Raw genomic sequence first — 115,197 nt, 5'->3', positions numbered from 1 at the left:
GAGGCCTCTCTGGCTTCGGGCTCAGATAACAGCACACGGCACGAGGTCCGTGTGGTTTGGAACAAAGGCAGTCCGGTTCGGCTTTGTCCAAGAACTTCCACTCAGTCGATGCTCCTGGAAGTTGGGGTTTCGCGAATGTAGAGTCTTTTCCAAACAGATTTTCCACTGTTTTGAAGGCTCCAAGGTTGTGCACAAAATCTTCTTTGCAAGCAGGGTTTTCCACCGTAGTTACTTGAAGACAAAGTCTTTGAGGAAAGCAGGGCCCTGTTTGGTTCCAAGGGTCAAGTTTCTTAAGACTCAATAGCTATTTAAATGACTGACACTTTCGTATTCAGTCGACTTAGTCAATTGTCCAGCTGTAAAACTCCACTGATCAGGTGGGCACAGGCGGGCAGCGCAGTCTGTAAAGTTCTTTATTTAATAAAGTCCTTTAAAAGAATTCTTCGTACGGCTCAATCTCCTTCTCCCAGTTTAACTCTTCTGTTGCCGGCAAAGACTTGGTTGGTTTCTGGTTCCGGTTCAGGCAACAGAGCTACAGGTTGAGCTGTGGCAGCGAGTTTCTGGTTCAGGTGAGAGAGAGAGAGAGAGAGAGAGAAAAAGAGGCCGTGCACTGTTCTTTATATGTCTGTCAGATCAATAGGTGATTGGTTCTTGAGTTTTTGAGATTGGATTTCGGTTTCAGTCCCCAGTGTCCTATTGGAGGGGGGCTTGATTTATGACTGATGTCAATCCATGCCATCTTTTGGAAATGCCGGTTGGCCCGGGTTCGTACCTCTATGTCGGGATTTCGGCTCTCGTCCACTTCAAAGAGTTTTTTTATTACCTACAGGCCCCTTTCTCCAGACATCTCATAGCAGAATTCCAAACTATTTGGCCTATTCTCGGTGCCATCCTCCCCAAAACTGTCACCCCGATGCAAACCAGCTCCAAGCTGATGAGCTAAGGAAATCTGATAACTTTGGGGGGGGAGAGGTCTTCTTCAGATCAGTGCTTCAGCTCAGAGCCAAAATGCTCTTATCCAAATACACCCAACATAACGCTACACAGGTAAGGGTCACAGGTAAGCGATCAGGCAAACAGGAAATCAAGGAAAGTCCAAAGTCATGGTTGGGAGGTAAATCAGGAGATCAAGGATACAACAATATAACACAGCACTGAGACACTACTCAACAATGTCACAAACACTGACCAAACTTCACACAGTGTGAGAGCCAGTGAGGGGTTTATATGTAGAGCAGAGGGAAGCAGGACACCAAGTTGGGAGGTGCAGAGCGAATGGGAGCACAGGGTGACTGAACAAGTGCACATGGTGTTCAGGAATGTTGATTGATTGATTGAGGGGAGCTGGGAGAAGTGACTGGTAAGTAAGGGTGATGGTGTTATCTAGTGGGGGAACGTGGAAGTGTTGGCCTGGAAGAAGAGTGCTGGTCTGTGGCCGTGGGACTGGTAGATTGCAGTAATATTACAGCAAACATCTGTGCTGCTTATTTATTCATTATATGGTTATTTACAAAAACACAAAAACACCATAAAAACATCTGTAATGCATTAATTTGGCGGCAGGCCAATTTGTTTATTAAGGGACCCTCACACGGTGAATGTGGGACAGTGCGGCCGAGATCATGGTCAGTCAGTAGCGGCGAATGCGCCTCCTCTTGGTGCGCTTGGTCTTGCCACCCCCCTCTGCAGTCCCTGAAACACAGAGCAAAACACACGTCACTGTCTCTGTCCCCCTTCATCGCCTCCCCACTCTGTCCTGTTACTCTGGCCTCTGGATTCGGTTCAAAGCTCAAGTGTTGAAGGAAACTACAGAAAAAACAATTGCTACTCCTGTGAAATACATTTTCAAGTGCTCCTTATGAAAACCAACTAACCCACTGGAGAGAGACGGCGCGCTTCCCACTGAGAGACTCATCGCATCAGAACGTACCTGCTGGGAGATGTGCCGGCTCCCCTCTGGCCTGCCCTGCTGCTCCTGGCTGTGTTGGACGGGTCTGTGTGCAGAAAGGGCAGAATCTCTCAGTACAAACGCTACACACAGAGCTCTGCTGATGAGGCCGTCATGCGCAGTGTGCGGCTGTGTGACACGCAGGAGGGACTGACGCACATGGCTGTTGCAGGATCAGCAGCAAACTAAGACATAGATGTCAATTAATAACAGCATATAGAAATGTTTTCCAGTGGGATCCTAAACAATCGAACTGAACTAAACCAGTCTATCCTTTTAGTAAAGCACACTAATTCAGTCTTGTACATAAGTAAATAATAATCCATGCTTTGGCTCAAACATTGTGTGTGTTTGGGGACCTTCAGAGCTGCGGCTCACACTATACGTACTGCGGGTGTCGGCTCCTCAGCCTCCCTGGTGTCGCTCAGCTCCTGGGCCTGAGCGATGACTGCGGGCCTGAAGCCCACGGTGGGGCAGATGGAGGGATGGGCGTCGGGCAGCAGCCTGTTGGCCACTGCGCTGGCCAGTCTCTGCTGTAGGACTGGACTGCTCTCCAGGTCGGCCACACGCAGGTCCCCATCCAGGGTCAAATCCTCCCGCAGCTCCAGGAGTACAGGGGCCACTGCCGTGTGATCCAGGTCGCATTGTGACAGCAGCCCTGCCGTCCACAGCTTCTGCAGGAAGATCACCTTCCCTGGAGACCTGGACACCAGCACGGATACCTGCAGCAGCAGGATGTCCTCCAGCGCCTCCCGCCTGCGCTGCAGCTTCCTGTCACTGGAGATGGGGCACAGCTGCTGCAGCAGACTGCGCACAACAACTCTGATACATTCATCAGAGCACTCTGGGGCACTCTGCAAAGTCAATTAACACATATAACATATGAATACACACACAAGGACAATAACACTCAATACACACAGCTCAGTAGCAGAGGGCAGTAACACACTGACTCATTTCATGGGAAAAGGTGCCAATCTGTTGCTGCCAGAAAAATGAATAATACAAGCGCTGCCCTGTTCATTCACATGTGGTAGAAAATGTGGGCAAAGCTGCCATTTTGCCAAGGTCTACTGTACAGCTGCAAATGTTAACAAACAATACAGATATATGCAATAAAGTCCAATTTAAGACTGTTAATTAACGACAGGCTATTTGGCAGGTTAATTGCTGTACTGTGTAAAACTAAACAAACCTGTTTAAGCTGTGAATGTGTTCAGTATATTATTATTAGTGCAGTATCAAAGTATTTGTGTGTTTCCTTAATTCAACGACTGTGGACCGTGTTTGCTGCGCACAGCAGCTTTTAGTTTGAAGATGTATTGTTTAAAGTTTTATGAGTGTCAATATGATTGAGTAGATTCAAGGTCCCTTTCAGGCCTTAAAATCTTTACACCAACACATACATTATACATTAATTATTATTCACACAAATGCCAAGAAAAATATTGATGTCTAGTTGATTGTAAATTATGAAATAGATACACTCACGGAATTATATGATCATAACTTAATGTATAGATGTAGTCCTGAAAAGTTATGCTTTTTCTTGTATCTGATCATGCTTTGGCTCAAACATTGTGTGTGTGTTTGGGCAGCTCCAGGGCTGCTGCCCACACTGTACGTACCGCAGGTGTCGGCTCCTCAGCCTCCCTGGTGTCACTCAGCTCCTGGGCCTGAGCGAGGACTGCGGGCCTGAAGCCCACGGTGGGGCAGACGGAGGGCTGGACGTCGGGCAGCAGCCTGTTGGCCACTGCGCTGGCCAGTCTCTGCTGTAGGACTGGACTGCTCTCCAGGTCGGCCACACGCAGGTCCCCATCCAGGGTCAAATCCTCCCACAGCTCCAGGAGTACAGGGGCCACTGCCGTGCGATCCAGGTCGCATTGTGACAGCAGCCCTGCCGTCCACAGCTTCTGCAGGAAGATCACCTTCCCTGGAGACCTGGACACCAGCACGGATACCTGCAGCAGCAGGATGTCCTCCAGCGCCTCCCGCCTGCGCTGCAGCTTCCTGTCACTGGAGATGGGGCACAGCTGCTGCAGCAGACTGCGCACAACAACTCTGATACATTCATCAGAGCACTCTGGGGCACTCTGCAATGTCAATTAACACATATAACATATGAATACACACACAAGGACAATAAAACTCAATACACACACAAACAGTTACAGATACACACAGCTCAGTAGCAGAGGGCAGTAACACACTCACACACAGCTCACTAAAACAGCAAACTAACATTAACACACAGCACAGTTACACACTGACAAGCTTACTAGCACAGTGGTGTAACACACTCACAGCTCACTGCAACAGCTCACTAGCACATTACAGTAATATACTTATACAACTCACTACAATAGTACAGTTAACAGTTAATCAGTAACACACTTGGTAACTAATTAACAAATCATACTAATACAACATAAGATATTGACACTTCAAATCAATTAATGAATAACTTGACATCAATTCATTAATTCAGCGAAAGCTCACGGTTTTCATGGTCTTTCTGTTTTCCATCGTCAAAATGCTGAAGAGCTTTGCAGTATATAATATAGTTGCTTCTTCAATGCGTTGAACTGTAGACTGTGCGGGTTTATCAGATGGCTTTTAAACATGGGAGACCACTGTGACGTACACATCACATTGTGATGTCATTATTATTATTATTATTTTTATTTCTTTGCGGACGCCCTTACAGGGCGACTTACAACATAAGTGCAATACAAAGTGCAAGAACACAGTTACGTACAAGGCATCAACATTACAAATTAAAATTTACATTTCAACGAAGCAATTCAAGATATGATCCATTTTTCAACTTCCAATTTATACAGTTAAGTACAGTAAGTGTGGACATACATACTGGAAAGACCAACTTAATGCACGGGCGTGGGTCACGACATACGACCACATGTGTGACATGTCTGTAGTCCTACATACAGGCCCGCATTAAACCTCATTGATCCCGGGGCTATGACGTTTTCTAGCACCCCCCCTTTATAAGCCCCCCCAACCCCGTCCAGTCCATTCACTGCAGCAAACGCACACATTGCACAGTCTGAAGAGCCAAGCATCGCCCGCTGAACATAATGCGTCCACACTGCAAAATGTTATATTGTCACACACACCAGCACTGCAAATGAGTGACTAAACACAGAAACAACGAGCGTTTCGCAAACTGAAACCCCGCGGGCTGATTGAAATAAGCCAACTGAACTGTTTTAGTCTCCAGTAACCACGTCCCGCAGCATCAACATTTGATCTGCACATCATTCAGCGCCGACACAGCAGCGCAAGCGCACTGAGCCCGAGTCCAGCGACACAGCCGAGCAGCCCGGGACTCTCCCGCCAAATGAGCCAGCGGCCGCTAATCTACAGCCAGTACAGGCTCTCAGTCCAGGACAGAGGCCCGACCTTACAGCTGTTTTCTTGTGCAGTTTCGGGAAGAGAACTGTAGAGGCGTCCTGTTCCTCAGCAGGGCGAGTTTAGAGAAAGAGCATCGCAGCCATTGTGACTGGAGAGTCAGACTGCGCGCTTCTTGTGCACAATGGCTGGTCAAGGCCCTGCAGTTTGCGCCTGCGCGCTTTTATACTCCTGGAAGTGAGACGGCGCGTCCGCAAACCCGTCTGTGAATCAGCGCAGTTTCCTCTGAAGCGACGCAGCGCAGCACGGAGCTCTGGATGAGACGTGATGTCTCTGCTGATGATGGACGCATTGAATGGTGTCCAGGCCCTCGCACTGTGTTGCTCGCTGTGTTTAACTCATCTTTCCCGGTGAAGGTCTTACAGCCCATCGCACAGCGTTTCCATACTTCAGTATTACTTCCTCGCGTTTTTCTTTCAAATAAGTGTCACCTGTGAAAGGCTCTCTGCACTGTCACTCTTTAAGCAGAAGTAAGTGACCAATCAGTCTCTGTTCAGATTCAGCCTCTAATTTCTGGTCTGCTTTTCTTAAACTGCAGGTGCAGCTAAAACTCTTGCAGTCCAGCTCTGTTTGAGTCCTTCTGATACTGGTGAAAGCGAACTGGTTCTCTTCTAACTTATTTAGGGAACTAAATAAATGACCTAAATGACCTATGGTCATTGTTTAATTATCCTGTCATTTAATAAAACTGGTTTGTAAAACCACAACTGTATTTGTGACTGTGACTTTCATTTGATTGAAGGGACTTGTGTGAGTCAGGATCCCATATTATTGGTCATGATCCAGAGGTCCCCTACCTCTATATAAACTAAGGGTGGCGTAGTCTATTCAGGCATTATCCACATAATGAAAACCAGTTGTTGTAAATTTCCCGTCCACACTGCCGTATCGGCCACATTTGCTTTAATAAAACCAGCCCATAGCCCATAATGTTTATTTTGTACCACATGCACAGGGCATCCCTTTAAGAAACAAAGATGGGGACGCACACAAACCAAACAAGTGATTGAACTCTAATACTTAAATTTTAAATTAAAATGTATTTTCAGTTTGTCTTTTGTATAATATTTACAAGACCTCAATTAACTTCAACAGTAGCACATAAATCATAGTGTGAAAGAAGTTATGGAGTAGATGACATTAAAGACGGGACGAGTGATTCCGTCTCATCAGTGTGCGATTTTTTTTTTACAGGCTGAATAACAGATGCACTATATTATATATTGTACATTAACTGCCCGATGTCTCTGTACACCCTTGAAGTGAATACAGAAGCGCACTGTGACCTCGACAGGGATTGACTTTGTTTGGATAGGACGCATTGTAATCAGTTTAATGGCATTGAGTGGTAGAAGGGTCGGGACGTTGGAAAGATTTTATTGCTGATTTTATTCTTTATTTGCGTTCAAAAGATTTTAAGAAACGAAATCCAGTTTATTTTTTAAAGTTATAACCTGCAAAACAGATGGTTTAGGTAAGTTTTCTATTGTAACCATTAGATTTGCTTGTCTTCCCGTTTACTGGTGTTTATATGGGAGTAGCGTGTGGCGTTGAGATGTTTTTAATGAATGATATATAACTTACAAGGATATTTATTTTTGACGTGGCTTTGTATTCTACTTAAGTTCCAAGAGGGTTGACTCAACAGAGGGAACAAATGAAGTTTCCAGGTCTGTGTTCAATGGAAACTGCTGAGCATTGCAGAGCTTTGAATGAAACACAAAGCAATTGGACTCTGGTCAGATGCATATAATCTGCATGTACACATTTCTCATTTTAGTAGGCACGTATTCTTAGTGATATATGTCTCCATTATACTGGATACATTACATTTTAACGTGATCAGACTCCTCCTTTTATCCTGTTCCTTATTCATTTAGCACTAAATATATTTTGATCAACATACATTTTCATTGTATACTGTATTGTAACATTTTTATGGCTAGGCAAAACAAAATATAAAAAATAATAAAACATCCTCGCTATGTATGTCTCACTTTCATTTGGCTTTATTCGCTATGTTGATTGTGCTTCATCACAATATGCAGTCCAGTGCTGAACAGTTACACATCAGGAAGCACAAGATCAGCAGTGTTGAATAAGACCACTCACACTCACACACACACGCCTGCACATACAGACACACGCAGCAGTACTGGGAGCTCAGCATCACAGTAATGATAACTCCAGAGTGAGTCAGGAATGCTTTAATTCTGAACCAGGAATAGTCGCTGTTCACACGGGCACAGGCTACAGGCCAGACACATTTCCCCAGCACAGCCCCAGCTGACTGAGCACAGTGATCGGCTCATCCAGATCAATTCCCCTATGAGTGTGCAGGGTGGGAGTGGGCAGCGCTGTAGTGTGGATTTCCAAAGAGCACCCCCTGCTGGTCTGAACAAAGTATAAAAATGGCTGATAATTATCCTTGTTACACTGAGTAACACCATCACATTGATTTGAATTGTATTGTGTTGAGTCACTAAGCAAATGAATCTGAAAATTGATCACTTGGTTTTGCTTTAGTGGTCCTTTCACAGCCTCATTTTATGAGTGCTCTGAAATGGTGCTCCCCATTAAAAAGACTTGCATGAAGCACACTGGTTATCTGATTTAGTTGATTGATCCCTGTCTTCACTTAATTGGGAATGGGATCCCAGCCCCTGGAAGTGTGCTCTCTGATTGGCTGGCCTCCGCCCCTTCCTTCAGGGCACTGAGGACTGCCTTCAGTATGGTTGCTATGGCCACGGCGCCGGGGTCAGGCAGGGTCAGCCGCTCTGCAGCGATGTAACTGGCTCGCCCCGCCCTGGCCGTGAGGTCTCGCGTCGACTCTGCGCCCCTATCGGCCCGCTGATGGGGAGAGAGAGAGAGAAAGCTGATTCAGTTCAAGTTATTGCCTGGACATGTTATCCATTCATATTTTTACCACTTGTTTGCTCTTCAATATGCCAAGTCCTAGTGCTGAATATTTGAAAGTCAGTCCTGTACCTCCGCAGCTCGCTGCAGCACTGCAATCTGTCCATCGTTTGGTGCTGAAGACAGTTTCCTCAACTCCTCCACTGCAGGGCACAGGGCATCCAGCTGTGCAGACGAGTAAAGAAAGAAGAGGGGTGAATACACCAGAACAGAGAAGGGTTCATAGACCCGGTTCACACTTATTAGGCCGGCCCTGGGCCGACTCAAATTTAGTCCGGATTTTTTTCCGGTTTTAGGAGGCCTAAGTGCATCACATATGCAGGCAAAAAGGCGGCCTAAACGAAATGCATGCCGGGAATAAACAAATCTGCTCAAACAAACCAGTGACGCAGGATATTAGATCTGCTTACAGGTGTATGCGATGTATTTATAATCACAACTTATTAATATCGATTGGCTATTGTTCTATATTTTAATAAGTAATCTTAACCCTTTGCAGCCGAAGCTTTCTAAAATAATTAAAAATGTGCTGGTTCAATGGGGAATCTAATTTATATATTTCCCATTTCAAATGTCTATCTTCGGTTCTGCAAGTCTAAAAGTGCTGTTATACAATTCACCCGAAAGCGAAGCACCTTTATTAGGACATCTGCATTAAATCACAAGAAATCGTATACATTAGTATGAAATCGTATGCATCGAAAGCAGCCTCTGTGATTAATCTATAGTTTTATCCTCAGACAGCAGCGCTGGACACTTACGGCGTTTTTTTTTTTTAACTTTATCTTCCATTGACACTGTAAGTAGCGCTTTCATTTCTGCATCATCCCAGTTTTTACCTTTAACGCTGGCATTTGTGATTTTACTGCTCAGCCCAATATAACTGCATTTCGGATTGGATAGTAAACAGCTGGTCTCGTATTAAAATGCACTGATTTGAATGGAAACCTGCTTCGGTTAAATTTATATTGTTTTAATGCAAAATTCAGATAATTAATAAAGTTATGGTCCTGTTCACAATTTCACAATGCAATTTCCACGTGTAAAATGAATGCTGTTAAATTTCAGACTTCAATGATACTTTAGTACAAGAAAAAACAATAGCAAGTTTACCAGCTACACACACTTGTTTTACTTTAAATTGACCAAGTAGTTTGAACTGTTTACATTATAACTCATTACTTAGCCTAGACTTTTATAATATATATAAAGATGTGAGCTAGCGAAATGTAACAGTACATTTAAGGCTATAGATCGATATGACATTCAAACAATATAGAGACAATACTGTGTGTCCTGCAGTGTGTGAGCTGTCTTGGTGCCTGTGTTTATTCTGTGTTTATTCCACGTCTCTCAGACACGCAGTCTCTGGGGGCGGGGCTTGAGCTGCGTCACACACTGACGCTTTCCACTCGGCCCAGGGCCCGGTGCGTTCACATTCACATTTAGGCCGGGTCGAAAGATTTAGGCCGGGTCAAAAAGCGGGACTAGTTTTGACCCGGACCAGGGCCGGCCTAAATCTATGACCCTGTTCACATATGAGTTAGGCCGGCCCAAATCTCAAGTGTGAATGGGGTCATATACTTACACACAGGGATAAGGGTTTATACACTGATACACACAGAGCACAGTACATTCACAGACCCACACTGCTAGTTTACAGAGAGAGCAGAGAGAAGCTGCACTTCTCACAGCAAGCCTGGGACAGGAAGCAAGAGGAACAGGGCACTCTGAGGAGAGTGTGGGGATACGAACAGGGGAGCCACACTGAGAAATGTCATGCCCGGGGAGTGGGGTCGGACACACTGTACCATCTGCTGTTCTGAAGCTCTTACCATGGTCCTGTCCCCAGGCTCTGCTCCGCCATACCTGCACAAAAAAGTTTGCAGTTACACACTGCTACCGCCAGGAGGGGCTGTACACCAGACACAGCATAGGACTGAAGTCACTCACTGGGCAGAGGGAGCAACAATCCTTGCAATAAGTAGACAGGTAGTCAGGTTGTAAGTGGAGATTTCTAGGCAGCTTTAGAAGTAGCAATACTTGATTTAAGAAGACCGTTCTTCTCACAGCTGCAATGATTTGCCTTTTTCTAAAAATTTTCAGTCATCATCACAGGGTGTCCTAGTCCTGTCTCTTAGGGGCTCATGTCTGTGGAGCCTCACCTTTTCATGGCCTCTGTCCCAGCATGCATTGCATCAGCCCATGCACCAGCATCATTATGTCCTCTGAGGGGGACAGCAGCAGCTGTCAGGAACAGACTGTAGAGCTGAGACAAACACAGACACACAGTCATGTCTATTTTTAAGGCTATATTTTAGCCATACAGGGAGGGTCGGGAGATACAGTAAGATTCGGGTTAAACTAAGGATATAAACAATTACTATTTGATCACAAATCATCCAAAAGGTAACACTCTACCAACTAACTCATGACTCAGATATGTTTCAGGCAAAGAATATTAAAAGTAGTTTTTTTACATCAGTGAGAACAAATTAGACCCAACCCCCTTCCTCCATTTCAAAGAAGGGTAAATGCATAAGTCAGGTAACAATTCATGTAAAATATCTTGTCAGTCAAAAATGTATTAGAATTGGATTATGGAAGCAAGAAATTAACACTATCAGCACATGTCAGGATGTTACGTCAGCCAACTGTCTTTTGTGTAGCGTATGATTATTAAACAGATGTGTGAACTAGACCAGAGGGCTGTACTACGAAGCGAGGTAACTGGCTTATCCAGGTAAGTTCAGGAGTAAGTTTGCGAGGTCGGGTGTAACTTCCCGGTTAACCTGCACTGCGAAGGTGGATAAGTTTTACCTGAGGTATGTTGTCATAGCAATCTCTATACTGCTATACTGCTCCGAGCAGGTAATCTTCGTGGTTAACTCGGTGTCACCCTGTATAAGCACCGCCTCTACGACAACAGTCTTGTCGAGACCCAATTGACATTGGGCACGGGTTGTGAGAGGCTCACTCCGCAGGGCGAGGGTGTTTAGAGACTGTGCAACTCCTCTAGCTCACCCTGATGATGCTCTCTTTGAAAGACATCGATTCTCATCTGAGGAAATTCAGTGTCTTTGCCGCTTCTAGGGTCAGACGTCTCAATGCCACTCGCCGGAGTGATGCCCTCACTGTTGCTGTGCGGTATTTTGTCAGTGGACACTTCATGTATCCCATCGGTGATGCTGCACTTCTGAGCAGGAATACTGTCTGCAGTGCAGCTCGCAAGGTGGCTCTTGCTCTCACTGAACTGCTGGATGCATTTGTTGTGTCCCTGGCCGTTTAAGCCTTCTAAAGATCAAAGAGGCTTTTTTTGCGATCGCAAGTAATTCGCAATATAAAAATACTTGGTCTATTTTTAATATGCATAGGCTGGGCCTATATACACAACACATTTTTTTCCATAGGAATCCTGAGGGTGATTGGTGTGATTGACTACGCATATCCCCATTAGAGCACCCCTGGGAGAACATGACTGGGATTAAGTGAATAGGAAGTCATTTCACAGCATCAATGTTCAGGTATTTGATCATATCGTATTTGATCTGACATGTAGGCTAGCCTACATTATTTTGTCCTTAAAACTTCTACTTATATTCAAGACAATTAAAGACATAAACAATCATAAAATAATCATATTACAAATAAAAGAAGAATCCATAAGACAAAATAGAGAACATATGACAAGAACATTGTTCTTACGAATGTACTCTGTCGGCAATGCACTGCCAACAGGCCTCCCTGGCTTTGTTGGCCGACACGGTGTTACATTTAGCCGCTAACCTTTCTTTAAACACTCATATCCTGACATTATCAGCTGCATTGCTCCGGGGACAGTCCGGCGCACAGACACTGTGCACACACTTCACGTGAACGCGAACTAACTCCAGTTAAGTTAACACCGAGTCAACTAACTGACATCTTAACCACCGTCATAGTGCCGTTTAACACCAGTTTAGGCAATCAGAGTTTGTCAACCCTGACTTTCCTTGATAACCCCGAGTGAAATCTGAGTAAGTTAAACTCCCTTCGTAGTACACCCCTCAGACCCTTCATGCAGAACTGAATGCACATCACTCACTGCCCCCGAAGACCCGCCCATGCGCTCCTGCACCAATCCAGCGAGAGAAGAGAGCAGCTGCCCTGGACACTGTGGAATCACATGACCTTGGAGCCACTCCTGGATGGCTGCAGATACCATGAGCCAATCAGCAGCAGATTATTGGCACAAACAACAACAACAACAAATCCGACCTTTGAGGAAATGCTGAATAACAGCAGACGCTAATAAGGTACATTAGGTTATGTGTTTTAATAGCAAAATACCAACAAACCACAAATAACAAATTACATGACTCTTTTCAAACATGTAACGAATGATGGAATCATGTTAAGTAAACTAGCCAACCGATAAACCATAACTTTCATATAAACATATACCTGTCTGTTTGTTGTGTAACAGGTTGGGGGTGTGTGTGTGTGATTGTGTGTGTAGGCCTGACACTCACCCCGAGTAGCCCGTGCATGAGTATTGCCACAGTCTCCGTCCCCCGCCGCTCGGTCCAGTTTATTCAGTTCCTCCTGGCGAGCGAGGAGAGAGACGCACACGTGATCCAGCACTCTCCGCAGCAGGGCAGAGTGGGGACCTGCAGGACAACACACACTGGGTAGCCTATGTGCTGTGCTTTCGGCATGTGTGTGACTGTCAGGTTTGATCAAAATGTTGACGTTTTATAATTTTTTGTTAAGCTAACATTATTGCAGTATTTACTTTGAAGCTCAGGGTGCAATGCTCTGGCCAGGGCGAAGTAGCTGTATTGCTGCCATAACTTACGAGTACATTTCACATTACTTTTAGGTCATTATCAGTCAAAATTATTTAGAATTTAGTTGATAGTAGAATAATGTTTCAATGTAAATGTCGCATGAAAAATAGTTTCTCATTTCGCAACTAAACCATTCACGAATGCATTAAATTGTAATGGATGAATCATCGGTATAATGAAGATCATTTGACCGATATCATGGCCATGCATGAGCAAATGTATGTGAAGAATGCATTCCAGTTTCCAGCTGTGCATCAAAATGAGTTTTCAGCACATCTGGCATAATCTGCAGTCCTAGAGGCATTAGGCTGACAGAGAAACACATGGACACTTGTTTTCCTGGCCAAAAACTTAAAACTGCTGTTCTTTAACAAATGAGCTGCTCGTGAGAGAAATATTTTATTCTGTTATTTAATATGGTGTTGTAGTTTTAGAATTCTTTTTTTTTTTACCCAGTTATCAGCATATTGTTCAGGTATCGTTTCGGTATTGAGTATCGGTTCAAGTATTGAGTATTGTGATACTAAACCTGGTATCGGCATCAAAGTTAATATTCTGGTATCATGACAACACTTGTCCTAAGTGGAGTACTCTGTGTGTGTGTGTGTGTGTGTGTGTGTGTGTGTGTGTGTGTGTGTGTGTGTGTGTGCTATACTGGCTGGGTGTGTGATACACTCTGTGTGTGTCCTACCCTCCTTTGTCATTTCCTCTGGTTCTGTGGTCTTCTCCTGTGAAGATGTCTTTACAGTGCGGATCTGCCCAGTCAGGGGAACACTGCTGATGTTAGGCCAAGCAGGAGCTGTAGTTTTGGAGTCTGGAGAGAAACAAAAAGAGGCAATCATTGAGAAGAAGATGTATAATACAATTCCTGCACACAGACAGCATTGTGCCTTGTACACTAGTAGACACTGTAGCGTTAAGGGGGGTGTATTGTGATAAGGGCATTCTAGCCCTGAGCTGCAGCTCTGATCTAAAGAAGACCTCTCCCCCAAAGTTACCAGAATTCCCGAGCTCATCGGCCCATGAACTGTTCTACGTCAAAGTGACAGTCTTGGGAGTCGGCTCACCTAGAATGGGCCAAATGGCTTGGAATCCCTGCTGTAAAAATGTCTGGGAAACATGGCCTGGAGGTCATAAATCCCTTTGAAGCGGGCGAGAGCCGAAATCCCGTAACAGAGCTACGAACCCAGGCCAACCGGCATTTCCAAAAGATGGCATGGATTGGCATCAGGCATAAATCGAGCCCCCCTCCAATAGGAGATTGGGGTCTGGCACAAATCCAACCTCGCAAACTCAAGAACCAATCGCCTATGATCTAAAAGGTATAAAAGGTAGCGCACAGCACTTTTTCTAACTCTCTCACCTGAACCGGTAAATCACTGCCACAGCTCAACTTGTAGCTCTGTTGCCAGAACTGGAACCCGAAACCAACTAAGTCTTTGCCGGCAACAGAAGAGTTAACTGGGAGAAGGAGATTGAGCCGTATGAAGAATTCTTTTAAAGGACTTTATTAATTAAAGAACTTTAGAACCTGCGCTGCCCGCCTGTGCCCACCTGATCAGTGGAGTGTATGCAGCTGGACAATTGACTAAGTCGACTGTAATACAGAAGTGTTCAGTCATTTAATTAGCTATTGAGTCTTAAGAAACTTGACCCTTGGAAACAAACAGGGCCCTGCTTTCCTCGTAGTAACTACGGTGGAAAACCCTGCTTGCAAAGAAGAATCCTGTGCACAACCTTGGAGCCTTCAAACCAGTGGAAAATCTGTTTGGAAAAGACTCTACTTTCGAGAAACCCCAACTTCCAGGAGCATCGACTCAGGAAGTTATTGGACGAAGCCGAACCGGACTGCCTTTGTTCCAAACCACACGGACCTCGTCCCGCCCCGTGGAACCTCGTGCCGTGTGTTTTTATCTGATCCCGAAGACAGAGAGGCCTCTCTGCGACGAAGTTCAGATAAGTTTAACAGTTTGGAGTTTATCATTCATGACATTTGAGAAATCAATTAGAAATGTTATTCCGTGAGTCATAAACTTTAGAATGTGTAATATCATTTAGTATTTTCTTAAATATAAATGTGTGTTGCATTAAACTGTTTTGTTTGACAACGCCGAGAAATATCTTCTCATTCCTGTTTAACTGTTTAGTCTGAAATTGACACAAGTTAATAGACAACAGATTATAGGTGGCCCTGCCTATCCTTAATCATTGAATAATAATCAGTTAAGGGAAATTGTGGTAACAAGAAATGATAGGATCTTTCTCGGCACCCAAACGTAAATGAGACTGATATATATAACGAGAAGTTATTTGACATAAATACTAACCTGCATAGTTATTTGATGTCCAACTAACAGTACTAATGAGAGACTCACCTTCGTCTTACTAACCGGTATTGTAGTCAATGCATTTGTAATTTTGTGTAACGTTTTGTGTTATCATATGTGATTCCATGTTCTTTGATTTGGTCATGGAAATGATTTGTCTTTGATTTGTTGATCTTGAGTGAATTTTAATTAGTTTTCCCTTTTTGTATAACTAGTGTAGTGCTACATTTTATCTTTGTTTTTAATAAATTTGAGAATTTATATCTTTGGAATTGGTGTCTGCATCCAATTATTGCAGAAATTGAGTTCAACAAGATTCTAGGATTCTTGATAAGGTGATACTTAAATTCATTTCTTTAACTGAAATTTATAAATGTACCTTACGCTACAACAGTGTAGTTCAATGTATTGTAATAACTCTAATGCGATGCTACAGTAACAGACGTTGTAAGAAAGTGCAGTGAAGGGGTGGCACTCACCAAACAGCCTCAGGGTTTCCCGGTTGGCTAGCAAAAGAGTGAGGGACACGCCTGCCATCTCTAACGATGTCATGAAAGAGCCTGACATCACCCTGGCAATGCACAAGCCCCGACCCTCTGATTTGGGAAGGAGAAATACGTTAGAAGGGGGAAAGTGAGAGGGAGGGAGAAGAGGAGAGAAAGGGCAAACAGAGAGTGGAAGAGGAAAGGTGGCACCATCAGTCTCACCGAGGCAGCGGATGGCTGAGCCCGTAATGACAGCCATCTCCAGACAGGACAGAGCACCCAGGTTATTGACCACCAGCACTACACTGTCCCCTGGAGACAACAACACCACAATTAACACAACAGCAGCATAAGGAACGAAATGCATGAATTACATCACACCACGCTGTGTAGTGTGCCTCACACTAAGTACAATATTTGTACAGCTCAGAGCCAAACCTGCTTTCAGAGGGAGATGTGATTGGCTGGAGGGGTCAGTCATGTGATCTATCATGGTCCTCACCACCTCATCTGCAGTGCCCACCTGTCAATCATACCATAAATACCAGTTATTACCCAGTCAACCATATATTTTTATTTTTTTACAAAGCAGGGGGTAAATGTTTTGAAAAGTTTCCCTATCCTCAGCATCCTTCAGGATTCAGACAGATGTTGTGCAGTATGTGTGCCTAGGCTGGCAGGTACGGGAGACAGATCCCTGGCAGGCGGACAGGCCCGCTCATGTGTGAGTAATGTGAGCACAGTGGAACAGTGTTTGTGCACAATGGTACAGTTTATGTCAGCAGTTGCTTTATGTCACACTGCTTGCACAGGGGATCCACACAGAGATTTCAGAAGTCTACCCCTTTAAACACATCTGAAAGCAAGAGAGGTCATAATGAATCATGCTGAATGCTTAAAAATAATAATCATAACAATATCAACCCAACCGTCTTCACGCAAAACATGGTAAGTAATGCCCTCTCTGCAACTCACCCCAGCTTACTTAACCTAGTTGAAACACAAACCTAACATGTTGACATTTACTGGAAAAATGAAACCCAAACCTCAATCTTAAGAATAAATGTCGGTGATGTAAGGCCCATTTAACCTGTCTAAACAGGCAACCTAATCTCATGTTTGAAAATAAGAAAGCTTATCCTTGTCCAACCCTCGCGCTTAAACAAAAACTAGAAATAGCACCCCAACCCCAGGGAATGGACACTCATAGTCACCCATCAGAAATGCAACTGTAACTTTATAAACTTTATAAAAACTCAAAGATAATAATCTACAAATCATCAGAAGATGATGACTAAACTATCCTAATTAAATAATCTGTCTGTGTACATTATTGAGAGCTCGGAAATGAAAAGCAGAAGTTAGAACAGCCCTGGTAGTTTGGAGTTGTGCATCTGTAAGTTACAGGAAACAGCTGGCATCACAGGTATTGCTTTCAACTGTCTCTCTTGCTTCATACGCCTCTGATTCACACTTTTGCGGTCTCTCAGGACTCTATATTGCATCCTTTATTATGTAGAAGCCTTTGCTTCCTGTGCTATGACACCTAATACCTACTGATGGTACTGAATCTCATGCTGAATTTTCTAAACTGTGATAAGAACATAAGAACATAAGAAAGTTTACAAACGAGAGGAGGCCATTCGACCCATTGTGCTCGTTTGGTGTCCATTAATAACTGAGTGATCCAAGGATCCTATCCAGTCTATTTTTAAATGTTCCCAAACTTTCAGCTTCTACCACTTTGCTGGGGAGTTTGTTCAGATTGTGACGACTCTCTGTGTGAAGAAGTGTCTCCTGTTTTCTGCCTTGAATGCCTTGAAGCCCAATTTCCATTTGTGTCCCCGGGTGCGTGTGTCCCTGCTGATCTGGAAAAGCTCCTCTGGTTTGATGTGGTCGATGCCCTTCATGATTTTGAAGTCTTGGATCAAGTCCCCACGTAGTCTCCTCTGTTCCAGGGTGAAAAGGTTCAGTTCCTCAGTCTCTCAGTAGGACATTCCCTTCAGACCTGGAATAAGTCTGGTTGCTCTCCTCTGAACTGCCTCTAGAGCAGCGATATCTTTCTTGAAGTGTGGAGCCCAGAACTGTACACAGTATCCAGATGAGCTCTAACTAGTGCATTGTACAGTCTGAACATCACTGCCCTTGTTCTCAATTCTACACTTTTGACAATATACCCTAGCATTGTGTTTGCCTTTTTTATTGCTTCCCCACATTGTTTGGATGGAGAAAGTGAGGAGTCCACATAGACTCCTAGGTCTCTCATGCGTTACTTCATCTAGTTCTATTCCTCCCATAGTGTAATTATAGTGGACATTTCTGTTACCTGCATGTACACCTGCATGATAGTATCATTTCACTGACCTTTGACCTCTTGATGCCAGGCTCCCCGTGGATTCCTGTTTGAGAGAGAGAGAGAGAGAGAGAGCGTTAAACTGATGAATATTTATTGATGTCAGTTTGCAGAGTGTCACACATCAGAGCCTCCTTCACTCACCCAGTCCCAGCTCCATCTCCCCTAGTGGCAGGTCAAAGGTTGGGCAGCATCCAGGTACACTACATGGAGACAGACTGACCCCCAGAGTACCTTAAACAGAAATGGATGGGTTGGGGCCGAGACAGACAGGGAAGGATGGAGCTGAAGCAGAAAAGGGAATACACCAGGACACCTAGAAACACTGGCTGTCCAATAAATGCAGACCCCGCACAGTCAATAACACAGAAAACAATGTACAGTGGTCTTGTGTAAGTGGTAACATTAGGTGGAGTATTTATGTGATGTAACCATACTAGGGTGGCATGATGGGAAGTGTGAGAACAGCTTATGATAGCTGCTCAATAAAGCTGTGTCTCAAGGATATATTGAAGGCCTGACTACATAGCAGAGTGTGCACTGTGCAGAAGTGCATGTTTGCGTCCTGCTCACCGATCCCTCTGGCCACCTCGGTCACTCTCTGCACTATTTCCTCCAGGGGACACCCTTCCTCTGCCAGCGCCCCAGCTAGCTGCAGAAGGAGGTGTAAAGGGAAGTGAGGCACCAACAGCACACACACACACACACACACGCTGCCGTATGTAAAGTACTGATCCTAGAGAAACCTTACACCTTTTGGATTCTGCTTCAAATTCTGCTCACCTTGTGAATCAGCACAGTACCGCACAGGCCCCTCCTCCCAGCCTTGCTCGGCACGGCGAAGGCACAGTCATCAGCCACAATCACCATGCCCACAGGCACCCCCTGTGCCCGGGCCTGCTCCAGCGCTAGACCAAAGTTGAGGCGGTCACCTGTGTAGTTCTTCACAATGAGAAGCACACCTGTCGCCCCAACCCGCCACAGAGCCAGGATTGCAGCCAACACACTGCCGGGAGGGGGCGAAGCAAACACAGCCCCAGCTACTGCCCCCGACAGCATCCCTCTGCCAATATAGCCTGAGAGGGAGGAGGACACAGAGACGCATAAAGAGGAGGTCTTGTCCAGATAAGAGTATAAGAGGTAAGAGAGCCGATGTGTCAGTGTGTTCGAGACTGTGTGAGAATATTTAAACAATACCTGCATGCGCTGGCTCGTGCCCCGATCCGCCCCCAGACAGCAGGGCAACGCGGCCCTTCAGAGCCTCCAGGTCGGAGCGCAGGGCCACGCGATGCCCCTGCAGCACAGACAGACCCCCACAGCCGCTCACCAGCCCCCACAGGGCATCGTCCACACAGCCCTCAACACTGTTCAGCAGCTTCTTCTGAGCCTGCATATACACCACAGGGAACAAGAGAGATGTCCCGAATGTCTTTCAGCTCGCATTTTGTTTAATTACCAGTTACAATGCAGTGTACTATGTGAATTAGAACTGGTTAACCCATACAAAACACTGGTGATCATTCAAGTATTCATCAGCTCAATACAGCATACCAATGACTAGGACCTGGTGACACTCATTAAAAAGGAGTGCAAAGCCATTCAGTGCAGAAAACAGAAGTCCACACAGTGTTGTTGCCTAAGCTTTCCATGTTCAACTGTATGAGCAAAGACCTTTCAGCCATTGGATACGTTTTGAATACTGCGCCGCTCGCCTGCTCCACTCGAACACTGCGCATGTCTGATGTGACGCACACTGCAGCGCTCGCCAGATGTGTATAAATCGCCGTAGCGTTTCACGACACGTTGAAGTAGGTTGTCTACAGGTCGGCCGATCTCAACAGGATAACACTGGCGCCTCCGTTGACGTGCCTGTGTTGCATGCAGCCCGGGATATACTGAGGCATTGCTCACCTGCATGGTCTCCGCAGTTTTCTCTCACCCCAGTGACAATGGTGCCGAGTCGGTAGATGGTAGGGAGTCTGTGCCGGAGCTCGTTTATTAGAAAGAAACTGCGCACTCGTCTGCTCTCTCTGCAGTTCGTGACCTTTGCACTCCTGATAACGTCCTCTGAGCGATAGCGGACCAATTAACTAGAAACATGTGATGTAGGAGACGTTTTGACATCGGACATCTGTATATTCTATTCAACACTGTTTTATACACAATATTTTCAAACTAATAGTGTGTTATTGTACTTGTTTTTCTTTATTTAGGCTACTTGGTTTTCAAAATAAATATAATCCATGAATGACCATATCGTCAGGGCTGGCATAACTTTATTGAATGATTATGATCTGTATTTATACATATATATTCTCCAGCCTCCAGTTGTTTCGATTGGTATAGTTCCTCGGTGAAGCTCAGTTTCTCTCCTGTCATGTGATAAGGGTGCTTAGTCACGCAGCGCCTACACACACAGAGGGCGCGTTGGGCCGCTCCACCAATGGGATCGGCGGAATTGCGCAGATCTGCGCAGAAGTGCGGGAATCGGCGATTCGAGAATTCATCGACTGGCGCCGCTGCGGAGCCTCGACGTGTGTGCGGTTTAACCTGTGCGTGTTAGATCAGCGTCATCTGGGTGCTTCTCTCCCGCACACGACAGCAATGGCCTCTGATTAGATTCAGTTGCGCAATAATGGACGCACAGCAGGAGAATAGTTATTTGCAGCAGTAATGGAGCATGGCTGCGTTTTTGCAGATTTTAAAGGGACCTTTCAATTTGCAATAGACCTGGCCAACGGGGATCTTGTCTAGGGTTGGGATTCTGGCTGTGGCAAGGGCTAATAACAACAAAATATGACACTACTGCAACCTAAATCCAAGGATAACAGCAAATCCATGTTTAATTCTTATTCTAATTAAACCTATCCGAACACTGACTATTAGCACAATATCCTGTCATCCACGACCAAAGAACTTATGCAGCCTCTCACTATAAGACCTATTGAGACCACATAAATCAGTTTAGGGCTTTTAATGGGGTTGGTATCGTCATACCCAACTCCAGTCACACTAAATGTAGACTATTGGAAATCCACTATCTCTTCCACCATGAACTCATACCTTGACTTATACTAAACATACATACTCAACGTCTAAGCTTTTATCCCATAAACAGGTTAAACAAAGACCTTACCCCACCAGCCTGCACTTATTTGTAAAGGTATCCCCAAGCCACAGATTTAACGTGTAATGAACCCCTGTTTCTTATTAAACAGCTTATTAAACCTGTATTAATAAAATGAATCAGTCAGAGGATTATTAATACACTTGTAAATAAAATGCATTTGATAAAAACATTAGAAATGTGGATCAGGCTCCACTTCATTTTAAATATACAAGAAACTAGTTCTGTGGTAATAATGAACTGTAAACACCAGAGGGCAGAATGATCAGAAGAAGAAAATGAGCGAAAAACCAAGACGATTTAATCAGTATCAAATTCAGGCTGTGCTGCTAAAGTGAATATTTATTTTTCAACCTTTTACTGTTCTATTATTAATATTAATAATAATATTAAATGTGGTTGCTCTTCTTCGTGCTGTTATTGTTGTACATTGTCTAGAAAGAAAGCCAATCAACAGGGTTTTACACCAGCAAAGGTTATATTTATTTAAATCCAGATTAAAATTAAAAAGCAAACAAGTAGCTCCCTCTGTAACTAAGCAGCTAATCTGTGCAGCCCAAATTACACTGTGCCGTGTACCCAACGGGTGTGAAAGTGGTATTGCATTGCACACCTGTGGCATGGCTCAGTTACCGAACATGAACCATTCATTTTCGGAATGTGGGGTAATTATACATCAGGTTTGCTCTGGTTTTTGGTTACAGTTCATAGCAGGAGTCCACAACACCAAGTCTGAGGGGGTCACAGTATAGTTTACAGGTTTCTCTAAATCATCACTAGCTTATAGCCTCATGAAAGCTAAACCACTTGTGGAAGCTTGTGAGTCACCTCAGCTTTCACAACACATCTTCAGGAGGTTGATAATTTTAATAAGATTCTGGCAGTCAAAAGAAAAAAATGTGTGGCATGGCCTCCTTTAATTGGAACTCTTTTGAAAGAATTAAAATGGTTCAGTTTAAATATAAATGTTCTGTTAAATATGTGGTCACGTGGGAAAAAAGAAACAGAAGAGTCTGCACTCTCAGGAACTGTAGGTGTGTACTGCTGGTTTCTGGTCTGTGGATTCTGTTGTTCATGCATATGGCTCCTGCATTGTGCGATGACTTGGCGGCTCAATAACTATCATTAATATGGTGAATAAAACCCAGCTGTGAGGAAGCAGTGCAGCCAGCTTGCACTCCAGGGTGTGAGCGCTCTCTGTCAGTAACAGGCCTGTCCATTTTGCATAGAGAATGTAGATTCAACGATCATAATCTTTCTTTTGATTTATTTTTTCTGCGTTGATGTGAGTGTGTGTGTGCATCAGCATGACTGATCTCGGAGACGACTGATTGATTTGCCACAATTACATATCATTTAAACGAGATGCAAATGCATGCGAAACGTTTGCGTGACTTTTGCAAAGCTTTCCTCCCACGTCACTGTCTCCTGAAGTTCAGCCAGCACAAGATTAAAGAAGTCTGATTTTTCTGAAGTCGGCCACAGGAGCTGTTTTTTTTCTTTCATTTAGGTGATGATAAAGTTCAAGTTAATATCTAAGATCACAGCAATGCGAATCTGAGAATCTGACTTCTTTCTGAGTTTAGTTTGCAAGCCTGTGTTTAATATTGACCACAGTGGAACTCCTTGAAAGTAATCAATGACAGCCCAATACAAACTAATTCCAGTATCTACAGTATCTGAACAGGAAGAGCATTGAATTCTCCTGCAGCAAACCTTTCTGGTCTGACTGCTGGTGTAACAGAGGAGGGAGGGATCAGCATGGGGCAAGTGTGACTTATAAAGAAGACAAAAAAATCCCCCACCTTCAGTACCACACTTTGTTTCTTTCGTTTCGTTGTGTTAATCTCTCAGCCTCAACTTCCTGCTTAGAGTCCTGTCTGTGAGCGGCAGTGAAGAGAGCAGCGGGACTGACAGATGCACAGGAGCTGGACAGACAGAGAAGTGCCACGACAGGACACACAGTCTCCCAAGCTAGTTCGGGACGGACAGAAAGAAAGACAGTCTCTGCCCTGTGTGTCTCTGACAGGTACTGAAGTTAGTTTCTGTTGGTTATAAATCACCTTTTGGTTGCCCTGTATGATATAGAGCAGTAGAATGGCTGTTGTTGTTATTTCTAAAGATTATCAATATAAAGTCGTTATTGCAACAAAGCTTTGGGAAAGATGCTCTCTATTTATTGCTTTTTATTTAATTGTGTAACTGTTTTGATGTTCTTTGGCTGCATACACTGGTCCTTTCATGTTCAAGCTTTGGCAATGCATCTACAACCTTGCAATTCATTTTGAGTTGGTTAAATACTTGGCACGGCTAGATTTGGTTTATTCTGTACTTTCACAACTGAATTAACTGCTGCACAGAAAAACAACATTAAAACTAAAGTAAAGTGATGGTGCAACTACAAAACAGGATGTGCAGTGCTCAGGTTAATGCCCTGACTGTGCTAGATATGGATCTTAACTCTGTAGCAGAACGGCAGTGGTGGGCTGAGTGCTGGAGGTTAAAAGCTTTTATCTGTGTGAAGCCTAATCAGGGACTAATGTCTTGTGCTTAGAGAGTATTGCTCCTCAGTTTTTTAAATAATGCATTTCTAGCTTATGTGCTTTTGTAACTGAATACCGTGTTCCACCGTGTGCCTTGAGAGAGCAGCTCCGCTCTACAGTGTTTCAGTGTGATGAGCGAGTCCACACACCGTCCCACTGTCTCACTCTCCCCTCCCTCACTCTCACTTTTTCACTTCACCCCTTCGCCGATCTCTCTCTCTCGCTAAGCCCCCACTTCCCTCGCTGTTTCGTCCTATCACTTTCTCAATCTTGCAGTACCCCGCTGTCTCTCTCTGTCTTACTTTCTCACCTGATCTCTTTTTCTCTTTCTTCCTGGACCAGGGTAGAGGATGGAGTTTGCCTGCAGTCATGTGGTGTGTAACTGGCAGCCAGAGCCCAGCATTCCAGGTAGGACTACCTGTCACTGTCACAGTCTAACATCTAAAGAGTCTAGATATGCAAATTATTCATGTTCATATCATGAAAATCAGTTGCAAGCAGGCTCAATAATGAGGATAACGTGGGCTTAGAGCAACGTGTCTCTCTTTAATAAGCTCTCAAGCCGTGATATCTATACTGATTCACTAGAATTGTGCAAGACATGCAAGGATGTTTTGTGTGGTCAAAGTTAAAGAGACCCATCTGGAAAAGAAGACTTTTAAAAGAGTATTGTGGTTTCAAATAAATCAGCTTCCTAACAGTAATCGGCCTAGATACCATCTCTTTTATCTTCTCTCCTCTTGATGTTGCATGGGAAGAACGAATGATTTGCTTCATGATTTGAAAGCCATATACCTCTTGTTCTTCTCATCGTGTTCTTCTGTAGGATGTTACAAATTCTAAGAGTCTTTTCTGAGAAAACGGGGTGAAGCTGAACACATAGTAGGCAAGTGCCCCACTGTTTGAGGCAACTTGGTCTGAACTCGCCCAATCCCCACTCCCACCTCATGTGGTATTACTCAGTATTACTGAGTTACTGTTGTGTTACTCTGTCTCACCAATGGACACCGTATATTGATTATAAAAGGTTAAGACAACAGGAATAGATATTCTGCCCATCTTACTTGCCTAATTGCTAGTAGTGTGTTGATCCATGGTCCTCGGAAAGCTGATTTTTGAATGATGATAATGCATAAGCTTCTACAGCCTGGTTTGGCAGTTTATTTAAAACATTTATAACTCTGTTTCCAGTCGAAAAGCGAGCTGCATTTAATTTCCACAGTACATGTGCTTCCTCTGGTGGTTTTGTTTGAAAAGCCAGTGGAGACCATGTGTCCCTGCTGCCCTGGCTCATTTTCTCTTTGCTCCAGTGCCAGGCTCCCCAGCTGCCCTGTGCCCACCAGTGCCCATGCGTGCCAGCTCTGCCAGGATGAATTCAACACAGACCCTTCCAGAGAGACCCAGGTCCAGTCACTACCATGACTACGACAACCGCATCTCCTGCATGTCACGCAGCAACCAGAACCGGCCAGCGGGTAATGCAGCTGCTGTTCCATTTTCCTTGTGTTACCCGTGGTGCTGTTGTGTTTGAACTTTCCAGAACAAAGTGCTCAATGTACTTGAAAAAGGTTATTTGTTAAATAAGTATGGTTTAATTATCAATCAAACCAATATTAATCTGAATACATATAGAGAATACAATTGCTTCAGATGAGCCAATACCTCTCACCTATATTTATGGTAAGAAGTAAACCTGTATTATGTATAATGGTCTTGCATTGTGTGAGGAACTGTACTGCAGTGATGTTGCCCTGTGCTGTGGTGTGTGTAAAGCTGACACTCTAGTGGAATTCAAGCTGACCGCACCACAGAGCTTCCTGTTTCCATCGGTGCTGTGCCATGTTTATCTCTATTATTCTTTTTGACTTTTTATCTAGTTTATCTATAGTTAAATTTCCTGCACTTGAACATCGTTTTGGAGGGCTTGTGGGATTTTTTTTTAAGAAGAACACATTTTGCAAGCTGTGAATTCCATTTCCAATAGGGGGTGTTCGATGTATAACAATAGCGATGCTCGAAATGCGCTGTTAATTTCAATCCTTAAAATTAAGAACGACATTTTAAACTAGTAGGTGAGTTCAAAGGTGGAGCAATCATACTTTTAAGTTGCATTTTTAGCATTCGCCACCATTTTTAAATTCTCTTATAGTCTATTTAGTCTATTTATCATGAAACTTAGTTTTGATATTCTAAGAATAGGTATCCACTATTAATTAATATACAATAGTTGGAATTGGCCTTCAAATTCACGGTTGTTGCATAGACAATCCTAGATTTGGAAAACCTTTTTACAGATTATCCATTCGATCTGTACCTCCCATTCCACTGTTCTTTTTTTCTATTAAGATTCTCAGCTGTAAACGTCCTTTAACAATCGAAATAAATTCGGACAAAAAAAAATGTCACTGCCACTTCTTGGGTGGTACCCTTCTGCAACTCTCATATATCTCCTCAAAATTACTAACACTGAGGGGGCAACACCAATAAAAGTTGATTTGAACTTTTTAGTCAAGGATGTGAATAGCAGCAAAGTGTGAGTACTATAACCCTCATCATGCTGCTTTAATTCTAAGAATAAATATACAGTAGATATACGTGTTTACCAGCCAACCTGATTAAGTCAACACCAGTACCCTGCACTGGATGAAGCTGGTTTTGAAAATGGAGATACATGGACGATAAAGTCAATAATAAACATCAGAATGGGCTTATCCACAGCTGTGGTTCCAAACAACTTTTCATCGGTAACCAAGGAGACAGATACAGAAGCGGGTGGAAATTACACCATCAAACCACCCCGTAGAAAATGCTGTTAGTTCTGCATGGGCCCCATGGCCTCCAGACACCATGTAACTGAAACAACAAACTAGAGAAATTAAGTTCTGATGGGTAATGATGACGTTTAACCCTGGATGACATTTCAAGAGATGAAAACAAAATACATAAAACAAGTAAATAATACTAGTAAAGGGTTCGTTTTAACTACAAAATGAATATGGAATCAAACACCCAACAAAACCCAATGTTCAGGTAATCCTGGTCTATCTTTACTTTTATTTGTATTGATTTTTTAACTTTAGAAATTTGTTATTTCTTTTTAAATTCAGTAAATGTAGCCTGGCAGGAAATGGTTTAATGATTATTTCTATGATTCCTGCCAGTCTTGGGGGTTTCCAGTACGGTGGCGAATTCTGTCTGTTTAGACACAATTTATCAAATTATTAATGTTCAGACATGAATACTTCAGGGTACTAAGCTATTAACAGGTACCAGTTCTGAGATCAAAACTAGGCCTTAAAAGTCAATCCCAAGCAAATGTTAAAAAACACTACACAACATGGGCAGATATAATTGTAGACTAAAACAGATGCCTGATGCTGTAACGATATATATATATATATATAGATAGATAGATATAGATAGATACATATGTGTATATATATATATATATCTATATATATATAGATATAGATATATAGATAGATATAAATAGATAAAGTCCCACACAAACAACCCACACTCACAGACTGGATGAACTGTGGACACATTTGACTGTATTTGTTAGACAGCATTTTTTCCTGTTTGTTTTTTTCATTTTGTAGTTGTATGACATGGTATATGTTCTGTATGTCAGTTTGGCTAATTTTGGTATGCAGGGCTCTTTCAAAACAAATGGGTACAATAAACAAAGCAAAACTAAAAAGCAAAAGTACGTGGGAATACATTTCAAAATAGGAAAAAAGCTATAATACATGGTGGTCAGGTACAATAACAGTTCAGCGTCTGTGCTGTGCACCACACAGGAAACATTGTACCACCTACAGGCTTTCAAAGCAGCACACTAACCTCAATCACTGAGCCTCGGAGGGCTGGCTCTGAGTTTGTGTGTAAGTGTGCGTGCATGCGTATTTACAATCACACTTCTCCCCCTAAGATATCCAAGTGACCCCTCCGCCCCTTCCCCCTCGGCTCGGAGACCGCAGCTCGAAGTCACAGAGATACCAGAGGCCCAACTCTTTGCCGCCAATTCCCAGCACCCCGCCTCCCCTGCCCCCACGTGGTGAGTGGTGGGATGTAGCAATTGCAAAATATGTGTAATGTATCAGGACCTCTCCCTATCTTCTCTCTGTATAGTGTGGTGTCCTTCCTGTGTGTGTGTGTGTGTTTGTGCTGTCTCATGTCCTGGCTGTCTCTCTGTCCCTGTGCAGTGGGTGATGTCCTCTCTCTCTGTTTTTAGGGTCCTGCAGCAACACTGAGAAACAGCTCAGTGCCAATGTGAATGTTGTGTCAGTGAATGTAGGCCGGCTGGTGGACATCACTAACAGTAAGATAAGCTGACAGCTGCCGGGGGCTCAGGGGATCGGGGGCGGTGGCGGACACACACACCAAGACACCACAACAAGGAAAACCAACCATACTCTTTTCATTAACACTACAGTTACACAATACCCACTGAAGAGTGTGTGTCCATGTGTCCATGTGTGCCAAGGCGTGGGAGTACCAATGTGTGTGACTGTGTGCCAGTTTAGCATTTACTTAGACTTAACGGCTGGTCTTGTGTGAAACGAAAATCTTGTGAATTCAATATTTTCTAATCTTTCCAGCGGCAGCAGAGGAGAGGAGTAAGCGCCCGCTGTACTGCAAAAGCTGCCGCGCCGCCATGTCGGGTCTGAGCGTGCCCCGGCATCGGCAGCAGAGCATCGTGAGTATCTGAGTTCTGTGTTTATTGTTCTGACATGAACGGAGGTGAGTGGGTTTATAGTCTGGGTGTGTGTAGTTGATATATGTATACTGTGTGTGTGTGTGTGTGGTGGGGGGATGGCAGGGGGTGGAGGACTAATGCCAGGGCGGTGGTGCTTCCTCATCATGGTGTATTATCTTGCCACAGATCTGGTGCTGTGAGTTCTGTGGGAAGGAGAACACAATCTCCCAGCCGAGCCCTCGCCTCCCCTTGGCCCGAGACATGCTGCACGTGAGTGAGGAGGCAGATGGAGACTACGTCAACTTGGAGGACATGCTGGTGGTGTTCTGTGTGGACATCTCAGGCAGCATGAGCGTCACGACAGAGGTCAGGCCGCAACCCCACACTGACTCGCTTACTGCACCCTGCCTCTGCCTCTCTCACTGTAAACACTGCCTCCACCACCGTATATATCTACCATCTGACTGCAAAACATCTAGTTTATTTTGAGAAGGTCAATAAATGGAACAAGAGTGTAGAGATCTGAAGAAATAGAGCACTGAGTCAGGGGTTTTAAATTTTAGACACAACGTATTATAGCTATGATTCAACAACAGTACAAGCAGTAGCTCTTCTATATGTTCAGCTCTCTCCTAACTCATCTACTCATTATCTGCGGTTTCATTGATTAGAATTCACTCATACATTTTTGAATTAACTGATTAATTTATTAATTTATTGTAGGATGAGTTAATGTAATTAACAAAAGTACTGAGTCATATTTAAGTGTACATTTTCTAAATTATTCTTCTTTTAATACTCCTTACTATCCTTTTGAACAGTTGCTCTATCTTTTACTGACACTGAAATATCAGTATATATATATATCATCACAAAATTGTACCGAGCAACAATTTAGTTCTGAAGCCACTTTCTGTAAGACCATGATGTTTTTCACTTTCAGGGGCAGTTTTGATTTGATCCAGGCCTATTTCAGTTTCCACATCTGTTTAACAAATCATATTTTGCTTGTGTGTTTTTCTGAAGCTCCATTTTGAACGACTCACATACACATGAGACTCTGCCCAGTCCTTCCTCAGGACACATCTTGTGAAGCAGAGAGAACCTGAAATATCATGTCTGTTCACGTATGTGTGTGTTTCAGTCTGTCTGTGTGCAGTTTCTTAATATTATCCTCATCTCTCCCCATACAGGTGCCTGTTGCAAACAATATAAAAACTCCAATGTACGTCTCCAGGCTCCAGGTACAGTCCCTCCGTACAGTGTGTTTCTGAACTGACTCGGCCCCTACTTTCCCAAAATAAACTGTAGCTCACAAACAGCTGGAAGCAAGCAGTCTTGGACAGATAAGTAATTTGTCCTGCAGTACAACATTAGACAAAAGGTTGACTCAAGGACACCCTTTTTATCACTCTGTCACCAAGCTGACATCTCCTTTGTATTGGATTTATAACTGAACAATAAAAAGGACAGGAATGGTGTCGGTATGTTACTTAATTTGGTGAAGCAGTATGTAGTGATTTAATAGGCTTTACTTAGTACCCCGCTGTTTGATCTTTAAAGACAGATGAACCAGCACCTAATCATTTATTTGAAAATCTAATCTGCTTTAAGCTGCATGTAAAGCATATGTTTATTTTAAACCCAAAGTCATCTGAGTGCTGAATAAACATTTGTAGAATTTAAAACAAACTATAGGATCAAAAACCTTTAATGTTGGTGATGCAAGACCTGCAACTAAGAGTCTCTTTTAGTGGAAGTCTCATGGGAAGTGTTTTTACATCTTATTCTTTGTTCTTATTGTGCCCTTCCTAATAGTGACTGTTTTGCTGTTGAGAACCAGAGCGGTTTATGTGACATTTGCATAATTTTACAGGAATCTTTTATTGTTTTGCTGTTACTGTTATACCCCATTATTCAATGCACTTAAATCTTACTTCAAGATTTGTCCTTCTGCCATGAGACAGATCTAATACATTTTACTTCTAAATGATCCAACTGATCAATTGCATCTACATATCTACCACAGTTTGAAGTGATAGTTTAATAGCTTTTAACAGGAACTACCTAATGACACATCGCCAACATAATCTGCAGCGATGTGACGTCAAGGTGAGTGTGAAGCAGGCCGTGTGAGGTACAGCTGTAGTCTGTACTGGTGGTTGTGCGCTGCTGTACGTCTCTGGGGTCATTGTGGCTGAGTCTGAGTTGACTCACCGGGTTGTTGTCCTTCTCAGAGTGTCCAGGACGCCCTCCATAGGTCGCTGTCCTTACTGCTGAAGACCTCCCCTCGCCGGCGGGTCGCCCTCGTCACCTTCAACGATGAGGTACGTGACCTCCCCGGAGTGCACAAATACACACCCACAGGCACACACAAACATTGCTGCTGAAAACCACCCCCACCCCACAAAAACGCACACACACACACACATACACGTTTGTTTTGCTCTCATTATGGGGATTCTCCATAGACATAATTATTTTTATACTGTACAAACTATAGATTCTATCCCCTAACCCTAACCCTACCCCTAAACCTAACCCTCATAAAAAACTTTCTGCATTTTTACATTTTCAATAAAACATCATTTAATATGTTTTTTAAGCAATTTGACTCATGGGGACTTTGTCTAGAGTCCCCACAAGTCACATTTATAGCATAATAACCTTGTAATTACCAGTTCCCCATAAATCACGAAAACCTGTACACACACACACACTCACACACAAACAGAAACACTGCCGCTGAGAATCCACTCCCACACACACACACACGCAAGCACACACACATGCACGCACATACAAACACTGCCGCTGAGAATGCACTCCCACACACACACACACACACACACACACACACACATACGCACACATGCACGCACATGTGCACACACACAGAAACATTGCCAATAAGAAACCACTCTACCCCCCCCACTCACACACACACGCACACACAAACACTGCCGCTGAGAATCCACTCCCACACACACACATGCACGCACACACAAACACTGCCGCTGAGAATCCACTCCCACACACACACACACACACACATACGCACACATGCACGCACATGTGCACACACACAAAACACTGCCAATAAGAAACCACTCTACCCCCCCCCACTCACACACACACATGCATACACAAACACTGCCGCTGAGAATCCACTCCCACACACATGCACAGAAACACTGCTGCAGAGAATACACACACACACACGCACGTACACACACACACAAACACACTTTGCTGTCAACAAATGTTCTAAGACTTCGACATATTTTTGTCTTATTCCCTTTGCCCATTTGTGCTTCTATAAGCTTTTGTATAATCTCTTAATTGTGTAAATGGTTATTGTAATAGGTGTTAGCTGTTTGCTGCTTCTTTCTAATGTTCCTCTTAATCTCTTAAATATTAACAATCAGCACCAGAAAGTACAAAACACCTTTACACATAGAGAATTATGAATGCACAGGATACATTGCCAATTCAGTATGGGTGTTGAGAAGCTGGGATCTTTCAGACTTCACCATGAACGACTGGATCTCCACGTAAGGTTTCGCTCTGTTGTCTTCAATGCAGGTGACGGTGTACGGGGACGGGACGGGGGTCCCACTGACACTGAGGGATTGGGGGCTGCTCGACTTTGACTACCTGAAGGACCAGGGGGAGACCTTCACAACCCCTCACTGCATCGCCGAGAGCATCAAGGCACTGAACCAGAGAGTGCACGAGTCAGTCTCTCCGTCTAGCCCTACCCAATGCAACACACACACAGATATACCCCTGCTTGCACACACACACACACACACACACACACCAATAGGATTGTTGTAATCTTATCACTTTGTTGTTTGAGTGGGCGTAGTGGTGAATGTTTTTGTCTATGACTGTGTTAATAGAAGTAAATAACTGAGTGGAAATGTGTGTTTTTATGCTTTCTATCTGTCTGTATGTCTCTTCAGACTACAGGAACATGGAGCCACAGCACTTGGCCCAGCAGCACTGGTCTCCATTGCAATGGCTTCTAGATATATGGGGTCAAAGGTAGGTACCAAACATGACCAGTTGCCCTTTCCACCTCCAGTAATTGGCAGGGTGGGGAGGCCTGTGATTTAGGCACACAAGGTGTCAGTAGACTAATTTGTGCTTGTTGTCATCCTTCCAATTCCCCCTCTAAGAAAAAAGAATACCAGATAGATCTTTAAAGACTAAACAGCAGCCTTGTTAACACATGATAGTGAGATGTGAGTATGAGAGGGAGGTCTTTCTGCATAAAATAACAAGGAAATAGATAAAAGACTCAGTGTATGCTTAACAATATCGCGGCTTGTTTTTAATACTGATAATATACTTCCTGTGCTTTACTTTCACGACTGTTCACAACTGTGAAAGGAGTCACTAAGTGTGTGTGAAAATCAACATGGTTGTTTGCTGAGAGAGGACAGGACAAAAAGAGCCCAAGGGAGGTACACCAAGTGGGGAGAGGTGTTGATATAGTTTAAGAGACTAAAAGTGAAAGGTCTTGGTGCTGAGAATTGCTCCACAGAGGCTTCACCTGGTTTTCTCTGCCAGGTGATAATCTGTACTGACGGACGAGCCAATATCGGCCTGGGGGACCTGGAGGACGAACCAACGCCCACCTCTCGCTACTTCTACACCCGCCTGGCAGAGGAGGCCGCAAATAAGGGGTGAGTGGGAGTTTAGCTTACCCTGTGCCCACACTCGCTGAGCCTCTCAGCACCTTCACAGGATTCCTTCACCTTTTTAAAACACACACCGTTTTCAGAGTGTTACTCCTGTGCATCTCACTGCAAGCACTTTGTCTGTAATCAAACCATTTGCAAAGACACGGGGAGCTAATATTCTCACCCTGGCAGGGTCATCGTCTCTGTGCTGACCTTTGAGGGCACCGACTGCAGACTGGTGGAGGTGGGCAGGCTGGCCGACCGCACTGGAGGGAGGGTGAGTCAGGAGGACCCTATATGAATCAGTGCCTATAAGCGTTACTGAACTTTCTGAGCTTTACATGCTACATTTCTTACCCTACGAGTCTCACAATTAATAGCGATACACATGAATAGACACATATTATTAAAACATAGTCAATATAGAGCTAAAGTGGGAACTGGTCTATTCAAACAATGACTGACAAAGCCACTAATTTCCTCTAATGCAGAAAACACTGGGCCCTGTTTGTAGTGAGCTGGAGACTTAGAAAGCATTGGTAAGTGGTTAGATCTTTACATGGCAGCCAGCTTACTGACCCTCTCTGCTCTCTCCGCAGGTGAACATAGTCAACACCAGCAGCGTGTTGTCTGAGATCCAATCCGTTCTAGAGGACGACATCATCGCCACCAGCGTCAAGGCCACCCTGCTGTCCACAGAGGGCGTGTGAGTGTCCCAGGGGTTTATGAGACACAGACCCAGATAGTGACAGATATGCTATAATTCTTGTAGACCTCACAGTCATGACTGTACCTGCGTTTAGAACTTGTGTGTGTGTAAACAGGGCTTTTCTAAATGTGTGACTTCTCCTCACTCTCTCTCTCTCTCTCTCCCTCTCTCCCTCCCTGTTTCTCACTTGGTCTCAGGTTCTTCCCCCATGAAGAGAACTCAACACACAAGCTGGTGAGGGAGATCGGGAACGTGACTGAAGGCCTCGAGATCACCTTCGAGTTCGCTGTCCAGCCCTCCGCTGTGGACAGTGAGTATCTCCGAGTCCGGTGCGCACAGGCCTGCACACACAAGGCACTTTCGCTGTCTGACACAGAGCTCTAACAACTTTCCTCACATAGACTGAGAAACTCTCATTAGGAGTACTGAAACTGAAGTGGTTGACAGACTGCTTTCTGTCTCAATATTTCAAGCTACTCAATAGTACCACGGGGGAATATTTTAGGCCAAGCTGAATGACATGAGTGCTAAAGTCACACTTGTTACATTTGTGCAGGTGGAGACGGGCAATGAAACAAAGTGCAAGACTAGGCCGATGCCTGGAAAATTAAATGTAATGTTGACAAATCAAAGTACCACATGCAGGCAGTATGATAAATATCCAACTCATGAAAACCCACTTGAAAAAGGTCATCTGCAAAAGAGATTGCCTTCACCAGAGTTTAAATTGAGTGAAGTAACATGTCTCAACAGGAAGGACAGGAGAATGCAGTGATTTTACTCAAATATTCACAACTGGCAAAGGTGTTGATAAAGTCTATCCAGATGACTACTTTAACCTCATTTAACATTTCACATTTAGCACTTAACACATCGTTTATCACCATGTGGTACAGATGTGCACTGAAGGCTCTGTACAGCACCATCAGTCCTGAGCAGAGCTGCACAGAAAGGCCACCTGAGAGAATATGTGTCTTCAAGTGTTGGTCTCTTTCTCTTTGTAGGCTTCCTGCGGAGGGACAGAGTTCCCTTTCAGCTGCAGCTGGAGTTCAAGACGCGTGAGCTACAGAAAGTAACGCGCATCCTCAACGAGCAGAGAAGAGTCACCACCAGCAGGTACTGCAGGCCTCCCAGTCTGCCTCGCACCGCAACACAAGACACCGACACTGCAATGTCCCACTACAGCACTACACACTGAAGCAAAACCCTCCTGTAACCACGACACAGATGGCACACAATAAGCGTAACACTCTCCCCTCTCTTTGCAGCTGGGTGTGGGTGGGCAGTCTGAACATGGGCGTGCTGGAGGTGCACTGTGCCCAGCTGTGTGCCCGCCTCACCATGGAGGGAAGAGTCCTGGAGGCACAGAGACAGATTCATGCACAACAGGAGCTCCTGAAGGAAATCAGGTACAACAGCGGGGAGAATAACAAACCTTTCATCTTGATTTTCTGGAAAATGTGTAGAGTTTACAGACCGAATAATAGCATGACACATTATACATGTTAATATATGTATTTAAACTATAGGAATTTTGGTTGGATCTTATTTGGATTGGGGGAAAATGCATCAAGTATTTCACTGGAGCCAAAGGCTTTATAAGGTATCATGTAGGAGAAAGGCAGAGGGCCTTGAAATGACCTGGAATAATAAAGATAACAAAAACACACTGAGCGTGTTGCCATAGTTTCCAAATGCATTGTATTAACAAAACACGAACAGCTGAACAGCATCACACAGTACAGTCAGACGGTGGCTAAAACACACAGTCCAACTAGGACCAAAATGTAGTTGTGGAAAGAGAAAGATCTGATACTATACACTTAAAAAACAACAGAGAATATTTCATTATACACAGCTGGGGTCGCATATACAGTGCTTTACATATATATATATATATATATATATATATATATATATATATATATATATATATATATAATAAACGATAAATAAACCAAGACAAAGTTAATAGAGACTTACACCAAAAAAACTAGAGACTGAAATTGCTGCCAAAGGTGCTTCCACCGAATTTTGAGTTTGAATACTATGCAATCAACAAACTTCATTTTTTCTCTTTATTTCTTGCTGACACTTACTGTAACTTATCTTACCCTTTAGAAGTCTTATATCTTTCACATCTTATACAGGGGCACATAAAGCTTCCTCTTCCTGCCAAACAAACTCAAGAAAGATGGTATTAATTTTGACCTCTTAAGTAAATAAGTCGTTAAGAGCAGAATGAAAACCAGTAGCATTACTTCCCTCAAGCATTGGATTTAGGCACGAACATTTCCAGCAGAACACAGATAAGCCTTTTGCCTTGATATATGCATTCCCCCAGCTTAAAGATGTACACAGAAAAACACACTGAACCAATCCCCACCACTGTGCACAAAGTTGAATCTGTAAACTAAACTAACCGAAAGTAGCATCCACAAGACTCCCACCACGTCTCTGTAACAAAAGCCCACAAGGTTCATCATATATTGTGGTTGATAGTCGAAGGTATTGTGTTGTTTATGCTGAGGTAATAATAGTGTTCGTGCCAAGCATTTAGCCCTGAAGGCTGCTTAATACAGACTGAGTGAATTAAAAGAGGGGGATGTAGGGGTCTGAAGTAAATTCTGCTGGTTCTAATTATCGAGTGATCCATCAGACTGTGCGTGTGTGTGTGCGTGTGCTTGCATGTGTCTGTGTGTGCTCCTGCATGTACCTGCTCTGTGCTAACCCAGACCCTCTCCTCTGTCCCCAGTGAACATCAGCCCAGTCAGAAAGAGGAGTGCGTCTATGGCAACTGGATCAGCACCATGAGCCTGATCTGCCAGGATCTCACTGGGGACAGCAAGGTCAGGATGCTGTCCCAGCACACAAACTTGTCTGTTTTCTCTAGTGTGTGTAGTGTCTTATCATTACAGGGGCAATGTACAGAGCGGGAAAGAAAGCAAGCATCTTCTCATCAAGCTCTGTCACAGATACGCATTGACTTTCTCCTGACTCTCTTGAATGGCTCCTTTGCATTTTCATGTGGCGTCCCCTCTAAATACCTAATCTTTGCCTTTTCAGAGTAACAAGGAATCTAAAGGATCTTCACAGGCTAGGACTGCCCCAGTGAAGGTTAGTGTGCACATATGTATGTACAGTGAGGGAAAAAAGTATTTGATCCCCTGCTGATTTTTGCCCACTGACAAAGAAATGATCAGTCTATAATTTTAATGGTAGGTGTATTTTAACAGTGAGAGACAGAATAACAACAAAAAAATCCAGAGAAACACATTTCAAAAAAGTTATAAATTGATTTGCATGTTAATGAGGGAAATAAGTATTTGAGTCTTTCGACTTAGTACTTGGTGGCAAAACCCTTGTTGGCAATCACAGAGGTCAGACGTTTCTTGTAGTTGGCCACCAGGTTTGCACACATCTCAGGAGGGATTTTGTCCCACTCCTCTTTGCAGATCCTCTCCAAGTCATTAAGGTTTCGAGGCTGACGTTTGGCAACTCGAACCTTCAGCTCCCTCCACAGATTTTCTATGGGATTAAGGTCTGGAGACTGGCTAGGCCACTCCAGGACCTTAATGTGCTTCTTGTTGAGCCACTCCATTGTTGCCTTGGCTGTGTGTTTTGGGTCATTGTCATGCTGGAATACCCATCCACGACCCATTTTCAATGCCCTGGCTGAGGGAAGGAGGTTCTCACCCGAGATTTGACGGTACATGGCCCCGTCCATCGTCCCTTTGATGCGGTGCAGTTGTCCTGTCCCCTTAACAGAAAAACACCCCCAAAGCATAATGTTTCCACCTCCGTGTTTGACGGTGGGGATGGTGTTCTTGGGGTCATTCCTCCTCCTCCAAACACGGCGAGTTGAGTTGATGCCAAAGAGCTTGATTTTGGTCTCATCTGACCACAACACTTTCACCCAGTTCTCCTCTGAATCATTCAGATGTTCATTGGCAAACTTCAGACGGGCCTGTACATGTGCTTTCTTGAGCAGGGGGACTATGGTCATACATAGGCAAGGTGCTGTGCATGATTTTGAAGAACTAAAGAGGAAAAAACACAGCAAAATATGAGTGGAGGGTGGAGATGCTAGCTTTCTGTGACAATTCAATTTTTTAGTTGACTCATTTTTGGGCACTTACTATTTTTTGGCACCCTCGGCAACCGCCTGGTTTGCCCAACGGTTACACTGCCCGTACCAGCACTGACTCACTGCCTGTCTCTCCACAGGGCCTTTCGGACGAGGCAGCCAACGTGGTGTACCAACTGAAGAGGGCAAAGAGCATCGTGCTGAGGAAATGCCATGTCCCCAGCCTGGCCATGTGATTCACCGCACAGATGCAACCTTACCAAACTTACTGTAGTGCACCTCATTGAAACCACAGGGAATGTAGTACAGACTAGCACAGAGCTGTACAGCACAGCACAACACATGGTGAGGCGAAGTAAATGCACTGGAGTTGCACTGGAGGAATCACGGTCAATTATACAATTACCATTCAGGCTTAATACTGGAAACTTTTATATGAGTTGCTGCTGAGAAAATGGCAGTTTGAGAAAGGGCAGCTAAGAGACTCTTCGACCAATCACTCTGCCCCTGCTGCCGTCTCCACACTGTGCACATCCCTACTCTTGAACTGGGACAATTTCTCCCTCTGCCTTCCAGCCCCAGTCAGTCCCGACATACAATCTGTCTATCAAACTATAATTGTACTGTGGACAACAGACAATATTTCTGTATCAATGTAAAGTGTCGTCTGTCTAATTGCCAGTGTTGTTGATTCTGTGTCTTAGTTTCAGTGGTTTAATCTTCATGAAACCACCTTTTTTTTTTTATTCGTTTTCCTGTCTGACTTCCTGGTTATTGACAGCTCATTTGATTGGCAAGGCTTTGCAGTCTGAATGTACCATTTGCAAATCCAAAAAAAGTAGCTCAACTTATTGTCTATATCCTGAGAAGAAATACTCTGAAAATGCCTGAGAATATATATTTGTATAATGTTATTTAAATTGACATGCTTTGTGTGTCTTATACATACATTTACATTATTTCCCAGACACATTTACAGTCAATTTAAGTTGATTATTCTGGTTGCTTTGTGAAAGGGGCATTTAATTCAGTTTGTGTTTGAAAAGACAGGAGTTCACTTTCACCAGTACTTCACAGTCCTATTTCTATTTTATATCGATTACAGTTGCAGCCCTAAATCTTCAATCTTCTATGTCGCACTGACCACCACCACATTGTTCACACTCATTTGTATCTAACAACAAAACCTCATCATAGTTGTATGCGCTACCACATACATCTTTCATGAGAAACATGTCATCACTGGAAACCTTGTTTATATTTGTACCTAGCATCGGAGTGTTTGTTTTTCCATCGTGGTCAAAATCATGCTTTTACTACTTTTTATATAGTATGATACATTTACTTTTACATTTACTGTTCAAACTAATATGTTAAAACTGATATACAGACGGGTGACAAATTAAAGGAAAAACCTGAATAAATGAGTGGAGGAACGTAACAAATCCAAATGCCTCCAAACAGGTGTACAATACAATACAATTAAGCAATTAGCATCCCGTCATGCTCTGTGGCATATATAAAAATGCTGAGCAGGCCCAGTAGATTTTGGATCAAGATGGCAAGAGGAAAGGATCGAAGTGACTTTGAAAGAGGGGTCATTATTGGGGCACAAATGGCACGAGCTTCAGTTACAAAGACGCTCAACTGGCTCGTGTTTCAATAGGAACAGAGACTAAAGTTACTAAATCTGCATGACAATGCCCCCATCCACAGGGCACGAGGAGTCACTGAATGGTTTGATGAGTATGACAATGATGTGAATCATATGCTATGGCCTTTACAGTCACCAGATCTCAACCCAATGAACACCTATGGGAGATTTTGGACCGACGTGTTAGACAGTGCTCTCCACCACCATCATCAAAACCCCAAATGAGGGAATGTCTTTTGGAAGAACGGTGTTCATCCCTCCAGTAGAGTCCAGAGACTCGTACAATCTGTGCCAAGAGCATTGAAGCTGTTCTGGCAGCTCGTGCTGGCCCAACACCTTACTGAGACACTACATGTTGGTTTTTCCTTTAATTTGTCACCCCTCTGTATATTGGATATCACTAATGATAAAAATATTAATCACAACACGGGCATTAAACGGCTCGCCACAGCCCGGGCCAATGTTTATGTCCATGCACTTTTCGGTGCAGTCAGTGTGTAAACTTTACAGCTGTCTGGGTGACATCACCTCTGCGGAATGTAAACACGCCTGTGAGGAAGGGCGCCCTCAAGCGGCGAGGGCCCGCAGCTGCTTTCACGCATTTCTGCACCGCAAACTCCTAATCGTTTTCCCATAATAATCACCGGGCAAGTGCCAAAGACAGGGAGTGCGGTGGCTTGAAACGTATCTCCCTCTGGGAAATGAGTTCGCCTGAAATGGGTTGTGACTGTATTATCATAATAACAATAATGGCTTAAACACTCTAAATGCAAACGCGCAGATGTGAAAATGCTAGTGCAGGGGAGATGATAAGAGGCCCCGGGGAGCCCTGGGACGGACCCGGACCCGGACTCGGGGCAGAGAGGGCAGCCGAGGCTGGGGCCGCCGGGGGGCAGCGGGCGGGCAGGGGGACGAGTCTGCGGTAGGTCGAGCGAATGTAAACAGCCCGCTGGAGGCAAAGCATTTCCGTCCGGGTCTGCGGCGGGGAAAGCAGCCCGAGGGTCCTGCACTAATCAGATCTGGAGGCTCCAGTTTCCGCAGTGACGGGGCCGGCAGACTGTCCCGCAGCGAGAGCAGGGCTGAGACGCCCCGCACAGGGACGGGCAGACGCAGACCTCCGCGCAGCATCGCCGAGAGAGGGGGTCGCCGTCCCACTCCGAGTCGGGGAGAGAGCCGGGCTTCTCCGCTGCCTTTACACTCACCAGAGCGGGGGATGACCATCTGAGCTGCCGCCGCTAAAGCCCTGCTATTGAACCGCTGCTGCGCTCGTCCGCTCGGCCAGACCCCCCCCGCCTGATGCGCGGCTGCACTGCCTCCCAGGACGGGCTGTCCGCAATGACGGCGGGGCAGTGAGCCCAGAGAGCCGCAGAGAGAAGCGGGCGTCCCGGCTGCCGTGCGGGATGCTGGCGCTGAGGTGCCTGTGCCTGTGCGCGCTGCTGTCCCGGGCGGACTGCCGGCTGCTGCCCGGCGCACGGAGGAGGGCGCAGAGACTGTACTCGCCGCAGCTGCACAGGTGAGCCGGGCCCGCAGACACCTGCACACAACCGCGCCGGGCTGCCGGGGGTGCGCTTGACACCGGAGCTTGATTAGTGCACTGAAAGCCCGTCAAGTTACCTTCGTGGCACCGATCTGCGGGTGTTGCAGGCAGATGCACTTTATTCCTTTGCAACAGAGCAGAAAGACGCTATAAAGAAGTAGCAAACCGACACAAACAAAAGCCGGCAGCTGTTTCCAGTCCAACCTGGTGAAAAGGAGCTGATTTGTATTCCTATTCTTTGTTATGTGACTACTGGCCAAATAAACCTAGTGTAGATTTCCGCAGATCTGCGCCGCTCCACCAATGGGATCGGTGGGATTGTGCAGATGTGTGCAGACGTGCGGACATCTGCGCTGTAAGAACTAGAGCTTAGTGCTGTACGGGACAGAGCAAGTGCCACATGGGACGCCTTGGGTGTCAGTTGCATTTGGCTTCTCATTCAATACAAATTTTGCATTTATGAACAGTGCTTTGAAACCCAAAACCCAAAGGTTAGTCAAATTAAAGTGTATAACATTAGATGGCCCTGGTAGATTGCATGTCCCATACGAAACGGGAAATGTCCTGCGGGACAAACATTACATTAATGCAATTTTAAGATGATTTCATTCTTGCAGCTGTAACTGAGATGTTTTTTTTTTAGAACATACAACATTTTCCATAACCATATTTTTAATTCATTTAAGTTTCATTCACTATTCATTGGTTTAAACGCATTTGTGAGAAATGTATTGGAGTGTATAATGCACATTCCTAGCATAGGACAATATATGTGCTATTTTAACATGCTGCCCATTAATGGGAATTGTTGACAGTTGAGAATTTCCTCTTGTCATTCAGTTACGTACCAGTTAATTACCAACAAAACTAAATTTGGAAATATGAATGTAACTTAATTAGCGTTTAGGTTATTATTATTATTTTATTGTGATTATGACCTAGGTATTTTATTCTGAAACGTGATATGTCTAATACTTCTATGTTATTGTCCAACACCCATTCAATGTCTGGGTCTAACGAAATTAACCATTTATTCTCTGTGTGAACTCCCACCAAATTCAAGCATTGTTAATAACTGGGATCAAAATAGCTCAATCTACAACTATAAATGATTCGTGTTTAACTTTGACTCAGTATGCAGAGGGAGTATAAGAGCTCAGTTCCTTGTATGTCTACTATAAAGACGTTTGCAGATGTGATGTGATAGGACAATATAATACATACAATTATTTATTTTTATAGCCAAGCTCAGATGGTGGAAAAGTCTTCGTAGCATGAGTAAAGAGAGGGGGCCTATGTTTAAATATGTTTCATTGATGATAACAAAACACTGATGTCCTCACAATATAGGACTCAGAAACAAACAAACAAACAAAAACAAAAAACAGAATCCAACTTCAGATCAGTCAAAAGCTTTCTGCTGTTTTCCATGTCCTTCCTTTGCTGACAGTCTTAAAACAAATCTCGTCTTCTCTGTATTTAACTTCAAGAAATGTTGCCACCTCCTGACATCAGCAAGTCACCGACCGAGCAAATACAGAAGTGTCTCCTGGTTTCAAAGCAAATACGAAAGTGTGTGTCCTCACTCCTCAGCAGGGCAGTGAAAACTACACTGTTCACTAAGCAAGTTCACCTGGAAAGACTGCAATGATTCAAAATAAATAATACATTAATGATAAGGCATTCATAATAGCATAACGACGCTATTCAACAAATCCCCATTAGATCTTAAAATGTGTGGTTTTGGATTGTCAGACGGCACATGATGAAGTCACTGGGGAATCATTAAGTGGGCCCCCATTTCAGACAAGGCATTCAAACCTAAACACAGGGTTTGGAACGTATACGCTATTCTCCAATGAAATTCATGGACAATTGAGTGGCCTTCAAGGTAATTTTGCTCAGACAAAAATCATTAATATACTCCCCTGTGGTCATTTTATTACACACTTCAGGAAATACTAATGAAATTAATAAGATGTAATGCTTAATAAAAGTATAATAGACGATCTTTACAAAATCTATTAAATCTCACATTTTTTTGAGATTGCAGGATAGTTTGTGTAAGAATGCTGCAGCAGTATTTTTCAGTATTTTTTCCTTATTTGTGTTGTTGAACTTGAATCCTTGTATATCCCTCAATCAAATCAAGACAGACCTTTCACGCCAAATGCATTTATGGTTAATCTACTTTGAACTCTTTATAGGAGAGCATTATCAGATTTTTCTAAAGTTGTAACTGAAACTAAGTATAACTTTCTAACTAAATGAGATCCTGTGTTGTATAGTTTTAATAGTACTTCCTTTACATCTGTCACTTTTCTACAATTTTAAATCTCTTCCTACATTCACACACACACACACCTTTTCCCCTGTTCCCCCTCCTGCTCCTGCTCTGTTCCTCAGCCACAGACCTCGTTCGGGCCCCCACAGGTGCCAGTCTGGAGGGGGGAGTGTGTGCTGTCCTGGCTGGGCCCCCTCTGCTGTGAGCGGCCTCTGTCTGACACGTGAGTAACCGACCGTCCAGGACAGATTCTTCCTCTTCTGTCCATCAATGTCCTATAGAAACTAATTGCAATGGAAAATAATGCCCACTTTTTAAATTAAATCTTTGATTAATTAAATAAATAAAAGAGATTCCATGTTATCAATTAGGGAAGGGAACAGATAATGAATTACCATGTGCTCATGTCAGGGCAAAATGTGCTTTTCATTAAACTTTCTCAAAATGATCAGTGTCTACATTTAGTGTAGTGCTTTTTTTTTTTGGGGGGGGGGGTTCGGTGATACAACAGTCCTACTTATACCTTCCACCCGAGGGAACAATCAAATTGAGTAAACCTTGACATGACTGTGCTTAAGCAGACCAAATAACTAACAATCTGTAGTGGGTTTAGAGAGAAACTCATCATAGAACCTCTTCCTTTTCCATACAAGTAAAACATCCCACTTTGTAACAGTGAAGAAGCAGTTCGCAGTGGGGAGTCTAGTGCAGATAAGTTTGATAGGAGTAGAGGTACTTTGTCCCCAAGTCTCCACTCACTGATGAGCGTTATCGCGATTTCCACACAGAATTAGCTAATTTCTAGAGCTATTTACACACTGTGTAAGTGCTGAGGTGCGGGGGAGGGTAACCCCTTGCTGCCTACAGGTTGCCCCTCCAGTGCCTGTGAGAACATCTGCACTGGAAATCTCCAGCTGTGTGTCTGGACTGGGGGCACTGCTTAGTCCTGTTCTGCCGAGCTGCATTATTTAAACCACAAGGGGAGATTTTGTGGTGTTTCCTTTTTTTTTTTTTTTTTTCTCTAGCACACATTATTTATGCCTCTGGTCTGTTCATTATCAACACGCATACCCCCCAATACTCATGCTCTCGCTCTCTCTTTCTCTCTGTGCTGTGTCTCTGCTGTTTGAACTCAGTTGCTCTTCAGACCAGGAATTTTGCATGTCTGTCATCTCCACTCAATGCGGCAATTCATCTTGTGATTGTCAACAAACTATCTATTATGGTCGAGCCACGGACTATGGGCTAAACTGTAAAGCTCATACTAAAAGGAGTCTCTGCCGAGTAACTGAATCAGCTGCCTGTGTGTCAGGTGCACACACAGCTAGCTGTTGCAAGTCCTTGCCCCTGAATCATGTTGTGTAGCTGCTCTATTGACTCAAAGACCCATTCCTTCCATATCAAAAGACTGTAAATGCTGAGAATTGAACTAAACCTTGAGAATTGACTCTCTCCCTCTCTTTCTCCCCATGTGTCTCTGTGTGTGTCTCTCTCTCTCTCTCTCTCTCTCTCTCTCTCTCTCTCTCTCTCTCTTTCTCTCAGCGGTGTGTCCGTTGGGCTGTGGCAGTGGGCTGTGCATTGCCCCCAATCTGTGTCTGTGCCATGGAGGGAAGCAGGGATTCACATGCCAAGGTACCTGGGGTTAGATCTACCCAGAATATTTCAAATCTGGAGAAACGTTCATAGCCAAAGAAATAGCAAGTTAAAGGGGGGAAAGATATGTTTATTTGTAGTGTTCATTGTAGTCCTCATATTAATCTTTTGAGTGTTAATTTCAACGTGGCAGTTAGTAGTAGTCATTGTCGTTAAGGCAGTAGTATTGGAGCTAGTTTTAGTAGTGTAGTATAAAATCCAAGGAGAACGTTGCTCACTGTCAAAACATTGTGATATATTGGTTTGTTTCCTCTGAAGCCTTGGGCTGCTGCTTTGGAAGAAGGGGGTTGCTGCTGGCTCCATGAGTTCCTTTGGGGAATAGCCAGATGAAACACTGGGAAACAGATGAGTCTCAGTGGACCCAATGGTGTCCTGTCATTTGTATCTCTCATTCTCTTCTTATCTTGGCCCGTAATTCAGTCAGTTTATCCGGATGGAAACTATGAGTGTGTTTATCCGCGTGTGAAGGCAGGCCTCCCTGCACTGTCAAGGCTGTGGGCTGCTGGGACTGACTGGGGCAGCTCTCGGTCAGCCCCTTACATCTGTTCTTTAGTTGAAGACTCTTCTGTGACACCTTAGATGGAAATTGTACTGGATTTTGTGTTCAAAAGCCTTACAGAACCCTGTAGGACTGATTTGATAATCCTATTGTTCTTCCATGGGTGGAAGAAATTTGTGAAAGGGTGCTGCAAGCTGTTTACAGTGGTCTTTAAAGACTTCCCCTCCCCCAAGATGTTTTTGTGTGTTTTGCCTGGTTCCTTTAATGACTTCAGTGAAAGCATCATCACTGACTTCTTCCATGCGTTCACAGCGCTCTGAGGAACAAGCTGCATTCTCAAATATGTTTCCACTTAATTTCTGGTTGTGGTCTGTGAGCGCCATTAGAGGTAGTTGTTGAGGTTCAGTGGTTTTGAAGATTATAAAAACTGCACCCCCCCCACCCCCCCGTCATACACAGTAAAACAAAAAAATCAGGCTTCCCAACCAACTAAACAAACTATTCTTCAGTAAGGAGTGAGTGCGTGTGGGCTGGACCCTGTTATAATTAGGGTTTCATCATAGCATTGATTTGACCTTCACAATGCTTATTCTGAGAAATAATTTATTTTGCAAAGCTTAGATAATCCGTGTGGATTAACAATGCAAATGTATGTGTAACACAACAAAAACCTTTCCACTTGTGCCAAATTCTGTATCTGGTCTAAATCCTTTTGGATTTCCTTGGATTCCTTTGTCACTTGCCTGGCTGTGTGTCTTCAGAACGGCAGCAATATTCACATTATACCTCACTGGTGAAGCTAATTCTGGTAACAAATAAGAAAAGACTTTTGTTAGTCACCTTTCTTATGTTTTTATATTCATTGATTGAGACTATGGCTGCATATCGATGGAGAAGTTGATCTCAGGTCCCTGTAGGCCAGGCTATGAGGTGTCTGTGAGGAAAGCAGATGCTGGTTTGTGGTGCTGTTGATGTCCAAGTGCCAGTACACACTGCCAGTCAGTCACACTATTAGTGCATAGGGCATCATGCCTGCTCTTGGTTCAGTACCCACACAGTGCAGCTGGAGAGTCCATGACAAGCTTGTTTGTCCCATTATTTCAGGCGAGGGCCGTGCCGCGGGGTTCCCATCTGATGACTTCGCAAACAATTCCCAGCTGGAGGGTGAGTTAAACCTTGCGTTTCTAACATGTCCTGTTTCTCGTGCCGCTTCGTCAGAGGGGCGCTCAAAGCTCTTTCCACTTCAAAGAGACTCACTTTATTCACCAGCTGAAGTGCAGTAGCCTGGAGTGGTTCTGGCATCTTACTAGACAGCAGATGATGTGGCGGCGCAAGGAAGTACTTAGCTAATTGAACTATAGGAGCAGGATTTTAGTTCAACCAGACTGGGTAATCCTGAAATGGAGTTTGGCCTGGGCAACAAGGTTAGGAGTCCTACTGTTTAGAATATTCCTGTGTGATCTGTAATAAGCAAAGTCAAGTAGTCAGAGCATCAGTTTACTGTCTCATCCAAAATACAGCTTTTCCTAGAGCCTAGTGTCTCTTCTAGTCAACATTCTGTGTTACTGGGTGGACACTCACAGAGAGAAGCGTCTACCTACTGACCCACCAACACCAGTGAACCCTGATGCTGGGGCAGTCACACACAGAGGAACAAGTCTCTCATAAGACCAAGGGGGCCGATTAAGAAAACTCATCCAACTTTTACCACCTCTATTTGAAAAGATGAACAATAAACATCCAATGGTACATAACCAAAACAATTAAGCATTTTATAGTTTAGTTCCATTACAGTAGCATTTTGAAAGTTTTATGTGACTCTTCCCCACTTTTGGGCTTTTTGTCCCCTCATTAGGAAAAACAGGTGGTAACTAAACTGGTAAACATTTTATGAACATGACCCCTAAATGGTGACACCCCACCCTCCATTCACTTTAAGTTGTGCGCATTGACACATATGCAAATGACTCCAGGCACGGCCCTTGAGAGTCACCTTGTAAAGGGGCTAGCAGCATGTTCTTTGACTTGTCATTTCCTCCCCCCTCCACATATGGACACAACACCATCAGAGGCCCACGGTGACTCACAATCACCCCAGCTCTGTCTGCTCTGCCAGACCCCTTCCTAGAGACCAGTTGCATATTTGCACATTGTTCAAAGAAACAGACGTTTCAGCACGAGCAGAGTGAGATGTGCAAGCAAATGAGGAGTCTCAGATATAGTAGTAAGACTTTAAACTGTAACAGGCTCAGTGCCTCGCCGTTGTGTCATTAACACCCAGCGCCATGTGTCTCCAAGCTATGCAATCTCCTGCACTCTTCCTTCTCAGCCTGGGTCCCCTATACTCTCCACACAGCATTTTAACAACATTTACCATAGTAAAGCAACACTGTTATTAGCTAAATATCTTCAGAACACATTTACCACATGTTTTCCTTGATTCCCTCCATGTTTTCACAGTGACCAAGTAAGCATCTGTATGTTTTAACTTTGCTTCGCTCCACTCTACTATGGTAATACTTAAACTGAAATTAAGGTTTCCAAGTGGCCTTGTTATGACACTCCGCGTGCCGTCTGGCTCAGTCTAAACACTGGAACCCTGAACCCTGTCTGGCCCCCCCCGGCACCCAGGGGGGGGAGTATTTATAGAGCCTGGGCCTGCTGCCACTGCAGCCCCCAGAGGGTTCACTTATTCAAACTATTCATCACAAAGAAAAAATCCCTAAAAACATACCATCAAATCAAACCACCATCCAACCCCTGGGGGAATTCAGTCAGGCTGAAACAAAAACAGACACATTCCCCCACCATTTATGTGGAGCCCCCTTCTGCAAGACAGAGAGAGAGAGAAAAAGAGAGAGCGAGAAAGAGAAGCAAGGGAGAAGAAAGGCATGTAACTGGATACACACAATAGAGATAGACAGGAAAGCTCACAGTTATATACATTACAGGCTTGATAGGGCTGAGTTGGGGAATTTACAGTAGTCATGCAGGCGTTGCGATGGGGAGTCAGGCAGTCATGCTGTACAGAAGAAGACTCATGGGCAGACAGAGATAGACACATACGATGGTACAAAATAAGATGGTGGGAGACGAGGCGAAGGAGGGAGAAGGAATCGAGCCTCACACTGTGCTTCTGTGATGGCCTCCTCTAGAATGTTGATAGCATAAAACGTCCTTTTGGTAGGTTCCTGTTGTATCATCATAGTATTAAAACTCAATGAAAGCACGCTGAATCCAGAAACGCCAAATGTGAGAACAGCAAACGTATGTACGATATGGGCAGAAAATGTCGGAGTGGAACATTGCAATGAAAATGTACCATGTTAAACTTTCATAAGGAAGTGGGCAAGCTGGCTGCCGTCTCCCTGGCACAGGCAGAGTCTTACAACGTTCCCGGGCAACAGCGCATTAGTTTCTGTTGTATCGAACAAGCACAGTCATGTGCAATATACGAGCTGTGAAATCTGGGGGGAAAAAGCTGCTTATTTAGAAACGCCTCATGGAACTGTTTACAAATGATTGCAGAAGCATGAGTTGTGTTCATTAGAAAGTATGTGGTCTGCTTTGAAAGGGTACCAGGACGTCTTTTTATATGGTGGTAGAATTCCTTCTTGATCCACTGGATGGTTGTGATCTGTTTTTCTTCTTCACTAAATGGTTTAATGAATGGCGTGCTCTTCCGCTCCAACCCTGAGGAGATGAGAGGGTGCCCGAGCTGGGGGCTGCAGTGTCAGTGGGGCTGAGGAGCGCTGCTCAGGGCCTGTGGTTTGGCTGGCCTGCCGCTCTGGCTCGGGCTGACGTCTTCATTAAAACGAGTCTGATTTGCGGCACAGCAACACAGAGCAGCGCTGATTGCAGTCCTCCACAGCTGCTCATTAATGCAGCTCCCTGGGGAGGAAGTGGAATCCCCCTTGGCCAGCAGCACTGAGACACACGGCCCACTCCACAGCCCTGACAGAGACCAGGAAATGGTTTGAACCATCAGGGATAAATTGAGAAGAACCGATGAAAGAGCAGAACAAAGGATGATGCTTCAACACATCATAACATGGCTAGGAAATTTCCTGCATTTTGATTAGCTATTAGCAATGAAGTAGAACTGTCTAAAGCATGACCACTAGCCAATCAAAGCACAGGAACTGTCTAAAGAAGCATTACAAAAAATGTTCCAGTGATACATTTCATATGGAGGATAGTTATTCATTGACAACTCTTCAAGAAGATACTTTTTTTATGGAAAAAAATGTGGGTTGTGCTTTAGTTACAAATTGAAATAATATAGGAATGGACATATCCTATTACTTAATATCCTTCCTGTAGAAAACTTGCACAGCAGGGCTCTCCAGCTTGCATTCCCTTCTTTAGATCTGCAATGACTCCATTGGCCATATGGAAAAACATCTTCTGTAACATAATTATCAATCTTTTTGTGAAATAGACATCTTTATTCAGAACCTAAATTGCTTTATCTTCTGTGTGTTGTGTTTGTTCTGTACTTTCTTTGTGGGCATGTTCTTGTCTCTCTCATGTAAAGAAACATCATCCTCTAGTGGCAAAACAGAGTTACAGATTCACCAATGATGTGCATACAAAATTATACGTTAAAGTGTCAGCATTTTTGTGTGTAAATCAATGTGTTTTTGTATGTGCAGAAAATTATTTAGGGTTGGTATGTGTGTTTCAAAGTCTCTGACTACCTTGTCTTGTCCAGGAAGTCCCGCCTCCTGCCTGTCTGCAGGCTGTGAACACACCTGTGTTATGATTGGAGGATTCCCAGTCTGCAGTTGCTCCCTGGGATACATTCTGGCCAAGGATGGACGCAGATGCCAGGGTGAGTCTGTCTCTCTGTCCATTTGTCTCCCTGTGCTTGTTTGGAAGTGGGGAGGCTTAGCAGTTGTCTGGTGCCACAGAGACAGTAAATCTGACTTTCTGTTGAAGTTCTTGATTGGCTGTAAAGTGTGCAATCAGATTTTTCACAAAAAGTCATCAACTGTATTCACTCAGTATTCTCTTTAAAAGCCAATTCTGTATTCTGCTGTATTGTGTTTTATTGAGTTGTAAAGGATAGCAAGGCAGCCAAGCCTCAGACTAAGGATGTAATCCTCACTCCAGTAAATGTAGCCCAATTAGACTATACCAAGGAAACCCCCATTTTACCATTAGCATCCTGACATGAGCTAAACTATCAACAAACAGTCATACACTTCCAAAAAGTCATATGAATTTCCCCTTAAGTGAACAAACAATCATTGGATTGTTCACCCAGTTAAAGCCTCAGTCTGTAGCCCAGAGGCTGCTGGATTATACCCAGGCGATGCTATGCTCACTGTGGTTAGGGGCTCCGAGGGGGAAGCACAGCTTTGGCCAAATGGGTGGGTTGGATTGGCCAGGGATCCTTGGCTTTATTCAGCTAATGGGGCGTCTGTAAGTCTATCAACATTATCATCCATCTTCTTCCTGCTCCAAACGCCCCGCTGTTCACTTCCTATAGTCATGTGAGGGGAGGCAAATGGTTTGATGGGGAGACACACGTGTGCTGTCTTTATCCCAATAGATGTTCTTCCTTCCCTCTCTCTCCTCTTCCTCCTCCTCCTCTCTCTGTGTCTCTCTCTCTCTCTCTCTCTCTCTCAGATGTGGACGAGTGCTCTCGGTTCAGCGGGGCGTCTCTGTGTCAACAGGGCTGCAGAAACACCTTGGGCTCGTTCCGCTGCCACTGTTACAATGGCTACCAGCTCTCTGCCAATGGGCGCACTTGTGTAACAGACGCCCCGGCATCTTCCGGCCAGGAGGGTAAGGGGATTGCAGTCACACACTCACTTATACACACATGGACACAACTTGTGTACAAAAACAACCACGCATGGCTGCAGCCTGGCTCCCACCCCTATCTCTGTTTCTGACCAGAGGGGCTGGTTAACATGTCTGTATCGCTATATATGATGCTGCTAATGTCTTCCAGACACCTGACCTTTCTATCACCTTTAAGCCCAGCATAGCACAGCTTAGGTTGGTGTGTATGAGTGCGTGGGAGTGCGGGAGTGCCGTGGATGTGCGTGGGTGTGCATTAATCCATGCAGTGGTCTTTCCCCAGGCTGTGGGCAGTATGGCTGTGAGCTCCTGTGTAATCATGGAGGCTGTGAGCTGGTTTCTCGGGTCTGTCCTGCAGGGTTCTCCATGACTGAGACGGACAGCGGAGTCACCTGCACAGGTACACAGCTCTGTCTAGTCCTTTCTGCCTCTAATACTACTATGTATTTATTATTATTGTATTCCTTAGCAGACACCCTTCACAACTTCACAAGATTCACAAAGCATGACAAATTATATGTCAGTCAAGTTTGAAAAATAAATCACATAGTATAATGTATCATTGCTACAGGACTTCAGTGAGAGATCTTGACATTTCTAAGCATTTTAATGAACTTACAAAGGTGAAGTCTTCCACCAACAGTACAGGTTGAGAAATCTGTCCTGATCAAGTTCCATTAAGTGAGACCAATATCAGACAGATTTTGAGAAAGATATCAGGTATTGTTTAAGCCTGTGAGAACAAATGAAACTTCAAAGCAGGAACTGGCAACTGGAGATTCATTCAACTAGGAACACAGTCAGTGTCAGTTTGTCAGAGTAGAGATGTTGCTGAAGGTCTCTTGCTCAGGAGAATACCCATGGTGGAGGGGATTTGAAACCTGAGGGTGGCCTGTGTGCACGAGCCAGATGTTGAGTAATGCCACTTCGTGCCAGTCACAAATCTAGCTGTAGAGCTGGAGCAAGTCTGTAAGCAGAGCCACCTTCCTGTTTCCACTGCTCTCTGTCTCTCTGCCTGCCTATGTCTGTCTGTCTGTCAATGTAGTGTCTAAGGTTGTGTCACTGTGTGGCTCAGGGAGGTTCTCAGTGATGTTATCCCTCCTCTCAGATATTGATGAGTGTTCTGGGGGAAGGTCACCATGCCAGCAGCAGTGCCTGAACATTGCTGGAAGCTACCAGTGCTCCTGCCGTGCTGGATTCTACCTCCATGGCAATGGGCGCACCTGTGTAGGTATGGAGCTGTACACATCTGTCTTGTGAGCGTCTGAAATTACACACAAGAACAGAAGCCCTGCTATTGAGTGTAAACATGTCACTGGAGTAAATCCATACTGTCTACTGCAGTGACTGGACCCAATGGATCTTTGAGGACTAACTGAGTGTTATAATGAGAATGAATAGGAATATTGATTACTACATTAATTCAGTTCACTGCAAGCCTTGATATCCTTAACACAAGTCACCTGCTATGAGTCCTGGCAGGCAATTTGCAAATAAATCCTCTTCACTCTCGAACTGCCCTCTCGAAAAGGGTTTTTTCCTTTGAATATTAGACTCCAAAATTCTTGATTTACCGATTTTACCAATGACCCTTCTCTGTCTCTCCGTCCCTATCTCTGCCCGCCCAATCCAGATGTGGACGAGTGCTCCAGCCCCGCCCCCCCTCGCTGTCAGCAGCGATGTGTCAACACTGTGGGCAGCTTCCACTGCGCCTGTCGCCGTGGGTACCGCTACAGCAGCCAGCGACACACATGTGCAGGTAGGCAGGGGGCAGGTGGGACTCTACAGTTCACCTGTGTTCAGGACTGGTATGTATGTTTGTACATCTCTGTGTGTTTGTGTAAGTACAATTCTCTTCTCCTTGTTCCAGATGTTAATGAGTGCGAGACTCTGGCCTTGGCTGTGTGCCAGCACTCTTGCCGGAATTCACCTGGTAGCTTCCAGTGTCTCTGCCCAGATGGACACAAACTGCACCCCAATGGCAGGAACTGCACAGGTCTATCATGTGTATCAAAGCCAATGAATGTTTTTTTTACATGCATGCAGCTCTTATGAACATTTGCTTTTTAACCTTACTCCAATCAGATATTTAGTCCAGGCTGTTGATTGGCTGAGCAGTCAGTGGAATACATATACAGTTAGGTCCATAAATATTTGGACAGTGACACAATTGTCATCATTTTGGCTCTTTACCCCACCACAATGGATTTGAAAGGACACAATCAAGATGTGCTTTAAGTGTAGACTTTCATCTTTAATTTGAGGGTAGTTACATCCAAATTGGGTGAATGGTGTAGGAATTACACCACTTTTTATATGTGGTCCCCCCAATTTTAGGGGCTCAAAAGTATTTGGACAAACTAACATAATCATGAATTAAATTTGAGTTTCAATACTTGGTTGCAAATACTTTGCAATCAATGACTGCCTGAAGTCTGGAACCCATAGACATCACCAGATGCTGGGTTTCTTCCCCGGTGATGCTCTGCCAGGCCTGCACTGCAGCTGTCTTTAGTTCCTGCTTGTGAAATGCTGCTCAATTGGATTCAGGTCAGGTGATCGACTTGGCCATTGCAGAACATTCCACTTCTTCACTTTAAAAAAGTCTTGGGTTGCTTTCGCAGTATGCTTTGGGTCATTGTCCATCTGCACTGAGAAGCCGTCCAATGAGTTTTGAAGCATTTGGCTGAATCTGAGCAGATAATATAGCCCTAAACACTTCAGAATTCATCCTGCTGCTTTTGTCAGCAGTCACATCATCAATAAATACAAGGGAACCAGTTCCCTGGGCAGCCATACATGCCCATGCCATAACATGCTTCACAGATGAGGTGAGATGCTTCGGATCATGAGCAATTCCTTCCCTTCTCCAAACTCTTCTCTTCCCATCAAGTTGATCTTTGTCAATCTGTCCATAGGATGTTGTTCCAGAACTGTACTGGTTCTTTAAATGTTTTTTGGCAAACTCTAATCTGGTCTTGCTGTTTCCTGTTTACATCTGGTGGTAAACCCTCTGTATTTACTCTGGTGAAGTCTTCTCTTGATTGTTGACTTTGACACAGATATGCCTGCCTCCTGGAGGGTGTTCTTGATCTGGCCAACTGTTATGAAGGGGTTTTCTTCACCAGGGAAAGAATTCTTCTGTCATCCACCACAGTTGTTTTCCTTGGTCTTCTGGGCCTTTTGGTGTTCCTGAGCGCACCAGTGCATTCTTTCTTTTTAAGAATGTACCAAATAGAATTGGCCACACCTGATGTTTTTGCTATATCTCTGATTGGTTTGTTTTGATTTCTCAGCCTAATGATGTCTTTCTTCACTCGCAGTGGCAGCTCTTTGGACTTCATATTGAGGGTTAACAGCAACACATTCCAAATGCAAATACCACACTTGAAATCAAATCTAGACTTTTTATCTGCTTAGCTGTAATTGAACTAAAGAGGGAATAACACACACCTGGCCATGGAACAGCTGAGACAGCTGAGCACCCAATTGTCCAATTACTTTTGAGCCCCTAAAATTGGGGGGGGGCACATATAAAAATGGGTGTAATTCATACACTGTTCACCCAATTTGGATGTAACTACCCTCACTACTACCGTTTACACTTAAAGCACATCTTGATTGTTTCCTTTCAAATCCATTGTGGTGGCGTACAGAGCCACAATGATCACAATTGTGTCACTGTCCAAATATTTATATGATGTAGTTCAGTAGATTAAAGCAAATGTGTTGATTTAATAAAATTATATCAGAGTTCCTCTCTATGTTTTCCTTATCCAGACCTAGGTTATTATTCCAGGAAGTGGTTCAGGGCTGATTTCAACTGGTGTTCTTATGACAGCTCTGAGTGACTAACAGAACATCGTTGTCATTCCAGATGTGGATGAGTGTGCTTCTCCTCTGTCCAGCCCCTGTGCCCAGCTGTGCATCAACACCCTTGGGAGCTTTCACTGCCACTGTCACCATGGATACAGTCTCAGCAGTGATGAGACATCCTGCACAGGTACCTGCCCCGCAGGATGCTGTTAGCTTGGGGAAGAAGGGGCTGGATTTTCTGGCTGTTTATGTAGATGTCTGTGTCTTGAAAAGCAAGGTGTTTTATGGCACAAGGCCCCACATTCCCAGCCTAAACACTTCACTAGAGGGAGCTCTCAATAAATTAAACACAAAGCATGTAGGATTTCCAGGGCAGATTGTTGTAGAATGATGCATATAGAAAATCCCATAATTGCTTAATCTGTCATTCTGCTCTGCTGCCCCTAGTGGAGACCTCACCTTGCCTGACTTGTCAGAGTCAGTGTCCTCCAGGAATGATGCTGTTACCCAATGGTGTTGACTGTACAGGTAATTTCACTCCTACTCTATTTTTTGTTTCAGCTGAGGTCTTAATTACAAAGTGGAGCATATTTGTTCTCAACTGGCTAATTTAGAAGTGACAAGCTATTTATTTTAGCTGTGAACAAGGACAGACCAGGAGCACCCTAAAGTAACTCTCGGGAAGTTCTTAAAATGTATTTTTTGCAGAGGTAAAATTAGAGACATCATTAAGTTGGAGAAACACTGTAAAATATCAAACGAGAACATACATGTAAATCAAGTAAACAATCACAAGCAACGTAATCTTCAAATTCACCCTTAATCGTAGTGCAGGAACGCATAGTCACGGAAGGCTTACAGAGACTGACACACATGCACACTCAGCGTTTGGGGAGTATAGATCGACCCACAGCCAGGCAGAGCAGAGATACAGATGCACACATGATCTATGACAGGAGGCAGCTGATGGGGAGCGCTTTGATGTTCCTTCAGATCCAGGGCTCTTGGCTGCTGTCTGATGGAACAGTTCAGGCTCCTCAAAGGCTCTGTGGCCCAGGGGAGCTGATAGCAGCCTGGTTATCAGCAGTGCTGTGCTGTGCACTTCCTCCCACTGTATTCTGCTCCATTACCAACTCGCTGCCATGGGTCCTTGCACTCTTTATCTGCAGGTCGCCACACAGAGACTCACATTAGACAGCTGGAACACATCAACAGTGTTGTCGCAATATGATTACATCCAGGCCAGGTTCTCCACAGATATGTCAGCATGGCACTGGCAGCTGGGGACAGATGATAGTGGTGATGGTTGAGGGGGTTGCCTCTCATGTTTGTTCCATATTGAAGTTGTTTCAAGTCCAAATGGTAAACTCCACAATTCTTCTGCTTTTGTAACTTTGAAATTGAACAAAATTGTAGTATAAAGCAAATAGGATGGTACAGCTCCATTGTAAAGCTTACATGAAAGCCATTAGGGTAATTCTGTACAGGAATTACAGAAATAAAAACTGCACAGTCCCGTTGACTTTCCCTGTCTTCACATTGTGCTCTGTGTTTCAGATGGGCCTGATCCCCTGGACTCTCCCCCTGTTCTCCAGGAATCTCCTCTGCTCTTATCAATCAAGACGAGTCATTCCGCAGCTCCTGCCGCCACAGAGACGCTCACCTTTCCACCAGTCTATCGCTCTCCATTATTGACCTCTGTAGATCTGCCAAGCCTACAGGCCAGATTATCACACCCAACCTTCCAACCATCTCAGCCCTCTGTAAAAATGTTCAAAGCTACTCCTATAGTAGATAATGAGCTCTTAATAGCTCCCACCATAGAAACAACACTTACCACAGTACGTTATGTGGTTACCAACCATTATGTAGTCACTGCCACGGATTACACTCCTTTTGTAGCCAGTCCTAGCTCACACACTCCCCCTATAGCCACTCTCACTTCTGAGGTCTATCCTGCACTCCTTCCTACTGAACATCCCCATCCTGCCACCGGTCTGACCTCGAACATCCTCAGGACAGTACCTGCCTCCTTATCAACCCTTTCTACAGCTCCTCCACCCTCAAATGCCCTACCTACATCTGCTCTTGACTTCAGGACTACACCAGCTGTCTCCACCCTTCATTTACCACCTGCCAACATTTCTATAAATAGGGTGACTTTATACCCTCAGAGCTACCAGAGCCCCAGCCCTGTGCAGCTCTCTACAGTCAACAAAACAATTCATCATCATCGATCTGACAGCATCTTCCATGAATCCCTTTCTACCCTTCCTACAGCAGTGCCATATCAGACTGAGGCACTCACTTCCCTGCCCTCATTCAGCCTACATCTCCCAATCCCCACACCCACACTCACCCTAGAGGATGCCAGCTCCACACCCCTCACTCCCCCACACACCTTGCAAGCCTTCGATGTCACACAAACAACTCCCCAGCTGCTGACAGCCTCTGCCTTCCCCTATGGAGAAGCATCCTCTGCTTTGCCGGCCTCGACAAATCCTTCACCGCAGCCCCAAGTGGCCACACCCACACCTCCACTTTATTCCCACCAGCACAGCCCTTTCATCTCCAACACACTATCCGCCATCACCCAATCCCATGCCACGCTTGCCCAGCCCTCCCAAAACGCTGCACTCCAGCCCTCCAGACAGACACAGCTCACTCCATCAGACATGGACCAGCCCTCCCCACATGCCCAACACAACCCTCCCAGCATGCTTCTTCCGTCCTCACACACCCAGCCAACCCAAAACATCACACCTCAGTCCTCTGTACAGACACAAGCCACTCCATTTAGCACCATCCAGCCTTCCACACATATAGAGCCCACACCACTTAGTGCCCTCCAACCCTCCTCACTGACTTCCTCCTCAGGTCTGCTGTTAAGAGGCGCCACACTCTTGTCTCCTCCTTCACCCGTTGTTGTTGATTCAGAGCTTGATGTCTACCAACGTCTACTCACAGTAGAGCACCTGTTGAGGGCTGCACCCATTGGTTCCCCTCTCACCGATGAGTTGGCACCAGCGGTCGCCCTCCCCATCTTGGGTGTCCTGCCCACCGCCCCTCTCCCCTCACTGTCCTTTTCTCCAGTGTTGACCCCGGCCTTGTGCCTCCACCAGGGGGCGCAATACAGTGAGGGCAGCAGCTGGATGGACCAGGACTGTCACAATTGCACCTGCATGGTAAGACACTAAGACACTTCCAGCTGCTGTGATGGACAGTAATATTTCTTGTTGAATTAGAATAGGAAGAAACGATGACAGGAGTAGCTGCACAATAGTACAAATCATTCAATACAACAATAATAATCATTAAAGTGCCGTATCATCACTGAGCTTCATCCTTTCTCATTACAGGAAGGCTCTATGATTTGCCACAAAGTGACCTGCAGCGTTTCCTGTACCCACCCTGCCTGGGATCCTGAGCACTGCTGCCCCACCTGTAACCGTGAGTCTCTGACTGACTGCCAGGGACCAAGACAGTGACAGAGAGTAATGACTGAGAAGATCATAACTGAGAAGCTCAAAGAGTGAAAATCATAGATTGACAGTTCCATAATGCCTGTTGGCTGAGGGGTGATCTGAGGTGAAGCGGATGAGTCTGATTGGCAGGGTTACTGATGGAGTACAAAGAGGCTGAATTGCAGATTGATTAACACTTCTGCGAAATGAAGAGATGGGTGATGGAGAACTGAATAACTGTAATTGAGTGAGGATGGGATTTTGTGCTTCAAAAAAGGCTATAATAAAATATATAATATATATAAAAGAGTCTTTACAGGTTAGATGAGTGTCAGAAAAGGTAAAGCCCCAGGTTCACTGATACTGGAGTAGATCGTCATTGGAGATTGGCTGTAATTGTAGGGGTCTATAAAGGCTCTCCCTATTTCTTTTTCTTTGCCCTTTCTTCTCTCTCAGGCTGCCTGTACAAAGGGCAGATTCTGGAGGATGAGCACACATTCTCTCCAGAAGATGACAGTTGCACACTGTGTCTCTGTCTGGTGAGTATGGGCTCCTGTGTGTGTGTGAGTGTGCGTGCGTGTGTGTGTGTGTGTGCGTGTGCGTGCGTGTGCGTGTGTGTGTGTTTGTGTGAGTGAGCAGGGGTCCATATGCTCTACGTTCACATGGTTATTCAGTGTTTTTTCTTCTGTGTAATTTAGCACTTGTGATATCCACTGAAATCTGATGTGAACAGAAACAGTATATATACTCAGCTGGAGAATGTTTGACCACATTTCAACAATTCTATAAATGAAGTCAGTCATATTGGTTTGATATCTTTAGGAAATTCCAAAATAAAGCACCTGCCTCCGAGCCATTACTGGAGTAATCTAAAAAAATCTATATTTATTTTTTAAAACCATTCTTCGCTGTCCATTGTAAGTCTGATGTTCTATGTGTGAATCTCAGCCAGGTAAAGATTCATTTCAGGACAAATTGCCAATGCTTTAAATAACTGGGAAAAATGTCATTGTGGACTACAGTTACACAGTCATGTCTGATAATTGACCAATATCAGATGATCCTTAAAGGAATCATGCCGATGAGCAGTATTTGATTGCTTGTTTGTGTCTTTGTGTCCGCAGGGTGGTAATGTGACATGTCTGTCCCCTGCCTGTCCCCCAGTCACTTGTGCCCAGCCTGTCCTGTCTGAGTGCTGCCCGCTGTGCCCAGGTGTGCCCTGTCTCGGCATCTGAGATCTTACTGATCGTACACTTGTATTTTGAGTCACGTAACACAAGAGACAGAGAGCAAATATTACTGTCCAATAATGTCCCTGTGTGCAGCAATTTTGACCTTTTACATTGTGTGCAACATGGACTGCGTGAGGCCATTAGTGTCTGGGGTTTGATTATCTGTATCCTATTCAACATATTAAGGTCAGGCTGTGGAAAAGACTCCTGCACACATACAGGGGGACACAGTGTACAGCATTTAATGCCTACAGTTACTCAATGGCAGCATGCGGTTGAAAAGTGAGGTTGCATAAGTGTTGACAGCCTTTCTGCCTATCTGTGTTTCGAAGGTTTTCACCACCTGTGTGCCTGTCTGTGTTTGCAGTCCAGTGCAGGTACCTGGACCAGGAGTATGCAGAGGGGTCAGAGTTCTCTCCACCTGGAGATGGCTGTGCAACTTGTATTTGCCAGGTACACCCCGTGCCTCGGTCTCTCTCAATAATGTGCTTGCCTTCTTGTGCATAACGTATCCAAACCTGTCTGTCATGTTGCTTACCTGTTTGTTTGTCCTCCTTCCTGTTCCTCTTTGTCCCTGGTCGGTGTAAGGGGTTTAGAATGATCTTGAATTTAATTGGGCGTTTTGTGATGATTATTGTTTTTTGGTGTGAACTGTCATCTTTTCTTGCTCCTGTCCAGAATGGCCAAGTTGACTGTTACTACCCCCCGTGCCCCGTGCTGGACTGCTCCCCAGGGGACTGGGTGCGGGAGGCTGGAGAGTGCTGCCCATCCTGTGCGCAGGAAGAGAAGGAGAGAGGTGAGCATGAATAGGGAGATAGACATGAGAGGGCAGGGAAACCAGCACCTGTTCACACATTCACTTAAACACAGTCTTATGCACACACATACACAAACAACTCCTTTTTTTCTTGTAAATATTAGGCTGCTCTGTAGATGACAATGGGGTGGAGTTTCCTGTGGGACAGATCTGGTCTACTGGAGACCCCTGTGAGACATGTGTGTGCCAGGTGAGCCGAGCAGGAGAGAGAGAGTGTGTGTTGGCATGTGAGTGAGTGGAGGTGTGCTTGTGTGTATGAGCCTGTGTATCTCTATTCGTGACTCTCTGTTTAGCTCCTTTAACTTCATTCTTAGGGCAACTTATCTAGACAACCTTTAGGTCCAGTTACGTTTGTGTTTAGTTGAGTTGTTAGGGTTTGCAGTCTATGAACGTGTGCGCTTGTGTGAGTCGCTGTATTCCTGGGGGTCTGCATCGTTGTGTGTATGTATTGTTGGTGTCCAGAGTATCTTTTGTGACGGAGAGTGCGCTAATCTGTTCTCTGTGCTGCAGGTGGGTGGGCTGGTGGTCTGCCAGCGAACCCAGTGTGTAGAGGTCTGCCCCCACCCCATTCGTGTCCCAGGACAGTGCTGCCCTGACTGCTCCATGGGTGAGACCTTCTACCTGTTAGACACCTACTCACATGTTTCATCATTTAGTAGAAACTCCTTATCGAACCGATTCCAAGCTCTCTGAAGATATGTGAGATAATTAATGGTTTAGTGACAATGTTACTTGTCAGTTGATCAAGATCCATCGCTGGAACACCTCACAGGTATGGCCACAAGTTCAGCATTGTATTAATCCTGTCTTGCTGGAGCAGGCAAAGCTCACCTCTATGTCCTCCTCAGGCTGTAGCTACAGTGGGATGGTGTACGAGAACAACGAAAGCTTCCTGTCTCACTCAGATCCCTGTCTCACCTGCATCTGTCTGGTAGGTCTCAACCTCCCCTGGAATCCGAGGCAAAAAATGAATAAAAGTGAGGAGATGGGAAATGTAATCTTTTTAAATACTTTTGTCTAGGTATATCTAATACACAATGCTTATATAAGTGAAACTAAATAGTCTATCATATGTATTGAAAAAATGCATTTTGGAAAAAGCTCAACCCCCCCGGTAGAGAGATTTTTTTTCTATGTTGTTGGGATAGACTAGGTCCTGATACATTCTTCAATGTTGTTGGCAAATATGATCCATTTAAAAAAATACAGGAATTGAAATTGCTTGAAATTCATATGTTTAAATTGTAAGAAGAAATCTTGAGAACCAATGACAACAAATTGAGTTTTTGCAGTTTTAAGATAACCAGACTCCATAGCTCATGTCCTTGAGGTACAAAGAGTCTTCTGTTTTCCATTCCACTGGTTACTGATTTTTATTCACCCCTCCAAAATTGAAATTAAACGAGACCTGTACTTTGAAATCTGCTGGACTGCAGCCTTTGGGGACCAGAGTTTGTGCATCTTTAGATTGTATAACATCATATTCTGTCTTAATATTTAGCCTTCTAGTTTCAAACCTCCTTTCCTCTGAATGGTGCCCTCTATTGTCAGTGGGATGCTGATATAGATTGAGTAGGCTGTGCCAGGCTGCAGTAACTGTGTCTCTGTGCCCTTAGGCTGGCTCTGTAGCCTGCTCCCCCGTTTACTGCCAGCCCAACTGCACCTACCCATTCCACCAAGAGGGGGAGTGCTGCCCCCTATGTAATGGTGAGTTGCAGTACACCTATCGGATTTATGAATGGAAGTTGGCCCGGGCAGCCTGAATCACTTTTCTCAGTGTCTCTCCACACGTTGCCTGTTTCAGACTGTAACTACGAGGGACGGAAAGTGTGGAACAGCCAGACATTCTCCCCGGAGAGCCAGCCCTGTACCCAGTGCGTCTGTCAGGTGCGTCCGGTGTCGGGGTGTGTGTGTGTGTGTGTGTGTGTGTGTGTGTGTCAGGGGCCACACTGAGGATGCGTTGTTTCTTTCTCAGTTTGGAGAGGTGAGCTGTGAGGAGATCACCTGCATTGTACCCTGCTCTCACCCCTATGCCCTGCCAGCAGAGTGCTGCCCCACCTGCACAGGTAATATCACCCTGCACTGTGCCGAGAGCTGTACGTAGGTTCATTAACTGCAAAAGTGAATAAATACAGCTGCAAAACCCGCACAGACAGAAAAGACTTCATCTGCACATTCTCAGTGTTTTTTATTGTTTTTTTATTAAGCACCTGTTCTCCATCTGTGATCCAGTTTCCCTGGTAATGTTTTTATGACTCACATTACACCAACAAACAATAGATAAGATGTATAAATTGTACTGTAAAGTTTTAAATGTACTTAGGGTTCCTGGACAAACTATATCCCATCTGAACACAATCTGTAATGGTTTGTTCATGATAGCTAAAACGGATGTTCCTTCCTGATATACTGGGCAGATGTTCTTTATATTTTTCCTCTATAAAAATAACAAGTCGGCAGCAGATTTTTTGAGTGAAATGTTTTGATAAAGTTTTGTGAGTTTGTATTGTGTTTGCTGGGAGCTCTGGTCAGTTCTGAGTGTCGGTGCTGTTTGCAGTGTGTCTGTATGAGGGACAGGCCCTGGAAGATGGAGGCTATTACATCTCCGAGGTGGACCCCTGCACCGTGTGTCTCTGTGCTGTATGTACTAAACTCCTCCCTTGTCTAAGTCTTGTCAGGAACTTTAGAGCACATACACAGACTGCGTGTTAATGTAGAATTTGAGTATTTTAATACACACTGCAGTGAATTCAAGGTAACTTGTATTATTCTTGTATACACATTGATATATAACCAAGTGTCATTTACAGGATGTTAATACTGTATATTAGTTCAGAGTATTAACAGAACTTTTCAATCCAAATTTAAAGGATCTATAAAAGCCTGTGCCAGATTTATGTTAGCAGTTGACTTACTTATAAGTACTTGAGTCAAGGGCTGCCCTACCAGGAAAGTGGGCCCTGCATTTAAATGGCTAGATTTTTCTTTACAATTAACTATTACATACCATACCTCAAAGTACTCGATAAATGGTCCTAATATATAAAGCACAAATAGGAATTAAAAAACTAAATATCAGGCTAAACAAATGTAATAAAAGATTTAGACATTCCAATCACGAACCTTCGAATTTTTAATTTTTCAAGTAATGAAAGCAGAGGAAACATTACAGTAATAATTTAAGAGATATAATAAGCTCTCCTCCTAAATTAAAGCTGTCATCTTAATGATTGTGAATAACACATTCTAGAATCTGAGCAGCACACACTTTACATTTTTATCACAGACTATAATGTGTGAATCCTGGTGTGATATTTCAATGTTCAGAGTCCGTGGTGTTTGACCCCAGCTGACCCTTCCTCGTCCCCAGACAGGGAGCGTCAGCTGTGAGTGGAGAGGGGACTCCTGTCCGGACCCGCCCTGTGGTGGCCCACTCACACATCTGGCAGGACAGTGCTGTCCCGTCTGTCCAGGCGATCTCCCTGAAGGTTTGTGTTTGGATCTTACAATGACACTAGAGATCCTACAAAAATCAACTATACATTTCATTGCATTATTGTACCTTAATTATCATCTATTATTCTTCTATTCTTTTATTTTTTGTCATAGAGAACCATTACCCCCTAGTCTCTTCAAAGGGGACCATGTCTATCGCAGCTTTTAAGGCTCATGTGCAGAAAAGTGTCCCAGCACCAGTGTCACACAAACTCTCTACTTTGCTTGGGATCAACCGTACAGCCATGGCTACCCCAGTGGCCAGACACACTGCTCAGGAGTCCCCAGCAGCACCGCCAGAGAAGTCCACCAGTTTGCCAATCACAACTCTGGAAACGGCCCATGCACTGAATCCTCTGTCCCATATGGTCTCACGCTCCCAAACCAGCACCTCCCCTCCACCCCTTGCTGCTTCACCAAACCAGACTCCAACCCCTGCCCTGGCTGCCCACCCCCAGCACACCAACAAACTGCATCAATTGTCCACTGAGCCAGAAACCTTAACCAGAGAGGGAGCAGAGGTAAAAGGAGACCCTCTAAAACAGCAGACCCCAGGTACATGCATGGTACTTGTTTGTGTGGCTGATTGAAAGAGATGTGAACTGAACACAGAATGTGGATATTAACTGTTGGATTCATTATCTATGAGCCCAATACTGTGATGTAGAGTGTTGTGTGTGGCAGAGAAGCTTTTTGGTTATGAAGTCTCGGGTTGACTCTTCTCTCATGTGTCTCCAGGCTGTGTGTTCCAGGGCTTGGTGTTTCCTGATGGTTCTGTGTTCTCTCCAGACTCCAGTCCCTGTGTGTTGTGCTACTGTGAGGTATCAAATTTACCAATACATCGCTATTGTGCAATCCTGTGAAAAGCACACAGAACCCTGACCCTGACACTGCCTCTAGTAAGCTCAGTACACACACACATGTCCACATAATCACAACCGTATTCATAAAGGCAGATCAGAACAAACCATAACTCCTTTTGTGTATTCAGGCACACAAGGAGACAAACTGATTCACATCTAGCTCAAGCACATCCACACAAAGTTAGAGGGTGTGATGTGAAACATATGTCTCTTTTCCATTTCCTGTGTGCTGCTAATGTATGCTTGCTTGTTGTATGACAATGTCTATTTATTAACCTATGCTTTGCACTTTGACGAGTTTAATTCTATGGCACTTGTCACTTTATAGCATTTACTCTAGCATTTAGTATATGTATTGCGAATGTCACTTTAAAATAAGTGCACTGACCTGCGCTGAACTGTTTACACTCTTTATGGTTATATGCACTTTAAAAGGCGTTATTGCTGTCTCTTGGTTTCTTTTGTTTCATTAACCTATTGTTTATTGTTTGTGAACCTACTCGAGTATGGTGAATCTGGGCCCAGAAAAAGTTTGTTTTTGTCATCGTAAAGAGTAGTGTTTTTTACAATACACAGATGTGTATTGTATGTTTGGAAATTGGTATATGCTTATGTATTTATTGTGATTTAGCCTTTATAGACATTGGTTAAACACTCTGGATTGATAGAACTTTGGGTGGGCAGGGAACGTAAAACATGAATTGTGATTCTGTTCATGAAATTGTTTTTTGTATAATCTATGTGCTGTGTGCTAATGATGATTTACGCAATTAATTTTGTTGACCATGAATAGAAATTGCTCTATATATGTATGCGGTTGTAATTCTTTACCACCTACCCTTGATATAATTAAGTCTCATGTTATGGGGCTAGTCAGCACAGAGTGTAGTCAGGAGTCTTATATTTCTGTATATGTCCTGGTAACCTTTTCGTGTTGTATTATTCTGATATGGTTTATTCCATTTTATATATGATTAATTGTGGTAGGCTTTATCCTACCTGGCGTCCAACTATATAATATAATGCAAATCGTTACAAAAGAACATAAGATGAAAGGAGGTCTAAAATATGAAAATGAAAATGACAAATACTCTCCCACAATACAACTGTTCTGATGCTTCCTGCGCTACCCTTCGGTCCAGTAATTATAGTGTCTTGTTCTTGCACTTTGCCATCAGAATCACAGTGTGGTCTGTCGCAGTGCTGTGTGCCCAGTGCCGCCCGGCCTCAGAGCCGTACAGGATGCTTCCTGTTGCCATGCCTGCCCAGGTAATACACATTGCGAACATACAACGCCTTACCCTGCCACCCTGATCAGCCTCTACATGGTCTTGCAATGGCCAACATGGCTTGAATCCTGCTAATCCAGTCCTGTTCACTGTGTGCTCTCCACATGCATCATTACACTGCAGTAATACCACCGAACACAATGTGAGTCCTCATCTCATATTATTGAGTTGCCAGGGTTCCTTGGAACTGCTCTTAAATCTATTAAGACTGTTAAAAACCACTGTTTTCAAAGGTGGGAAAGTAGCCAATTATGCTCACACATGTGGAAGCACTTTCATGATCAAATAACCTAATCAAAGTACTTTTTGCAAGTTCCCAGAGAAACGGCATCAAAAGCATGGCTTGAAAGGTCATGTACTTATATCAGGGCAGTATGCTTTAAAGCTGGCATTTCTGCACTGATTAGGAATTCAGCTCTTATTTGTCTATGGTGTTTCGATTTGTTGCCCTGATATGTGTTTTTGAGGATGAGCCAGTCACAGTGCCAGTGATACTAACTATTTGGTCTGTGTAATATCTGTGTACCTGGAATATTAATTTCTGTAAGATATTTCATGCATATTTATTAATTAATTTCAGTGTAAAGGAATAGTATATGGTAGATGATCAATCAGACATTTTACCATACCCTGCACACCCCTAAGAACACCTTACTTTACGGAAAGCAGTTACACAATTATTTGGAAATCTTTGCAATAGATGTGCCATGCTGTCTTAGACTTTAAGGCTGAAGCTCGGCACTTGTAGACAACCCACAGATTCCTTATCCCCAGCTGTGACTTAGCTCACCTTCCAGAAAATCAAGGTGGACGTGACCTTTCTTATGAACCCCAAGTAACTTCTTCAGCAGCAGTTTCTCTCCCTCCCACGAGAAACACGAGCAAAGATGTTTTGATCGGATTCACAGTCCTACACATTTCAGCTGTTTGCATTTTATTTCCTTTTTCCTTTTATTGCGCCGTTCAGCTTTCTCAGATCCCCTATCAATACTTTGTGCTGTTCTTTGTGTTTTACCCTTTTGTCAGAAAGAGGAGCTTTTCTTACGAGATTGCTTCCAAAAAACACAAGATGTTAATGTCATTATGTGTATAATGCTCTAGATAAGGATCAGTTGCTTGGTCACATGTTTCCTTTTTGAAGGGTCTTTTTTTCTCTCCTGATCAGAATGTGAGTTGACCTCTGCCCCTATTTGCAGAGCCAATGGGATGAGGTTCACAAACGGGACAACTTTTAAGACAGAGGACTGCAGCAAGTGTGTGTGCACAGTAAGACTCCTGATTCTGCCTTTGAAAACCCGCTCCTCTATCCCTCAGACACTACCCCCCACGCATGTGCACTACAGGGGCCACAGCCACACACAGGAGCTCAGACAGGCAGTAAGGGCAGTCAGCTGCATGAGCTGTAAGCACACACTCGCTTCTTTAAACCTCCGTCAACACGCAAAGAACAGACATTGATAGATCTAAAACATTTCAGCAATGTATTATTAAATACAGCTAATATCATATCCCTTTTAACATGTGCACGTCAGATTCTGGAGTACTACTTTGACTGATTTATAATATGATATATGCAAATGTTACTGTCCTGAGAAAGAGAGGCAACAAATGAGAGCACATATTTGGCCCATGTTCCCAGACTCCCACAGAAATGATTTTGTTATTTGGGCTATGCCCAAAAAATAATCAATAAATTAGTATTTTTTTCCTCCATGGGTGAGTTCTAAAGTTAAAAAATGGTTCAGAGGATCAGGGGCATTTGGGGGGCAAATAACAGAAAAAACGAGCGCTCTCCAATCTGCATTTAATGTAATTTCACTCCCCGAGACTTCAGTGAAATTACAAAGCTGTAGAATAATAGTGTAAGTCTGCTTGAACTGCAGGAAAGGGATGTGTGATGCTGGCTAAGAGAGTTTGCAGAAGGCTCCAGGGGTGGTTGGGACTAAAGTGTCCCATGATGAAGAGGTCAGAGGTCCTTTCTCTGACGTGTGCTTTTCCTGGCAGGATGGAGAGCTGGTGTGCAGAAAGGACAGGCCGCACTGCCCTCCTCTTTCCTGTGCCGCCCCACTGGTCATGACTCCTCGAGGGCAGTGCTGCCCACAGTGTCCTGAGGACCAGAGCTGTGCCCATAAGGGTGAGCTGTACCAGGTATCTGCTCAGCACTATGTTCTCTCAAAGGGAATGGAATATAACTCTAATCCTCCCAGGTCTATTGGACATTAATTCTACTTTGCCTTTAAAAATAGAATGTGCTGTTGAAAGATTAAGCTTTTTTAATATATATATATTCTTCACTTTATGGTTGTTAGAGCACACCATTTTCCCTTTCTCTAACAATCTTACCGTCTGAATTCAACAGATGGTCATACCAGACATCTTGTGATTTTTGTAGTGGAGGGTAAAATGAAATGAACACAATTAGAGGTAGAAAAGAGGTTCATTGTCTGCATTCCTCGTGTGTGTCCAGCAAGGGGCAGTGTGGACAGAGGGCGCCGCGGTGTGCCAGTGTGAAGATGCCATTGTCCGCTGTCACTCCAATGCTCTCCCTCAGGACGGCCTGGACCAGTGGAAGACGAGTGACAGGATCAACAAAACCACAACTGATTAAAGCAAAAAGACAGGTGAGACAGTGTGATCTTTCACCCAGCAGAGAAACACCGCCTGTCATCTAGTTTTCATTTTTCAAGATTGCTCTTGTTGTCTTGACCTCACTAGAGCTGAATGAGATTGACTTTCCCCACCCAATGGATATTTAAAATACATCTCCATAAAATAAACCATTCCTTCAAAAGACAAGGCACACTATGAACACTATTTAGACATTCTATGACTCAGCAAGGTCTTATTTTACAGTCTTGACGTCTTCCTTTTCTCCAGCAGATGAATATGTACTGCTCCAGTGAGAAAAGACACTATTACCACCCCCAGCCTCCACACTGACACCCAGGGAACAACGGCAAGTGGTTTTAGCCCAAAATAATCCTTGACATTTTCCCAACTGATCTCAGTCCACGAGTATTGATTGGTTGGACCTTGTTTACCAGTCAAAGCTATGAAAGCACAACAAAAAGTCTTAAAGGGAAGGGGAAAACAGCACATTAACAGTGAGCAGCTACAAACCAAATGTTAATTATTTGTAAATATGTATGTGTATTTGTAATTGCTATTGAGTGTTTCTTGAATTCAGGATGTATGCCTTTCCTCTAGCTGTCCTTTGCAATTGTATCTTCACTTCTTGTAAACCAAAGAAATGTTTCCTCACTGTGTATATGGAACTCCATTGAACCTATGTTTGCAAGGTTCCTGACCACTTTAATGATTTTGATAATGTTCAAAAAATTATTGTGTTCAATTTAAATGCATTTTATTCCACTTTTATTTGTAATAGTGGCCATTATTATAATTTTCACTAAGTCATACAGAAATCCTGTGACTACTTCTTACACATTTTGTTCTAGGAAACTAAACTTGACTTAATCTAGTATTCTTATATATTAAAATGTTGATGAGAAAACAGGGCAAGGAAGTTTTGGAGACCTGTTCTCACAACATATGATCATTTTTACTTTGTTACATATCAGTTTTATAGTTTTGGTTTACATTCTGTAAGTAAGCACACTATAAGGAAGTTTTGTTTTTACAAACCGACACTATTACATGATACATTATGTGGAAATAAGACTAAATATCCTACAAGATTAATTAATACAGTATATATATCTACTGTGGTTTAATGAAACATCAATTGCAGAATGGCTGGACAGCTAAATTGTTCTGGGGTTCCTTTTTATCCAAGTGTAAGGTTTTGAATTCCCAATCAGGCAGCATCATCTGAACCTTTCCAGTTGTAAAAATCAGACTCAACACATGACTTAATACCACTATGGTTTCATATGTTAAAAGCACTCTATATTCACATAAGGAAATTAGTGACTTATGTAATAAGGATTTTAAATATTTTAGTCTGAAATTAAAAACCATTATGAGCCATGTTATATTTTTCTGAATAAAAACACATTTGTGTTTAAAATAATTCATGCCTATTCATTCCATATGATACTGGAGAAAGACAATCAAACAATACTCACTTGTAAAAATAGACCTTTTTAAAAATTACTACTGAATTTCCTTAATCTCTGACAACTTAAAAAGGCCTTACTGTCACAATATGAATTGAACATAAGCGTGCTGCACACTAGTAGCTGAAAGTCTTGCTGCCGGGTCAGGTGGTCACTTAATTGAATTCAAATGACTGGTGTTGTGTAATGCATTTCAGAAATCAATTGCCTCCATGATGCAAATCACATTGAAAAACATTATCCTCTTTCAGCTCCATTAACTTTAATTCAGATGTATTGGCTATTCAGGCCATGCGGGTTTAATTAGAGAACTCAAAATTTAAGGCACTGGAAAAACAATTTCTCACCATAAAATATAAACCATTACAAACGTTAATAGAACACAAATCATGAGAAAAAGGCAGCAATCAGTTTTCTGGGAAAATGCTTTTATTTTGGAAGCGCGTAGTACAAAACAATTCTGGATTATATTTTTCTAAAGGGAACACTCTTGCAGTTTTTTGTCGGCCTGTTTCAGAGAAACCCAGGTATTCAAAATGGAAGCTCGCAGTTTAGCCCAGACCAAGTGGTCAGTCAGACCAAAGATCTGAGCAGCAAACTGTGCAGCAGCATCGGGGGAAAGGATAGTGGTACATCCGAGACCTGCGGAGCACAAAGAGTTAATGCAATACTTTATTTACTCTTTTGGACAGGTGACAAACTGCAGAAATAGACTTCAAAAAAGAATGTGTGGACCATCCTTAAAAAAGGTAAAACAAATGTAACATCGGTGTACAGGTTATTTTAGGTTTGTAAAAATTCATATCAATGCTCTGTGAATACATCTCATCTTTGGTCTGTTGACAAGATATACACTCACCTAAAGGATTATTAGGAACACCATACTAATACTGTGTTTGACCCCCTTTCGCCTTCAGAACTGCCTTAATTCTACGTGGCATTGATTCAACAAGGTGCTGAAAGCATTCTTTAGAAATGTTGGCCCATATTGATAGGATGGCATCTTGCAGTTGATGGAGATTTGTGGGATGCACATCCAGGGCACGAAGCTCCCGTTCCACCACATCCCAAAGATGCTCTATTGGGTTGAGATCTGGTGACTGTGGGGGCCAGTTTAGTACAGTGAACTCATTGTCATGTTCAAGAAACCAATTTGAAATGATTCGACCTTTGTGACATGGTGCATTATCCTGCTGGAAGTAGCCATCAGAGGATGGGTACATGGTGGTCATAAAGGGATGGACATGGTCAGAAACAATGCTCAGGTAGGCCGTGGCATTTAAACGATGCCCAATTGGCACTAAGGGGCCTAAAGTGTGCCAAGAAAACATCCCCCACACCATTACACCACCACCACCAGCCTGCACAGTGGTAACAAGGCATGATGGATCCATGTTCTCATTCTGTTTACGCCAAATTCTGACTCTACCATCTGAATGTCTCAACAGAAATCGAGACCCATCAGACCAGGCAGCATTTTTCCAGTCTTCAACTGTCCAATTTTGGTGAGCTTGTGCAAATTGTAGCCTCTTTTTCCTATTTGTAGTGGAGATGAGTGGTACCCGGTGGGGTCTTCTGCTGTTGTAGCCCATCCGCCTCAAGGTTGTACGTGTTGTGGCTTCACAAATGCTTTGCTGCATACCTCGGTTGTAACGAGTGGTTATTTCAGTCAAAGTTGCTCTTCTATCAGCTTGAATCAGTCGGCCCATTCTCCTCTGACCTCTAGAATCAACAAGGCATTTTCGCCCACAGGACTGCCGCATACTGGATGTTTTTCCCTTTTCACACCATTCTTTGTAAACCCTAGAAATGGTTGTGCGTGAAAATCCCAGTAACTGAGCAGATTGTGAAATACTCAGACCGGCCCGTCTGGCACCAACAACCATGCCATTGCTTAAATCACCTTTCTTTCCCATTCAGACATTCAGTTTGGAGTTCAGGAGATTGTCTTGACCAGGACCACACCCCTAAAGGCATTGAAGCAACTGCCATGTGATTGGTTGGTTAGATAATTGCATTAATGAGAAATTGAACAGGTGTTCCTAATAATCCTTTAGGTGAGTGCAAGTACACATCTATACTAGTACCATCTTTGTAAATAGCTTGTCAAACAGTCCCCTCCTGGTTTTGCTGCCTAAGAAAATCAGGAATAAGCATCGTGTAAGAAGTTTCTTACCACTCGGCATTCTCAGAGAGGACCAGATATCCTGGGCACCCCAGTCAGGGCTGACCGGGGGGCAGTTGATAACCGGGTAGGCGGTGTTGCCCGACATCACTGGGCCAAGACCATTGCTTCTGCCAGCCACTGCAACAAACACTGTGGGCACACCATCACCTAGGAAAACACTGAAATGTCAGGAACAAACTACCCCAAGTCTTATTTTTCACAGAATGAGTCAGGTTTTCAGGTTCCAAATAAAAGAATGACACCAATCGACAGCAAAACGGTGCAGATAACAATGCCTACCTTCATACTCCGCCTTTATTCTCAGAGTCTCGTCAGGCCCTTTGTGGGCAGAGGTGACTCTCTGCACACAGGCAATGCCGAAGCCAGCACAAGCCTTCTTGATCTTGTCACAGTGGGCCATGTCCGAGGTGGAGCCCATCAGAACCACCACCCTGCTACTGCTCCGCGGCTCCAACAGCAGCTGGGGACAGACGGAGACAATCTAGTCTCATCAACAGTTTCACAACACTTCACTTTCCGAGCTTGGCATTTCTCAGGGGGTGCTGACGTAGGGGAGAAGTCAATGTTTAACACTGCGATGCTGGGCAATTCCCCGCGCTCTGTTTGTTTTAGACATGGACCTCTTTAAAGACTTGTCCGTAGTACTATTTAACTCCTGTCTTGCAACAACTAAGTCAACAATTGCCACAATGTATCATTCTCTCAATCTATGAAGCAATTAAAAGTTAACTTCTGAGAAAAAAAACAAAAAACTACAGCGTCCCATTGTGTAAACTTCAATTGGATTATGGGGCTTGACATGTAATTTTGGAGAAAAAGGACTGTTACACAAGATACAGACAACATTTTAAATGGCATGAAATACGGTTCTACTCTATGATCACGTGTCCTAAAAGGAATTAAGTTCTCCAAGGCAATCCTACGTGGAATGTGAGAACATACGATTCTGTAAAGTTCTGTCAAAACGTCAGTCACAACTCTGCAAGACAAATGGTTAACACACTGACCCCACAATGTAGGTCTGAAAACAGTAATGTTACATACAATCTGCTGCCCCTATAGATCTTGTCTAAGTGAATTTCATTTTAAATGCCCCCCACTTCAAAAAAGGGATGCAATTTAGGGAATCCTCTACAACTAAGAAGTCAGTGATTTTAGCAGCATATATCTGGATAATGTAACCTGAATACTAATGGAAGTCACAGTTATCAGACAAACAAAATCAGTAAGTGCTCATCTGAAACCATAAATGAGTTTTTGCTTGTTTTAGATGGAATACCTTGACTCGTTCAGAAACCCATTCAAAGTTTCTCTTGACCACCTGCATCGCCTCAGGAGTAATTTCTTTCAGATCTCTGTACACCTGGGAGACAACAACCAAAACCACAGAAGTATTAGTTACAATAGCTATTCAGATTAATTTACCTTTTACCAGTTTTCTTAATTCATGTTTTACTTCTTTACGAAAGGAAGCTGAATCAGAAAGATGAATCCATAACACTCACCTGTTTGTCTTTTTGCTGGCTTCGATCCCCTGATGGCCAAAGTCTCCACGAATCATTGTCAATAACATCAGCGAGAACGATTTCCTTGGTTGTTACATTAACACCAAATTCAATCTAAACCGACAATAAAAATCCAACAGTTAGAAACATTTTATAATAGGACAAAAAAAATAAAATTATCACAGCAGCCTTCATTTAGTTTGCAAAAAGCCCTTATGAAAACATTCTTTTAATTATTTTAAAATGAAATGTGGGTTGAAGGGTTGACTAGACCATATCATGTACACAGTTATTATGTAGACTTGAATTACTCGACATATGAAAATTAGCATTGAAGAAAACATTAAAGTATTGATTTCATGTGTACAACAAATATACAGGCAGCCTTGACATGCACACTGTACATAGATTGTGTATTCAGTGCACCTCCACAGGGTATGTCTTACTTTCATATCCACTAGTGTGCAATCCTGAGTTGCCCAGGCCTTCTCCAAAATCTCAAAGATTGCCATAGTGGACCGGTTCATCACGTCGATTTCACAGCGACCGATTTTCAGGCCTACAAAGCAGAACTTGGCCTCGATCAGCTGCTCCTCTGACCACTGGGGGTCATTATTGGCATCATCCTAAAAAGCAGCAACACTCATTATCAATACACTGAAAAGGGGGAAGAAGAAGAAAACACACTTTGTACATATCTCCCAGTGTCTCAATGAAGCTTTACCTTGAAGAACATCTCCATCTTGAGGGGACTAAACCTGTAGCCTTCCTTCACTCCAGGGTTCCTCTTGAGGAAGGAGCCGGTGGCAATTCTCCTACAGACCCACTCAATGGGAATCATTTCACAGTGAGCTGCCACAAAGGCCGTGTCAGACTGCTGCTTCACAAACGCAGTTTTGATTCCTAATAATAAAAAAAGTGGTTAGTTTAACAAAAACAAGTTTAATGGACATAATCAATACAACAGATTTATCGAAACAGTAGTGCACTGGGTTATAAACTTGTGCATGATTATGGAATCTGTTATTTTATGGTCTTTGTGGGAAAGTGAAGGTCACATGAGAATGATTTAAACAGTTCATGAGATCCACTACACTATACACTTCAATACTAGCTACAAATTGGCTCACCTTCCATAGAGAAGTTCATAAAAAGTACTGTATTAAAACAGGACATCCCATCCTTGTACAGTTTTAATTTGTTACATGTTAATGAATGCATTCTAGAAACCCACTAACAAAAACCTGTTACAAAGAGAAATGGACTCACATTTGCATTTGTTTGAATTAAGAAAAAACTAAATGGTATTACTTCTATGAGTTCACTGAAAGAGATTCTTCTCAATGATTCATGCATGAAAATGGTGCATGTATGCCAAGTTCTTACACAAAGAATATACAAAATGCAACAAGGGTCAACCCCACTGCTCATCACAACCGCATGTGCTGACAAGTACAATTTAAAAAAAGTCTGAAAAGCTTGTGGCACGGACACCAATCCAAGCCCATGGCTTAACACATGAATAGTCATTTCCCCCACTGGGCACAAAAAGGTATTTTTCATGCAGCTGATCGAAAGTTTTAGAAAAGACCAATAAGCTGCCGATGATACAATCACAACGTGCATTTCCTCAGACTTTGCTCAATGTGCCACAGCAGTGTGTTTATAGAGAGCATTAGTAGTGGAAAAGAAGCAATTACAATTACTTTCCTCAGATTGTGTAAGCCAACTTGTTTTTCACCTGATGCCTTTTGAAGATATGACATGTTATATGCATGCATGTAGTGTAAGCTTTCAAATTCACCATGATGTTCCCTATACCATCCCACCTGAAGTGTAATTTTATTTTTTTTGAAGTATCTAATTAGGCGCACATGCTACTTGGTGAGAGAAGTTGATATACCCTATATGTAGTATTCAAGAAGGGTGGGGACAGGTAGACGTTTCAATGAAACTGAGGATTGACTTGGCAGTTTGCAGGCAGATGAGAAGCCCTCCTGAGCCGTACCGGAGTCGTGCAGCAGTTTGAACACGGAGCAGGTGGTCTGGTTGGCGATGGCCGCTTTCCCCTCCATCTGGTCCTTGCGAGCGGCGTTGCCCGCAGTGATCTGGTCCTTGGACTGGACGAGCACATGGCCCGGCTGCCCGGGCAGCTCGTAGATCTCTTTGGTCTTGCCCTCGTTCAGCTTTTTGCCCAGCTTCAATTCTTCAACAGACAACAACATGCATTGCAATACACCGAGACTGGAGTGCACTGTTACAGTCTGCGTGTGTGCGCATCATCAACGAGAATCGTAACTATATGACACGATTCAGCTGCTCTGCTGCCGCTGCCATTCGCAATGGCATTTAAACTGTCCTGCGCTGATGTCATTGCTCAGAAAAACGTGTCGATTATATAAAGCTAATGTGCACACAGCTAATTAAACATGCACAAACAACTCTGTAGACAAATCTACCCAAAAACGCACAATACCCACACAAAATGGTATAGCCTACCTGGTGCAGACGCCATTTCACCCGTCAGTGTTTGTACCTGGAAAGATTGTTAAACATTAACATGTGTTTATATTTTTTAAATAATAACTGCCATTCGGAATACACGAATCAGACACGGGGCAATAAGAAATCAAACTTACATGCAATGCACAAGTCACAGTGAATAAAGATCAGGCACCGAAGCACGCAGATGACAATCGGCGTGTTACGAAACTTTTCTCCGCCAATCGGAGCCGCGTCTGCTGATGCAACTTCGCTCACATGGGACTCAGGAACCAGTTGCAATTAAAACGCGACTCAGTTTCGCAGTTAAAGCCGCTAATCAAAAAATAAAAGCCTTTATTTCGCGTCCGCAGTGGGCGAGAACACACAATCGGCGCGGACCATTTGTTGTAAAGGGGTGCTGTAAAATCCGTAATCCAATATTTGTAACCAAATCAAGTTTTGTAGCAAGTTTTCATGTGAGTTTTACGATTGTGTCGATACATATGTATATTTAACTTTTGTTTTGATATTGTATCATTATTTTGTACACATGCGCCTGAGGTTACACGCAACCCCCCCCCCCCCACCGGCCTGGAGTGGTAGAGTCTGAAACTTCTCCGGAACAACACGTGGGTGCGCAGAAGTTTGCAGGAGAAGCGCAGCTGTGTGCGTCCGCAGCCGCATGGCCGGGGGACTGTGAGCGGATCCAGGCGCGGTTTCCCAAAACTGAGAGTTTGAGATGGAGTTTGAGGAGCTGGGGATAGGGGAGGAGTGCGGCGTGTTCGGCTGTGTGGCTGCGGGCGAGTGGCCGACGCAGCTGGAGGTGGCTCAGGTGCTCACACTGGGGCTGGTAGCGCTGCAGCACAGGTAAGAGCAGTGCGGGTTATATTAGCGCACGTTTCCGCAGTGCTGCACGTCAGTTGGGGGAAACTGCGCCACAAGCACAAGAGCATCGGTTTACGTTTCGATGCAATTGAATAACAATGGGCATGTTGTGATCATTGCAGCTAGGATAACAACACGTGTCTCATTGTCTTTCATTGAGCAACGCCCACCCAACTACTATTCATGTTGTTACCTCTTGCAGACGTTTGGGGTGAGAGACCCTCGCATTCTGCAGATGTTGCATCGTTTCGGGGACATCCTGAGAGAGAGAGAGAGAGAGAGAGAGAGAGAGAGAGAGAGAGAGAGCATTGTTCCACTTAATTAACAACACTGATTCCACATACAATAATCCTAACTCTCTTGTATCTATTCAAATGTGTGCTTATTATTAAAGCCTGAGCGATGTGTAATCTTATGACAGTTACACATCTGGGATATTTGTAGTAGGTCCTTTATAATAAATACATACATCAATTATAAATACTAGTACTAACCACAGCGAATAGGGGTGCATAATATTGACAAAATGTGTGTGAGTTGTAATGCATTTGGTTTAGATTGTTTGTCTAATCGACCCACTTATATGAGTGTTTTATTATTATTAATAATAATATTCGGGAGGGGGGCAAAGTCAAAACGGATTCAACCAGTGTCCTTGGACAGCCGCTCTGCTTACAAATGCCACATAGTCTAAAATAGATTAGATACTGCAATGCAAGGATTGTGCATTCTTTAAAACCAGGCTGGAAAGATAAATTGATGTCACAAGAATATGTAACATTTTAAGCAAATCTGTGTTTGGCTCTTGCAGATGCTCCAGAATCACAATATTAGATGCCCATGATTGACAAACACTAGGTGTATGATCTCAAGATGTGCAATCTTCTGCACATGAACCAACCTGTTTTTCTGGAGAAAACGCAGAAGTTGTGATGGAGCACACCGAGTTGATCTGAATTATAGGGGTATATGAATCGTCTTCCTCTTCTTTGCATTTGTATTCCACATGCACTTGTACAGGAACCTCGACTTTGCTGCTTCCACGGTTCTTTGACCCCCTTTTTGCAGATATAGAAGGTTCTGAAATTAAATAATACATGAGATTTTACTTCCAAATAACAATAAACACAATATTCATTCATTATTTTAGCATGCAGAAACTTTGGGGTAACATGCCTGTGGTTTATTGAGAGGCACAGATCCAGATTAAACCCCAACTGGTGACAGTTAACTTTATTTTAATAGTCCAAGCAGAATTGATCAGGTTTATGTCAGTACTGATTGGAAAAAGTAAGGACTTGCAAAGTTGCTCATACCTTCATCTCTGGCTTTCCTCTTTGTTCCTCGACATACTGATTTTTCAACTGTACACAAGGAGTCTTCGTCATCTGTTAATCAAAAACCGAAGCTTGTTAGAGAGCTTCATAGACAGCCTTAGTGGAATATATCTTAGAAAAAGAAAGCATTGTCATGAAGTCTCGATTGATATGAAATTTCAGATTTTATGTTTACCCATTTGTTGATTTGAGACTACATGTTTAAATAAAGTTTTATACTTTTCTTTAGTAGCTATCATTTGAACAGGAACATAAAATAAAAAGCAGAGCTGGGAACAAAGGGTGAAGTTATAGTTATTCCTGTATTCCAAGTTTTAAGAATTCTTAGCTGGAGATCTCAACTTTGGATAAATGATGTAGTTTGGAAACTGGTGTTTTTAAAGAAAGCAGTTAAAGTAATCTAAAGTAGGAGGAAAACAAGGGTTAAACGATAAAACAAGATTTTGGTTTCATGGGGTTTGTAATGTGCTCTGCCCACATTCTAAAACTGATTGAGTTACGACTTGAACTTTAAAAAAGTAATTTGATATGTACATATGTAGGCCTAATTTATTTAAAATTTAAACTGTTACAGTTACTCTGCTACATACATTACCTCATTATGAGCAAGCACTGTGATGTGATCCATGCAAAACTATTTAGTTGTGCTATATTGACTGTTGCATGTACACTAGGAAAACAACTAGGTAAACATTTGTTATTTTGTTTTTTACACTCGTGGTCTAGGGGAATCTTAGATCTCTTTCAGGACTCAGTATTTTAACTTGGGAGTCTGGGACTTAATTGGAAGAATGCAGTTTCCCTACATTAGTACCTGAAGTATACTCTGGGAAAATAAATACTTCAGATTTGTTATTACCTGCACTACTGTCAGCTCTTGAGTCGGGCCTTGACGGAGTGCCTTTCTCCTCGCTGTTGTTCTGATCCGTTGGCTGGGAATGCTCCTCAGACCTCTTGCGCTGGGGACCGCTCGAATTTTTCAAAATGGCATCAACTTCGTCATAAAATCGCATCACTCTTCTGGGATCGCTGCGTTTGCCTTTTCCTCGTTGAAGCGTCCTGTACACGTACTTCAGGTTTTTGTACTTTGTCCGACATTGCTTCCAGTCCCGATCTATGCCAATCTGCATCAGCCTTCTGGAAATCTTCACAAAAATGTCTTTGTTTCTTGTCGCTCCTTCAAGCTGCCGCCGGATCTTTTCATCGGACCAGACAAAAATGAGCGCCCTCACCTCCTCGTCGCTCCAGTTCCTCCCAATCCCGGTGTCATTGACAGTAATGACTCTAATCTGCGTTCTGTCAAAGGGCGTACGATCCTCTGAGGAGGGAACAATCAAAATATTTTAAATATTCAATTCATTTTGTGCTGTTCCAAAAATTAGATGCTTTACTTGAAGTTCATGGACATGATATTGTATGAGGGGAAAGGAACATTTTTCACAGATATTATTTACTCATTTTTGACTCACAAATTTGAACAAGTTGGAAATTGTTACATATTGAGGTTCAGGTGATCACATTACTTTACAGATCTTAGTTTGCTCATTTTGTGAATGATCTAGCTGCATAATATTTCAAAATACTTTTGAAATTATATATCTCTAGTGTTTAAGTGACTTTGAGGTTCACAGAGAAACAGCATTATCAAGATCACATGCTTATAATCATAATCTGACATGGTTTACAGTTACAAGAGCAAAATTAAATTAAATCCACAGTGCAATATTAATAGTTCTATAAACAAACGGTTAGAGAGAAAATCTATTAAAAACCTCTTGTTCTTTAAACGGCATACACCATTGTATTTCCCTGTATTTCGAGGGTTTGCTTGCCTTACAATGAATTATTAATTGAACCTGGAGAAAAAATATGTATTCCAGACACTGGTAAAAATATGAAGGACTTCCCTATATTTTGGCCACTTACCGGTGTCTTTCAATAGCCTCTTCCATGAGCTTGGAATAGTAAGGTCTTCTGATGTGATACTGACTGAGTCCTCATCTTAGAAAGACAACAAAGAAACATTTAACAAACTTTTTTTACAAGGAAATGGACATGTCTACCAGCTTCTTCTTTTATATAAAAAATATATATAAACGGTTCTTCAGCGTATGATCATTTCTACTAATATTTGATCAAACATCTTAACCGATACTTAAAGTACCATTTTGATTATGTAATTGTGCTTTTCATGAAATTACAATTGAAGATGACACACCACTAGATGGTGCAAAAAAGCTGTAATATAATTGACTGTATTAAAGACATTAATATCAATCAGAATTGGAAGTAGGAGTACAGTGCTACTGCTGGACCTCTTTATATTCTAAAAATTACCAGCTTCTGTTGGCTCCTTTTTGATGCATGTAATCACTGCGTCTTCAACAGTTGAGTTACCCAGTCCTGGATTGTTTTTCTCTGTAAAAACAAACTGTAGATTAGCAAAAATATTTTAATTGGGCCTGCTAAATGGGAATTCTACAGCTGTGTATCAGATGATACCCTGCCTGTAGACAGATTTCAGCTAGGTCCTTTATTTTAAATTTAAGGGATTGCAGTCTTGCGTGAGAGTGGTTGTCAAAGGATGATACATTTTTTGGGGGGGGGTTAAATTTAGAAGGCTGTCGAAGTGTATAATTACAGTAATCCGCTTTAGCATGATCTAATGTAATCTATAGGGTTTGTATAAATACAGTACCTTCGCTGATGTCAATTTCTTGGCCATCTTTTCGGTCTGTCGGTTCGCTTCCTTTGGTTTCCAGAATGGACTCCAGCTCCTTAAAGAACTTCATGCTCTTCCACAAGTTGCCACAGCTCAGAGAGTTTTTGGCGATTTTGTATTCATATTTGAGGTTCTTGTATTTGGTGCGGCACTGCTTCCAGTCGCGGTCGATTCCGAACCTCTGCAGCTTCTTGGCGATTTCCAGGAAAATGCTCTTGTTGCGCGCGGCCCCTTCCAGCCTGGCCTGAATCTTTTTGTCAGACCAGATGTACAGTAGGGCTCTGACTTCATCGTCTGTCCAGTGCTTCCCCCCCTCAGTGGCCACGGAGGGGATGAAGGCCAGTCGAGCCTGATCCTTTATCGTCTGTGGGTTGCCTGATCAGGAGACAGTTTTTAAAGATTAAGTAGTGCAAGTGCTGATTTAAAGGGAATTTTATTGAGACATGTTAGATTTTTTTTTTCTCCTCTCCCAAGCCTCCATTTACCATGCCTAACAAATTGTATGTATATTCCTTGTAGCATCACTTCAGGTAAAGGAAAATGATAAGCAAAAGAGTGTGCTTCAAACAAAACTGTCTCTTATTTCTGATTACAACAAAACAAACACCTGTTTTCACAATTACGAAGTGTACAGAAAAACAAGGAAATTCCTAAAGAGAGAACACTTTAATTATATTAAAAAAAAAAAAAAAAAATCCTGCTTTTAAATGCAATCGACATATCCATGGCATAATTTAACAAAACCCTTTCTTATGGTTACCTGTCTCGCATGTGTTGGCCTTTGATGGAGAACAAGGCAGTGGGTCGTCTGAGGTTGAGCTTACATCATCCTCCTCCAAAGCCACACAGATCTCACCTTTTAAGTTTACATTAAACAATTAAAATAAACCGTTATGAAAAGCAGAGGTAATAAACTCAGCCTTTACAAATCGTTGCATAGCTTATTAAACTAATCTAAGATGATTCATGCTGCATTCTACCATTTTGAAACCTCCATGTCACTCAGTGTGGCAGAGTCGTAGTTCGAGGGCTGTGCTGCACACGCTGCTGTGTTCATTGGACCCATCTGCAGAGGCAGCTGCTAAAGCTACTTTGCAGTACAGAAGCTGTCACTAAGCAGCTTTATTTTTGAGGAAGGAGCTTGCTGCTGCTGTGCTTACAGGCATTAGAGGTAAAATGTGAGAATAGCTCAGTTTCGACTTTTTCATACCAAGAGAAAGTGAAAACATTGTATTCATTCAAGATCGTAAGATGTTGCACCTCTAACTGGTGCAAATAAAACACAGATTTAAAGGGAAATGTTGCTGTTCAAGAGTGTAAACAGAACTGCAGAGAAGATGGAAGCGAAAAACTGGAAACATTTAAGCATTTAAAAGCATTTTAGATTAAGTTGAATACTGTTATGCTGTAATGTCATAATCTGACTGTACAGATATCAATTATTGCCACTGATGCTACTGAAGGTTCTTGTTTTAATGTGATTAAAACAAGAAAACTGGTCTGGGGGCTTTTTCAGATTTCTATTTCTTATTAGTATTATCAAAGTTTCCTTGATTTGACTGGTTTTGTTTGTTCTTAGGCAGCATATCACAGTTGAAGTTTGTAAGTTTTGTTCGTAGAAGCAAACATTTCAGTCACTACTTCTCTGGAAATGACGTAGTTTTCTACAATTACCTGCATTAACTATGTCTGCCCTGGACTGGGATTCTTCCTCATTGATCCTGTCGGAGTTTGAACACACCACGCTCTCCTCCTCATCCTCCTCTTCCTCTTCTGGTAGCCCAGAGACGGTTTCAGAAGCCAAAATGGCATCTAATTCCTGGAAAAACTTCATGGATTTCCCCGGGTCACCGCTGTTCTGGGCGTACTTCACAGTTCTGTATTCATACTTGAGGTTTTTATATTTTGCCCGGCACTGTTTCCAGTCTCGAAATACTCCAAAGTCCTGCAGCCTGTTTGAAATGTATATGAACATAGCTTTATTCCTTGTTGCTCCATGGAGAAATTTCTGAATGTTTTTCTCAGACCAAACAGTCAGCAAAGCTTTAACCTCCTCTTCAGACCAGTGCTTTCCTGCTCCACACTCCATGTTCAAAATGACCTGGAAGCAATCCTCTCCCCCCCGTGCCACCTAGTTGTCAAGGCAACCAGACGGCTGGTTGTCACCGAGCGCAGACGCGGACAAAAGGAGCTTCATTACTGGCTTAAGCTGTGTAGGGGGAGGGAGTTCGTGTAATCCGAGAAGCAGCCTGGTAAGCAGGCTGCAATGCAGAGTCTTTCCAAATAAGGCAACTCAGAAGCAAATGTTTTACAAGTGACGCTTTCAAGATCTTATCTGAGCAGCTACAGTGAACAATGCTTATCTGTCACTTCCTTTGTGAAACTCCTTAAAAGCAAGCTAGAATATTTTAGTTTAAGGCTTCCCCACCTCATAATTTGCTTACTGAGGCTTCTCTAGTAAATGTGGCAGTTTAAGCATGCCTTGCATCAGTTCTCTTGTTGATGCTCCTTTTCTGCTCCTGTTACCAAAACAAAAGTAATTATTCCTGAGATGTTTTATTTGTATAATTAAAAAATTCCCTCTAATTTAAACGAACATGCATACTGATTTCCACCTTTCACATTGCCTATTCTCATTCACTTTAATCCCCTCTTTCCTGAATACAAGTGTGAACCCTGCCTTGGTATTTTTACAGCAGCCCGCCCTGCTACTTCATTTACATATAAATCAGGAAGAACAGGTTATGCAGCGAGAGGCACAGTGCTAACAAGTCTGAAACTCGATCAGTAGTCGGTCACTGTAATGAACAAGTTTCATAGTGAGTGCATTGTTTGAGGTGGTCTGTTTATCCCATCTGTAGAAGATGTGCTAGTCTTTTTGCTCTGTATTTGTTTACGAATTGGGTTGACCTGGTAGGCAAAACTAAATATGCAATGCATCTGCAATAATACACTTTTTCAATGTTATGCATTTGTTCAGTGCCTTTTGATCGATGTCTATTTGATTGCAGATATTATATTTTGTCAGATTTCTTTCCAAATTTAGCAACACATTAAAAAAGGCAAAGTAACATGTTATGTTGTACAAATCAAATTGAAGTGTAATCCATGTGCAGTTAGGGTACATTTATTATAGATATGTGGAAGGCTCCTTGTAAACAGGAGTACTTTGTTCTTGTTGTGCTAGAAAAATATGTTCTCAAATGCTACGTTGAAACAAAACCTAGCCTATATTTTACAGAAGAAAGCATCAGGGCTTTAAATCTCATTGTCCCATAAACCAAAGCAGCCACACTTAATTTGTATGATGATAAATTACCTACACATTTTCAGTGCAATTTCTCTCGCTCTGCCCAGGTCACAGCATGTTGCCATCCTAAGGAGGGTCACAAGACAAGCTGGTTGACCCAAGTCTGCTTACAAAATGGCCCTTTCCAACTCCGTAGGTGGGAAACGGGGTCTAGCACAGATTCAGAGTGCAATGGAGAGCTGAAAACATCAGCTGAATCCATGAAAATGCAGTTTAGCCTGGGAATCCTTTATCTAGCCTAACCTGGGGTCTTCTTTAATTTGTTTTATCTGCAAGGTAATGAATAATCCTGTAAATGTGTGTATTCATAATGTATTTAATTCTTTGCAGGGGACAGGAGAGTGCTGGAGTTGTTGTAAGTGATGGAGCCTCACCACCAACTTATACTGCACACAAGGTAAACTGAGGTTTGAACATGTCAACTTTTTTTATAATTTTAAGCTTGGATTACTGAAGAAAACGTCGAATGTTAAACTTCTGCGTCTTTTGCTTTTCAGGGCATGGGTCTGGTGAATGCTGCCTTCCAGCCACAGGATTTACTAAAGCTGCGCTACGGGAGTCTAGGTATAGGCCACACGAGATACTCCACCACAGGGATATCGGAGCTGCAGAACTGCCAACCCTTTGTTGTTGAAACGCTGCATGGAAAGATCGCTGTTGCCCATAATGGAGAGCTGGTGAATGCCCAGAACCTGCGTCGGAAGGTGAAGTGTGATCCACATGCTCGGTGTAATCATTTATTTTGACAGAGTGAAAATGTGAAAACCGTGTGTCAGGTAATTTAGAGAGAGATAAAGCTCTGATGTTTTTGTGATTCAGGTAATGCGACATGGTGTCGGCCTATCAACCAGCTCTGACAGCGAACTGATCACCCAGTTGCTGGCTTTGACTCCGCCCCTCGAGGAACTGGATGCTCCTGATTGGGTGGCTCGGTATGTTAGTCATTGGTGCTGCTGTCTGCTGTTTTTGTTATTCTTGGTGTTTTTCTTGTACATTATAATCTTTAGAAACATTTACATAAGAGCTGAAATGTTATTAAATATCAATTTGCAGTACTAATGGTGGCTTTTCCATTGCAGGATAAAAAACTTGATGACTGAAACTCCTACTTCATACTCTTTGCTGGTAATGCACAAAGATGTGATCTATGCAGTCCGTGACCCGTATGGAAATCGACCTCTTAGTATAGGTCGCCTTGTTCCCATTTCCAGATTACACAGCGCAGGTATTTCCTTTTTTTTGTGTGTGTTTCTAGAAAGCTAAAGGTCTTCCAAACCACAATATGAATGCAAAATATTTTCTATTCTGTTATGTCATTTTGATTTAAATTAAAAAATAAAACCACCATAAACTCTATAGACTAGGGCTTCCATCCTGTATTGAACAATGTTTCTGTTCAACTCGCAGGACACACCGATGGAGACACCGAGGGCTGGGTCGTGTCCTCCGAATCCTGTAGCTTCCAGTCAATTGGAGCACGGTAGGCTGTTGGATGAATAAGTATAGTTTCCTCATTCTGTTACAGATATTGCCTGAGGCCCAAGAGAATGATCTCTCATTAATTCTAATTTAATTATTATTTTTTATCATTGTATTTTAATGGTTTCATAATGAGATATACATAAAATAATCCCATATCTTGAAAATCACTATTAGGCCTGTCATTCATTTCAAGAGATATAAAACTGTATATGCATATGTATAAAAATGTTAATGTATACACTGGCAGATTGTTTATGCCAATCCTTTCTTGCTTTTAGGTATTACCGTGAAGTCCTACCTGGGGAGATTGTACAAATCTCGAAAGATGGAATTAAGACATTGTGTGTTGTGCCAAGACCAGAAGGGGATCTCCCAGCTTTTTGCATATTTGAATACGTGTATTTTGCAAGACCAGACTCAATATTTGAGGGTAAGTGTCTTATGCAATTTGGACAAATAAATGTATCTTATATATTTTTAATATTTCAGTTACTTCCCATGTTTACCATCAATTTCAGTGAAGAAAATAAACCATCCTGTAGATAGTAACTTTGCTGTGTTATAAATGTTTGTATTTTATGGCCATTTCTGCAGCTTTATGTTTCCTTGATTTTACATGAGAATATGAGAAATTACAATTTGTGTAAATGTGAAAATCCAATATTCACTGTCTTAATCTTTGACGGTCACAGGTCAGATGGTGTATTCTGTACGGCAGAGGTGTGGCCGTCAGCTTGCCATTGAGGCTCCAGTAGATGCAGATGTAGTGAGTACAGTTCCTGAGTCAGCCACTCCAGCTGCACTGGGTTACGCCCAGCAGGTTTGTCTAATCATTTTCTACATTAGAGCTTAGCGATCTCAAACAACCATCTGATTTTACAGTTACTCTAATATTAATCTAATATTATTTTCCTTTTTTTGTGTGATATTTGTCTAGTCTGGGCTGCCGTATGTGGAGGTTCTTTGCAAGAATCGCTACGTGGGGAGAACATTTATTCAACCAAACACCCGGCTGAGGCAACTTGGAGTCGCCAAGAAGTTCGGGGCATTGACTGATAACTTTGCTGGAAAGCGAATAGTGCTTATTGATGACTCAATTGTAAGAGGAAATACAATTTCTCCCATCATTAAATTGCTTAGAGAAGCTGGTGCAAAAGAGGTACGTAATCTGGTTGATACATAGACAGCATAAGACCAACACAATTGGGAACCATAATTAAATGTGTTTTTCTTGGTGAACTTTTCCTGAGAGTAAGTCGTTAAATTGCAAGCACGTAAGGTTAGCTCTCTACTCTGTGTCCTAAGTCTGTGCAGACTTTTCACATACTCTGCAATGAAACTGTCTGAGTTCGGCATCTGCATGAACGCAGCTGGCACAGTCGTCACCAGGCGACGCATCCACAGGCTACAAAGTCTGCACAGCAGTGCAGCTTCTCAAGAGGTACTGCGCTGGAGCAGCCGCGGCTGCAAAACAATCAATGATCGCTGTGTGTCAAAGACGTGTGTATCTCCAGAGACAAAGTTCACGGCATATGTGAGCACCCCCTTAATCAAGAGTGAATTGCCTCAAGGGCATGATCTTATGGATTTCATGGTACATATGGCAAAGTATAATAGAAATATAATATTTCAAAGTTTGTCAGCTCATCAATAAAAGAACATGCATGTTTTAGTGGTGTATGGATTGAAGAAAGATTTGGAGTCGGGAGTGCTAGTCAGAATTTATTACGTGGATGGGAGGAACAGCGCAACACAGAACTCAAAGGATTTTAGGCTTGTATGACACTGTTCCCCAAAAGTTTTGAGACAGAACAAAGCTTTTATACCCGCTCTGGGACATACGCCCAAGGGGCCTTAACATTTTACAAACAGTGTCTGAATGGTCATGTCTAATGACTAGCAGTGATTTCATTGGCATTCTAAACTACACCTTCCCATCTTATCAATATTATGATTATTACTCAAGAATAATAATCATTAACCTCTACATTGCCAATTGCATTACAAGGTACTTTGCAGATAATATGTTGCAATAAAGGAATGTGAGCTGCTGATAACCAAGTGAAGAGTAACAGCACATCAAGGACAAAGGCAGGATAGGATTTCTATATTTTTCCCCCACAGTATACATTATAACACAATTTCCATGTGTTCCGTGCATTTGTAAGTGCACATCTGGCAAGGAAATACATAATAATACATACATGTGTTTTACATGTATGCATTTTACTCAAAGCACACATTAAATGTATATTGGAATCCAGTGTAAATATGATATTATACACAAAAAAAGAGCTTCTTGTCACCTTGAACTTTAACATGGCCTGTGGTACATTCTACAGCACTGTTTTGATAGACAAGGCACTGCTCCAAGCTGCAAGGAGTAACACCAAGTACACTTGAAAGAAGACGTAATGAGACAGTCAGATCATAGGTGCCGAGTTTTGAAATTCCTGGGGGGGTCTGAATTACTAAGCCGAAACCCCTACAACCACTGTCAGATCAAATACTTAGCAGCAGCGGAGGGGCTGACGCTGTCTTCTATGGTAAGAGAGGTGGGGCTGGGGGGAGGGTGTTTGTTTTACTTTCTTCGTTGAATGATTACATAACTCATCAAAATTTCGGAGGGGGCTTAGCCCCACTTTTTTATGTTTGGGGGGCTGAAGCCCTTGAGCCCCCGTGTAGCCGGCGCCTATGAATCGGGTGATTTAAAGATTATTTAAATGTGAGAAAATAACATGTTTAAAGTTAAATTCATTATTAATTAATACATTTTGCTGTTTTGCAAACTCTTTTAGTCTTTTCATGTATTTTACTTGCACTTTGTTAATAAAGCATTGCAATGCTTTTAAGGTACTTTTGAATGCTTGTCTCTCGGCCGCACGCCCCCTTCCCATGTAGGCTATAGACAGCATTAACCTTGAATGTAATCTATTCTGGTGATGCCACAGCAGGGGAGATTTCTCTAAGGCAAAAAAGAAAAGATATCTCTTCAACTGTAACACTTTTTGACCTCATATTTACTTAAAGGTACATTTTGTCAGGATTGTGTTCTCGGAAGTCTCCAATTATGGCTATTTAAAGGATTTATCACTAACATTTTCTCCCGGGGGGAGCTGACCCCGGACCCCCCCAGCTTGACTCCGTCTTCACCTCCCCTTCCTTTTTTGGGTTTCTCAAAAGTGGCAACCCTATTTGGGATCCATTCAATATCTTCCTTTTGTCGATCTTTGATCTGTTCTTCTTGCAATATGTCCAACTCCATTTTTTCAGTGGTTACATTTTTTAAATTGTTTAGATCCATTCACTTATTTTACTATCTGTTCTTGTTATTCCAATCATACATATTTTGTATATATATATCAAACACTGCATCATTCAAATTATTCCTCGATGTTTTCTACATCATTGCCCTTAATAACTACCTACCTTGCTTCCAATTGATTTTGAAGCTTGTGTTCTATTATCAAACCCAGAGGCTTGAATGTTTCTTTACAAACTTAACATTGTACGTTTTCTATTAGTTACCATGGCAATACCTTTTAAGACCCTAATACACATAGTAAAGGTTTCATACTAGCTATCTGATACTTCCATTTTCCTTGTTGACACCCTGGTCATTTTAACTTATTAGATTGCCTTTGTCTTTCCCAGGTGCACATCCGTGTGGCTTCACCACCAATAAGATTTCCTTGTTACATGGGGATTAACATTCCAACCAAAGAAGAGCTTATTGCCAACAAACCTGAATTTCATGACATTGCAGGTTACATTGGTGAGTTTTCATTGTACTGAAGACAGAAATACATAACTGCACTCATTCACAAACCCTGCATCTCTGAAATGATTCCAGTAAGACAATACTGAATTAAATTACACTTCCAGTTTTCCTAATATATACATGCTTCTTCATAATAATCAGATAACATGTTTAATGTTTAAAACAATCCATTCCCATCTCTCATGCGTACAGGAGCCACCAGCGTCATTTATCTTTCTGTTGACGGGCTGCTATCGGCTGTGCAGGGTGGCATCCCTTCAGCACATGACGAAAAGGACAACGTGATGATCAATAGTAACAGCTCGGGGAACCACAAAGCTAAGCAGAAAGTTGGTCACTGCACAGCTTGTCTCACTGGGAAATACCCTGTGGAACTGGAGTGGTGAACGGACATTACGAAACAAAGGCTAAAGGAGTCCTACGATTTCACACAGATAGCGGTTATATTTGAAAAGCCAAGAGAGCACAAAGGTCATGGCCACTCATCCATCCATCTTTTTTTTTGTAGTTGCCGGTTTGCTCACCAAGCCCCAAATTTAAATTGTACTTTTCACCCAATTAAAGTCTGTACTTGGTGACTAAGCTCACATCTTGTTTTGCAAAGGAAGGTTTACAATAATCCACATTATGATATTTTTATATGGAACTAGTGTATTTCATTAATCAATTTGTTAGAGAAAAAATAGTTTATTGAATGATAATATTTGTTAAGGACTAATCACACTAGGGTATATTCACGGTTGCCCTTCATTTGTTTTCCGCCTGATTTGTATTTTATGTTGTTGTTTTTTAATGTGTGGTAGTCCGGATATAATTGTCCTATGAGACCACACAATGTGTCTGTACCAGTACATTGAAACTAGTGTAGAATCACAGTACAAAAGGTTATTCTACAGGTTTCTGATAAGTGGCTTGCACTGCGGTACTTGTGTTAAGATCCAAAATGTTATCTTTTGTGATTTTAGGCCCAAACGTTTAATTTTGTAAATTACCCATCTGATTTTTTTATTTTTATTTCATTGTATTTCCAAATAATAAAGCCAAAGGTCATGATACATGAGTTCACTAGTATCCTCTTGTCTTTTGTTATTGGCATCTTCATTCTGCAGTTTATTGCACTAGGTCCAGTACTGTCAACATGGGACCAGAACCTAGAGCAGATTGTGGACCACAATTTTTCAAATTTAAACCTGATTTTGTTTCTTTTTGTAGCCAATGGCACCATGCGTTTTCTGTATCATTTATACTGAAGTGTCATATATTCAGATAAAACAAACGCAATAAGTGTGCACAGAAGTGTGAAAGCCCTCATAGTTTAAAACCGCTATAGAAGAGGTGGAAAAAAGCAAGATACACCTTCACTAAAAGTAATTAATATTTTCTTAGAGTATACTGAAGTAGATTCTTTATTCTTGACATTTTTTTACAATGTTAGAATCTTCTGATAGACTTTGTAAGGTGATTTTGATCAAAGTAGATTGTACTGATCATGTAAATCAATGCTGAAGGATTAAAATGTATTTCTCAATGTAATATTTTTGTAGTATTGTAACATTGTTATTGAGTAGAAAACCTTTTATATTCTATGATTAAAAGGGGATAATATCCACTATTTGTATTTTGTGTTACTGATCCTAAATGCACAATATTGTATTAGAGCAGTGGTTCTCAAACTGTGGTATGCGGAGTGCCCCCAGGTGGTACGCCTGACTACCTTGTAATATGTTGTGTGCATAGAAAAAATTGTAATTAAAATAATAATAAAATCTATGTAAATTCTTTATTTGTAATGTATTGAATTTGTTTAACAAAGCTTGAGAAGGTTTTTCATATTTTCTATTTTAATAAAAATTGTTTATGACATCTATTAAGTTCCTGCTAGCTACGTCGGTACTGCGCGTGCTAATACTTGAGTGTTCGTACCGCTCTCGAGCTTTCAGTGTCGTGTGCTGTGAGATACTCAGCAATGAGAGCATGAAGCCAGCGCACCTGAGGCGGCACTTCACCATGTAAAATGCGATCTTGAAGAATAAGCCTGTTGATTTTTTTCAGAGGAAGCTTAAAGATCTGAAGCAGCGCAAGTCCACCATAAGGAACAGTGCTGCTCCAGTTTTTCCAAAGCCCAAAATGCCTGATGATTTAAAATCTGCGCTAGACTCTGCTGTCAAAATAGTGAATTTTGTCAAAGCCTGACCAATTAATTCACATCTGTTCAGTGTATTTTGTAATGAAATGGACAGTGAACATGTGCAGCTTTTGCTACATGGTTATCAGGGGCAGAGGCTCACGGGGCTCTTTGAACTGCACTCCGAGGTTCAGATGTTCCTGCATGGCCAGAAATCTCCTTTGGCAAGTCTATTTGATGATCCAGTATGGCTGGTACAATTAGCCTACCTGACTGATATATTCTCACGTTTGAATGAGCTGAATATGGGACTGCAGGGGCTCTTTAACAATTTTTGATGTGTGTGACAAGATCACTGCTATGAAGAAAAAGCTGCAGCTTTTGTTAATAAAATCAAGGCAGGAAATGTCTCTGATTTCCCAACTCTGGAGAACCATCTGCACACACATGGTGTGGCACTTGATGTAACTTGTGCAACTTTTGTCATTGGAAGAACAGTTCTCAGAGTATTTCCCAGTAGAGGCCACACCAGAGTGGATCAGGAACTTTACTGTTGATGTCACGGGAATACCCGAGGATCTGTCCTGTGCAGGAGAAGTTGCTCGAGTTAACATCTGATGATACTTTGATGTCACTGTTGAACTTCTGGATCCAAAGACAGAGTGACCTCCCAGCCCTCTCATTAAAGGCTGTGTGGTTTTTGATGCCTTTTGCTACTACCTATCTTTGCGAGAAAGATTTATCCAATCTTACTGCAATCAAGACAAAGTATCGCAACAAAATGAATGCTGAGCCAGATCTGCGTTTGAAGTTCACTGCCCTCGTCCCTGACATTGCAAGGCTTTCCTCGGCTAAACAGGCTCACCCCTCTCACTAAATTTGTGCATGTGTGTGTGTGTGTGTGTGTGTGTGCTCATGTTGGACACTGAGATTGTCTGTGGTTCCTATGAGAAGGTGACTTGTAGGTGTTACTTGGATGCTTTGGTTTGATCAGGGGTGGTACTTGGTTAAAAAAAGTTAGACAACCACTATAGAGGCTTTCTTTAGGCACAACACACAATTTCAAACAAAGTCCTCTGCTCGCTCCCAGCTCCGCCAAGCACTCAATCAACCCCCCATCTATTGCCCTTTGTTTCCCCTTGTCCAATTTTAAATGCAGCGGGTATGAGTTGGTGGGCAGGACTTCCTGCAGTTGAGCCAATAGCAATACATCATCAGTGGCCAAGCCGTAGGAAGGCACAACACAAAGATGCACTGATGGACAGAGAGTGGGAGAGCTGCACAGCACCTGCATAACGATGAAAGGAAACCAAACACATAAACTGGCTTTGGAATAAACGTTAAAAAATGCAATGTTCAGTTGAATCAAAATAGCCCAACCTAAGCACTCGCTACAAACTCACTCTTCTTGTTCCCTACAAACCTATGCATTTTCACATGCAGACTAATAGTATCATTATCAATAATAAAGATCTTGCAAGAGAACAAGATTGCATGTTCTCATATACATGTACTCGTTAGAATGTCTGCAACATAAGCACATCCGGGTGTGGTTCCAGTTCCGCCCTTCCAAGTTGGCGTTTCATTTGCATACAGCGATGACGTAAGCTATAAGAAGGGTGTCTATTAATCTCTATGGGCGCACAGCTTTTCTTCTTAGCGCCATTTTCAAATGCTGTAGCTGTGCTTTACCGCCGAGAGAGTCCCCTGAAGCCGCCAGAGGAACAGGAAACCGGGGGAGGGACAAGAGCTCAACCGACTCTTTAAAGAAATGACGGGGACATCTGACAGCTAGACTTAACGCACAATTGAGCGGATTAAACTAAACAACTCTATAGGCAGTCGCGTAACAATATGTATACGTTTAAATCGTGGCCTGTCAGAAGAAGGGTGGCTGTATGACGGCAATGTTTATAAGCGAGTTGTGCTAAAACCAGACATGCAAGACATTTGATTTGTAAGTATACTTTCATATTACAAGAAAACTCTACCGCATATGTTTACATTGTAAGAGAAAATGTGAGCATCTTGCAGTTCATATAGCGTACACAACACATCTGTGCATGGTTCCTGTGCTTGTCCGGCAAATCTGTATTCCTCAGATGATCACTGAACAGCTATCATTGCGGTGTTTGTTTTTAGCTACAGAGGCAGATAGTGACTTAGCTACGTATAACGGAAAGCACGGTGTCTGTTTCAGGCTCTTTAACGCGTCTGGCCGCACAGCTACAATGAGCAGCACCGCCGAGAGGAAGTTCATCAACCTGCGCAAACGGCTGGACCAGCTGGGCTACCGACAGCCTTTGGGCATCGAGTCCTTGCCTTTGGTGGAAAAGCTTTTCAGGTAGTGTATCACTGTGCTACAGCTGTAAACATCAGCCACATGCATGCAGGTAACGTGTTTTCTCAACCTAACCACTGGGAATATTCCCTATACCTTCCAGTTGACCAATTAACAGTACAAATAAATAAAATAACATGCACTATATTTTGCATGATTTATGGAAAGTTGTGGATGTGTTGTGGATAACTGGATTGTCTAGAAGCTCTAGAATGCATCCCAAGACATAAAACGAGACCTATAAGCAGACCACATAAAAGATGGGAAGATTCTTTTGTTCCTTAATAAAACTCTGTGTACTAGCAAAACGTGCAGATTGAGTGGCCGCTTCATGGACATTCGTCAGATTCTGAATAGTCCCTGTTATGTCAGACACGACACCGCAGTGATCTCTGCTGACACGCGTTCGGTGGTCTATAGATATGTTTTGATTTACGAACAAGGGTTCGCTTTAGGTAGGAGTCTCAATGTCCTTGCGATTTACGAATCCCTTTGAAATGCCGGGGAGGTTTTATGCTGTGTAATGAGTTCCCACTCGATGTCCCTTGGATGAGCATCAGTCTTGCCGCCCTTGGCGCAGAGCTCTTGGGTGGATGCAGCAGTGGTCTTGACCCTCTTTGGCTTCATTGCAGTGACCTTGTGCACACTACGGAAAGTCTGCGCAATGCCAAGCTCTCCGCTGGGAAAACCGAGAAGGAGAGCAAAAATTTGGATGCCTTGCTGGAGCCCTACAAAACAGAGAATGCCCGTCTGGTGAGGGAGAACAATGAGCTGCACCTGGGGGTGCTGAAGCTGAAGGAGGAGAAGGACCGGCTCAGCAAAGGTCAGTGTGAGACGGCCAGTGGGCCTTCTGGATAAAATATACAGGGCCTATTGCACACGTTGGCTGTGCTGATTCTTACCTAGACTGCATTAGTGTTGCTTGGTTAACATTCACAAGATTCATGTATTGTGTGCGTTTCTTTTCTTGCAAACCCCCAAATGGCATTTCATTCCTTGCAGTTGTTGAGGTCCCATACAAACATAATGTGATTTATTTTGATTTTTTTTGGCCTCCATAATCTATAAATTTATGATAAAACTGTTGCATTTAGAAGAATGAATGGACATTAGTAAATCAGTGCATTTTCTTCACGGGGCATGATTTTATTTAGGGATAAGGATGAGGGGAAGTTAAGTAAGAGCAGAAAATATCCCTAGAGTTTGACTTAAAACCATAGAACCTGAGCAATAGGAGAAAACAAGTGACACTGGTGCTGAAACAGAATTTGAAGAATTATTTAATGGGGGGAATTTTTATTTATTTATTTTTTAATCCGAAAATCATTGGCTTCACGATACGCCTCTTGGGAAATGAAACCGTAATAATCCACTCTGTTTTGGGGATTTTCTTTCAGACCTGAAAGCTAACATCAGGAGGCTTGAGCATGAGACGGCAGATCTGAAGTTTTTGAATAACCAGTACGTCCACAAATTGCGCGCCCAGGAAAAAGACAGCAAGGCGAAGACGGAAATGATCCAGCAGTTGCAGGAGAAGAACTTGCAGGCGGTCGTGCATACACCAGGTAAGATCGGCTGCAGGGTTCCTGCTCACGGTCACATCGCCAGCACGCACAGCCATCTCGCAATAAACTCCTTGGACATAGAAATGAGAAAAGTGTTTTTACTGAGTTACAGTTCATATAAGGAAATCAGTCCATTGAAATAAGTCCATTAGGCCCTTATCTATGGATTTCAAGTGTCAGTTCCAATGGAGCAAGCGATTTGGCCTGCTCACCGCAGAAATTTCCACCAGAGCTGCAGGCAGGTCAAGACCCTGCTGAGGACAATGAGCCACAGATGAGCTTCTCCGAGACGCTTTCTGACAGTTTGTGTAGACATTCTTCGGTTGTGCAAACCCACAGTGTCATCAGCTGTCCGGGCGGCTGGTCTCGGATGATCCCGCAGGTGAAGAAGCTGAATGTGGAGTCCTGGGCTGGCGTCGTACATGTGTCCTGCAGTGTGAGGCCGGTTGGACACACTGCCATATTCTCTAAAACTACGTTGGCCCTGGCTTTTGGTAGAGTAATGTACATTCAATTCTCTGGCAACAGCTCTGGTGGCCATTCCTGCAGTCAGCAACCAATCACACTCTCCCTCAAAACCTGTGCTTATTTCCTTAGTCTGTTACCATCAGTACGACAGGAATACAACTGTAATATCACCGGTCTAGTCTTATTCACAATATTAAAATAAATGTTTATTGCAGAAAGTCAAATCCATTCATTACTAACATGACACCTGAGGTTGACCTTTTGTCAGTACAACATGTTTTGATCATCTAATTGAATGAACTTCTAATTCTATTATTTTCTTAAATTTCTACAGGTGGCAAGAAAAGGATTATTCCTTTCAGACGCCAGCGGATGCAGATCGATGAGTTCGTCCCTCCCTCCCCTGTGAAGTCACTGCCCGTCTCCCAGCCTGATGATCCATATATAGCCGACCTCCTTCACGTGGCTGATGACAGGTTTTATGATGCATTACCGTAAAATTGTAAAGATTTAAATAAAGTATTTTATATAAATGTATGTATTAATACACGTAGACAGATGGTCCTGAATTTATTATTTATTTGGTAATCAATCTTCAGCTCTAGAAAACTGTATTAATCATAGTGACTTAGACATACCAGCACTGTTCACATTGATAAAGACAATGCTTACATTACATTAACACAACAATGTCACGTGAATTGCCTTTAGAATTCAGGAACTTCAGCAGGACGTGACGAAGCTACGTCAGGAATTGGAAAGAGCAGACGTGGAAATACGGCATCTGAACAAACAGGTGAGTGCAGCATAATCTTCAAGAATGAAACGTGTTCATACAGTTTCAGGTCATGTGCCTTATATTGTACTTTCTGATGTTGACCGTCCTCATTTCTGTAATTAGTGATGGAGGGACATTCACTGACATCCAGTATACAGCTTCTGCTAGCATTGTGCTTTGATGTGCCATTCCAACCAGCGCAATTTATTACATGAATCAAATCCTTGATGCACACTTGCCTTTGTGTTCCTGGCTTGCAGGTCTCGGAGAGAGAGAGAGAAATCGAGCGCCTCGGTCGGGCCCTGCATGGCGGCCGGCCTCATGATGTCATCTCTCTGGAAGCTCAGAATATAAGTAATGAGAAGCTCATCTCTCATCTCAATCTGCAGGTACGCTGACTTGAGCAGGATCTCTGTGGCCTGGACTAATTCAGTAATGCTCAGAGCGATGCTGTGGTAGATTGATTGAAAACATGGTTCTGGAAGTATTATCGATTTTCAAAAGGAAAAAAAAAAAAAAAAGTCTTTGATTATTTGCAGGCTGCCTAAATGAACTGCTATTAATTGACTGCCCTGATATATTAATCTATGTGTCTGTTAAATATATTCATACATATGTTATTGACAGATTGAATACCTTCAGCAAACAAACTGTGACTTGGAAACACGAATGCAGGGGCTTCAAGAGAGGAAAAAAAATGCCACCAGCGAAGTTGCCGATTTAAGTGCTAAAAATGAGGAGCTGTGCCAGGAGCTCACAGAGATCGATCAGCTGGCACAGCAGCTGGAAAGAGACAAAGAAATCGTGCTGGAGACGGCCGATAAGGAGCTTCAGGAAGCAAAGGTACAGGGAGAGAAACAAGATAGGATGAGGATCAGCTGAGTTAAAGCAAACTGCAGCGCTCTCTGCCAAGTGTTTGGGTTTGGCAGCAAACCACAGCTGAGGACAATAGCAGTTTGTCTTAAGAATCTGTAGCTGAAAACCGTGATGGATTTGTGTTGTGCTAAATAGTTTAAATGGAATTTTTAAAAACTTAAACCCTCTGTGTTCAGAATGTTGAACGTATTTTACTATGGGAAAAAATAGTTTCCCCCTCATAAATAACAATTTGATATGTAATGGTTATATTGCTATTTCAGAAGGAGATCCAAAGACAGCACAGAAAAATAGAAGACCTTGAAGATGCCATAGCAAAGTTAAAAATGGTACGTTTTCAAAGATATGTGTTTTGTAGTTTTCATGGATTGCTTGGGATATGTATGCAGTGTTGCTTCTGTGGTTTGTCATGAAGATACGGTAGAAAAGTGTCTCTAGTACATCCCCCTATATAAATTATATTTATATTTCCTTTGCTGTACATGATTCACAAAGACATTGATCTCTACAAAAGAGCTTTTACCTTAGTTTAGATTTGTTAATGCATGCAGTGTTTAACTTGACTCATGTTCAAACGGATATTGAAATGATCTTTGTGTGATCTTCCAGGAGAAAACCTAACCTGATCTATTTTAACATTTGCATTTCAGGATCTGACAGAAAGTCGTCATGAAAACGATAAGCTCCAGGATGAACATTTGGAAAACAAAGAACAGAATGAGAAGCTGGAGGGCCTGTTAAATTACATGGAAGAGGAGAAGCATAGACTTCAGGATAAAGTGAAAAAAATGACAGACACTGGTAAGACAATTGTGTCATCCCTTTGGAAATATGTTATTTGAGAATTGGCTGAAATTAAAACAGTAACTGCCCTTTAGGCCTATATTATATATTTAAATGTTTGCCCTATATTTGCCCTGGATGAGGGCGTTTGCTAAGAAATAATAATAATAATATAGAGTTAATAGCATAGTAGTTTTACAATTATGGGTTTGCTTTGCAATTTATCTTAAATGGGTCTGTACTTTGCTTCTGCTTTAGAGAAAGAACTGGTTCTGGAGCTGGAGACGATGAAGACTCAGCACGGGGTCTGTGGCCGGGACAAGTCGCCCTCGCGCCTCGACGCCTTTGTCAAGAATCTGGAAGAGGAGCGTGACTTCTACAGGTCGGAGGCGGAGTGTCTCAGGAGGGCGGGCAGAGGAGCCAGTCCATGGAGGAGCCTGGGCAGCAAGAGGAGCCCAGGCCGAGGCTCAGATAACAGAGTGAGAATCCCAGCCGTTCTGCGCTCAGTCGATACACGACTGAAAGAAGTCTTTATCTACATTTATAGATAGAGAAGATAAGAGAAAGAGGACATGTTTGAATACTGTTGGTATTTTGTTCATATGGAGTCTCCATTTGCTTTGTATGATTTGTTGTCCATTATTGAAGCTTAAATGGAAAACCTCAAAAATGTGCAATCTAGCAGAGGTTTTGAAATCTACATGCTTTCATTAGAAGAATATTAATTTCTAGTTAGTACTGCAAGTTTAAAATAGTAAAATAACTCAACTGATCGTCCCAGATAAGATTTTCAGTTACCTTTACCATGAAATGAGCATACTTGTAATAAGTAGCTAATTTCACTTAAAAAAAAAATAATAATAATAAGATTATGACTACATTATGCACCATAACTAAATATAAACCAATAGTATTTATTTTAATCCATATAGTGTCATGTATATTTGAAGTTTCGTAAAACTTTAGATCAATATTTTAATTCGCAAACTGATTAATTATACAGAAAACAAATACACATTTTACAATCCTGTACGACGTAAATATTAAGGGTCTAATTTCACACAATACTAAAATTATTCAGTTCCAATAAGTAATTGAGTATATACTGCATATATCCAAAAATTGCGGTGTAATCTCTGTTGTGTGTTTGCAGGGCGCGGACTGTGAGGCGGAGCTTCTGCTGGTAGTGCGAGAGAGGGATGAACTACAGGGTCTGCTGGACAGGTTTGAGAAACACATGATGGACATCCAGGCCAACGTCAAAGTGCTCACAGCAGAGCGAGACGAGCTGAGCTTTCTCTACGAGCAGGTGAGACGGGGCCGTCGAACCTGTGCACAATACTGAATATTGATGGCTAAGGAACATCAGGCTGCTTGTTGGGAGAAAAGTACACAATATACTAACAGTAAAATAAGATAGTGCTAATACTAAGTTTAGGTTCTGGACAAAAATCAAGCGCAGTAATTTATTCATTCATATTGAGATGACATTTGTAATATAATGGCTATTGCAGGCCCAGGAGGAACTGAGCAAGCTGAGGAGGGAATCCATGAGATCTCCAAAGTCCCAGCCGTCTGCAGCCAGTGCCCAGGCTGTGCTGCAGCACGTGGAGGAGGAGAGGGAAGAGGCTGTGGCTGACCTCCGCAGGATGACGGCGGAGAGGGACAGTCTGAGGGAGCGGCTCAAGGTAACGGGCCTGTCAGGTTAACATCCCACAGACAGGAAGCCATTCTAGGTGGACTCAAAGTGCAACGTCTTCTCCTTGCAGTTCTGCATACATGGCCGTGAAACACCTGTCCCTTGGTGCTGAAGAACGCAGTTGAAGTAGTGGGTTGCAATGGAGAGGTTGTTGGGTTGCTGTATGGCTTTAGATTTTTAAGTTTTAGTTTAAGGCACACATTTTTAGTTTGAGGCATGTGTGCAATGTGGCGAAGGTGTCTTTTTCACCTTCACAACATTGCACGCATTCGTTCTTGCCTGTCCTTCCCTGATGCTGTTCATGCTTTCTTTTCCTCAGCTTGAGTATTATTAAGCAGACTTTGAATAGTTTGCAAATATGTCCAAAACTCTGCTGCTTGAGTTTGAACAGGAACCTGGAAATATGACCATATTACTCCTGTGTTGGCCTCTCACATTGGCTAACTGTGTTTTAGAGTAAAACTTAAGATTCTTCTACTCACTTTTAAAGCATTGCATGGATTAGCCCCCAGTTATACTTCTGAATGTGTTGCACCCTGACACTCCTTCAGGATGTTTTTGCTCAGCTGATATTGGTCTGCTATACTTTCCCAACATTAGACATGCTACTGGAATTCCAAAAATTGTGGAAGAACCTTCCAGTTCACATTAGGCTGTGTACATCTGTTAATATATTTAAGATACAACTGAAATCCTATTACTATACACTCGCTTTTCCTGCATGTTAATCATTTGTGGTTTTTTTGCCATTATGTATTTATTGTGTGTGTGTGTGTGTGTGTGTGTGTGTGTGTGTGTGTATTTATTGTCTATTTTAATGTGCGCCTACATTTTATTTTTAAAATTGTGAAGTGCTTTGTGAGGTCCTCGACATGAAAGGTGCTATTTAAAGTTTGTTGTTATTGTAGTTCATGCATGTGTGATTATAACTGAATTGACATTGATTTTGGTTTCCAGTCTTTCTATTTCAGATATTCAAAGTGTCTGTCTCTAACAGGAAAACAAATGCACCCTCATATTACTATGAAATTAAATGGGGCTACAAGCGATGGGCTGAATTTTTCTTCCTTTTACGCAGGGCGCTCAGACATCTGCTCTCATTGACAGAGAAGAGGAAGAACAAAATATCCTGGAAATGAAGAATACCATTCACAAAGTAAATGACCTGGGCACCCCTGTCTTTTCAGTTTCTCAGCACAGATAACAGTTTGTCCTTTGTTAAAACGGTACATGTGTATTTTGTGTGTAGCTTGAACGAGAGCGTTACGATCTCCGGTCTCAGCTGGCAACACTGAAGGAAAACAAGGCAGCTCTTGAGGACGAAATGAAGGCGCAGTCCAGTGCCCTGGCTCAGAGGTCTGATGAAGCCTCTCATCACAGGGCAGAGGCCAGCTCCCTCAGGTCCGTGTGCTGCACTCTGCTAAATCTGCAAAGCAAAAGCCCGCTGGTTTGGAAAACTAACTGAAAGCCAAGAAAGGACCATCAACTTTTTCAGCACAGGCTTTGCAATACCGTTGTATCGTTTCAGATTGCTGAAAGAGCAGACGGAGAGGTCCCTTTCAGATGCTCAGCACCGTCTTTCTGTGAAAGTCAACGAGCTTCAAAATGCCCTTGAAAAGATACAAAAGCTCGAGGAAAGATTAGGTAACCGAATACATTGTTAAAAAACGCATGCTAATCATTGTATTTAATCTCTTTCTCTAGAGCCATGGTAGTTGAGAGATTGAAAATGGTCTGTATTTTTAATTTTTTAGCTCCTAAATGCTTTTTCTTATTTTCTTTTTCAGCTGATTTCAGCAGGCAGAGCTCATCTCAGCGGGAGGAAGTGGCCATGCTGCAGAAGACCATCTCCTCTCTGGACAGGGAAAAGGACAACCTGCAGGAGGCTGTGGACGACAAGACCGAGAGGATCGCTGCCTTAGAGGATAACCTGGCCAACAAGGTACATCTCAGAGGGATTTTTGACTAATTATGAATATTTGTGTTTAATAATAAATATAAATTACCACCCTGATTAATGTATTTGACTGTTTCCCTTAGGAAAAGACTCTGACTGACTTGCGACTCACTGCTTCTGAGATAGAAGATTCACTAGAGTAAGTGTGACTTCAAAATCATTTGGAGGGCCTGTGTTTTACTCCACAAACAGCAGTAGCATTACTGTGTCAGTCAGTACATATGGATAATTAGTACCCTGTGAATTAAAAATGCGGAAATAGAACTGCTATAAAATCATATAAATGATAAATTTGCCTCTGCATGACAAAGCTCTTTCATATTGAGAGATTGAAGACTTTATAAAAATGTGGAGGAAATAAAATGTAAATAAAAAGACATTTAAAACTAGCAGTATGCAGTAGTTGCCCAACAGAGAAAAGTATCACTTGTATTATTTTAGCTTAGATGTTATGTATTTTTATGTAATATGAAATTAATCCAGGACTATTATGCTTTGAAAGATCTACATGTAAATGGCGACCCACTGCTCTGAGCTGGACTCTCCTAACATTAAAATGTGAAATGGATATATTTTGGGAATAGGAGAGGGACTTAGAGATTTGGCAATGTTCCATTTTACATAAATTTGAACTATTTTTAATCCATGTGAACGTTTTCTCGCTAGACGGCTGAAGGACACACTGAGCAATCGCGAGCGTGAAATTGCCAGCCTGCGGCGCCAACTCGATGTGGCTCGAGAAGAACTGGCGGACGTGGGCCATTCTCGAGAGATTGCACTGCGGGAAAACCGGAGGCTGCAAGAGGACCTGGCTACGATGACCAGGGAAAACCAGGTCCATCAACACAAACTGCTGCATAACAGTGCTGTACTCGTCAAACTGGGAATTGTTATATCGTGATCCCTGAGAAGCAGGAAATATTGCGTGTTATACTGTAGCCCTTATATTGTATATGCAAGTCATGCTTTTTTTGTTTTCTTTTTTCAGGCCATTAATCTAGAGCTGGAAGAAGCTATGCATCAAAAGGATGAATTGAAAACCAGGGTCCACACTTACATTTCTGAAGTGGCTAGGATAGAAAGCTTGATGGCTGCGAAGGTGAGTAAATCTGAACCTGTAGATTTATTTTGTGCAGTATTCATTTAAATAAGAACCACAGCTATTTGTCTCCTTTCACGCTTCTGCACCACTTCTTCAGCAAACTTAAAAGCATAATCTAAGCAAAGTCCAACAAGTATAAAGGAAAATTGTATTTGTTTTTCTGTCTGAATACCTTGTGTTTAAGAAGGATTAAAAGATGGATAATTAATTGCCACATGAATGCACTGCTCTGTATGAATTTTGTGAAGCCATGCTTTATGAAATTAAGACACAACACTTATTTCTCATGATTTTCTAACACTAAAAACAGCTTTTTTTTAATTAGATATAGACTTTGTTCACACTTGTCACTGTCATAGGCAAAACTCTCCCCTAGATTTGATTGAGACTTTTGCCTTCATATTGCTCAATATGTAGAATGGGTCTAACTGCATTCCATTTAGCAGAGTGCCAATTTGCACTTAATTTGTTGGTATTTTATGTTATCTGTGTGGTACCCAAAAATGGACATCCTGTTCGGGGTAATGCACTCATTCCCAGTTATGTTCAGATACGTGCCACGTTTACTATCGTCTCTGTGAACAGGAACAGGAGAACCACGATATCTTGGAGCGGTTCCGACTGGCCCACAGCCAGGCTGAGGACTGGGAGTTAAAGCTCCAGCAGGCCGAGGGACACAACAGCTCGATCAAACTGGAGCTGCTCTCCACTGACACGGAGAGGCGGCACCTGAGAGAGAGTGTGCACAACCTGGAGAGAGAGATTCAAGAGGTACTGAACGTAGGAGGTTTTTAGTGTAGTCTGACTCAAAGTCATTTCTAGTGCTGCCACTCTCATTTGTGCAGCACATGGTATAGCTCTTTTGAGATGACATTTCTAGTGAAAGGCTGTTGTCAAACTTGTCATTTGTTTGCCTTTGCTTTGTCCTTTTGGTCTTGAAAGGAAACTGTCTTTTGGCCATTGTGATACTGGGCGTTTAATCACACTGCCCACTGAGCATATCTTTTGTGCTGTGTATTAATACTTCTACTCATGTTGTTTTTTGCTAGCATTTGAATGCACAACAAGCATATGAAACGCAGATCTCCTCTATGGCCAAAAACATGTCCCGGCTGGAGGATGAAGCAAGGCAGGCTCATGCAGAGAAGAACAGTGTTCTGTCCGACATCGCCTCTCTCAGGGAACTCTGCGTCAAACTGGACTCCAGCAAGGAGATGATGTCACGGCAGCTCACGTCTAAAAGCATGGAGTACGAGAGGGTACGTCATTTAGTTGTGAATCGGTGCAGTGTTGAACATTTGCCTTTGATTTTTAAGACTGGTTATTTTAGTTTGAAGATTAGATTGTTTTTTAATGTACTAGTTGCATTACTGCAGGCCATGGGCGAGCTGGAAGATGTGAAGTCTGAGACCGAACTCTTGAAGAAGCAGCTCTCCAGCGAGAGGTTGACTATTAAGAATCTGGAGACGCTCCTGTCCAGTAACCGAGAGAAGGAGTTTCAGATCCACCTCAGCTCTCATGAGAGGGAATCGGAGCTGAAGATCCTGAGGGACCGCCTCACCTTAGCCGACAGTAAAGCGTGAGATTTTTAATATTTTGGCACAGAATTATTTTCTTAAAGGTTGTTTGATCTGAGTGAACAGTTATAGGTATCCTAACTGTAGTACAGTGTGTACTATATATATATATATATATATATATATATATATATATATATATATATATATATATATAATATAATCCTATAGGCACTTTTAAAGAGCTGTATTTTATTTTATTTGGTGACTTATCATTGTACTGCAATTCTGATTAGTTCCAGCAGGTGGTTCTGCTGTCTTAGTGTTTTAAAACACCACAGTATGAGTGTAAATATATGGTTTGCTATAAACTATTGCATCTTGTATTTCAACTTAAATGAGCAGTCTGTAGTCGGTGTGGTGGAATAGCTAAATTCCCCTGATTTACCAGTCTATTTTGGGAACTTCCATTAACCCTTATGTGGAGTTTATTCTGGTTTGAAAAAAACAGGAACTATATTAGTGCAGCATAGGAAAGCATATTGAAAAACACATTTCCCAATAGCGTAAACATGAACATCTGTTCCTAAAATTCACAGTGGAAATGAGTTCTCTGGAAATCTGTAAGTAGGCCAATTTGTTCCATGTTACTATCTGAATAAACCGATTTTATCTTCCCCTTTATGTTTTTTTTTTTTTTTTTTTTTAAATGTTGTCCCCTCCATGATGGGGACACACAAAGTATTACTGGAAGGGGTATGCAAACTGAAATTGTTACACAATAGTCATTCTCAGAATTAACCATGTGATTCAGTCACTTTCAGCACTATTGTTCCAATAGACACCAGTATAGAGAGATTATTCCAAACCTGTAGATTTTAAAACCACATTTAGACAGTCATAACAAACCTATGGGATACACAAGGTTTATCCATGACCTACTGTAGGCACAAATATTTTAATATGGAATAATCATGGCCAGATTTTATTTAATCATTTTATGTTATGGACAACATTTATTTATATTAGGAAAGGCAAACAGGAATTGTTTAGCGGGTGACACGAGGAGTATCTTTGACTCTCTGACAACTTTGCGATTGCAAGCATGGTTTGATTTTAGCACACGTATATGAACATGGAGTTCTGTAGAGACTCTTAGGATGCTACATATTGTAGGAACACTTGGTTACCCCCTTGGATAATGGACATCTTGAACTCCTTTAACAGTACAAGCCAGTCCAGGGAAGTAGCCCAGCTCAGGAGTAAAGTGACTCACCTACAATCAGAGCTGGACGTCCACAAGCGACAGCTGACGACAGAACGCTTTGAAAGGTAAAGTGATTTGAATATTTATTGAAAATCCTTTCCTAGGATTGTCATTTTCACGAATTTAAATTTTATATAATAATATATAATAAAGTATAATAATTTCAAAAATGTTATATGGCAATCTCTGTTTGAGTGCATATTGTGTCTTCTGTGCCCAGATTGTAGTAATATAGTATTTGTTTATCTACAGTGTAAATACACATTTTATAGATCATGCTGTCTGATTTGAGTACATTTGTTCACAGATGGGGAGATCCCATTCATGACCAATGTAGTTCAGATATCTTACATTCCTGACTTCAGGCCACATAGCCCAGTCATATTTCAAGTAATTATGCTTGAAGAAGCTGCCAACAGATAGGCTATAGAGAGTTGCATAGACTTTCGGTGCTTTTATTCAAATACCTGCGTCTCCTTCAAGGACTTTCAAAGTGTGGTCGTGCCACTAGGAGAAGTCACGGGGTAAACCGTGCTTTTTGGAAGATTGGGAATATGTTCAGAAAACACTGTTTATACTTTAGAAATGTTTTCTGAAGTTCGTGTTTGTGTGTTAAAGAAGCATTTCATTTTGATTCCCGAAGAGAGCGTGCAGTGCAGGAGATGCGCCGGCAGGGGATCTCCTTCTCGTCCCTGCGGAGCCCGTCTCCTCTGAGCTCGTCCCTCAGCCCTCTCTCGCGCTCCCGCTCCCCTGAGCGCTCCATCCTGCGCTCCACAGACGGCACGGCGGACAGGTCCCCAGAGAAGTGAGCTTTACTGAACTGCATCCCCAGAAAGCCAGCAGCCTAGGACCTGTCCTCTTCCTCCTCCTTCATTTCATTCAATTAATTAAAATCTATTTACACATATTTTCACTTGTGTTTTTAAAATGGAGTCTACAGCGGTTATTGAAAGTATTCAGAACCCCCATAATATATATTTTCAGTTTGTTGAACATTGATTCCTAGAGACAAAATACAAAGATTCCAGTGAACTGAACAAAGTTAAGACATTTCGAATCTTTTTATTTATATGCATTATATTTTTACACCCCATCTTAGTCATCTAGTAAAAATGTTTTCCAATAATTGGTGTGAATAATTTTTAGCTAATGCTGATTGACACTTATTTTAATGAGATGTATTTGTATGTGCAATATGTTCATCAAAGTTAAAAGTGCAGCACTAAACTACCACCTTTTTTTGCAGGAGTGTGAGTTTTAAAGAATAGATGGATGATACAAAGACTCCAGATTCCGCCCAGAAATCACACATCTCTACCTCTGTTACTGACCACCTCCAATGATCTACAAGATCATTTGTCATACTCTAAAAACGAATTTGTTTGCGTTTTATACTTAATCCACTGCTTTAGAATGCACTTGATTAATGGTGTGTGTATATATGTATTTAAAATAAATCTATGAAGTTTTTTTTTATGCCAGTGAAGTTTTGTTCAGTCTAATTTCTTTGAAGGTCAAATATGTAAACATGGCAAATTCTGCAGGTTGAACTGACATGGTTTTTATTCATGCTGCACTCTATAAATCCTGATGAGTCCGTTTGAGCACTGTTACACTACGCATCCTTTTTTTGGAACATTTATGATTCAAGATGTTTTGCAGCTCTGGTAGACCTACAATTTCACAAAGCCACACAGTCGACCACAAAATTCAATGAGAACATCTTGCCTATTATAGCATTCTTCAGTCAGCCACTCCAGATGGTTTCCTGCATTTTTAAATCAAACACTTGAGGTTCCCGTTGGTTTTGCGAGATTGAAAAACTCCAATATCTTTGTCTTTAACCAATTATAAGGTATATCTGTGTAGAACCTGATGCAAAGTTCTGTCAGGAGTCTCCCTTCAATAAGTCAGACTGAGAGAGTAGTAAGTGTTGATCAGACACGTTTATTCACACAAGCAGGACTTGAACTGTGTTAGTCGGAACTGACTGTGTCTGGCCACAACTCCACAGCATTATTGTTTATCAGGCCTTTTAGTATCATGTGTGATGGAGGCTGGGATGTGACACCAGTACACCTTAAAAATTATTGTAGGAAAGGGTCCTGCCGTTCCCCAGCCCTCAGGGTCGCTGGGGGTCAGGCGAACTGCAGTGGAGGAAGCAGAGGATACAAGGAAGAGGACATCAGAGGCTTTCCGCATCAAACACTGAACGAATTGGAGAACAAAGTATATACAGATGAGAAATACCACTACATAAACAAGAAACTGCAATACTGAGCTTCCAAATGCATTAGTCAGCCATGACCACCACCCTCCTGTGGTGGAAGAAGACCCATCTGGATGTGTCCAGCTAAATCAAATATGTGCTCGGACGGGTCAGGGATGTAGGTACAGCACTCTTTGCCTATGAGTGCACGTGTCCCGCCCTGAGCTGCCAACAGGTTTTGGAGGGTCACTGTCTGGATAGCCACCATCTTGGTGGTGATGTTGGAGTGTGCTTCAGCAGTATTGCTAGCGACAGATTCTCATACAGAAGCAACAAAGTGTATTTCTTTAGTATTTACGAGCAACACCAACATGAGGAAACAAACAGTTAGTTAATAGATGTTAGGTTATGATGGCAGTTATTAATTTTAATTCATGTTTTACCCATAAACCATAATAACCATACATCTGTAATTATGTTCATAGAATCATTAGGAACAATTCCTATGGACATTGTTATTATTTTACTCATTAATAGACATTCATTGTCTCAACATTTTCCGTTGAAAAAACCTTCATTGTCAATTATAGATTACATAATTACATCCTTATCTTACAAAAACTAAACCTGCACAAATATCCTTGTATAAACATCATCAACAAGTTCCCAAAAGTTAGAACCAAAGTGGCACTGCGCTAAGGCCAATTCTATCACCAAATAGACTAAGTATGCTATAAACATTTTTAACTAGAGAAAATATGTATTATTTGTTTATTACAAAGAATTGGCTTTGTTACCACAAAGGAGTACAGAACTAGGTTCTTCACACAATTACCATATACAATAATACAATACACCCTAGTAATATTAATAAATGTGTACCCACTACCAGTTACATTGAAACAATATACACTCACCTAAAGGATTATTAGGAACACCTGTTCAATTTCTCATTAATGCAATTATCTAATCAACCAATCACATGGCAGTTGCTTCAATGCATTTAGGGGTGTGGTCCTGGTCAAGACAATCTCCTGAACTCCAAACTGAATGTCTGAATGGGAAAGAAAGGTGATTTAAGCAATTTTGAGCGTGGCATGGTTGTTGGTGCCAGACGGGCCGGTCTGAGTATTTCACAATCTGCTCAGTTACTGGGATTTTCACGCACAACCATTTCTAGGGTTTACAAAGAATGGTGTGAAAAGGGAAAAACATCCAGTATGCGGCAGTCCTGTGGGCGAAAATGCCTTGTTGATGCTAGAGGTCAGAGGAGAATGGGCCGACTGATTCAAGCTGATAGAAGAGCAACTTTGACTGAAATAACCACTCGTTACAACCGAGGTATGCAGCAAAGCATTTGTGAAGCCACAACACGTACAACCTTGAGGCGGATGGGCTACAACAGCAGAAGACCCCACCGGGTAACACTCATCTCCACTACAAATAGGAAAAAGAGGCTACGATTTGCACAAGCTCACCAACATTGGACAGTTGAAGACTGGAAAAATGTTGCCTGGTCTGATGAGTCTCGATTTCTGTTGAGACATTCAGATGGTAGAGTCAGAATTTGGCGTAAACAGAATGAGAACATGGATCCATCATGACTTGTTACCACTGTGCAGGCTGGTGGTGGTGGTGTAATGGTGTGGGGGATGTTTTCTTGGCACACTTTAGGCCCCTTAGTGCCAATTGGGCATCGTTTAAATGCCACGGCCTACCTGAGCATTGTTTCTGACCATGTCCATCCCTTTATGACCACCATGTACCCATCCTCTGATGGCTACTTCCAGCAGGATAATGCACCATGTCACAAAGGTCGAATCATTTCAAATTGGTTTCTTGAACATGACAATGAGTTCACTGTACTAAACTGGCCCCCACAGTCACCAGATCTCAACCCAATAGAGAATCTTTGGGATGTGGTGGAACGGGAGCTTCGTGCCCTGGATGTGCATCCCACAAATCTCCATCAACTGCAAGATGCTATCCTATCAATATGGGCCAACATTTCTAAAGAATGCTTTCAGCACCTTGTTGAATCAATGCCACGTAGAATTAAGGCAGTTCTGAAGGCGAAAGGGGGTCAAACACAGTATTAGTATGGTGTTCCTAATAATCCTTTAGGTGAGTGTACACCGATCAGCCATACCATTATGACCACTGACAGGTGAAGTGAATTACACTGATAATCTCGTTATCATGGCACCTGTCAGTGGGTGGGATATATTAGGCAGCAAGTGAACATTTTGTCCTCAAAGTTGATGTGTTAGAAGCAGGAAAAATGGGCAAGCGTAAGGATCTGAGCGACTTTGACAAGGGCCAAATTGTGATGGCTAGACGACTGGGTCAGAGCATCTCCAAAACTGCAGCTCTTGTGGGGTGTTCCCGGTCTGCAGTGGTCAGTACCTATCAAAAGTGTCCAAGGAAGGAAAAGCGGTGAACCGGTCAGGGTCATGGGCGGCCAAGGCTCATTGATGCACGTGGGGAGCGAATGCTGGCCCGTGTGGTCCGATCCAACAGACGAGCTACTGTAGCTCAAATTGCTGAAAAAGTGAATGCTGGTTCTGATAGAAAGGTGTCAGAACACACAGTGCATCGCAGTTTGTTGCGTATGGGGCTGCGTAGCCGCAGACCAGTCAGGGTGCCCATGCTGACCCCTGTCCACTGCCAAAAGCGCCTACAATGGGCACGTGAGCATCAGAACTGGACCACGGAGCAATGGAAGAAGGTGGCCTGGTCCGATGAATCACGAGTTCAAGGTGTTGACTTGGCCTCCAAACTCCCCGGATCTCAATCCAATCGAGCATCTGTGGGATGTGCTGGACAAACAAGTCCGATCCATGGAGGCCCCACCTCGCAACTTACAATACTTAAAGGATCTGCTGCTAACGTCTTGGTGCCAGATACCACAGCACACCTTCAGAGGTCTAGTGGAGTCCATGCCTCGATGGGTCAGGGCTGTTTTGGTGGCAAAAGGGGGATATTAGGCAGGTGGTCATAATGTTATTGCTGATCGGTGTACATAATTTCATAATTTCAGCCAAACAATTCATTAATTTAAATCCAGTTGTCAATCTATAAAACTATGGAAAGGATAGTTAATGAAATGCCAATAGTCCCACCAGCCTCTGTATCCTTCAGTTACGCTTAGATTTAAAGAGGTTGGAGTTGTATGACTATTCATGTCTCCTTTTAATCTATTTCCATAATTATTTGTTTGCATACAGGCAGCACTGTGGAGTAGTGATTAGGGCTCTGTACTCATGACTGGAAGGTTGTGGTTTCAAATCCTGGGTGGGTCAGTGCTGTTGTACCCTTGAGCAAGGTACTTCACTTTGTTTCAGTATAATGCCCAGCTGTATAAATGGGTACAAATGTAAGTTGCCCTGGATAAGAGTGTCAGCTAAATAATAATACATAGTGATTCCCTTTTCAATGTCTTGTCTTTTCCGGAGATTTCTTCAGGCCTTTCTCCAAATTTCCTGAAAGATTAAATTGTTATTTTCAGCACCTGATTAATCGTTAATGCTCGGTCCATCTATTCCTGGACATTGCCACCTTCCTGTTGGAATCAGCAGAGTTAGCAGTGTTCATTACTTTTCCCGGAGTATGGTGAGCATCGTACACTTCCACCATCCCCCTCCCTCCTGTCCGTCAGTCGCCATGAGGACGGTATCTGGGCCACACCACTAAGAGCGGAGGCCAATGCGAGAGAGGAGAAAATGCACTGTAATGTGTCATGACATGTGGGTAGGGAGCCTGTGAGAGATATTCAGTGTTGCTGGCTCCTGTGAAGACAGACAATAGTAGTTATTTGTCTATTAGTCTGTATAAACATCAATATTATTAGCATTAGTAATGTAACTATTCCTTATTTCCCAGGACATTACTGTTTAAAGACACTGTTGCTCTGTTTGTATAAGAATTATTATTGCAGTCTCCTCAGATTCTTAATGTTTCTATTTTGTTGTAATGCAATTTTCATTTTTAGTTCTGGTTTTCTAAAACCTAATCTAATAAGTTATTGTTTTCTCTTCCTCTCCAATCTTACTTTTCTCCTTGAAATTATGTAATATTATTTGAACTCACTTATTCTAGACTTGGAGTCTTAGGCTTCTACGATACCCTTACGATAGCACTCATCTCAGTGTCTACTTTAACTTTTATTTCAGGTAGTTATGCCAAGCACCAATAACCAAGCATTTTCTGAAAGAATATAATATGTCACTAAACTGTTGATATTCTCCTGCCTGGATTTTACGGCAGGCTGTCTGTCTCATAGTTCCTGTTTTCACAGGCCGTCAGGGCTGCACCAGTCTCTCACAAATTTACTTTGTGAATTTCATTTATTTTTGAAAATATACACTCATTTCAAATCTGATGACTGCAACACACTCCAAAAAAGTTGGGACAGTCAACTGTTTACCACAGTGTAACATCACCTTTTCTTTTAATAACACTTAATAAGCGTCTGGGCACTGAACACACCAGTTGGTTAAGTTAAGCAAGCGGAATTTTCCCCATTCATCCATTACGCATTTCTTCAGCTGCGCAACTGTACGGTGTCTTCGTTGCCTTATTTTGCGCTTCATAATGCGCCACACATTCTCAATGGGAGACAGGTCAGGACTGCAGGCAGGGCATGCTACCACCCGCACTCTCTGCTTACGCAACCATGCGCTTGTAATCCTAGCAGAATGTGGTTTGGTGTTGTCCTGCTGGAAAATGCAGGGACGTCCCTGGAAAAGATGATGTCTGGATGGCAGCATATGTTGCTCCAAAATGTGTACATATCTTTCTGCATTAATGGTGCCCTCACAGATGTGCAAGTTACCCATGCCCATGCACTGACACAACCCCATACCATGACAGACGCTGGCTTTTGGACCTGATGCTGATAACAGCTTAGATGGTCCTTTTCCTCTTTGGCTCGGAGAACACGACGGTTGTTTTGTCCAAAAACTATTTGAAATGTAGACTCGTCGGACCACAAAACACGATTTCACTGTGCTACTGTCCATCTCAGATGTCGGCGGCGCTTCTGGACAGTGTCGATGTATGGCTTCTGCTTTGCATAGTAAAGCCTTAACTTGCATCTATGGATGCAGCGTCGAATGGTGTCGACTGATAAAGGTTTACCAAAGTATTCCCGAGCCCATGTCAGGATATCCATTACAGACTCATGACGGTTTTTAAGACAGTGACGTCTGAGGGATCGGAGATCATGCGCATTCAGAAGTGGTTTTCAGCCTTGCCCTTTACGCACTGAGATGTGACCGGATTGCTTGAATCTTTTAATTATATTGTGCACTGCAGAAGGTGAAATGCCTAAAATCATACCGATTTGTCTTTGGGGAATATTGTTCTCAAAGTGCTGGATTATTCGCTGACGCATCTGTTGGCAGATTGGCAAGCCTTGACCCATCCTTGCTCTTGAAGGACTAGGCCTTTTTTGGAGGCTCCTTATATACTATGATTACACGATTGCCTCGCCTGTTTCACATCACCTTCTTATTTCAACTTGTCACATCGCTATTAGCAGGGATGGGCAAAGATACATCAAAATGTATTTTAAAATAAGATACCAAATACATTAATTTTAAGTGTATCAAAATAAACTACTGTATTTTTGTATTTTAAAAATACTAAAAATACTTTTACAAGGGAGCATGAAATCACTTTGCAAACCTTCCATCTATCGGCCTATTTGATCTGTCCCTTCACCAGTACACTGACAGCTTTTCTCTGCCTAACAAGTCATGCGTTAAATTTGACATATGCGAACAGAAACAGATCAAATATTTACATATCCCTGTGATCCCCCAGATGAAGGTTAGTTTTAAAGTAACCAACAGATTAATGTTAAACTAACAGTTTGCTAATGACTCATAATTGTATCCTAATTGAGTTACTTGATGTTTGGTAATGAAGGGCCTACTTTGCATCAGCAACACTGACTCAATGACAAACAAGTAATTCATGAGAAGACAACTGGTGGCACCTTTATTCATAGCAACTAGTTTCTAAGTAATTAATCATTTGGTTGTAATCAAAAATATAATAATAAATTATGTGTCAGGCAGTCATTCATGCATTGGTATGCAAAATCATGATCCTACTAAACAGCTACTTCAATTAGGGTACAATCATTTAGCATTCAATTATTTATTTATC

The 115,197-nt window shown here is 42.7% G+C and overlaps 5 protein-coding genes across 12 annotated transcripts; 3 read left to right on the top strand and 2 right to left on the bottom strand.

Moving 5' to 3' along the window:
• Positions 1–7,571: 7,571 nt before the first annotated feature.
• Positions 7,572–20,571, bottom strand: tkfc (triokinase/FMN cyclase). The gene is made up of 16 exons (XM_066719931.1): positions 20,202–20,571; positions 19,488–19,677; positions 19,074–19,366; positions 18,864–18,942; positions 18,435–18,524; positions 18,302–18,336; positions 16,376–16,460; positions 16,160–16,249; positions 15,932–16,048; positions 13,817–13,939; positions 12,808–12,945; positions 12,381–12,487; positions 10,462–10,565; positions 10,132–10,165; positions 8,369–8,461; positions 7,572–8,230 (listed from the first exon to the last, which is right to left on the bottom strand). Exons 1-16 carry the CDS (start codon positions 20,205–20,207, stop codon positions 8,015–8,017), a joined length of 1,800 nt encoding a protein of 599 aa, XP_066576028.1. The 5' UTR covers positions 20,208–20,571; the 3' UTR covers positions 7,572–8,014.
• Positions 20,572–20,721: 150 nt separating this feature from the next.
• On the top strand, positions 20,722–39,073 carry LOC136766465 (circularly permutated Ras protein 1). Its single transcript, XM_066719930.1, has 20 exons — positions 20,722–23,446; positions 24,303–24,368; positions 25,271–25,435; positions 27,895–28,020; positions 28,198–28,284; positions 28,565–28,662; positions 28,849–29,028; positions 29,856–29,906; positions 30,900–30,989; positions 32,248–32,399; positions 32,631–32,712; positions 33,241–33,356; positions 33,546–33,630; positions 33,953–34,059; positions 34,260–34,372; positions 35,067–35,178; positions 35,331–35,471; positions 36,818–36,911; positions 37,129–37,179; positions 38,290–39,073. The coding sequence occupies exons 2-20, from the start codon at positions 24,311–24,313 to the stop codon at positions 38,383–38,385; spliced, it is 2,004 nt and encodes a 667-aa protein (XP_066576027.1). The 5' UTR covers positions 20,722–23,446; positions 24,303–24,310; the 3' UTR covers positions 38,386–39,073.
• Positions 39,074–41,094: 2,021 nt separating this feature from the next.
• Positions 41,095–70,596, top strand: LOC136766464 (von Willebrand factor C and EGF domain-containing protein). 6 transcript variants are annotated; one of them, XR_010821746.1, is made up of 33 exons: positions 41,095–41,316; positions 43,747–43,847; positions 45,167–45,256; positions 46,881–46,940; positions 50,491–50,610; positions 51,411–51,569; positions 51,871–51,987; positions 52,696–52,818; positions 53,221–53,346; positions 53,458–53,583; positions 55,465–55,590; positions 55,851–55,931; positions 56,961–58,588; positions 58,763–58,853; positions 59,324–59,406; positions 59,992–60,079; positions 60,467–60,552; positions 60,778–60,895; positions 61,021–61,106; positions 61,427–61,523; positions 61,765–61,847; positions 62,533–62,623; positions 62,721–62,803; positions 62,892–62,982; positions 63,474–63,556; positions 64,287–64,404; positions 64,526–64,966; positions 65,150–65,232; positions 66,453–66,543; positions 67,729–67,829; positions 68,568–68,697; positions 69,031–69,184; positions 69,441–70,596. XR_010821746.1 is itself a non-coding variant. In XM_066719925.1 (33 exons), exons 1-32 carry the CDS (start codon positions 41,204–41,206, stop codon positions 69,169–69,171), a joined length of 5,169 nt encoding a protein of 1,722 aa, XP_066576022.1. In that variant the 5' UTR covers positions 41,095–41,203; the 3' UTR covers positions 69,172–69,184; positions 69,444–70,596. The 6 variants fall into 6 exon arrangements, 5 of the variants coding, with proteins under 5 accessions (XP_066576022.1, XP_066576021.1, XP_066576023.1 ...); XM_066719925.1 differs by having other exon boundaries at positions 68,568–68,711; positions 69,444–70,596; XM_066719924.1 differs by having other exon boundaries at positions 68,568–68,711.
• A 453-nt stretch (positions 70,597–71,049) lies between these two features.
• On the bottom strand, positions 71,050–83,867 carry paics (phosphoribosylaminoimidazole carboxylase, phosphoribosylaminoimidazole succinocarboxamide synthetase). Its single transcript, XM_066719738.1, has 19 exons — positions 83,438–83,867; positions 82,524–82,619; positions 81,740–82,138; positions 81,379–81,459; positions 80,968–81,042; positions 79,901–80,359; positions 79,021–79,092; positions 78,606–78,784; positions 77,895–77,963; positions 77,469–77,675; positions 76,835–76,871; positions 76,344–76,541; positions 75,060–75,238; positions 74,782–74,961; positions 74,336–74,449; positions 74,110–74,193; positions 73,110–73,290; positions 72,819–72,977; positions 71,050–71,284 (listed from the first exon to the last, which is right to left on the bottom strand). The coding sequence occupies exons 1-19, from the start codon at positions 83,850–83,852 to the stop codon at positions 71,118–71,120; spliced, it is 3,351 nt and encodes a 1,116-aa protein (XP_066575835.1). The 5' UTR covers positions 83,853–83,867; the 3' UTR covers positions 71,050–71,117.
• Positions 83,868–94,122: 10,255 nt separating this feature from the next.
• Positions 94,123–108,300, top strand: cep135 (centrosomal protein 135). 3 transcript variants are annotated; one of them, XM_066719922.1, is made up of 26 exons: positions 94,123–94,418; positions 94,662–94,805; positions 95,435–95,625; positions 96,200–96,367; positions 97,170–97,311; positions 97,547–97,631; positions 97,874–98,002; positions 98,241–98,456; positions 98,753–98,818; positions 99,140–99,290; positions 99,531–99,751; positions 100,426–100,581; positions 100,787–100,960; positions 102,050–102,127; positions 102,221–102,372; positions 102,500–102,615; positions 102,759–102,913; positions 103,012–103,067; positions 103,595–103,763; positions 103,917–104,027; positions 104,616–104,801; positions 105,080–105,289; positions 105,407–105,609; positions 106,775–106,879; positions 107,458–107,619; positions 108,061–108,300. In XM_066719922.1, exons 2-26 carry the CDS (start codon positions 94,693–94,695, stop codon positions 108,080–108,082), a joined length of 3,537 nt encoding a protein of 1,178 aa, XP_066576019.1. In that variant the 5' UTR covers positions 94,123–94,418; positions 94,662–94,692; the 3' UTR covers positions 108,083–108,300. The 3 variants fall into 3 exon arrangements, 2 of the variants coding, with proteins under 2 accessions (XP_066576019.1, XP_066576020.1); XR_010821745.1 differs by lacking the exon at positions 108,061–108,300 and having other exon boundaries at positions 105,407–105,602; positions 107,458–107,570; XM_066719923.1 differs by lacking the exon at positions 108,061–108,300 and having other exon boundaries at positions 107,458–107,623.
• Positions 108,301–115,197: the final 6,897 nt, after the last annotated feature.

Source organism: Amia ocellicauda, chromosome 13 (genome assembly GCF_036373705.1).
Source record: "Amia ocellicauda isolate fAmiCal2 chromosome 13, fAmiCal2.hap1, whole genome shotgun sequence".
NCBI classification, from domain to species: Eukaryota; Metazoa; Chordata; class Actinopteri; order Amiiformes; family Amiidae; genus Amia; species Amia ocellicauda.
The sequence above is the reverse complement of the archived record's forward strand: the minus strand, read 5'-3'. Positions and strand labels throughout refer to the sequence as shown.

What these genes read in the sequence shown, in the direction of transcription:
- tkfc (XM_066719931.1), bottom strand. An exon ending in CGAGGTGGCCAGAGGGATCG is followed by an intron (nt 18,525 to 18,863) that starts GTGAGCAGGACG and finishes TTTCTGTTTAAG; the next exon opens with GTACTCTGGGGGTCAGTCTG. An exon ending in TCATGCACGGGCTACTCGGG is followed by an intron (nt 12,488 to 12,807) that starts GTGAGTGTCAGG and finishes TGGTATCTGCAG; the next exon opens with CCATCCAGGAGTGGCTCCAA.
- paics (XM_066719738.1), bottom strand. Translation starts at nt 83,852, where the DNA reads ATGGAGTGTGGAGCAGGAAAGCACTGGTCTGAAGAGGAGGTTAAAGCT. An exon ending in GGCCAACACATGCGAGACAG is followed by an intron (nt 82,139 to 82,523) that starts GTAACCATAAGA and finishes TCTCCTGATCAG; the next exon opens with GCAACCCACAGACGATAAAG. An exon ending in AGAAATTGACATCAGCGAAG is followed by an intron (nt 81,460 to 81,739) that starts GTACTGTATTTA and finishes TTGTTTTTACAG; the next exon opens with AGAAAAACAATCCAGGACTG.
- cep135 (XM_066719922.1), top strand. Translation starts at nt 94,693, where the DNA reads ATGAGCAGCACCGCCGAGAGGAAGTTCATCAACCTGCGCAAACGGCTG. An exon ending in TCTCTCATCTCAATCTGCAG is followed by an intron (nt 98,003 to 98,240) that starts GTACGCTGACTT and finishes TGTTATTGACAG; the next exon opens with ATTGAATACCTTCAGCAAAC. An exon ending in GCAGAGGCCAGCTCCCTCAG is followed by an intron (nt 102,373 to 102,499) that starts GTCCGTGTGCTG and finishes GTATCGTTTCAG; the next exon opens with ATTGCTGAAAGAGCAGACGG.
- LOC136766464 (XM_066719925.1), top strand. Translation starts at nt 41,204, where the DNA reads ATGCTGGCGCTGAGGTGCCTGTGCCTGTGCGCGCTGCTGTCCCGGGCG. An exon ending in CAATGGTGTTGACTGTACAG is followed by an intron (nt 55,932 to 56,960) that starts GTAATTTCACTC and finishes TCTGTGTTTCAG; the next exon opens with ATGGGCCTGATCCCCTGGAC. An exon ending in GCACACTGTGTCTCTGTCTG is followed by an intron (nt 59,407 to 59,991) that starts GTGAGTATGGGC and finishes TTGTGTCCGCAG; the next exon opens with GGTGGTAATGTGACATGTCT.
- LOC136766465 (XM_066719930.1), top strand. Translation starts at nt 24,311, where the DNA reads ATGGAGTTTGCCTGCAGTCATGTGGTGTGTAACTGGCAGCCAGAGCCC. An exon ending in GCCAGAGCCCAGCATTCCAG is followed by an intron (nt 24,369 to 25,270) that starts GTAGGACTACCT and finishes TCTTTGCTCCAG; the next exon opens with TGCCAGGCTCCCCAGCTGCC. An exon ending in GAGGAGGCCGCAAATAAGGG is followed by an intron (nt 33,357 to 33,545) that starts GTGAGTGGGAGT and finishes TCACCCTGGCAG; the next exon opens with GGTCATCGTCTCTGTGCTGA.